The sequence below is a fragment of the Lygodium microphyllum genome, chromosome 23 (assembly GCF_053477565.2).
Source record: "Lygodium microphyllum isolate KBCC chromosome 23, Lygodium_microphyllum_v1.1.10, whole genome shotgun sequence".
Lineage (NCBI taxonomy): Eukaryota > Viridiplantae > Streptophyta > Polypodiopsida > Schizaeales > Lygodiaceae > Lygodium > Lygodium microphyllum.
In genome coordinates, this window is record NC_141157.1 from 94,917,301 (window position 1) to 95,061,479 (window position 144,179).

The following is a 144,179-nucleotide window of genomic DNA, read 5'->3' on the forward strand; positions in this document are numbered from 1 at the left end:
GTAACGACTGCTTTGATTTTTTAGAGCACACGGATGTGTTTGAGGTTTCACCGCTATTAGGAGAGACATCAAAGGGTTCATTGGTGGATGGACTCAATGCTTTATTCCTCAGCTCTTTAGCGCTCTTCGTCTCAATGTTCTTGGGTCCACAACCACTTGTAACTACTATTGTTTTTGCTGTTTTCTCCTCTGTTTCTTGGTCAGTGAAGGTGCATCTCTCAACGACTCAGAACCCTGGACTAGGTCAACCATTGATGTGCTTGGTTGGGCCTCAGCATTCTCTTTCTCTAGTGTGTCCTCATGGGACATAGCCATGGCCTGCTGAATAGCCTCGCTAGGTTGTGAGGGTACAACTGCCTCCCTTTTTGGAGAGTCTAGCTCTTCAGCCAATTCCCTTCTATTTAACTCCTCCAGCCTAGAATTTAGGTGCTTTGGAAGTGTTGGAGTTGTCAAGGAAGTTGGTTGCGACACCTCCTCCATAGGTAAACTACTAAGGACATGTTCCGTAAGGGGCATTGTCACGGCCAAGAACTATGACTGCTGTGATCCCTGATTGGAAGTAGTAGCAGCTAGTTCAATGGACTTGCTACTATTGGTAGATTGCAGTGTCAAGTCCTTAGGTCGATTGGAAGTGGTCGTGTCTTTTGTTTCCCTTAGAGCATTCACTTGTGTAGATCGAGCATTAGTTGAGCTAGCCACAATGGATTGCACATGCATATCCTTAGGCTGAGAGCTAAGGGTGATGTCATGTCCTGCCTCTTGGACATTTGGAAGCTCAGATGTAGGTAGAGATTGGGATTGAGTAGCCGCACTTAATGACTGTTGTGCTTCCTGTGTCCGTTTAGGGGAAGTGGGTGTAGGAGACTTGGGACTCCTAAGTGGCTTTGACGCTGGCTGTAAGATTTGCTCGTGGCTGTTAGATGATTTTGCTATTTGCTTTGTTGAGCATTTAACCTTGCCATGGGCAATGTTGTGTCTATGATGCCTGTTATCCTCTTGGGAAATCAAAGGCTTTTTGGGCACTAATGGCTTTTGCATATCCTCAAGGATTACATCTGATATCTGCTTGTCAAGCAAGCTAGACTGAGGATCTACCCTTTGAGTGGTCCCGTTTGGTTTCTTAATTTCGATCGTGAGGGGCTCAGTCACTCCACTGTTTTTGACTCGAGACTTGGTTTTTCGTTTAGATCTCCTCCTATGCTTCTTTGCTCTTGATACGATCTAGCCTTTAGTCGACAGAGGAGGTTTAGCAAGAGGTTTTGGCACCCAAATCCATCGATTACCAACGTAATATCCTTGAGCACGTAGTAACGCTTTAGATATCCATCGCAACGTTGTGCTGACCCTCCATCTATGCCTTCGTCTATAAGGCTTGGGCTTCTTTTGGGGTCTTCTACGATATTTGTAAGTCCAAAGCCCGTCCTTGGCATTGTCTCCTGACCTTCTTGTTTCAGGCATGGCCCCACTCACTGTTTCTCGTTGTTCGACCTGTGCTTGTATCAATTCTTCCAACAAGTCCTTGCTCTCATTAGTAGGCTTGACTGTTATTTCAGCACCTTCCTTGCCTTTCCCTCGAGGTTCGATGAGGTCATCCTTGCTAAAGGTTGTGGCTATCCTCACTCCCGATAGTGTCAAGTCTATCATTTGTGCTACATAGTCGGCCTCACACTTGGTCGCCCTTTTGAAGGGACTTCCTAGGAGGGTTTCCTTACCGTAATTAGCACTATTCGGAGGAACATGAAATAGGATAGGCAAGCTTTCAGTTTAAATTGTCGCAAGGATTTTGCAATTCCCTATGAGTGATTGTGGGTGTCCCCCGTAAGGGCTAAGAGTTACATTAGTCAGTGTGAGCTCTGGTTGGCCTAGTAGGGTCCATGCTTCATAGGTCAAGATATTAAAATCTGCTCCTTCATCAATCAGAGCATCGATGGCGTGCTCTCTTTTCGCGGTGAGTTTGACCCTAAGATAAGCAGGTGGTACTATGTATTCATCTTCCGGGTCTTGGCTTGTAAATTTAAGCCTTCTGAAAAATGGCCTTGAGTCCCCAATTGCACGACCAGATGTGGATTCTCCACTGATGTCTTGGATCGTCTTTGTAGTGCTATTCAAGGAGCATCTATCGTCAGGACTGTCATATCTTGTCATTCTCGCCGTTGTAGCTTGATGTTGTTGATTTCCGTTTTGACTAGATGCAGTCCGAATGCAACAGGTACATATTTTTGCAATGTGGCCTTTTTACCCTTGTTGGCTAGATTGACCCATTGAGGTTCTAGGGTCTCTTTTTGGGTATGGGCTTTTGGTTGCTCTTTTGCAAGTGAGAATCCATGCTCGTGTAGAGCCATTACTATACTAGGGTCTAATTTGGAGGACCTGTCACAGCACGTGTTTTCTCTCCAACCTACTTGGGGGAGGTGCGTAGGGGGGCAGAACCCCCTCTACGGGGGTCCAGGGGGGGGGGGGGAGTCCCCCACGGCCCGCAAGGCCATTACAGTAAACACCATGCGCAATTTAGAGGATCGTTTATAGCCAAATTTTAAACTACTTGCTCTAAGTTTCAGCCCAGTGATCAATCTATGCTATGATTTCGGCTCTATATGGTCTCTCGGTCAGTTTCAGGGTCTATAGGTTAAAATTTGAAAAAATCCAAATTCGGCCCAACAAGTCCGAAATTGCAAGGGCCGAGTGCCCAATTCGGCCTGTCCGAGGGTTGAGGGCTGAATGAGAAAGGGCCAAATGTAACTGATCCGAATGTAACTAGTCCAAATGTCAAATTCGGCTAGTCCGAGTGTAGTTGTCCAAAGGCCGAGTCAGGTGGGCCAAGTGGTAGTGGGTTAAGGGCCGAATTGCCACGTGTTCAAGTCGAGTAGTCTGAGTCAGGTGGTCCGAGCGGTAGTGGGCCAAGGGCCAATTCTGGGACTCGGCCCAAAATCGTCGTCACTCGGACTGGCCGAACGCGGCATGACTTTGGCCGGTGCAATGATAAATCACTCGAATCACATGATTCAGGTCACGGCCTATCATACACACCTCCAGATCAAAGCTATGGATGGAGGGGAAGAGTTGTATATACCTGGAATAGCCAATAAACTCCAAAATGCAAATCGCCAAACGAATCAAGCCCTCATGCCTTGTTATGATAGTAAAAACCCTAATGCTTGTTTTTCTTCTTTTTCTTTGTTTTTTCCTATCCTAATGCATACAAATCACAAAGCAATCACCTACACTACTCCAACATGCTTTTCCAAATCCAAAAAACCAAAAACCTACTTGCTAAGGAGATTGAATACCTCTTCAAATTCCCTCGCTTCCTACCTATCTATCTCAAGCACCGGTTAGTGGAAAACCCTACTTTAATGCTCGATTCGAAGCATGCAAGCACTCAAGGCTTGAATCCATTGGTCCCGACAAACGGAACCAAGATGTGGGAGCTCACACTCAACCAGCAAGACCCACAAACCGCTTATTGTTTCAAGTGTTCCAAGCCGAGCACTAATGGCTACCTCTCACATAGCCAATGTGCCATCCATGTCTACGGGTGTAGTGAGCTTACCTCCATGCCGATCGAGTTACCTCCTCTCTCGCGCACTCCGATAGCTCCACGATCCAAGTGCAAGCTTCAAGCAAGCTCCACACTCTAAGCTCCATAGCCGCGAGCAAGACAAAAGAAGAGAAGAGAAGAGAAGAAGAGAGGAGAAGGTGGAGAGCTTCTCCTCCCCGGTCCCTCGCCCTCACACTCTCACACTCCCTCTCTCAAGCACAAGCTCAAGCAAGCAAGAACAAGAAGAAGAAGAAAAAGAGGAGAGTCACTTTTGGCCACACACAAGAATGAGCTTCTCATTCACTTTTCAAATTTATATACAAAACTTTAAATCCCTTTTGGGCGGTCATCTCCTTATCCCCTTTTTTACATGGCCGACTATGGCCTAGGCCCTTTTTCCCATTGTCCTTCTATCTTCCTAGCTTCCTTTCCACTGCCCATCTACATTTACAAATTGCATGGGTGAGAGCTCGACGCTCCTTAAATTAAATCATGATGCGCTCGCGCTCTTTTACAAAAGTATTGACTTGGGCTTTTCCTTGTGCGCCTTTTTTTCCTTATTTAGGACTTTTCTGCGCTTCTTGTGTTTCTAGATTTTTCTTGGCACACCTTCGTCTTCCGTTTCACTTTGCCTTGGTCTTTGTCTTATGCTTTAGCTTTTCCTGATTTTCCACCTTGTTCGTTTGACGGTTAACAGATGTATTGGTTGAAGCAACTTATGGACCTGTGCATGAAGGAGAATATGACAATGTCTGCTCATTTGCGCCAATTCCATGCTATTCTCAAGAACTTGACTTCACAGGACATTACCTTCAATGATGACGTTACTCCATTGTTTTTGCTTAGGACTCTAAGTGAGTCATGGGATGTATTCTGCACTGCCTTATGTGCTCCTGCTACTATTTTGAACTTGCATGATGTAGAGAGTGCTCTTCTACAAGAAGAGATAAACCGTAAGAACTTGGATACCTCTCGTGTGTTGCATGCTTTGACTGTTAGAGGCAGAGATGGTAAGAATGACCATGGGTATGGATGTAGCAGAGACTCGCAGAAGTCTAGGTCTAAGTCGCATGGTAAGTCGCGCAGCAAGTCTCGTGGGAGAAATGCTAATGTGATATGTCATCATTGCGACAAGAAGGGTCATATACACCCGTAGTGTCATGAGTTGCACAATGAGAAGCGCAAAGACAAGGATAAAGAAAAAGTACAAGAAAAGTCATCTGATCGTAGAGCATAGTACCTGCGAAATCCAGTGTAAAAATAGAGGAGATAAATGTCATGTAGGCTGATGACTCCAATGAGAAGTACATACTTGTAGCTAGTTCTTGTGATGCTATGCCATTGACTGAGGTTCACTCTATGTATGTGCAATGTTGGCTTTTGGATTCTGGTGTTTCATTTCATGTTACACCTTGCCGTGAGTGGCTCCACTCCTACCGCATAGTCTCTGGCTCAGTTCACTTAGGTGATGACATGTCACTTGCTATTGTTGGCATTAGGGATGTACGGCTGCAGTTCTCTACTGACAATACTTTTCTGTTACAAGATGTACGTCATGTACCTGTGCTAAAATGCAGTCTTATATCTGTAGGGCAACTTGATGATGCTAGGTTTCATGTATCTTTTAGGGATTCTACCTGCTGGAAGATCACCCATGGCAGACTTGTGCTTGCTAGGGGTGCCAAGGTTGGTAGCCTCTATCCTCTTGTAGTTGATGGATCCTCTGTTAATCATGTTTTATCAGTGGGATCCATTCCACATGTATCTTTTTGGCATGCTTGATTGGGCCATATGTCCTTGAAGGGAATGAAAATGCTTTTCGGTTTTTGCAGTACTTACCACCCCTTGACTATGCATGTTTTGATTCATGTGAGCATTGTCTTTATGGTAGACAGACTAGGAATATGCATAAGAAGTCTGGTAGGACACGCATGAGTGAGCCCTTGGCATTGGTACATTTGGATGTTTGGTGCAAAGTATTTCGTGACATTTATTGACAATTTTTCGTGTAAAGCCTGGGCTTATCCCATTAAGCTTAAATCAGATGTCTTGGATGTGTTTCAGAGATGGCTTGCATTGGTTGAGAACCAGAGTGGGCATAGGCTGAAATGTCTTAGGACTAACAATGGGGGAGAATATGTGTCACGTGCCTTTGAACATCTGTGTGATGAGCTACGCTTGGTTTTGGACTTAGTCGCATAGTTTGACTTGGACATGTATCAGATGGATGTCAAGACTGCATTCTTGCATGGGGATTTGCATGATGAGATATACATGGAGCACCCTAAGGGCTTTGTAGAACCTAGTAGGGAACCTAGTGTGCAAGTTGAAGAAAAGTCATTATGGCTTGAAGCAGGCACCTAGGAGTGGTATCATAAGTTTGATGCCTTTATGTAGTCATAGGGCTATAGTAGGAGTGCTGTGGATCTATGTCTTTACACGAAGAAAGCCCGTGATGGCTCATTGCTTATTTTAGTACTTTATATGGATGATATGCTGATAGCAGGGAAAGCTCATGATGAGCTTGATGCTCTTAAATCTCAGTTGAAGAAGCGCTTTGAGATGAAGGATTTGGGACATGCCTCCCATATTCTTGGCATGCGCATTAAGCGCAACAGACATCAGGGACTATTATCTCTCATAAAGGGAGTACATTCATAAAGTCCTTGAGCATTTTCGCATATGTAGGATGTAAAGCCTATTGGCTGTCCATTACCTTCTTATGTGAAGGTCTCACAGGCCAATTGTCCACAGATGAATGTGCAGAGGGCCGAGATGGCCAAGATCCCTTATGCATTAGCCATGGGCAGTTTGATGTATGCCATGATAGCCACTCATCCAAATATTGCCTTTGCAGTTGGTGTTGTGGCACACTATATGGCTACACCTGGCAAGAAGCATTGGGATGCCGTGAAGGGTATCATGAGATACCTGAAGGGCACAACAGATATGTGTATTTTCTATGGCAGCCATGATACAGGAGTTGTGGGATACATAGAATCCAATTATGTAGGACATGCAGACAATAGGAAGTCCACTTCTGGCTATGATTCGCCTATGCTAGAGGTGCTGTCTCTTGGATGTCCAGGGTTCAGAAGTGTACGGCTCTATCTACCACTGAGGCCGAGTATGTTGCATCCACTAAGGCTTGCAAGGAGGCCATATAATTGGGAAGTTTGGTTCATGACATTGGGATTGATGCTATACATACATTGCATTCGGATTCTATGAGTGCTATTCAGCTAGCCAAGAATCCGGTCTTCCATACGAAGACAAAATACATTGAGGTGAGGTATCACTTTATACGTAGGGTCATGGAGGACAAGTCTATTGACCTTGTTAAGATCTCCACTGACAAAAATCCTACAGATGTGCTCACGAAAAGCCTCACTACTAAGCGCTTTGCGTTCCTCAGGAGATTGATGAGCATTGGATGAGATGACGTTTTTCCTCATCTTGTTGTACATGTGTACATTGTACTGTCTTTTTCTTTTTCTTTTCACTCCTCATTGGAGAAGATTCGCCTTTAAGTGGGAGGTTGTTGGGGGTAAAGGTGCCTTTGCCTAGCCGCTTGTGTATTTCTACACTGACAGTACTCGCCACTGCATATTGCAGGTGGTAGGTGCCCGTCATCGTCACTTTAATCTCTTTATTCTTTTAGTGAGAGTTTGAATAAAGGAAGGCCGAGTCACACATTGTGACTGTTGGAGTTCCCATTTTTTGTCTCTCTCTTTCTTGCTCTTGCTCTCCTGCCATAGCTCTTCCAAGCAAGCATCGATCCTTCTCACCTTTTCGTTAAAGGTGTATCTCCATTTGATGTCACATTATTTTGTAACTTGAAATTTAGTGGTAGCCTAGAAGCCATAGAAAAAGAAAGGCTACTTTGTGTGAGATTGCCAAAAGAGAATTAAGAGAAAATCTAGTTTGCTTAGAGCATGATGGTGGTTATGCATGCAAAATGTATAGTGAAGCACACCACATTATTAATCAAATTTCAACCCAAAATGCAGTACCTTGGATTGCATTGATTAGAGATATTACTGAATGTGGTTTTCATGAGGCATCCAATCACTTAGAACAAATGTAACTAGAGCACGTCTCCAATGGCTACTACTTTTTCATGCAGCTTGAAAGCTTGTGATGTAGTTGGAGCTTTAGAATTAGGTCAAGGAATGCGCAATGACTGAATGAAAACGGGTATGGAAACATATCTTGTAAACTATTTGATAAATTTATACTACAAATGTGGTTCACTTAAAGAGACATAATGCGATCATGGAACATGATCATAAGAGATGCAGCTAGACTTGAGCATAAAAAGAAGCAAGAGGCCCTGCACAGGCTACAAGATTTTAAAAAGAAAGGGATTGTGTCCTCCTCTTGATGAGTCTTCTGATGAATAAGAATCTAATGACAATGATGACAATGGCCTCCTCCCCACATAGACTAAGGCTCAGTTCTTTGAAGAAATGGCCAAAATCAAGAAGAGGGACCCTTCCAACTACTCATAGGAGATCAAGTCCTTTGACAACATCAAAGAAGAGGATGGAGATGATGCCAATGCGGGACAATCACAGGAGAATAAGTAGCAAAAGAATTCCAAGGCTATTTATCTCAAGGATACCCTTGTGCATTAGCTTATTGAAAATATCCCTACTTTTGTTGATGGTAAGAGTAAGAAGGGTATTATCACTTATGCTAAAGAGTAGTAGGATTTCAAGGATGAGTTTTTGCAAAGTGTAAATGGGGCTTGATTTTTCTAGTTTGAGCTTGGGAATAAAGAATGGCAGACAAGGATGGTTGGCTGAAGCTAATTTAAAGCTTTTCCAATTGGAGAAATTAGAAATGTTCATCTTGCCTAAGGTTCTTTCCCTTCTCCTTTGCATCCTCCCATGGATTAGGGACTTTGTTGAAAAATAAAATGGTGCATCTTCCATATTATGACACTAAGCATGGTGTCTAGGTTCCACATCCTTGTGGCTTTCCATTGAAGAGACACCATGATTAGTGTACTCATGCGTTTGACTTAAGTTGTTTAGAGCTTGTGCTTTCCACTTTGTGTTGGTTTCCCAAGCTCACTTAGTACACAAAGGCACAAGACTTTTCTTATGCTAGCACTAAGCATGGTGTCTAGGTCCCACGTCCTTATGGCTTGGTACTGAAGGGACACCATGATTTGTATAGTCATGCGTATGACCTTAGTGGTTTGTAGCTTGTGTTTTTCACTTTGTGAATGTGTTCTAGGATTGACACACTAGGACATAAGAATTTCCTTATGCTTGAACTAAGCATGGTGTTTGGGTCGTCCTACATTCTTGTGGACAGTTTGAGGGTTATGTACACCCTAATCACCTGAATCATGTGTGTAGGTTGAAAATTACCTTGTATGGATTGAAGTTAGGTATTGAGAGCATGGAATCCTTGCATTAGTACATATTTATAGAAGCTTGGGTTTTAGATGGGATATGCAAACCATAATCAATTTACTAAGAAGATGGAGAAGGGTTATGTATTTTTGGTGATTTATGTGGATGACTTGGTCATTAGTAGAGATGATAACCATTATATTGCTAAAATTAAATCTATGTTACAGGTTGAGTTTAAGGTGAAAGATTTAGGAATATTTCTTGGGATTGAGGTTACATCTACAGGTCAAGGAATCTGGCTACTACAAAAACAATATGCTCAAGATATGCTGCTAAAATGTGGGATGATAGTTTGCAAGCCCATGGAAACACCACTAGATCAGAATGTCAAACTTGCAATTGACATTGGAAATGAGATAGAGAATGTCAATATGTATAAGCAAAAAATGGGCAACCTAATATATCTTACTATCACCTATCCCGACCTTAGTTATTTAGTGGGGTTGATTAGCCAGTTTATACAGAAGCCTTCTAAACCACATTTGGATGTAGCTAGGAGGATTATGTGGTATGTGAAAGGTACTTTTGATTATGGGCTATTTTATGAGCATGGAAAGCCACTTGATTTGATAGGATATACATATGATGATTGCGCTCGTTGTGCCTATGATAGAAGGTTCTACTTTCTTCCATTGTGCCTATGGGATAAAGCAACTCTTTCTAGATTGAGCTACATGTCCTTGCCTAGTTGTTCCATACAAAGAGGCACATATGGGTGTGATCGCATATTTCCCAACACCTCTCCTCAATCACAATCGTGAAAAGCACTGAGTATATAGAGGATGTTATGAGTAGAACCTTGCTAAGTATAGATGTGGGAAAAAAAAACACATAAAGCTAGAGGCTATCATAAGGCCTCACTAAGTGTATAGAAGCTATAGTGTATAGGTTACATGAGGAGTATAAGGATTATGATAAGAACATTAAGGCAAGTACATATAATGCTCTAAAAAAGTCAATCTAAATAATGGGAATAGAAGGACTAATGAGGCTTGTCCTTTTGTTCTTGAGTGTCTTCTTCTTCATGGTCTTCTTCAACTTTGGTAGTTTCTAGGTAGGCGTTATGTGATCTTTTCTTGGTATAACACAAATTTTCAATGTTCCTAGTTCTTTTACAAAAGTCACAAACAATGTCTTTCTTCACTTTGTACTTGTTATTGACATAGAGAACGCGTTCTTCTTTTGAACTGTTTGCTTCTTCTTTACCTTTGAGCTTCTTTTCTTCTTCAAGTGATGTTTTGATGTCTACTAGCTTTGGATTTGGCATATTAATTAATGTGGTGGAGACATTACCAAAATTTTGAGGAAGACTCTTGAGAAAGTCTCTAATGCATATGTCTTCATCCATTTTTAAGTTAATCCCTGTAAGTTGAGCTAGCAGGCTTTCCATATAACTAAAATGAGTTGCAAGGGATGTATTAGCCTTAATATCCAACCTGAAAACTCAATCAACAATCCATATTTTGAGGATTTAGATTGGGCACCAAATAGTGTATCCAACTATTCCCAAGTGGCATGAGATGTATCACATGTGTCTACATGGTGGATATAACTGTCATCAAGCTCAAGCTTGATGATGGATTGGGCTTTGTCATTACTCTTTTGCCATACTGCTACAAGAGTAGCATCTCTACATTTCTTCTCTTGGCCATTGGTTATTGACCAAAGGCCCTTCTTCATCAAGATCAACTTGATCCTTGTTTACTAAGTGTGAAAGCATGTTCCTTTGAATTGGCATGATGAATCTTTTCCCATAGTAGATGGCAAGAGTAGCAATGAGTTAGTACCCTCAAATTAGACTAGTAAATGAGTTGCTTGGATGCATTAAGAGACACAAGTGCCAAGAAGCACTAATGAGTATCAAAGGATACTATACTTGTTGAGCTTGATGTTGAACTTTGATGGTTGAATCTTCCCCTACTTACTGATTTGATGTGGAAATCTTACTAGAACTTTAGTAGTGTAGTGGATTAGAGTGGCAGTGGGTTGGTTGAATTGAGAGAAGTGAGAAAATAGAGTGAAATATGAGCTGTGGTGAAAGTGGTTATGGCTACCCACTTTAGGGCTTATATAGGGGACTAGTTTTTTGCTTATGGTAGCTCACACAATGGACTATTTGAGCTTAAAATTTGTCAAGAGAGATTCCATAGCACTACTTCAAAAGCCTCAAGATTGCAATATCAATTACACTACATGTAGATGGCGGGAATTGTACAACCAACAAATGGCACATTTTGAATAGTGAGATGATCAACGCATAATGCCAAGGTAGATAGACAACAGTGTCATGATGTAAAGTGATAGGATGAAGTGCCTAGAGAAGAAGAAGATATCAACAAAAGAAATCATGGTGAGATATGGCCTAATTGGAGAGATCTCAGCCCTCCCAAGTGAGGTAGGTGCTACTGGCTATGGAGGTCAAGAGGTAGAGAGTGAAGATGGAGTGAAGAGATAAAGACTTCTACTGAAACTGAGCTTGGACTGAGATTAAGGAGAGTTGGAAGAGAAGTGCGTGGAGCTAAACTGAGCTCATCATGGCTCTGATACCATGTTGAGAAACATGGATCTTTGAGAAAGCCTTAACTATGAAGGATGAAAGTCAATGACAAGAAGCATGATGATTGAGACTAAACATACAGATTGTTACTCAAGTAAATTAGGTTCCAAGATAGGACTCATAAACAAAATCTTGAGTAAACATGGATAAGACTAAAAGCAAAAAGTACAATAGCATTTTTTCAAATGATTGTCAAGTACACTCTTTTATAGTTTTGCAAGATGGTACCACTTTCATCCACTGTGCCTATGGGATAAAGAGGCAACTCTTCCTAGATTGAGCTGCATGTTCCTTGCCTAGCTATTCCATACAAAGAGGCACATATGGGTGTGATTTTATATCTCTCAACACCACCTTCCTCATCCCCTCCTACAGACAATTAACCCACATCAAAGTTCTCTATTGGCCATGTGGAGAAATTGGTACAAATAAACCATGCTTGGTATTGATCACTATTTCCTGGAGAAGATAACAAGCTTGGATTGGTTATTATTGTCAAGGAGCATTAGGGGAGATTTGGACTCGCTTTGGGGTTTAAACTTTTTGGGATTTTAGAGAATCTTTCTTAAGGACCAATGAGGGTTAAGCTATTGCTACCAAAGTTTTGAGGTTACTTTGTGGTTGGAAAGCCATAACCTAACCATACGAACTCCAATTTTTTTGGAGGTTGATGCATTAAAATCCTCTCGTCAAGTCCTTTCCAATGATATGTTAGATGATATAGTTTTTCTTACAATGGATATAGTTATCTCTGGGCCCCTTTTTTAATAAGATGATGACATGGTAATTCTTATAAGGCCCAAAAGTGAGTCCAAATCTCCCCTCTGAAGACTTCTTTCTCTCTATGATTTGGATAGGGGCCAAAACAATCTAGGCTTCCTCTTAATTTATCCACAATTACTATAGGTAAGAGACCAATAGATCCACATGCTCTCCTAGTGCCCACATGTTTTCTAGCAACATCAACATCTACCTTGACCCCAAAAACATATTCATCCACATCCAAAAGCTTCATCAATTGACCTTTAACTTTTCATTACCTTCTCTCTAGAAATTAGCAATAGACTGTGTCTTTATGATGACATAGGCATCAAGCTAATTGTCTCAACAACAAGAGAGAGGGTTTGGCCTTAAGTCTGACATAGGAGGTCTCAAGGGAAGAAGAACATCATCAATGTCAAAAACCTTCTAGACCCCTATCTTTCTTGCTACCCATCTACCCTCTCCTTTTCCCAGTCTCTCCCTGCCAATCTCTATGCTCCACCATCCATACTAACAATACTATGGATAGAGAGAAGAGGAGTAGCTAAGAAGGATGAGCCATCAAGAAAATGGAAGAGCCACCATGAGTAGAGCTAAAGGAGCCTTATTCAACTCAACCCTTGTAGATATAAAGCACTCACTCAAAATCTATGCATAAATTTTTGCATTTGCCTTGTAAGGAGATTGACTACATTTAAATAAGTGACTATGGGTGATAGGCTCACTTGACACCCTATGGGTAACTTAGACTACATGTGTTGTGTTGATTAAAGTCAAGCTATGGTTATTTCCTAGTATTTAAATCTTGGTTAAGTTTGAATTTCTTCTTTTTTCTTTGTGAGCACTCCAATGTGCACAACCTCACACTTGTGCATTGGCATGTGCACGCACACACACTAACACATTCATGGACACATTAAATAATACACATGCACATATTGACACTCATAGTGACACATGCACCATATGCATTTGAACCTTGTATGCCCTCCACCACATACCACCATGCACACACACAATATTGGGCACCCATGGCCTCTTCATTGGTCCCTCCTTCCTTTTCTCTCTTTGGTCAAGCACCCATCCTATTTGTAAGGGAAGGTTGATAGGCTAAAGGAGCAAGGAAGGCACCTCCTAGTGCCTTGTGTTGCCCCACCACTCATAGTAAATCAATGAATGGACTATGCATCCTAGTGTACTTGTGTGGACTTGTGTACACTCATGTGTAGCTGTGTGTACCCATGTGCACTCTTGCGCACCCTAGTGCATAGGTACTTACACTAACACACCGATGCACTTGTGTGTGCACCTGGACTTACACCTTGCATTACACACATTTGTGCATTCACTTTGCACCCAAGACACAACATAATGCACTCCACATTTTGTAGTAGTGCACTACTTTAACCACATTTGCACTACATTGCATTCTAGTGCACCTACTATAGGTCACTCCATCCTAGTTAACCCTAATGCACACACAAAGAGCCCCTCTTACTTCCTTCACAACTGTGACACCCACCCTATTCACAGGGGGGGGCAAGGGGAAGTAAGGGAAGACAATGAGGCCTTATATGTGCACTCAAAACTGTTAGAGTGAGCGGGATCTAGGACATGGTAGTGAGTTATGGTGGATGGAAGGAGAAGAGTAAACTCATGATGGAGGAGACAAAGACACTGTTTGATACACAAGTGAATTAGGTTCCAAGATTGAGACTTGGACTCATAAACACAATCTTGTGTATGCAGACAATGACACTGACACTTTACTGATAAGAAAAGAGTACTATCATTGCATTAAGAAAAGGAAGCAAGTACAATGCTTTATAGGAAAGTAGGAAACTGTAGTAGGCACCACTGTGCATATGGGATAGGTAAGCCTGCATGTCCTTGGCCCTGAAGCTCTATACAAAGAGGCTGTCAGTGATTGTGATTGCTAAATCTCAACACCCCTCCTCAATCACAACTAAAAAGGCACAAAGTGTGTAGAGGCTGTAATGAGAACCACCTGCAAAGTGTGGGCACACCACAAACATGGTAGACACCAGAGGCTGTCGCAGAAAAGGCTAAGTGTGGGCACCAAAACATGATGGACATCCAAAGGCTGTAACAGGGGCCTCACAAAGTGTACAGGGACTGTAATGCCAAGTTACATGAGGAGTTTACAAAGCTTATGGCCAGAAGCATTAGGGCAAGGAAATACAAAACTAAAAAAGTCTATCTGAATAGAAGGACTGATGAGGTTTGTCCTTCTCCTGGTGGTCTTCTTCTTCTTCTTCTTCCTTTGCTCCATTTTCTTCTTCTTCTTTGATTGCGACTAGATAGGCCTTTTGGGATCTCTTTCTTGCGTGGCAGAACTTCTCGGTGTGTCTGGTCCTTTTGCAGAAGTCACAGAAGAGCTGATCCTTCTTGCCTTTGTATCTGTTGCCAACATATAATGCATGCTCATCTCTAGAGGTACTTGGTTCTTCCTTAGTTTTTAGCTTCTTTTCCTCTTCTAACAGTGATGCTTGGATATCAACAAGTTCAGGATTTGGCATGTTGATTAAAGTTGTTGATACATTATTATATTTGGGAGGCAAACTCTTAAGTAGAACACCGATGCAAACATCTTCGTCCATTTTAATGTTGATTCCTGCAAGTTGGGTTAGGAGTCCTTCCATGTAATTTATATGTGTGGCAAGTGATGTGTTGGACTTCATTTCAAGCCTGAAGAACTCAATCAGGAGGCCATACTTTGATGATTTAGATTGTGCACCGAACAAGGTGTCAAGTCTCTTCCATGTATCCTGTGAGGTCTCACAGTTATCCACATGGTGGATATAGCTATCGTCTAGCTCCAGTTTGATAATGGCCTTGGCTCTCTCATCATTCTTTTGCCAAGTAATTGCAAGGTCCGCATCCCAAGGTTTCTTCTCTTTGCCATTTGTGATGGCCCAGAGACCCTTCTTCATCAAGATGAGCTTGATGTGGGTTTGCCAGGTGTGAAACCCGACTCCCTTGAACCGAGCATTTGGAGAGTCTTTTCCCATGTTGGATGGATGAAGCATCAGCAAATCAGCACCAATTTCTCAGATTTCAGCAGCAGAAGAGTTGGTTGTGTCACAAGACACAAGTGCTAAGAGCACTAGATGAGTGTCAATGGACACTATGTTTGTATCTTCTTCCTTGAGTCTTCCAAATCTGCAAAATTCTTCAAGATCTTCAAAATCCAAATCTTCCCCTCCTTGATTTGATGCTGGGAACTTCAGATTTTGTAGGCTTTAGCTTGGTTTAGTGGCAGGAGTGAGAAACTGAGAGAAAAATGAGCTTGGGAGATTTTGGCTATGGTGGCATTAGGGTTTCTGAGACAGGAGCCTGGTTTTTCAGCTGCTGTGAACTCAATACTTGATCATTTTCAAAAGTTTTTTTATGAAAATGAAGCTTACTTCAAGAACTATCAAAGCCCCATAGCAATCGACTAGATCGCGGGCAGTACGGCATGAGCAGAGAGCTTAATCAGAAACGGCGCAGATTAGGACAGGCGCAGCCAATTTCTCCAATGCCAGGGCCAGAGAGCAACAATGTGATCGATTGATGTGCCAAGGTGGAGCGCATTGAGTAAGAGAACAATCCCCTAGAAGGAAGCAGGAGCTGAAGTGGCCTGGTTGAGGAGTTATGGAAGCTCCAAGTGAGGTATGTCCTATCTGGCTATGGCAAACACAGGGCAGAGATTGAGAATTTTCACAATCCTGAGCTCTAGATAGCCAAATGTCATGGACTGATGTGATACAGGAAAGCTTTGTGAGTTGGGGAACACTTTTCCAGAAGGAAGCTCCAAGAGTTTTGACCTGTGGAGAGAGATCTAGGAAGTTGAAGCAGGCAAGGTACAGGCTAGCTATGGCTGCCAAGGAAGGTCAAGTAGAGATGGAGGTGAGAAATGGAACCATAAACTTGACTTGAGTTGACCTGAGATGGAGAGAGAGTAGAGGAGAGCTAAGCCATGCTCAGCTGAGCTCTGATACCATGTTAGAGTGAGCGGGATCTAGGACATGGTAGGGAGTTATGGTGGATGGAAGGAGAAGAGTAAACTCATGATGGAGGAGACAAAGACAGTGTTTGTTACACAAGTGAATTAGGTTCCAAGATTGAGACTTGGACTCATAAACACAATCTTGTGTATGCAGACAATGACACTAACACTTTACTGATAAGAAAAGAGTACTATCATTGCATTAAGAAAAGGAAGCAAGTACAATGCTTTATAGGAAAGTAGGAAACTGCAGTAGGCACCACTGTGCATATGGGATAGGTAAGCCTGCATGTCCTTGGCCCTGAAGCTCCATACAAAGAGGCTGTTAGTGAGTGTGATTGCTGAATCTCAACAAAAACATCTAGGTACACACCCTTATGCACGTGCGGAGACCCTAGTGCAATAGTGTAGATTTGAGTGCACATGTACTCGTACACATGTGTGCACACTCTCACAGAGGCACTAGCACAAGCACATGTAGTAGTGTGCACTTGTTTGCACTAGGACCTTACACGTGTGCTAAACCTATGCATTGACACTAGGACCTTACATGTGTGCTAAACGTATGCATTGACACTTAGTACTCACCACTAACACCCGTGCACAAGCACATGTAGTAGTGTGCACTTGTTTGCACTAGGACCTTACACGTGTGCTAAACCTATGCATTGACACTTAGTACTCACCACTAACACCCATGCACCCATAGTGCACTAGTGAAGCTAGTGCACTAAGTCTTGTGCATTGCATTAGTGCATATGTACTTGCACACAACCCATAAGGAGCTGAGCAATATATTGTTCTTCCTGTGGAAACCCTTGGAGACACTACATGGTGAGGAATTGTTGATACTAGAGCCAACGTGAGCATAGTTAATCCAAGCATACTCCAAGCCTGCAAAACGCCACCAATTTAAACACTACATTTTAATCAGACCATTGCTGATGGGTTAAAACTCAAACCAATGGGAGTGTTAAGAGATTGACTGATCAAGATTTTTGGGGTGCAATTCAAGGTTAACTTTTTTGTTATGAAAGGAGTCAACTACAACCTATTGCTCATTCAACCATGGATGCACAACATAGTCTTATCGAGGAATGGAAAAATGGTTTAGTCTTTCTAGGAAATAGGAAGGACAACCCACATTGAGATGGAGTCTTAGAAAACCTCACCTGTTGATCAACCATGGATGCATCGAGGAATGGGAAAACAATTTAGTATTTCTAAGAAATAGGAAGGACACAGTTTGCATATCTCTATATTATTACGAAGAGATTCTAATGACCCTTCAACCCCTTGATCATTGGCTAGACATATTCCCTCTCTCAAGGATGTGAACCGGATTGAATACACATTTTTGCCACCTTGGAACTTTCGTTTACAAAATATCTAAAATTCAACCTATGAATGCATGAGTCAGAAAGATGCATGAGATACTTTGGCCCTCATTCTAGAACCTCACTTAGAACCGAATTTGAGTGCCGCTCTTTATGATGGCCCGTGACTTAGTACCCACAAATCTCTAGGGCTCTCCTACCCCAACAGACATGCTTGCATTCAATAAGATTCTCAACCATGGTGGCCATGTTTTCGAAACAAAGTAGACACTAGTTTGACCATCATCAAAGGATTGTTTAACAACCCCACATGGCAATGGACAAATCAATACACAATCTTGTTCAACTTCCATAATAGCCTCTTCTTCTCATTGATAAATGAGCAAGGTGTAGATGCTAAGAAAGTGAGTTTTAGGAATACCGATCACTTTAAGACAACAATACTTTGATTTTGACACAGTGGATTCTAACATTGATGGTGATTGCACCATTGAGAAAATGTGTATGGAGACCTCAAACCCTCTTAGACGGAGAATGTGCTCTTTGATGGAGGCATTGTGTGATTGAACTCAGAATTAGAATGGCTTGAATACCTCAAGGTACTTGACTATGAACAAATGGGGGACTAGCTCAACAATCTTTATCAAAGTAGAGCTTGAGGTATTCATAGTAAAAAATGACCATGAAAAGTTTTGACTTTGATACGGACAAAAGTAGTGATTCTCACCCATAAACTCCACAACCAATCCAATCTACTAAATCTAAGATCAAACTTCTTGTCCATTTAAGGCACAAAAACTTAAAATGCAATATCCAAAATAGTGAGTTAAAAACTCAAAGTTTAGAAAAAACCATAAGACCTTCCCTCACGATTAATGAAGTTCCACAACCAAAAATGGAATCACAATCGACACTTCTAAATTTAAAGTCATTATGAATCTCTTTCCACCCACCAACCCAAAGGGGATGCATTGCTTCCTCAACCATACTAGGTATTATTGTCACTTTGTGCTAATCTATAACATATTGCATGACCACTCTATAAGCTAATGATTATGTAGGCCTAGACAAAGGAATGCTAGCCTTCCTACGAAGCATTGAAGAATGCTAGAGCCTTGGATTGGATAATAATGTTTCTTATACATATCAATGCCTCCAAAATTACAATTGGAGTGGGATTGTGCTAGCCTTGGATTGGATGATAATGTTTCTTATACATATCAGTGCCTCAAAAATTATAAATGGAGTGGGATTGTGCTAGCCTAGTGAGCATAATATGGATTTCCCAATGAGCTAGGATTGTTAGTTGATAATTCATTGATGCTGAAATGCACTATTTTGTCATTAACTAGGAGGAATTACTGGTGGTTTATGCCATGAAAAGGTTTTTGAAATTATGTTCTTGCTACACCTCTCATCTTTTTGTTGACCCCATCAAGTATTGCTATACCTTGTAAATAAGCCCCGTGCCATAGGACACCATCACTAGATGACTTTTAGTTTTGTTGAAATTCAAATTTTCCATTTTTATCTACCAAAAAAAAAAACATTTCATTGCTAATCACTTATCATAAGTAACTAGGAGCAAAAAGGTCATAAGAGTTGACAATCAACTTCCTATTGTGCTCATTTGTTCCATATTAATAGGAAGCTCAACTATTTAAGGCCAATCTCACACCTCGTTACATTGTCCATATTCTCAAGCAAGGCTTACTAGAAGGATAAATTGAGCAAGCTTAACTAACACACATCCTAATCAAGAACCAACCTTACCAAGTTGGCCAATTGTATCACATAGGGTAGGACAATCTCCTTTGATGGTGTGTTTGTGAGTATGAAATTAAGGATGTGCTGCAAGAGGCACATGATGATATTGCTAGAGGAAACTCCAATAGGAATACCATAATAAGAAGAGCGCTTCCATCCCAATTGTGGTGACCCACTCTCTTTAAGGATGCAACCAAAAATTTTAGGCATTGTGATGAGTGGAAAATAACAAAGTTATTGATCCAAAAAGATAAGATGGAACTCACACCAGTGATTTCCCACCAACCTTTTGAAAATTGGGATATAGACTTCATGGGACCCATTAATCTAGTCGCACAATAGTCATAGTCCAATGTAGCCACAAATTTTATGATTAGATGAGTTGAGGCCATGGCAACCCATACAAATGATGCATGAACCACTACATGATTTTGCTAGGAGCAAGTCATCTCACATTTTAGTTTCCCCATCAAAATCATCAATGACCAAGGGACACACTTTTTTAATGAAGTAATTGATTATTTTCTATCTACATTCCTGGTCATCAATGGGAAGTCTAGTCCTTACTATCCCTAAGTGAATGGCTAGGCAAAAGTCATGAACAAAGCTCTCATCAATGCCTTGATAAAAACTGTCTCAATATCACATTCAAAATGGGATCATAAGCTCATGTCAACACTATGGGCCTATCAAGGATAGCTTACAAGATAACCATGGGACAAATCCCATTTTGACCCACCTAAGGCACATACATTGTTATACCCATTGAGTTCTTAATCCCTTGTGTGTGTATTACTAACCAAGAATTATGGGAAGGTATAAAAGCATGGAAATATCACCTAGAAGAGCTTGAGTGTTTGACCAAAATATGTTTATTAGCCATTTATGCTCTCCTTGTTGCTAAAAAGGCTTAATGTAAAGCATGGTTTGATAAGCATGTCAATCAATAGCAAGGGGGGTCTTGTGTTGCTTTACTCGATCAAAGGCCATAAGCAAAATTTGAAACTCTTAGGCCTCAAACCTTTTTGCATTTGTATTATCAGTAAGATAGGGAATGTTGAGCTAGAAATATTAAATGGCCAATATATTGGCCATTTTAATAGAAAAATAATAAATACATATTATCCACCTAGACATCTCTACATGAACCACCCATAGTGAATGTTGATTGTCCTTTGCTACATATAGATTTTTTTTTTGGTGAATAATTTGAGCAATAGCTACATCATCATCCTACACCACACTTTGGAGTAAGTCCATTAGATCTAGTTATAAATATAAAGTTATTACCATTAGCAACTTATAAATGGAAGATGAGCCCCTGATTTTGGCAACATGCCTCTACATATACGTTATAGCAACTAAGTCAATCATGGCTAATGTGCTTATTGGTGAGGGGTTGGATCATAACGCACTTCTATACTACTATTGGAAAGACCTAGGAGAGCTACAAGTGTAGCCAATGGATGCAAATTTGGATCCATACAAAGGAAAATCTTAGTCCTTGTCGGGAAAGTGTAAATTGATAGTCACCATTAAGGTTGATAGCATCCCACTCCTTATCTATATTCTTTCAAAATACGAAGGAAGTGGTGCTGATATTACTTTAGGACAAATGTTGAAGTTCTTAACCAATTGCAATGTTAACTATGTTGATAAACACATTCATCTACATTAGCAGATGCTCACATGATTACTCTTTAGTTCTAAAGAGGTATGGTCTAAGTGTACTCAAATCACACCTATGTCTCAGCCCAACTAATCACCTACAACCACGATACTCTTAACTGGTCAAGCACACAAGCAGCAACCTATCAACTCCACTACATAGTGAAAGTGAAAATCCAAAAGCTCCTCACACACCTTTACACATCGCATGCTAGGAAAACACAAGTGAAAGCATGCTCATTGGCAATATTAACCCCATAATAACCCTTGCATCATGACTTTATGGGTTCCAAAGGCCCTTCTAGAAGCATAAGGGTATTATGAAGGATACTACAAATGTTTTCTACCAAAATTATGCATGATTGCATGCATGGTCATTGTTTGTACACCAACTTTAGCAATAGCTCTAACAACATGCCATAGGTCAACCAGATTGACAGACTATACTCTGTCTATTAGTTCTGCCCCCATAGAGTCTTCATGCAATACTCCTACTTAAGAAAAAGACTAACCTACACCCTATTCTTTTCCTACCACCTCATCAACATATTTAAATCCCCTAGTTATCTCAACATATTTTTTGTTGGATTTTTACGTGATTTTAGTTTGAGTTTGTGTCATTATCTTGATGTGGGTTCTATATGATAGACTGATCCCATTGTCTTCTGAAGCTACAGAACGTTGTATCACTATAGCCAACTATTTCCTACAAAAATCAAGAGCAAAATGGACAAAGTGAGTATCAATGGAAACTTTGGCCTTCATTGAAGAATTTTTAGACATCATTAAGTGGAAGATTGTGATGAAGTTTTATGATTCATGGTCAGTTGAAGTTCACAAGAATAAGAAGAAAAAGAGCTAGGACTTGTCCGTGGATGCAAAAACAAGATACATGGGACAATTGGTGTACTAACAACCTTTTGTTTGTCCAATTGGCAACCCACTAGAAGCTAGTAGATAGAGTGTTCTACATAACTTATGCTATTGAAACCCTCCTAAGTTGGTACTATTAGGACGATGGCACTATGGCAATCCTCATAAGAATGAATTTTGATACCTTGAGAAATGAATATCTTTCTCTCTGTAGTGGCATGATTTTTTTTTGGAGACATTGAAAATAAGAAATAGAAAAAATGTTGGCAAGAAATTCCTGTAGATATTGAAGCCCTTGTGATTTCCTTTTGTTGAGTATAGACAAACTCAGTGGAGCCAACTCCCTATGTTGATGAATGACACAAAGGCAAGCACTAGAACAAATCCAAAAGTATGTGAGAAGAGAGATGACAAAAATCAAATCTGAGAATAAGCTAGTAGTAGAGGCCTCCCGTGATGCCCTTGTGGCACTCTTTATAGAAGTTTCAATGGCGAATCAAGGTTCTCTTCCCACAACAAAAATCCATCATGGAAATATTAATGATAGGTTAGCAAATGTAGTCCCATTGCTAATCTTTAAGGGAGAATACAATGAAGACCTTGATCTTCATGTAGCTAATTTCATGTAGTGTGTGTAGCCAACAATGCCAAAACCCTAGAGCATTGGTTGGAGATATTTTCTACCACTTTCAAATGTGTGGTGTCTCAAAGGTATGAGAGACAACTAGTATGAACTTTTGGCATAGGAGACAACTTGAAGGTGGCCTTTCTCACCAAATTCAAGCACGAAGGTTTTGAAAAGCAAATGCATAAAGAATTCATGAACGTCCTCTTGAGAATGGGTGGAAGCATATGTCTCTAGAATGGAATCATATTGAAGAGATGGACTAACTATAACTTGGATGAAGGCATCTAGAAGGGAGTTTTTCTTAGAGCCATATAACCAAAAGTTTGTAAGTTTGTGGAGTTCAGAAGACCTATCAACCTGCAAGCTATAGTGGAACGTGCAAGACTATATGATGAAGTTCAAGTAAGGCTATCTATGACCTCAGGAAGAAGAGTCCTATCTCCTCCAATGCTAGGATGGTATATCCACCAAATGCAGTCCAAAAGGGACTGTTCTCTATCCATACGTCCAAATGAATATAGTATCGTAATATAGTGCACTAAATCCACAATGGCCCTGCAGACAATAGTGCCTCAAACAATGGTTTAACCACAAAAATAGTGGCATCAAACATTTCCCTCAACTCAAGAACAACAATGGAACCCTACCAACTAGAACCTCAACCTATAGTCTCAATAGAAGCTTTGAATCAAAATTAGAGCAGAGGATCCTCTGGTTCAACCCAACTAGTTTATGCAATGATTATAGAGATGTCCCAAAATCCTTCTCCAAGTACTCCAAGAGGAGAAAATTTGAAGGACTACATGTTCAACTCAATTGCAAGCAGCAAGAAAGAGTTGATAGATGTGATTATAGAACAGATACAAACACTGAAAGTGAATTACACTAGCATATCGAGTATTGTAGGAGGTGGAGAGATGTGATGTACTAAAATACATGGTGAGGAAAGTGCCATCAAGTGAGACATTTAGCCACAGAATGTGCCTAAAAATCAACTATCCCTGGAGCATGCTAGAACATATAGCGGATATCTTCTCTCTGAAGGAGATGCATGAAAGAAGGAATAAAGATGAGTAAGCAACGTCAACTTGTTGGAATCTAAGATGTCAGCCCAAAGCCCAGAGAGTTTAGTCCTAATTTTGTTCCAATGAGGTTCTCTACTCAAGGTTATAGAAGAAAACAGTCTGGTGGTGGATAGAGATAAGAAATGGAATGTTATACATACAGAGAAAAGGGTGATGTCTCCCCAAATTTCTCAAACCCTAGAAGATCCATGGATTACAAGCCCCTTTGTGTAGCCAACACAAAGAAAAAGGCCACAGTGCTAGAGAGTGTTTCAATCTAGCCCCTACTTGTGCATGCCAAGAAGAGAGAACAAACAGTTGAGAAAGAGAATGTTCCACCTATAAAAGTTGTCAAGTTCAAGCTTCCAACAGAGCGATAGAGCATAATAGAACAGGATAATATAGTGCAAAATAGTCTAGTGCTACAAAAAGATACAAAGACAGTCTAGGATGTAGAACCAGAGATCCTTGAGACAAAAGAGATGGATGTACCTTGAGTAATAGATGACATGGTGATGCAACCCTTGCTTGAAGATAGAGAAAAAAACAATGTGGGTATTACTCCATTCCCTAGCGGATTGCAAAAAGCCATTGGACCCCATCAAGGTGTATAACTTGGTGAAGGCTTGGATATCTTCCATCCTAATTTGAAATTATGACAATTGTTGATGCTATCTCCTATTTGCAAAAAGAGATTCAGAAGCATTCTCACATAAACCCTACCAATCAGGAATGTAGATTAAAAAACCAATAAGGCCTTGGAGCCTATGAAAGAAGTGGAGGTGGTTAATGCCTTTTTGGATCCTAGTACTCCAGAGATTGGTGTTTGGATAGAAGGATGCTTCATTAAAAGTGCATTAATAGATGGAGGCTCTTCAGTGAATATCATGACGGATGTGAAAATGAAAGATCTGGGCTTGTAAGGCATGCAACCTACTTAGTGGTGGCTCATCAAACTAGGTAATCAGAGTAGAATCAAGCCTTTGGGCATCCTTCCTTACATCAAGACCACAATTACTAAAAAAGATTACTAGATGACATACCTGGTGGTAAAGCCCAACTCTATTGGCATATCTTACCCTCTATTATTCAAAAGACCATGGCCATTTGAAGCAAGAGCGAGGACCGATTGGTTTAAAGAAACCCTAACCCTAGGCAGGGAACCAACAAAGTGGCGTTGAAGCTTGATGGTTCATAGAAAGACCATGGTTCCACCTGGCTATCACAAAATACTTGGGAGATGCCGAATCCTTGCAACACCATCTCTTACACTTAGAATGTTTGGATGGATGAGACTTGAAGGATATTCTTATAGTGCATGGTGGCCACACAAGCGCAATCCAAAGCTTATTGTTATAGCTTTATTAAATAGAAAGAATTCAAAAAAGGGAATCTCATCCTAGCATGTGATTCCCACTTTGGCAAGTTTTCTCGAAAGCTTCAATAGCAATGGATGGGTCCTTACAAGGTACTTGCAGTCAATCCTAATAGCTTTGTTCAGATCCAAGTTGTAGATGCCTATGATGATCCCTTCTTGATCAATGGCTATTTCCTGAAGAAATAAACCTTCCCTCCTCTCCTCCCCCTTGGAATCTTGATAATCATAATTGATAGTCTCTCTTCCCCTTTGGCGTCGCTCTTTAATGCTTCTTATGTTGCTTTTGATAGCTGTCATCTTGCACTTGATGACGTGGATGATTTCTTCTGTACCCTTTGTTCTAGCTCCTTTCTGAGAAATTTGGTGCTGATTTACTGCTATTCCAGTCATTCTAGCATGGGGAAAGACTCTCCAACATGTTCAAAGGAATCGAGTTTCATACATGCATAAATCTTATCTTGATGAAGAAGGGCCTATGGGTCATCACTAATGGAGAAGAGAAGAAGCCCCAGGATGCCACTCTTGCAGTTGTGAGAGGGGAGTTTTGAGCTTGGAAAGTGCCTAAAATTTTCCAAAAATTTTGGAATTTAGGGGAAAAATATTTAACATCGAAGGCGGCGGGTGCAGCTAGGATGATTTTAAGCACCAAGTGAAAGACAGCTTTTAAAAGGCGCCCGAGCGACACTTGTGGATTCTTGATAATTTTTCCGACTGCTGTGCAGGATGTTAGGAGCTGCCAGTCAGTGCGGGATGTCAAGACAGATGCGCAGGATTTTTCAGAGCTTGAATCGGAGCTCGGACGAGGAAGGGGCCACAAATGGGCCAAGATATGAAAAGGTGGCCAAACTTAGGACCAAAGGGGGGGTGCCCTTTGGGACCTTTGACCCCCCCCTCAAATTTTTTGATGAAGAGGCATGAAAAAAAAACATGAATTCGTGGAGGAAGCGTGAACAGGAGGGCATGAGCTCAAACAACTGCCATCCACAGCCAAAGCATAAAGCATTCACCAAGACATCATAACCCGTACTGGGTAGCCTAGGCCTAAACCATGTCATAGATGAAATGCCAACTGCAAAGAAGTGACAGTCAAATCTAAATCAAGCTCTAATCTCAGCTCAAAAGCATTTCGGAGCATAAACAAGACATGTGGCATAGTCCAAATACATCATGACATCATACCGAGTAGATGGGAACACCCCGTGACCAATAGGCATAACCCAATTGTAGCATAAATAGCTTCAGTCTTGAAGTTTCTAGCAGCATATAACCTCTGTAAACTGAGAAAACCAGTGCTCAATCCAAGCTCAAATCCGTAGGCAAACCATAGGCATACATTCCCATATGTATAGGCACAAACCCGGCATAATCAGGCATCAAATGCCAAGACCTGTAAGCATAAAATTGAAGTAACAAGTGGCTGCCCTATTTTGGACAGATCTGGGATTGTTCAAAATAGTCAATGGCTGAGCTAAATCAGCTCCAAATGCATCTCACATAAGAGGCATAACATCCACAAGTGATCCGATATCAATAGACATCAGTAGAAGCATCACATAAGCCATAGGCATACAAATACATGTTGTCTCAGACCTGAAATCTGTTGCAAAATATTCTGTCATTAGAATTTGGCAAATTCGACATTACCATCGCATCCGGAGCGTGCCAAAACCCCAACTTAAACTCTTACCTTGCCTGAATCTGGTTCCGAATGCCCGAGATATGACAAAAAGAGTGATTTTTTGGGTCAGATTTTGAAACAGGCGCAAAAAAAAACATGAGCTGGCTGGGGGGTCTACTGTCTCACGTGTCAACAATGGGGCCCAAATGGGGGCCAAAGAAGTCCTACACCAAGCCTCAGCAAGCCTTGATAGGCTGGAAGCAAGATCCAGGTGAAGGAAGCTCCAAGAGGTGTGAGCTATGGCTGCCCACAACCTATGAAAACCCTGTTTACCTAGACCTGTGGATTGAGATAAATCTCTGAAATAATGAAGCAATACCTCAATGTCAATGCCCTGATGGTGCCTCAATAGGCCGAGAAGAAGCTCGGGAAGCCGGGGAGTGACAGGAGCTTAAGAGAATGAGCTATGGTTGTCGAGAAGGAGACCCAATGCGAGTGGGGAGTCAATGGGAAGCTGAGAATGCCACGAGCCAAGCTCAAGAGTCAGGAAGCCGTGCTCTGATACCAGTTGAAAGGTGAGAAAGATTGAAGCTTGCACTCAAGAGCTATGGCGGGAGAGCAAGAACAAGAAAGAGAGAGACAAGAAATGGGAACTCCAACTGTCACAATGTGTGACCAGACCTTCCTTTATTCAAACTGCCACTAAAATAATAAAGAATAAATTGACGGTGACGGGCGCCCGCCACTTGCAATGTGCAGTGGCGGTGATTGTCAGTGTAGTAATACATGGGCGGCTAGGTGGAGGCGCCTTTACCCCCAACAGATTTAGGGGCTTCCTTTCATGTGACCCCCCATAGAGAATGGTTTCATTCCTATTGCAGTATGACTAGATTTGTCCATTTGGGTAATGACCTAGCATCAAAGATAGTTGATATTGATGATATCCAACCATTTTTTGATTTAGGCAACATGTTTTCTCTTCATGATGTACATCATGTACTATCTCTCACGAATAGGCTTATCTCTACTGCTGGCACCTTGGATGATGTAGGTTATGTTGTCTCTTTTGGTGATTCCTCATAGAAGATTATCAATGAGAATCTTGTTACTACTCATGGTGCTAAGTCTAGTATCCTCTGTCCTTTGCTTGTATCTAGGTTAATTGACCATGTTTTGGCTATGGTTACGATTTCACATGTATCTCATTAGCATCCTCACCTTGGGCACATATATTTGAAAGGAATGAAAATACTTACTAATTTGTAGTATCTTTTGCCCCTAGAATATAAGTGTTTTACGTTTTGTGATTATTATTATATAACATATAGATACTTAGTATGCATAAAAGTTTGGCATAAAGCACATGAGTAACTGAAATGCCTAAGGTCAAATGATGGGGGTAAGTATGTCTCAAAAGCTTTTGAGCAGTTTTGCGATGAGCTAGGTATTAAGGGCCACTTGACTGTCCCCTACACCCATCCCTAGAATGGTATTGCCAAATAGATGAGTATAATTTGAAAGAGAGTCTGTAGTATGCTTAGCCAGATAGGCTTGCCCAACACTTTTGGGCTGAGGTAATTACTGCTACCATACACTTGATCAATCGGTCCCCTTGTACTACTATTGATTGCCAAGTTATAGATGAGGTATAGACTGGGAAACCTCCATCCTATGCTCATTTGCACATCTTTAGTTGTGAGGCATTCCTGCTATGTTCCCAAAGATAGTGCAATAAGATGGATCCTAAGTCTATGAAATGCCTATTTCTTAGTTATGGGGATGCAAGTGAGATGGGCTATCACCTATGGGATCGGCAGGCTCACAAGGTTATCCACATCTATGATGTTATTTTTCATGAGAAAAATATGCATAAGGAACATGATTAGGTGGTTGAGGTATGCAAGGTGATCTTTTAGGAGGAGCCGCCTGCTCTTATACAATCTATTAGACAGCCTACAATAGCTAATGCTCTAGTGGCCCAAGCCCCACCTGTTGTGTAGGATTAGTCTACTTTGAGATGCTCTACTAGAGTAGCCGAAACACTTTATGCCCTCCATGTATTATGTTATGGTGACTAATGTAGGTGAGCCTCTCTCCTATGATGAGGTCATGCATAGAGATAATAGTCACTCATGGGACATAGCTATGCTCGAAATATACGTGGGATTTGGTTTCTTTGCCTAGTGGTGGCAAGAAGGCATTGCCATGTAAGTGGATATACAAGCTAAAACGTATCCCTAGATGCCCAAAGCCTGCTTATAAGGCTAGATTGGTAGCTAAGGGTTTCAAGCAAGAATATGGTATTGACTTCTATAAAGTATTTCCTCTAGTGGTCAAAATGATGACCCTATACTTAGTACTAATATTGGTTGCTTTTGAGTCGTTGTCAGATGGATGTAAAGATGGTTTTTCTACATGGGGGCTTGCATGATGAGATCTATATGTAGTAGCCTAAGGGCTTTGAAGAAAAAGGTAGGAAACACCTAGTGCGCAAGTTGAGAAAGAGCCTTTATGACCTTAAGCAAGTACTTAGGGAATGGTACCACAAGTTTGATGCTTTTATGCATTCACATGGTATATAGCTGCAGTGTTATGGATTTGTGTTTATAGGTGAAGAAGGCTCGTGATAGTAGCCTTATGATTTTGGTCATTTATGTGGATAATATGCTTATTGCTAGGAGCGCTCATGATGAGCTCAGTACTTTGAAAACTTGGCTCAAAAAGAGCTTTAAGATGAAGGACATGGGACAAGCCTCGCATATTCTTGGTATGCGCATCACACACAATCATTCTAAAGGGCTCCTTTATCTATCATACAGAAGGAGTATATTCAAAAAGTCATTGAGCAGTTTCATATGTAGGATGGTAAGCCTATAGGTGTCCTCTAACTTCTCATGTAAAGGTTAGTCAAGTTAATTGTCTATAGTTTGATGAGCAGAAGACCAAGATAGCCAAGGTCCCTTATGCATCTATCATGGAAAGTTTGTTATATACCATGATAGGCACTCATCCTGACATAGCATTTACAATGGGAGTTGTAACACACTATATGGCTACACTTGGTAGATGGCATTGGGATGCCATCAAGGGTATCACGAGGTACATGAAGGGCACGAGAGCTATGTGCATATGTTATGGTGGCCAGGATATAGGAGTCGTGGGGTACATTGACTCTAATTATGTAGGACATATAAACAGTAGAAAGTCCACCTCTGGCATTGTCTTCGCCTTTGTTGAAGGTGTTGTTTCTTGGAAGTCCAGGGTACAGAAATGCATGGTCCTCTCTACTATCGAGGCCGAGTATGTTGTAGCCACCACAAAGACTTGCAAAGAGGCTCTCTAGTTAGGCTGTCTAGTAGTAGACATTGGTATTATTGGTATGGTTCCTACACTACATTTAGATTCAATGAGTGCTATCTAGTTAGCCAAGAATTTGATATTCCATACAAATATGAAACACGTTGAGGTGCATTACCACTTCATCAAAGAGGTTATTTAGGAAAGTTTGTTGACCTTTTTAAGATCTCAAATGACCAAAATCTTGCAATTTGCTCATGAAAAGTTTCTCAACGAAGCACTTTGCCTTAGGAAGTTGATGGACGTTGGATGAGCTGACATCTTTCCTCGTCCTATTGTACTTATGTACATTTATACATTGTCACCTTTTTTCTTATTCTCTCCTCACTAGGGACACATTCACCTTAAAGTGGGAAGTGTTGGAGGTAAAGGTGCATGTGCCTAGCTGCTTGTGTATTATTACACTAGCAGTATCCACGCTCTTGTACACTACAGGTAGCGAACACCCATTACTGTCATTTTATTCTTTATTCTTTTGGTGACATTTGAATAAAGGGAAGGCCAATCACACATTGTGGCTATTAGAGTTTCCACATCTTCTCTCTCTCTCTCCACCATAGCTCTTGCTTCTACTTGTGTGCTTCCACTCTAAGCTCACTTCCTTTAAATATTTTATAGTTAAAAAAGCACATTTAATATGTTTTGACAAGATTAAGAATTTAAAAAGTGGGTGTTTAATAGCATGTTGAAAATTTGTAGTAATAACTTCAAATCCCATAAGATAATGCTACATACGTGAATGACAAAGACATATATGAAGATAGTAATGCCAAAATCAGGTCAGATTACGATATATGTATCTAAAGCATATGTAACGTGCCTAGGTCGCGACACGTTTTAGTAGTCTGATCTAAAAGATGCTGCTTGGCACTCCCATAGAATGTCACAGGGTTTGTCGGTTAGCAACTCCCGAGTCTACTCCGCAACGAAACGTATTGGCCAACCTTGTTAGGATCGACTTGAATCTTCATGTGTTTCTAATGATCAAGTCATTCTATAGCCTTCTAGCATTAGTTTTCAAACGATCTACTTTGCGTAGAGCATCTAAACCAAAGTGGACTCATATCGCACTTGGTTCAAAGAGAATGGAAAATGAGAGAGATGCATTGCTCGACCTCTCTACCTGTAGGGTAAAGTCCCATTCCGATCACCTAAAATGATACGAGCTAGGGTTCTACCCTAGATTATCTAAGGTCAATACGTCATCACAATTTGAATGTTGAGAAGCCTCCCAGTTCTCTAGGACCACCCTACCGTAGGACGGACCCATCGAGGGTTCTATCCATCTACTTCCCTTGATAGCTTTAGTATCCTACTTACTTAAGGACACATTAGCGGTAACATATACAAGCAACTTCCTTAATTAACCAATTAGTCACATATTCCTTTATGTAAATTTTATGCACTGACACGAAAACAAATCAGACAAATTCCTTGAAATTCAATTGAGATACAAATATCGTCCTTCGGACAATTCTCATAATCCGTAAGTATGAGTCTTATTTTCCTCCAAGTTTCCACCCTTGCACTAGTAATATGGCCTCGAGATCCCTTCCCGAGTCACGTAGACCATCTGAGTACGACCCAGAGAGACATGGAATTTATAGCCAGAGCCCCCTGGCACCCAAGCATCTTGCTACGAACATACGTTTCTACGGGAGAGACCTCTCACGACATGTTCGGTCCACATTCTCGACGTGGCTATCAAAAACCCCCTTGGATAGGATTGGCGGCTAGCTGGGTTGCTCAACATGCCTTTCGCGGGTATCTCAACCCAAATCCAATTTGAAAGATTTTCTTCTTATCACACGTGCGAGGTAAGATTATTACTACTTTGTTGAAGCACATTTTTAATGGAGCCATGTGTGAGGGATTTTTAGCAAGTTGGATGGAACATACCATTGTACCACTCTTTAAGGGTGGGGATCCTATGTTGCTAGAGAACTAGAGGAGGATAGTGAGTTGGCTAAGATATATGGCCGCTTTTTAGAAGACGAGCTTAGTACACAAGTAGGGAGACATGGATATAGAGCACAAGGATAGGCAAGCTTTCGACCTTAATAACTATGAAAGAGGAGGGTAGGGCACATGGGAAGATGATTTACTATTGCTTTATGGATTGCCATAAAGCTTTTGATACAATGCCTTGTGCCAATCTCATGTAATGGGTATAGGATTTTGGCACTCTAGAGGAGCTAGAATGGGGGATTTATGCATTGTATGAGCTACATAGGCTTTAAGGAGGCTTGTTGATATAATGAATAGTACAATTGAGGTGAAGTAGGGTTGCCCACTTTTACCTACTCTATTTGGTGTTTATGCAAATTAGAATTCAAATTACGTGGATAGATTAGGGGGGATCAAGTTTAAGCTTGGCATAGGTGTACCCCCTAAAGCCCCTTGGCACAAAGATGGCACAATATTAATGCAATTTCTTATATATGTCGGTGCAAGATTCATTGTCAAGCCAACATACATGGATGTCCATATCTCCCACGTGATAAATACTACTATTGGACATATATGGACATCATCACACCAACTCACGACCGAGATATGACAATATATACACATGCTTGAGGACACATGCATATGCTAGTTATGCCACTAAAAGGTTGAATTTGAGGAGCATTTTATTTACACATAGAGAAAGACTTATGAGGAGCAAGACAAAGAGATGCAAAGTCAATAAGCTAGCAGGTTCTTACAAATATTTGCAATGCTAGCTGTAGAGGTAGTGCACTAGACACTACCCCTATAGTAGCATCGCCGCACTATCCACAAGCTAGAGGGGTTGTAGCGGACTAGACAACCACACTTCGTAGAGCATGATACCCACCACCTTGCCACCATGTTAAACATGCTTACCTTTGGTAGATTTGTGTGAGCATTGCTTGCCATCAAAGACAAGTACCTCCTCTCGATGGTCTTGTTGTCTTGAATAACCCCATAACAGAGATTTATTGCCTTGAGGAGAGTACAATGTTTTTAGAAAAGGTCCATTGATTAGGGTGGGATCCTACAAGTCAGTTCAAATATCATTGAGAGATTGTTTTATACATGATGGTGATCTATACTTATAGTCATTAGGATAGCAAGGATGTCATAGTTAGTTGTTTTTCCATTTTCATTGTTCTTGAGTTGAGATGACATAGACGAATGTGCTCATTTCTTTGTCGTAAAGGTCATTTTGGCTTTTTGGAGACATAAATACATATTGCAATCTTTGTCTCATACACACTCTCTCGTACATACATATATAACACTGGGGTTGACACTATAAACAGTCTAAGGCATGATGAGGCCACCAAGGACAAGGGCTACTAGTTGTTTTGGTCCAGATGGGGAAGGGGCAGTGCTAGCATGGAAGGAGGCACTTGGTAGAGCAAATGAGACTAGGTTGGGGCGAGTCAAGCATAGTGATGGGTGGCTCACTATGCAATACACTTGGTTGACAAGTCACATCACATCAAACGAGAGAGAGAGAGAGAGAGAGAGAGAGAGAGAGAGAGAGAGAGAGAGAGAGAGATGCGAACTCACATTTTGAGTGCTAAAATTGATTTAAAAGATACAACTTTTATTTCCTAATTTCATGTGCTAAGGAAAAGTGTCGATGGAAGTGATCCTTATGGACGATGAAAAAATGGAAAAATTTGAAAAATCGACTGTAATGGAAGTCATTCGTGCAAGTCCGCGCTCGAAAGTTTCAAAAACACTTGCTCCCCCCCTTTCTAAGTTTTTCTGCACATCTGCGCACACACAGAGAGAGAGAGAGAGAGAGAGAGAGAGAGAGAGAGAGAAAGAGAGAGAGCGCGCTCGCTAGCCTTTGCATGTTCTCCCGCTCCCGCAGAAAAACAATACGGAGACAAGAGTGCGATGCAAGAATCGAGCGATTGCGAGAATGAATCCCCCCTATTCGCAGGCGTTGTCTTCCTGCTTGCTGGCTTCGATCCTCTGACAGAAACTCAGGTAACCTTTCTTGCACAATTGTGTCTTGAGGTAGAGCAAGTGCAGTCGACGTGACCTGCCAAGAAGAAGCTCAGGACCGCGTTTTCTGCTTGCTCCTTCCAGCTCACAGAGGCTCTCGAACGCAATGGCGGGATTAATGTGGGGAAGTACGACGTCTCCTGCACGCATGTCATCGTCTCTCGATCATTGCTTTGGGTAAGCATCCGCACTAGTTGCACCGGCCGTGGATGAATCTTGAAAATTTATGAGCAGGCAGTAGGTACTGCACAATTAAGGTCGATATACCTTAATACTAGTAGAAATACTGGCATGTGGAAAGCAAGTACTGTCAAAAGCATGCATAACTCTGCGGCTCAGAGCAGATTTTAAGTGTGCGGCAAGGGGATCTGTTGATATTGCACTGATTTTATAAACGACCTCAGAAAATAGCATCACTTAGAGTTTCAAGAGACTCTAGAAGCCAGCTGCAGGGAGGAAAATTGAATCAACAGCAGTGCCCAGGGGCAGCAATGCTAGTTAAAGAATGTGGTGATTATTTCCATTAGTGCTTCTTGTTGTCGTTTTTGTCTAGGATTTTATATGATTTGAGCATGCTGAGCAAGTGTCAAAATCTCCGAAATGCCTCAAACAACACATTTACTAAAGTTTCATGTTCACATTCATATAAATTGTATCACCAACGAGGTGTGTACAACTCAGGAATAGTACAATCTTGATTGATTTGAGGTGTGAGGTGCCATATCATAGCCATGCTTGATTATGTATGTTGTTTGCAAAAGAATACAGAAAGCCCCTCTTTTTTGGGTTTGTTTTGTTTTATTAACAAGCAGTTCATGTTGGAAGTAGAATAGGTAACATGGGTTAAGTTGATATTGAGTTCAAGCCTTATGTCTTGTGGTAGGACGATGCAATTTGTGCTGCAGCAAGGAAAGATGGCAAGATGTTGATCACAGAAGTTTGGGTTTCAGATTGTTTGACCCTTGGTGGTGTTGTAGATGTGAACAATGTAAGTAGCATGCACTTAGAGATCATGGGGAAAGTGGTATTTTATCTTTGTTTAATGGCAAACAAGTAATTGTGAAAGATACTTATGCTTTCATGTGTTTGCTCATACTTCTATTTTAATCTTATATAGTTGAATTGTGGAAGCTTGTTCAATATGATTATCATTCTTGCTCATAAGTTGGACTGTGGGGTTGTGGAAGAATTGCCTTGGATACTCTAAACACATATCATTTTGATTTAAATGTGAATCCTTAAACATGTTGTAGACAAGAGTTTTAATTGAAACTCCATTATTCTTCCATTATTTTAGTTGCAAAGACTAGTCGTTTTGGTTAGTGTTCTCTTTCATGGTCTCTCGCCATCGGGGATGCTTTAGAGTCTCTTGCCAACTATTCGGCTTAGAGTGTTCTTTGTAATATATCGTCAAGATAGATGCAAATGAAGCAATAGGTGTGAGCTTAGTAGATCTTTTGGGTCTCTTTGGAATTGAATTATGTGGAAGGATCCTTGTATATTGTATGGTGTGTTAGTACTAGTTGTTAATAGTGTAGTTAGCTCATGACTGAGTTTGGGATGTGTTTTAGTATGATAGATGTTATTGAGTATTTTAGGTATTTTTTATTTGTCATTATGGTGATGATTTTGCCATTTATTGCTAGTTGACCAGCCTTAAATGCTGGTCAACCTGATTACATTATTGGTATATTTTTGGCCTTTATGTTTAGGCTTTCTCCTCCATAGTTAGTCATTTACCACTTGTAGATTCCAATAGATGCCTTGTTGTAGAGAGGGAGCCATTGTTAGTGCTCGTGCAACTAGTGACTCATTGTTGTATGTGATTGTCTCGTGCTTGGTATATGGATTTCATTTCCCAAGCGTATCTTTGAGTTTTCCTTGCAATGTTATTGTGTTTTATCTTTTCTCTCTTTTGTCTCTTGTTTAGTAGTTTATTTCAGCACACTTCTATGCTTTCATTGTTGCATCCAATTTTGACATGGTATTAGATTTTAGAATCTACATTTGAGTTGTTGTGTCTTGTAGATCATTGATCATTTGTGTTTATTGCAGCTAAGCTACTAGTTTTTGGGACTTTACAACCTTTAAATCTGTGTGTTTTATTGTTGTTATGACCTTTTAGGTTGTGTTGATTGCATTTAATGTTGTTGTTGCTTGCTTCTTTTGATTTTCTACATTAAAAATATTGGTGACAATATTTAATGCTTCTTTATCCGTGCTTTGAACTTATAACATTTGCATTTTCAGCCTCTTGTAGGTTGGATGATAGGATTTTCAGCCTTTGTTTATCTTTGGTTAGCTGATTTTTCTTTATTTTTGCAGATTTTGTGATTAGTTATTCTCGACATTGCATGTGAACTCTTGACCATGCAATATGTGTTGTGTTTGGTTGTACTCTCTCTCCCTCTATTTCTTATCTTATCTTCCTATCTTGTCCAGATAGCTCCTTCTTGTTTTATTAACGACGAACTTTACAACCTTGATTACTTAACATGGAGTGTTGTTATGAAAGCATAGTTTGTATAGAAGTGGTTATAAAATGTTGTTTTTGAAGCTATTGAGCATCCTCAGCACCCCATTTCTCTTCAAATTGATTTTGATGAGGAAAACCTGAGGAAGCTATGCTTACATGGGATTTAGATAATGCATGTGTTTATTTTGGAGCTATTGAGCGTTCTTAGCATTCCATTTTTTTAAAAATTGATTTTGATGAGGATAACCATGAGAAAGTTGTGCTTACATGGAATTTAGATAATGTATGTGTTTATTTTACTAGTCTTTGTTGTATCTCTAAAGAAAATTTATTGGCGGTCATCTCTTGCAAGACGACTTTAGTAATATATTAGGCAAAGCTTTAGATGTTGTATAAGGTTGTCTCAACTATGTGTGCAATTACTCTCTATGGAGTCTTTCAACAGATGAAATTTGAGTTGGAAGGATATTATCTAGTTATTCTTACTTCGTGTTACACAAGTATAAGGTCAACTTCGTTATATGCAATCTATTCTTCTAGAGGCCTATCTTTTGGAAATTGTGCTTTACATGCTTCCTTCAGAGTTTGATGGAGTAGCCAATGCTTTGCAAGCCCAAATGTCATTGATGTCAATGAGCTTTACATATATGGCTTGAGCATTAGATGTGTGATTATAGGGGAGACTTTCATCTCAATGTGGTGGCTCGAATGAGGCATTGGTTGCTTGAGAGAGAGGCGATAAGAAGAAAAAATCAAAGGCCCAATGTTATCACTGTGGTAAGAAGGGATATTTGTGCAAGGATTGTAAAGAGTTAGTATCTTTGCGAAAAAGGGAGAAGAAAAAGCAAGATATGGACTTCTTTGTCAAGTCATTTGTCTCCTTTGACTCCAACTTGAATCCTTCGGTCCATGCCTAGGCCAAGGTGTAGATGGGGTTATTTTCTTTGACTTGTGAAAAGGACTTGACAGCCTCTTTTTTTGTTGCTTTCTATTATAGGTGTTGCGGTCATTTCTCATGACTCTCTAGTGCAAGAGAGGGAGTATGAGAGGGTGGTGTGTTAGGGTAGGTGAACCTCATCCATATAGGTATATAGGTGTATAGGTTTTAAAGAGGGACTTCCTTGATGTATCAACCATAGTTTGGCGGGATTTGAAATCTTGGAATTGGGAGCCAAAGGCAAGGAATCCATGTTTACATATGATTGAAGGCATTTTTGCCAATATCACCTATAATTTGAGAGAGGATGTTAGTAGTATAGTTAGCTTGTGAGTGAGTTTGTGATGTGTTTTAGTGAGATATACATTAATGAGTATTTTAGGTATTTTTTATTTGCCATTATAGTCATGATTTTGAATTTAGTGTTGGCTGACCAATGTTGAATGTTGGTTGACTAAATCACATTATTTGCATATTTTTGTCCTTTATATCGAGGCTTTCTTCTTCATAGTTAATCATTCACCAATTGTAAATTCTAGTGCATGCTATGTTGGAGAGAGAGAGCTGAGGTCAGTGCCTATGCAACTAGTGACTCGTTGTTATACACAACTGTCTTGTGTTTGGTGTATGGATTTTAGTTTTTGAGTATATCTTTGAGTCCTCCTTCGTAGTGTTTATGTGTTTTTTCTTTCCTCTCTTATGTCTTGTGTTTGTTAGCAAGATTGTCAGGTCATATGTGAGCATATGCATGCTATTTAGGGTTGGGTACATTATCCTTATTTTAGCATTTTATATAGGTCAGCTAGTATTTAATGTTGGTTGACTAGTTGTTGCTTTTGGCATATTTATTGTCTATTTATTGGGCCTCCTTCTCAGTCATTATTATTATTCACTAGGTGGACTTTTTGTTGGAGAGAGGAGTCGATGCTAGTGCCCATATAGCTAGTGACTCACTCTTGTGTTTGGTATATGGATTTTATTTTTTGAGCATTCTTTTGAGTTTTCTTCTTTTGTAGTGCTTTTTTTTTCTCTTTGTCTTGTGTTCAATAATCTATTTTAGCATATGTATACACTTTCAATGTTGCATCCACTTTTGATATGGTATCAAATTGTAAGATCTAGGTTCTTGTTGTTGGACTTTTTGTTAGTTACAAGTCTTTCTTTTATTCTTGATTAGGCGACCTATTGTTGATCATTTCTAGCTTGTGTGAGGTCAACTGTTGCTTGTGTTTTTAGCCTAGCTCCTTGTTTTTTTTAGCGTGTGATAGTGTTATAGCTTGTAATTATCAGTTTGCTACATTCATTGCACTATCAGCTTGTTTTTGGTTCTTTGCCTCTAATCTTGGTTGTGGGCGATTGTTCCTACAAGTCGTTTTTGTTGTTTCTCGGTAGTTTTTATTGAGTTTTCAATACTTTACAACGGTGGCCTTTTTATTTTGATCACCATTTTGGTTACATTGTATGTGAATTCTCATTTTTTAAAGTCTTTGCTATTGGTTTGGTTGTATTTTCTCTTTGTATTCTTTCTATCTCTATCTTTTTTTCTTATTCTCTCCATATGGCTTCTTTGTGCAATTCTACAGATGATAAGTTACACGGACTTGACTATCTAACTTGGAGTGTTGTTATGAAAGCTTGGTTTGTGCAAAAGCAGTTATGGCATATTGTTTGTGGAGTTATTTTTCATCCTCAGTATCCTTTTCCACTTCTTGAAGTTATTGATGAAGACAACTATGAGAAAGTTGTGCTTACATGGAATATGGTGATGCGTGTATCTGTTCTACTATTCTTTAATGTATTTTTAAAGAAGTTTTATTGATGGTTCTCTTATAAGACATTGCTCGAAGTATTATCAAAGCTTTAGATGCTGTATGAGGCAACTTTTACCATGTGTGTAGTGATCCTTTATGGATGGCTTTAATAGATGAAGTTTGAGCCTAAGGGTATCATTTAGTCATTTTTGCTCTATGTTGCACATGAATAAGATTAGCTTTGACATGTAGTTTGCTCTTCTTGAGGCACATCTCGTGGGAATGGTACTCTACAAGTGTTCCTTGAAGTTTGATGGAGTGGTGAATGCTTTGAAGGTATAGATATTATTGTGAATTTCATAGATATGTCCTTGATATTGCTTAAGCATGAGGTATCTTTGTGTCTACAAGGCAAGCTTTTGTCTCATTATGGAGGATTAGGTGAGGCTTTTACAACTTTAGAGAGGGGTGACAAGAAGAAGTCCAAGAACTAGTGTTATCACTATGGTAAGAAGGGAAACTTGCGGAAGGACTGCAAGAAGTTCGTAATCTATTGAAAGGAGGAGGAGAAGAAGAAGAAGGATACAGACTCCTTTGACAAGCCATCCTCTTTCTTATACTTTGACTTTGATCCTCTAGCCAAGGTGACGTTCAAGGCGCGGAAGGGATTTTCTTTTTCAGATCGAGGGAAGGGCTTGGTGGTCCCTTTTTTTGTTGCTTTCTAGTCCAGGTGATACGGTTCTCTCTCACGACTCTCCAATGTTAGAGGGAGTGTGAGAGGGTGGTGAGATGGGGTAGCTGAGCCTCCTCTATACATGTATTTATGTGTATAGGATTCAAAGAGAGATGTCCTTGATGCATCAATCGAAGCTTGGTAGGTTTGAATTGAGCAAGCTTTGCTCCTAGTCTTGAACTCACATGAGGGGATGGTTTGGCGATCTTTTGGCCAAAGGTATCGGGGAATCCATGGTTGCATATGTTTAGAGGTATTTTTGACAAGCTGGTCCTGTATGCTATTGTGAGACATTGATAATGGACATAGAGGCATGCTATGGTCCTTCTTTATTTTCAAGAGTTGCACAAATGAGATTGGATTGAATGGAGGGCAATCTATCTATTTATAGGAAGTTTTGGATCCTTGTATCATATACCGTTTCAAGGCTCTCAAACCGCATACCATTTTAGGATTTTCATTAATTAAGCATTTTTAGGGCTGCTTAAGAGGTTAACTCAGCATGTAATATTTACTTTAGCTCAACAGGAGGTATTGCAAGATTTGCAAACTTGTGTACATAATTTGAAGGAAAATCGATCATTCATATCTTCAATGGGTTTGATATACGAGAATCAAATCGTATTTGGCTTGAGAGATTTTATATGATTATTAGTGTCCAAAGTAGTCAATTGGATCTCTAGCTATGTCAAAATCTTTGAGCTAGTTGTGAATATCACTCTTGTTTGATTCTTGTCATAGGTTGACTCGAAGATTAAAGGGGTAATGAAGTGTTTGAAGTCATCTTTCCTTTAAAGTTCTTGCTTCTCTTTGATGTCAAGCTTTCAAATCAAGGCTTAGGTTTTTCCAAGGAGCACCTAGTTGTGATACCATGCAAAAGAAGTACTTGAGCATAGAAGATATAAGTATATGACAAAGCACAATGATAGAATAGTAGAACTCAAACATGAAGAGTAACTCAGAATGAAAGAAGAATGAATGAATGCATGCTAAAAACACACTATGTAAAGTGAATACAAAACCTCTAACCTTTGTGTCTAAGAGTGGATTGAGGTAAAGATGAATTAGAGAGTGTGCTATACTTTGTATGGATCTTGAATGGCAATAGGTAGCCTATGTATGCAATCAATTGTTGTGAACTCAGATCAGGTTGATGAATTTTTTTGGAGTAGGTTGATCAAAGGTAGCAATGGTTGCAAGGTGGTCTCCAAAGGTAGGAAAATTGCCAAGTGGGGCCACCTTGGAAGGTGGCAATAGGGTGGAAACGTGCAATATGATGCAGGTTGCTGTTAGGCTGATGAAAACACAGCCTCCCATTGCCTCAAATGATGCTTGTGATTGGGCCAATACTAATGTTATCTATCGTACAACTCTGGACAAGGGTAAATTTAGCCTCTAGGATCGGTGATTAATGCAAGATGCTCTGGACAATTTGCAACAAAGGCACCTATAGCAAATGCAAGAATCTAGATTGTTTAGATAGGTCGCTTGGAGGTGCGGGCAATAGTTGGTTGCACCATGAACCAATGTGTCTATTAAAGGAGGGTGTGGACAATAGTGGATGTAGTTGCTAGTGGTTGGTGGAGAATCTACAAAACAAGGATAGGGCAAGTGGTTGGGCAACTTGCTATTTATAGATGTGGATTCTCCAAAAACTTGAGGTGTTTGCTTATGGGACAAAAGATTTTGGTGATTTTGAGTTTTGGGGAGTGTTTTAAAAGAGCTAATTGAGGTCTAATTGGTAACTCTCACCATGTGACATTTTTTCATTCCTTAAGCTTCACAAGTGAAGCCAACCTTTCTCCTCAGAGAGATGGTAGTAACTTGATTAATCAACAATTACAACAATCATAAAATTCACATAAATTGAAAATGCAAATGTTACCACTTAATCTTGGACATTGGATAGTCGATTAATCCCAAAACTTGGTGTCCCTTGTAGTGTTTTTTTAACTTGTATTGCAAATGGATGGAGTATAATTGAGATTCTTCAACCTCCTCCACTCATCCATGGGCCTTTTGTTGTCATAAGTGACCAACAAGCCTTTAAATCAATTAGCTCCTTGATTTGCTAGGGGATTGACCTTCATCCATGCTCCTTGGCAAATGAATTAGACTTAAATTCAATGCTTCTTGATTTGCCTCTTGAATCCTTGTAAAATACATTGGTTTCAGCTTTGAAAATTCGAGTTCAAAGTCTTTAAATTTAGACATTTTTCCCATAGTGGGTATCAAATGCTAATTTTTATTGTAAAATTGGGGTTTACAACAGAGATTTGCCGAAATCTCCACTTACAATGGTTGGATTGTTGCAAAACTTGGAGCAAAGCTAAAAAATGGTCAGAGAAAAAGAGAGAATGCTATAGAGAGAAAATTTAGAGATTTGTGTCAAGAATTTGGTAAAATTGAGTTGTTGACTTAGTTTTTTGATCCCAAATGGATTCACCAACAGCAAAGGAAGCATTAGTGGTTGTAATCTTCAAAAGAAGGTGCATCAATTGTGATCACTAGCTTCCCTTGGTTAGGAATATGCAACTCCCTTTAATAAAATGGTCTCCAATGGTTGAGAAGTGGTCTTAAAAGCAAGCAACAATAGTCCAATCTCTCTTCCCAATAGCTCCAAAATGCAAAAATCAGATTTTCTTTTCCCTTAAGCTCCAAATCAACTTTTCTAAACTTGCATGGAAAAGTTTTGCCAAGTGGTAGTCTTTTAAACTGAATTTTCAGCATTATTTAGCCTATTAAATTAATTTTGAGAATATAAGAGATAGTATAAGTCAATAGCGAGTCATTGATTGTGTGGACACTAACATTGGCTCTCTCTCCAACAAGATAGGTAGATATTTGAGTATGTTGATGATGACAATGAGGTAGATATAGGTAGACCATTAGCTTGAAAAAGTCGGCTAGCATCAAGAGCACACCATAAATTAGGTCGGCCTTAGTAATAAATGCTCAATCGGCCCCAAAATATGCACCACTAAATTAGGTAACTATAGCATGATTGGTAAAAGTAATGTACCTAGCCCACTCTCATATGCATAGACTCCTATATAAATTAATACTCTCTCTTAGAGCTTGGGTGAGTTGCTACAGTACAATATACAATGATAACGATTCATTGTATTACATATAATAATGATACTTTGATAGGACCATGGATACCTCAGTAGTGGGTGCACAAGTCACCATCGAAGTACCTTAAAGAATAAAATGTTGATATCGATCATACTAGCGCACGAAAAGAAAAAGGTGTTATAGGACCTCTCTATGTTTATTGACAATGCTATTTCACTAGTATATGTGATCTTGTTAGCAATGCTTTTGAGTATATGTGACCATAGAGTAGTTCTTAGCCAAAGCTAGAGCACTTTAGCTATCCATGTGCAATTGAGTGGGTCTTGTCTTTGGAAAGCTAATCTTTGCTAACAACTGATGGAGCCAAACTCTCTCTTATGTAATAGAACAAACAGTTGGGTACAATACTGTTGTAGAAGATAATGTTAACAAATATGCTAGTTTATGATTGAGTTTATGCATAGTCGAGAGGGTTGGGTACATTTTAGATATTTTGGGCATTTTTTATTTGTCGTTTTGATGGTGTTTATAGCATTTATTGTTGGCCAATCAACATTTTATGTTGGTTGCATTGACATCATTTATGGTATTATTTTTGCCTATTTATTTAGGCACTCCACCACAGTTGATATCATGTATCATTTATCATTTATCATGTGACATGTTCCAGTGGAGAGAGAGGAGCAGGTGCTAGTGCCTCCACAGTTGGTGACTCACATTGGTTCTGTATTATCTCATATCTTGGTATATGGATTTCATTTCTCAAGCGTCTCTTTGCTTTCAAGTTTTTTGTGCAGTGTTCTTTTTTTTTGAAGTGTTTCTCTTTCTCTTTCCTTTGTCTCTTGTGTTCAATAGTTTATTAGAGCAGTTTTTTACACTTTCATCATTGCATCCACTTCTGACATGGTATCAGATTGTAGGATCATTGTTCCTACTTCTATTTTACATTGTTTTAGGTTTGAATTTTGGCTTTTCATCTATTTTTTGGACCTATTTTGATTGCTGTGACTTGTTTGCAGCCTAGGCGATCATCTTTTGCTAATTTCGATTTGTTTTTCTACTATTTTCTTAGCATTTTGTAGTCTTGCCATTTGCGTTTATAGATTTTTGGGGTTGTTTCAGGATTGGGGATCTATTATTTATCCTTCTACATCTGCGTTTTGGGGACAATAGACAGAGGCGACTTGTTTTTTTGCAAGTTGATTGCATTTAATCTAGCTACTGTCTACATTTTCCTAATTAGCATCTACATTTTGCCGTTTTGCTTTTGTGTAGGGTTGGGTGATAGGTTTTGGGCTATTTTTTAGTTGTATTTGGTTTGTTATTTCCTTTTGTGATACATTGCTCAGCTTTAGAGAGGGTTTATGTGCGTTTGGTTATTGTTGTGTTCTCATCACTATACTCTAGTTATTGTTAATCTTTTCTCTATGTGCTTTCTTTATTGCTTTGAACTCTTGCAATCCTTTTGAGTTTGTATTTTGACATACTTTTCTCCTTGAAGATTCCTTGTCTTCCTTTTCTCTATATCTTCTTCATTATGACTCCTTCAGCATCTCCTCTTAATGGTCAACATGTCGCCATTATTTCCTCATCTACAAGTGCTATGTTGGAGACTTGCTGTGTTTAGCTTTAGGTTTCTGTAAGGATGCTATCTCTTAGTGTTTCAAATGTCCAATTTTAGAGGGGTGTCGTACGACAGAAGAAGTCTCTGTGTTGTTATTGTGGTAAGAAGAGACACCTTCGGAAGGATTGTAGGACATTAATTAGTAGCTTTTCGGATTTGGATCACTTGTTGACGAAGGGTGACGACCCTCTTGGTGCATCTTCCTCATCTCTAGGTTCAGATTTAGGTTGTAGCTATGTGGTTCCAATGATGGTTACAGGGGCCTAGTGTTTGAGGGAGGTCAAGTATGCAAACAAGCATTGCAACAAACTTTCATCTTGCCAATACCCGGGTGTTTCTCCCTTCACTGAGGCCTTCCGCCTACATAATACAACTATTCTCTTTCATTCTCAAAGCTCTCTTACAAGCTATACTCTTTTCTAGCAAAGTGTCTTATTGTGAGCAAAGGTGGTGGATTGATTGCAGGGGATCACGGTGCCAATCATAGGTGTGACAAACAAAAAGTTGGGCAAAGCATTCCACACACTGCTAGTTCGTCCTTCTAGGTTGCTAGTGTAAGTGAAGTTTGGTAGGCTCAAATCTTGGAGTTGGGATTGACATCTAGGTTCATGGTGAGTAGAGAGTGGGTTTGGCTCCTAGTTTGAGCTTACATGAGGGGACACTTTGGCGGTTTGGTCAAAGGTGAAAAATCCATGGTCACATATGTTTGGCGACATTTTTGACTAGTTGGTCTTGTATGCTACCACAAGACATTGTTGATAGATATTGAGAGCTGCTATGATTCTTCTCTATTTTTAGGAGTTGATATGATTGACATCGATATCAAGTTCTCTTTGAGGCACCTTGGTGGTGGCTTGTATACTCACTGCTTGGGTGTCCATGGTTCTACTTTGGTGGTCCTTATATGTACTATCATGGGCCATTATCATTGAATATTCTATTGTATTAGATCCCATGATCTAAGAGAGGGTGTTAGTAGATATATCAGTTCATGGTTGAGTTTGTGCATGCCAAAGAGGGTTTATTTTTTATTTTAGGTATTTTTTATTTGTCATTTTGATGGTGTTTATAGCATTTATTGTTGGCCAGCAAGCGTTTAATGTTGGTCGACTTGACATCATTTATGGCATTATTTTTGTCTATTTATTCAAGCATTCCTTTAGCACAGTTAGTATCATGCATCATTTTTTGTGATTCATCATTTGACAAGTTTTGGTGGGAGAGAGAGGAGTAGGTGCTAGAGCCTTCATAGCCGATGGCTCACATTAGTTCTGTATTGTCTCATATCTTGGTATATGGATTCCATTTCTCGAGCATCTATTTGCTTCTGAGTTCTTTGTGAGTGTTCTTTTCTTTTGTAGTGTTTCTCTTTCACTTTTCTTTGTCTCTCGTCTTTAGCAGTGTATCACAATAGTGTTTCATGCTTCAATTCATTGCATCCACTTCTGACAGATAATGCCATAGTAGGTTGTTTCTTATTGCTTCATGAGATAGTGCCCAATCCAAGGGAGAAAACAAACTTGTAGTGGAGTATCTAGATTGCATAGCACTTGCCTAATTAAAGTCACGCTATCCAACGAGAAGGGATGTAGAACCAACTTTCAAGTTTGATTATGCTCGATAGAATCAAGCTCCTCTTGCATAGACAACTTCGTATATCTTGTGCAAGAGCTTTATCAATAGTAATAGGTTTATAATCTTGTAAAATCTTTGACAAAAGAGCATAGTTCACATATAGTGAACTATCTTGCTTGGCCTATATCTTGGTTGATCTATGTGGGCTTGTCAGTATCTCAAGAAAGTGAAGTACTCTCAAAATCTTGCATAAGCTGCCAATACCATTGTGGAATAGTAATGGGATGATCCTATTGCAATGGAGACCTAGAGGCCTTCAGTACTTGGTTTGGGAGAGAGACTCCCCCCCTTATAGCTCAATACTCCGTGAAGAAACTTGAGGGGATAGAGGAGTGGAAATACACAGTGAAGGAGCTGTCAGGTGTGGGAGTATTTGAAGTAGCAGCCTTGTCAAAGATGACATCGTTATGCACCCCATTCTTTCTCTTAGTTGGGTCATAGAGCTTGTAACTCTTTGGGAACTTATTATAACCGACAAAGATAAATTTCTTTGACTTGACATCGAGCTTGCCTCATTTCTTTTTGTCCACATGGATATAAGCATTGTAACCAAAGATGCAAAAATGAGAGATGGGAGACTTTTTTTCAAAAAAAGCCTCAATAGGGAGTCATGTCTTGGAAAGCTCATGTTGGAGACTTGTCGTGGATGTGAATCATTGTAGAAATTGTCTCATCCCAAAGGGAGTGAGGGAGGCCATGATGCTTCACCATCGAGTGGGCCATCTCAAATATAGTCCCATTGGCACGTTCCACTATACCATTCCTAGATACTCCTTGCAAAAACAATTAAAGAGTTTAGAACAAACTCGTTGTTGTGGTCGGCTCGTACAACTTGAACTTTGAAACTTACTTTTTAGCAAATGCCTTCAAATCGCAAAAGTTGGAATACACATTGCTTTTGAAGGCCAAGAAATAAGGCTACATATACATGGTAAAATCATCAATAATAAGCATTAGATACTTGGCTTTTAGAAGGGAAAATGTGCCCATGGGTTTGCATAAGTTGATATGCACTAACTCTACTTAGGGATGAGGTTGCCTATGTTGCTTTCGTGTAAGTAACTAGGTATAAAGTGTGAAGAGGGAGAGGGGGTTTGGAAGCCCCTCCATAGTTTTCTTTTGAGAAGCCTATTGAGAATGGGGTCAAAGTTTAAGTGCCCATAATAGGTATGCCAAAGTAGCCCATCCTTGTGGGAAGAACAATTGTTAGGGCAGTGATCTTGTTAAGCCCACCTTCTTGCGCACCTATCCAAACAACACCACTTGTTGAAGAATCCTCAATGGTGACAACATTTTAGGTGAAGATCACTCAAGTAAGGGTATCTACGTTTGAGGGACGGGTCGACTTGTTCTATTTGTCTTGTCTAGTATGACCCATCTATTCCATCTGGAGCCGTCCAATGGAATCATTGTGTCGGTCAAACTGTGATGCGCCTGAGGTCAAACTAGCCATTTGGTGACCTTTGCCTTTGTCTTTTTGTCTCGTTTGCGTCACCTTCTCTCCCCCAATAGCTGTATTCTATTCTCACATACAAATTCTCTCTCTCCTCCCTCTCTCACATGACACATACACAATGTGACAATGCAGCCATTCTCTCTCTTTCAACATCCACACATGTACATCCAAATTTGACATCTCTCTCTCTAGTCCCTTGTGGTATTTCTTTAGCTTTTGTTGCACATAGATGGAGTATAATTGAGATTCTTTGATCTCTGCTAATCTAAGTGTCTCTTGCTGTTATAAATGATTAGCAAGCCTTCAATCCAATTTGCCTTTTGGTTTGCTTGGGGATTAGTCTTCACCCTGCTCCTTGAAAGACATACTAAGTCCCAAATCTGACATGGGTTGGCTCGCTTCTTAAATCTCCTTGAAATTCTTTAATTTTTGTTGTTGGAATTCAAGTCCTAGACAGGCCTCAATTTTGAGCACGCATTCTAAGCGTAATGTTGGCTACATAGCACTCTAACTATGTCAAGGATCGTGCCCATTAGTGAGCTGTATTTTTGACTTTACAAATGTATGTATTTTTTTGTTGAGAGGTATGAAGGTTTCTAAAAGATCTTTAGATGAACAACCTTTATCCACAATAGCTTTGTGTCTAGCTCTTTTGGCTCATTTGTACAATGCACGTTGATCATTTTGCATAATGATGTGCTTACCATGTTAAAATCTTCTTTAGACCTTGACTTATGATTTTATGTGCTTTTGTGCTAATGGTTGTACAAGCTTGTTATCCATTGTAAGATGGCTGATGGTATCTTGCATGTGTGAGGTGAGGAGACAAGTATAGAAGATCATATTTTAGTGATGAAAGATGTGACAAGAGTGTCACAGGCATGTTCTCCAAGTGGATGATTTTTCCAAGAGATGCTAGCTTATCCGGAACCTCTTTCATAACATTGATGTGATCCTTCATTGTGGGGAATTTGTGAGGGATAGCTGTTATAGCCTCATCTCAAGGCATCTGATGAGCAAATCTCCTGAAGACCCATTAACTCGGCTGTCTTGAAGGTCTACTAGAGTTCCAGACTCCAGCAATGATATTTTCTTGGGCATGCTTGATGTGAGATTTGTCCTCCTTGTATCAACTGCTAATCCATTGTGTGTAGGTGTGCAACAATGAAGGAGGTGGGCTGTCGTTTGCATGAGAGAGAGAGAGAGAGAGAGAGAGAGAGAGAGAGAGAGAGAGAGAGATTTTACTGGTTTTTGCCAGGTTATTTACAAGCCGCTCAGGGATCCTGTTGGTATTTCTGGAAGCAAGAACCTTGTTGTATGCTTAACAGGCTATCAAGGCCAAGCCCGATGGAATGTCATGGTATGTGTGGAATGCCATAACCTTCTTCTATTTCTTTTGTTTTTCATGATCAATACTGTTTAAAAGTTAATGTATATGCTGATCACATTTTGTGTGTTTATTGAGCGAATACAAATTGGTGATAAGGGTAACTAAATGCATATTGTGTGGGTATCCTGGGTCAGGATTGTCAAATGAACATGCTGGTCCACTGACTGTTATATGAGGCCTCTCACCACAGTATGCTTTTTGTATCTGGCTTCATTGTTTGCAGATCCGTAGGTTATGTAAAAACTAAGGTGTTGATGTGATAGGACAAGAAATGGATATAAGCCTTAATCAGTTTGACTTTTATGGCCTTTCTATACAGTGATAAAAATGATGCTGCTAAATGTTAATGCTTAAGACACGCGGCTTATAATTTTTGGGCAGGTATAGAAAATAAACTTTAAAAAGATTGCATGTGACTTGTCTGATAAGCTGATCCTTCTTATTACAGAGAATGGTCCAAATGATGGGTGCAGTATTTTCAAAGCCTTTGATTGCCAATAAGGTTACTCATCTTATTTGCTATAAATTCGAAGGTAAGAATACATGGAACTATATGCTACATAATGTGTTTGCGCACTTTTTCAAAACAAGCTTGTTTTTTTCTGCATGTATGCATATTATGTGTATCCTTTAAGCTGTTGTTGCTTGTGCTGAACAGCCACAATTGAGGTACTTGAATAATAACTGCCCATATGCTGCAAATTATGTGCTATCCACTAATTTGTAATGCAATTTTCATGTTGCCTTTTTATAGTGGGTGTGCTGATCTCCAAGCTTGCTTGAAGATTCCTATTCTCCAATTTTTCATATTTTTGTATATTCTTGGTTTGCTGTTTTTTCCCTTAGAAAAGTTGCAGTCTAGACAATACCATTGTCAAAGTGAAGCCCATGTAACACAAATTTGTTGCTTTATCCTAGCCTTAAGCTGGCATATCTTGCCATTCTAGAGTTATGCTGAACAATGCGTGGTTTGGATGATATTTGGGATAAGAAGTTAGCCTTGTGAAGTTATGTTTATTGATTGATAAAGCCTTATTTTGGAAGACAAAATTTGTTTGACATTTGGAGAGTTGTGGTGGGACCTTTGTTGAGTCTCTTTTGATTGGGTCTTTGGCAAGGCAAAATATTCCACTCGTGTGCAGCCACATATGAAGATATTGTTCATTTTCTTAGATTTTGGGGTTGTTGGCATAGTTGGGTCACCCATAATGCCTTCATCTTTGATTTTGCCTCTAGGTTTCAAAGTTAGTTGTGTTCCATTCTCTTAGCTAATTTTGTTCTCAAAACAAGATCACTAAGGTTAGGTTTTTTGTTATTTGGATAGAGTTTCTACTTCCCCTTGAGAATCAGACGTGGAAATTTTTCCCCACCTAGCTCAAGCAATTCCTTGTGAACTTGTGGATCTATCACAATAGAAATCAATCAAGAAAAATCAATTGAGAAACTCGATCGTTTTGATTTTTTTAAATCACTAATTCTCAGTACTGATTGAAAAGAACTAATGAGTAGATTATACTGAAGAATCGTAAGGAATGGCTTACTATTTGAGTCACCCTAGCTTGAAATTTATCTTCAAAGCTTATAGGATGGTCTTGTATCCCATACATTCGTCAACCTTCTTTCGAAATTAAAAAGACACTTGGGAGGTAGAGTTAGTATAGGGTTTTAAATCGTTAGAAATTTAGCTAAATTTTCTTTAGATTGTAGTCCTCCATCGAGTCACCTTTGCTAGTGGGAAGCCCCATCGTGCAACTAAAATTGATTGCATGCTTGACTTGATAGGGACAATTGATATCTTCTCCACCTTAGCAAGAGTTAGAAGGTTCAAGGGAAGGGCTTGTTAGCTATGGTTGGGTTTTACCCTTGCTTCCTTTTAGAGATGTTGGTGTTGTTAGAATTGCCATCAAAGTTAGAATTTCAGTGATCATTCAATACAACCTCTTTTGAGCAGTTTTACAAATCCTATTTGTTGTTCATTGTAGATAGCAACATGCACACTTGATTTTTTGCTACATAGTCGGTTACAAGCTTGGTTTGATTGTCTATTTTCAATGCATAACTTTGGTGGTATTGATTTAGAGTTCCTTGACCAACTCATTGATACTAATATGGAGAAAGACATTGTGAATTGGAATGTGGAATCAAAGATTGAGGATTTTCAGGATGATGGAGAAGGAGATGAAGTAGGCAAGTGTTGTAGGGTAGTGATCGATCCTTTGGTTTTGAGCATTGAGGTCCCTTAATTGTGCTTGTGCCCTCCTCAATAGCAGAGGAACAATGGGCTTCAATATATTCTTGCTCAAGCTAATAGTGTGATGAGTGGTTATGTTCATGCAAATAAAGGAAAAGCAACTAGTTGCCAAAAGGAGAATGTGCAATAATAGCTTGGAGATGGAGATTGCCTTGTAGCCCAATACTTTTGTATCATGATTTATATAATGATGTTGATAGGGGACATGTGTAGACTCTTCTTGTTGAGGAAATTTTTTTGTGGGACTAAAGGTTCGACGCCTTGTTTTGCACCTTGCAAGCTCATGCTTGGACCATCTAGCACATTCCTTTATTTTTGGATGGTCAACTACTCCATGTTGTTGCGTGGTGGCCCATGGATGAATTTCAAGATATGTGAGATGGAGAGAGGATTGAAGCTCAGTTCAGAGTGCAGTAGACTGTGGAGAGTGAAGCACGGCACCCAATGCAATAGACTTAAAAGAGTGTAATGTGAAAGTACAAAGTACAACCCTTAAACCTTGGGGTTGTAGAGGGTGTTCACACTCGAACACGATAAGTATCTGTAAGTGTGTGACATAAGCACATATAAAAGAAGACTAAGTTTGGGGAAAAAACCTCTCGTACCGAGAGTAAAAAGTGCCCCAGTGTCCTAGTGATCATCGACACTCCTTTGTGAGTATAGGCGTGAGTGAAAACCCTACAAACCCTTGTGGAGTGAAGAGTGATTAAAAGTACAAGGATCATCTGTCACCAAAGGAGATTTGTCAGGAGGAAAAGCTTTGGTGAAGATGTTTGCCACATTACTGGTGGTCGGAGACAAGGCTGATATTACTTGCATGTAGTGTCACGAGGATGTGAAAATTTGATGCTTTGCTTATGTTTAATTGACATTTGATTAAAGGTTTAATCAAATGTGCAATTAAAAGATACACATGTGTTGCACATGTGAGGTGTAAGCTACTTTTTCACAGTTGAAGACCGAAGGACCATGTGAAAAAGATAGGTGTCAAAGGCAAAAGTTGTAACAAGTTACACTTGTTAGATTTTGGGTGAATTTTGGTGTCAGTTTGCCCCTAGGACCATTAATTGGCCATTAAGTGTTAATGGTGATACTAGGGACTAGGCATTAATTAATGGATTAATGCTTGTCCAAGGGTCAATTAATGCATGGGACCACTTTGGGTTGCAAATGGTCTAGCCAATTAATTTTTGGATGGGAAAGGTCAATTTTTTGGGCATGGATTAAGGGTTGAATTAATTTTCAGAATTAATTAATTTTGAAAATTAATTAAATGACTGGAAATGACTGAAAATGGATTAAGAAAGTTGTCACTTGGCAAAACTTTCCCATGCAAGTGGAGGAAAGGCTAAATACGGCTGAAGGGAGAGGGAAATCTCATTTTTTCATTTTAAAGCTGTTGGGAAGAGGTGTTGGACTGTTGTTGCCAGCTTTTGGGGCCATTTCTCAGTCATTGGAGACCATTTTGGCGATGGAGATTGTATATTTTTGACCTTGGGAAGTTGGCAATTGTTGTTGATGCACTTTCTCTTGAAGATCACAGTCTCTCATGCTCCTATTGTTGTTGGTGCATCCGTTTGGGGTTGGTACAGCAGGGCAGCAGCTGATTTTAATCAGTTCATGACAAATCTCAGAATTTTCTCTCTACAGCATTCTCTCATTTCCTTCAGCCTATGCTCAGCCATTCTCAGCAATTCTTAGCCATTCAGAGAAGATCTCAGCCATTTTTGGTGGGCTGATCTGTAATTTCTGCAGTAAACTCTAATTTACAGCAGAAATTAGGGTTTAGCAGCCACCTTGGCATCCGTGCCAGAGATTGAAGGATCAAGGGACTGAAATCAGCAGTTGATAATTGAAGATTATCAAGGGATTTCAGGAGCCGGCCCATTCCAAATTGATTTGGGGCAGCATTTTGTCAGAGTGCAGCGGTGCGGAAGCGTAGGACTGAGAGAGAGAGAACGCAGAGAGGGAAGAGAGAGAAAGAGACGGTGGAAGATGAAGATCTGCTGTATAAAGTGTGCTGAATACAAAGATATGCAGATATATACACGGGCGCAGTGCGCTGGACTGCGTGTCTCCACCTCGACGATGCAACCTGCTGTTCACCTCGAAGTCTGCTGCAGTCTGCACTGTCTTCTGTCTGAAATCTGCGAACAGAGACGGAATCTGCGCGTGTCACCGGTCTGTAATATGGGAGCAGAGAAGTGTAGGAGACTGCTGGGAATGTCGGCTATTTATAGCCAGAATCTGCCAGAAAATAGGGCGCCAGAAATACCCTGTCGGCTGCAGTCGATTGCCTGCAATGGGTCGGACTGCCACGTGGCAGTCCGACTGTGCAGTCCGACTGCACACTGTCCGACTCCACCAGCCTCCTGCCTGGCTGTGATCTCTAATACCCCCTCTCAGAGCTTGGGCAAGGCAGAAGCCTGAGGGATTTGGAATGTCTCCGAAGTAGAGCCTGGGGAAGTGCCTTCGTAAACAAATCCGCAAGATTGTCCTCCGTCTTGCAGTACTCCACAGTGATGGTCTCATCCAGAAGCTTCTCTCGGATGAAGTGGTACTGGATCTCTATGTGCTTCGTCCGGGCATGAAAAACAAGGTTCCGTGCCAAGGCAATGCAACTCTCATTGTCACATTGCAGCAAAGTAGGACGAGTCTGGGGGCACCCAAGCTCCTCCAATAATCTCCGAAGCCACACAGCCTCACAGGTGGTGAAAGACGTGGCCCGATACTCCGCCTCAGTAGACGAAAGGGCTATCGTGGGCTGCTTCTTGTTACTCCATGAAACAACACCTGCACCCAAGGTAAAACAGTAACCTGTAGTAGACCGCCTGTGGTCCACATCATCGGCCCAATTTGAGTCGCTCCAACCTGCAAGTACAAGATCTGAACCATCTGTCCCTGCGGGGTAATGAATCCCTAAATCAGACGTCCCCCTCAAATACCGAAGTATCCTTTGAGCAGCCTGCCAATGCACCGTCTTAGGTTCACTCATGAACCCTGCCAAGAGCCCAACAGCAAAACATAGATCAACCCTAGTGTTGAGAAGCCAAATCAAGGACCCAATCAACTGACGATAGCAGGAAGCATCCGCCAAAGGAGAAGCTGAATGGGAAGTGGCCTTCCAGTTCGGATCCATAGGAGTAGAAAGGGCTCGACAATCCTCCATCTCAAAAGATACCAAGAGCTCCTGTACATATCTTTGTTGAGAGATGAAGATCCCCCACTGAGACTGATAAATCTCATGGCCCAAAAAGAAATGGAGTAGACCCAAGTCCGTCATCTCGAACGTCCGATGTAAAGTTGACTGCGTCTCTTGGACCTGCTGTGCATCATCACCTGTGACAATCAAATCATCAACATATAAGACAAAAAGCACACAACCCTCGTCGGAAGTGTGAACATAAAGCTGCGGATCGGCCTTGGAACGCCGATATCCCAACTGAGATTGGAGGAACGAATCAATCTTCTCGTTCCATGCACGCGGAGCCTGCTTGAGGCTATACAAGGCCTTCTTCAACCTGTAGACTTTCCCATCTGAAGATCCAAAGCCAGGAGGCTGCTCAACATAGATCTCCTCCTTCAAATCACCATTGAGGAAGGCCGACTTCGCATCCAACTGGTAAATAGGCCATCTCCTATGCCAGCCAAAGCAAGAACAGCTCTAATAGTCGCCATACGAGCTGTGGGGGCAAAAGTATCATGACAGTCAATCCCGGGGCACTGTGCAAAACCTTTAGCAACAAGGCGAGCCTTGTGCTTATCCAAAGAACCGTCGCTAAGGTATTTGGTCTTGAAGACCCACTTGACGCCAATCACCTTCTTGTTCGGGGGGCGGGGCACAAGTGACCAAGTGCCATTCCTCTCAATAGCCTCCAACTCGGCTTCCATAGCTTTCTTCCATGGTGCGGACTGTAAAGTCTCCTTCACGGAGGTGGGCTCTCGATCTTGCATAACACGGGTCATCAAACAATAGTTAGAGCAAACAAGCTCCGTAGAATGTGCCTGGTGCCGCCGTGACTGCCACGGACCATCCTGCGGTCCCCACTCCTCAGGAACCCCCTCGATCCTTGAATCACGGAGTGTGTCACGGGCCCAGCAAGGAGGAGGCCGAACCTCCCCTCGTCTCTCTCCATCAGCAGAAGACTTTGAAATATCCACCGGTGGTAACTCCTTTGAGAGGACCGGTGGAACAATAGACTCTGTGTCAGAAACAGAATCATAATCAAAAGGCACGGGCTCCAGTGGAACTGTAGAAGGAGCCCAACTCTCCCCTGGATCTCCAAGAACGGGATGCTCCTCACCCGTTGATATAGCCGGAACCTCCACAAACCGCACATCGCGGCTAGTGTACACATCCCGCTTGACGGGATCATACAATCGGTAGCCTTGGGACTGGGAGCTGTAGCCAACAAATACCTGTTTTCGGGAAGCAGCTTCAAATTTATCACGGTGAGCCTTGGGAATGTGAACATAGGCATCACATCCAAAGACCCGAAAGTAAGAAAGATCTGGCTTCGTCCCAAAATAAGCCTCAAACGGGGTCATCCCTTCCACGGCCGAAGTAGGGGATCGATTAAGAATGTGGACGGCAGTAGCCACAGCCTCGGTCCACAGAACCTGAGGGGTCTGTCGGTGCTCCATCATGGTGCGCGCCATCTCGATCACACTGCAGTTCTTCCGTTCAAGAATGTCATTTTCTTGAGGAGTGTTGGTATTGGCAAACTCCTGGTGAATTCCTTTATCTGCACAAAACCGAGCAAACTCATTAGAAACAAATTCACCGCCCTTGTCGGAGTGCAAGGTCTTCAACTTTCGGCCCGATCGGTTCTTCTCAAAGAGAAGCCAATCCTTGAAGTGTGAGAAAGCTTCTGACTTTAATGCCAAAAAGTAGGCCCATGCCATCCTGCTGTAGTCATCCACGATTAGCATGAAGTACGAGCTCCCACGCAAGGACTCATTCCTCAGAGGGCCACATAGATCCGTAGATACAAGTTCCATCGGTGAAGTAGACCGCCGCAAAGCTGTGTGGGGAATGGCATCCCTATGCTGTTTCCCCCGAATGTAGGAGACACATGGCTGTTGGCTCACCACTATATCCGGCAACCCTCGAAGAAGATGTCCACGTGACGCCCTCCGAAGATAATCATAGTTCAGGTGACCAAACCGAGCATGCCATAACTCTGACTGTGACTGAGAGGTAAGAAGAAGAGTAGAGAGGGCGGTGAAAGACTTCAGTTTGTAAATGCCGTTCTCCTCATATCCGGATGAGAGAACCTTCCTCGATCCACGATCAAGGACTCGCACAGTAGTACTGTCAAACTCCACCAAAAGGCCAAGGGAGCAAATCTTATGAACTGAAAGGAGATGGTACCCTAAATCCTGGTACATGCAAAACCTCTGAGGTATGGGTACCACCTCGTCCATCGAGAATAAGCTGTATCTTACCCCGACCTGCAATAGATATTGAAGAGTTGTCTCCAATGAGAATCTGCCCACGCGAGGGTCGCAATTGGGCAACACCATCTGATGAAGGAGTCATGTGCCGTGAGGCACCACTATCAACGATCCACTCTCGAGCTTGGGGAGCCGTCATCGCAGCATCAGAAGCATTCGGTGAAGCGTCCTCAATGACAGCTAGATGAAGAAATGCAGTTGATGAGGGTGCAGCCACCGCTCCAGAATCCTTGGTGTCCTTCTTGTTGGTGTCCTTCTTGTCTTTGTCAAGGCAATCCTTCTTCCAATGGCCAGTCTTTCCACAAATATGGCATGTGGAGTCTTTGTCCTTGTCCTTCTCCTTGTCCTTCTTGGACTTGTTATTCCCCTTCTTCTTCTTTTGGTCCTTCCCCTTCTTCTGAGAGGCTTGACCTGTCAGCGCCTCCGACTTGGAAGCATTCTGTCCCTTTAACTGTTCCTCTTGGTCCAAGACCATAGGAACCAACTCTTTCCACCGAAGAGTAGACTCTCGCCCTGAAGCAATAAGGGCAGAGTAGAATGTACCGAATCGTGGCGGCAACTGGGACAAAAGTGTGATCGCCATGTCTTCGGAGGAAATCGGCTTCCCCGCATTCTGAACCTGCATCTGAAGCTGCCGTAGCTTATTAATGTGCTCCCGCAGCGAAGAAGACTTGTTTACGGACAAGGTCTGCATCTGTACCTCCAAAGAAACCCGCTTCATAAGAGTCATCCGATTGTACATCTGATCAAGCTCGAGCCATATCTCTCGAGCTACCGTCAAGTGCTCGATGTGAGCGATCACGGCTGTAGTACATGATAGAAAGAGAAAGGAACGAATCTTGGCATTCAGTTTGTTCCAATGAGACTGAGCCTTGGCCAACTCCGCACGAGTATCGGAAGAGAGTTTGGACTCATCTCTTACCGAGGGCCGGTCGATCTCCTCCTGTATCAGCTTCGCCAAATCATAGGACTCAAGGATGGCCAACATCATGACGCGCCAAATGCGGTAGTTGTCGCCGTCGAGGTTTTGATATGCAGGAAGAGCCGGTAAGATAAGCACCTTCCGGTCCATAATCGACTGGAACTCCAAGTCAATCTCAGTAGACATCTTCACTTGTAATGCCTTCATAAACGCAAAAGCAGCCCCCTCTGACTGGGAAAACTCAGCCTGCTAAGGCTCTTCCGCGTCCTGTACCTTCTTCACCCGCCGGAGGCGATGAAAAAGCAAAACCTGCACTTGTAGGCTGAAAACTCAAACTTCCTCCGCGTCAAACAGCAGTAAACAGCAGCAAATCCACCACCTGGACTCCTTTCTTGCGCGCCCACACTCGTTTCAGCCTTGTTCCAAGGCGCAACCCTCCTGTCTGCCCTTAAACGCAAAAAACGCAAATTTGTGTCGCGATGGAAACTCCTCTTCAGGTTGATTCTGCGCTCAGTCAGCCCTCTAACACTGCTCTGATACCATGTCAGAGTGCAACGGTGCGGAAGCGTAGGACTGAGAGAGAGAGAACGCAGAGAGAGAAGAGAGAAAGAGACAGTGGAAGATGAAGATCTGCTGTATAAAGTGTGCTGAATACAAAGATATGCAGATATATACACGGGCGCAGTGCGCTGGACTGCGTGTCTCCACCTCGACGATGCAACCTCTGCTGTTCGCCTCGAAGTCTGTTGCAGTCTGCATTGTCTCCTGTCTGAAATCTGCGAACAGAGACGGAATCTGCGCGTGTCACCGGTCTGTAATCTGCGAGCAGAGAAGTGTAGGAGACTGCTGGGAATGTCGGCTATTTATAGCCAGAATCTGCCAGAAAATAGGGCGCCAGAAATAACCTGTCGGCTGCATTTAAAGGCTGCATTAAATGCAGCCGATTGGCTGCAATGGGTCGGACTACCACGTGGCAGTCCGACTGTGCAGTCCGATTGCACACTGTTCGACTGCACCAGCCTCCTGCTTGGCTGTGATCTCTAACACATTTGGCCAGCCAAGGGTCAAATTGGAGAAGAAGTCTTGGGTAAATCAAGGGACAAATGACCCAAAAGGCTTGCTGGTCATTTATGACAGCAAGAGCAATTGGTTAGCAAAAAGAGATTGAAGAATCTCGAGTTGTAGTCCTTCCAATTGAATGAAAGCTAAAGAAATATCGCAAGGGGCGTCAATTTTGGGGCCAACAGGGTGTCTACTTTCCAAGAATGTTATGGTAAAGTGTGTATTTCATTTTATGTGCATTTATTTATTGCTGTAATTAACTTTTAAATCAGGTTATCACCACCCATTTCAAGAAGGAAAACTGGTTTCATGTAGTCTCTCTTTGACAAAGCGATAATGTATCTCAATGTGTTTCGTAAGTGCATGAAACATTGGGTTCCGTGCCATTGCAATGGCACTTTGATTGTCAGTGAAGAAAGGAGTAGGCTCCGTAATAGATACACCTAAACCAGCTAGCAAGCGTCTAATCCATATGCATTCAATTGTGGTAGTGAAAGTTACCTTGTATTCAACTTTACATGACGATGTGGCAACAATGGATTATTTCTTTCTAAGCCAAGATATACATGATGAGCCAAGAAAGAAACAATTGCCACTAGTGGAGTAATGTGAATTATAATCACCAGCTCAATCAGAATGACTGTAAGCATGTAACTGCAGTGGTCTCCCCTTGGCATAAAGCAATCCAAGAGATCTAGTATCTTGCAGGTAACGAAAGACACACTTAACAGCTTGCCAATGTGACATTCGTGGCTGATGCATATATTTGCTCAGGGTTGAAACTGCAAACTATATGTTCGGCCTAGCGTTGTCAGAAGTGGAGTAGCGGTGGAAGCATAAACATGTGCTGAAATAAACTACTGAAACACAAGACAAAAAGAGAAAGGAAAAGAACACGATACAGATGAGAACTCAGATGCATGCACGGGAAATGGAATCCATATATCTGAACACGAGACAGTCGCATAGAACAGTGAGTCACTGGTTGCATGGGCACTGGCACTGGCTCTGGCTCCTCTCTCCACAGAGTTTGCAGATGGTGAAGATGATGATACTGACTGAGGAGGAGCATTGAGTATAAATAGATTGAAAAAGTGGGGAGCAATAATGCTGGTCGGACAGCATTAATGCTGGCTGACTGGTGCATAAAAAAGCTCCACTGGCATAAAATGCCACACCAGAAAAATACCTAAAATACCTAATAAAAATGCCCAGCCCAGATCAAGCTCAGACTCACACAAGAGCTGACAAATACTCTGCTAACACCCTCTCTCAGATCATGGGTGATCTGATACAATATAATAGTACAATGAAAAGGGATCAGAAACTATACAATATAGAACCACCAAGTAGAACCATGGATACCCAAGGAGTGGGTGATCAAGCCACCACCAAGGTGCCTCGGAGAGAACCTAATGTCGATGTCGATCGTACCAAACACTTGAAAATAGAGAAGATCATAACATCTCTGTGGCCATCACCAATGTCTCGCAGTAGCATACAAGACCATCTTGTCAAAAATGCCGCTGAACATATGTGACCATGGATTCCCTGCCTTTGGCCAGACCGCCAAAGTGTCCCCTCATGTGAGCACCAGACAAAAGCCTTCCGCTCTCTGTCAGATAACCAGCTCATCATGAACCTGGATGTTAATCCCAGCTCCAGGATTTGATGCCGCCAGATTGAAGTCGATGCGTCAGGGACGTCCCTCTCTGGAACTTGTGCACCTATATAAAAGTATAGATGAGGTGCGGCTGTCCCATTTGAACACCCGCTCACACTCCCTCTCTGGCACAAGAGAGTCGTGAGGGATGACCTCATTACCACCACTAGAAAGCAGCCGAGAAAGGGGCCACCAAGCCCTTCCCGCGATCCGAAGAAGAGGATCCCTTCCGCGCCTTGGACTTCACCTTGGCCAGAGGATCGGAGTTGGAGTCTGATGAAGGAGAGGACACATCGGTAGAGTCAACAGTCCGCTTCGTCTTCTGCTCCTTCTTCCTGGAAGCCGCTAATGTCTTGCAGTCCTTCCGCAAATGTCCCTTCTTGCCACAGTGGTAACACTGGGCCTTCGACTTCTTGTTCTCGTTATCCCTCTCTGAAGCTACATAAGCCTCGCCTCCATAATGTGCCGGAAGCCGCCCCTGTAATCTCAAGGATGTCTTATGCTCAAGAAGCATCGAGGTCATATGTGTAAAACTGACAGGAGATGATGATGTCTGCGCCCGCAAAGCATTGGCCACTCCATCAAACTCCGGGGGGGGGGGCTTGTAGAGGACCGTCCCGACGAGATGTGCCTCGGGAAGAGCAGATTGCATGTGCCAAAGCTAGTTCTGTACCTGCGTAACACGAAGAAGAAAAGACTGAATAGTATCTTTCGGCTCAAACTTCATCTGCTGGAGCTGGCCATAAAGTGTGACGGCCCGCATGGTGGAAGGTGCCTCGTACATCTGCTGCAACTTCTGCCATACTTCAAGAGATGTCTTACAGGAGGTAACCGCCGGTAAGATTGCTTTAGAAATACACCGAAGCAACGCCGAGTAAGCACTGGCATCGTCCGAGTCCCATGTGAGCATCGCTTCCTCATGGTTGTCCTCATCAAAGTCATCAGGAAGAGGAAAAGGACGGAGAGGGCGAGGAAGAGCTCCACAGACGATGTACCATAACCGCTTCTGCACAAACCAAGCTTTCATGACAGCACTCCATGTGAGATAATCAGGTCCATGTAACTTATCATCAGTGGAAGTGCACAGAGGAGCCATATGGAGAGGATAAGAAGAGAAGTAGAGAAGAGATGGAATTTAGAGAGGAAACACAGACGAAACACAAGCACAGACTGCAGAAAATGAGAGTTCACATGCAATAGAACCCAAAATCTGATCAATAGAAGACAAAATCTGTTGCAGAAAGGCAAAAAAAAAGAGAGTCAAAAACTGCCAAAAACAGCAAAAACGGCTTGAATTAACAGTCACCCAGCCACAAGAGATGCTGAATCAGCAAAATGCAGGCTGTAAATTGCAGAAAAAACAAGTAGAAAACTGTCGCCAGCAGTTGTTGATGGAGAACGCAGGCAACAGAGGGTGTGGAGGCAGCAGACGATGGTAAAACTGCAGAAAACGCAGGTCAAACAGGTCGCTTCTATTGAGCAGCAGCCGCCTGAGCAGAAAAGGGGAAAACAGTCTTGAAATCAGCAATAAAACACAACAGAAACACAAATCCTGAAAACTGATACCATGTCAGAAGTGGAGCAGCGGTGGAAGCATAAACATGTGCTGAAATAAACTACTGAAACACAAGACAAAAAGAGAAAAGAAAAGAACACGATACATATGAGAACTCAGATGTATGCACGGGAAATGGAATCCATATATTTGAACACGAGACAGTCGCATACAACAGTGAGTTACTGGCTGCGTGGGCACTGGCACTGGCTCCTCTCTCCACAGAGTCTGCAGATGGTGAAGATGATGATACTGATTGAGGAGGAGCACTGAGTATAAATAGACTGAAAAAGTGGGGAGCAATAATGTTGGTCGGACAACATTAATGCTGATCGACTGGTGCATAAAAATGCTCCATTGGCATAAAATGCCACACCAGAAAAATACCTAAAATACCTAATAAAAATGCCTAGCCTAGATCAAGCTCAGACTCACACATGAGCTGACAAATACTCTGCTAACAAGTGTTGCATAGGTAAATAAGACATCCAACTATTGGAGCATATGTGTATATCAAATAAATCACTGTCATCATGTAATGACAGCTTTACTCTAGGTTCCATTGGTGTATAGACTAGCTTGTAATCCTATAAGCGAAACTTCTCAAGAAGTTTACCAATGTATCTTGATTGCGATAAACCAATACCTCTAGCATCATGTATGAATTGAATGCCCAAGTAATAATGTAAAGACACCAAGTCTGACATTTCAAAAGTTTGCTGCAAATTTTGTTTGAATCCTGAAATCTGATTAGCATGTGTCCTTGTAAGTAAAATATCATCAACATATAGATAAATGATCAGCATGAATTCCCCCTCTTTACATACGTAAAAGGTAGACTCAGATGATATGTTTATAAACCCTTGGCTGAGCAAAAAAGCATCTATCTTTGCATACCAAGCTTTATGAGCTTGTTTCGAACCATATAAAGCCTTTTTCAGCTTGCAAACCAAGTGTTCGGATTCCTCAATTGCAAAACCAATGGGTTGTTGTACATATACTTCCTCATGAAGTTCCCCATGTAAAAATGTAGTTTTAATATCTAACTGATGCACATTCCATCCATAATGGGCAGCCAAAGCAACCATAGATTTGATGGTCGTCATTTGGGAGGTAGGGGCAAATGTCTCCTCATAGTCAATGCCTTTCTTATGTGCATAGCCTTTAGTTACAAGCCTTGCCTTATATTTGTCAATGGATCATTTGCATTTCGTTTTAGCTTGTAGACCCATTGTGTTTCAATGGCTTTTTTTCCAAAGGGCAAAGACACTAAATCCCATGTTTGATTCTTAATGATAGAATCCAATTCAACTTGCATTGCTGCCATCCAATGCACACTTTGTTGTGCATTCTCAAAACATTTAGGTTCCTCATCATCAACTGTACTTGCTACCATAACAAACTCCATGGTATGTGCAGTATCATGCATACGAGCTTGCCTTCTAGTACGACTAGCCATGGGTGCATCTAGATGGCTATCTTTCATAGTTTGTGAATATCATCTAGGTATTTGTCTTGCCTCGTGATCGTGCATAAGCTCTCATTGAATTTCAGTTTCAGCACTTTACTGATTATTCAGATCAGCCAAGGGTTGATTTTTTGCATTTTTCAATGGAGCAACTGGCTGAACGTTGAGTTCACTTGTTGAAACTCTAGCTGAGTCACCAAATGTAATGGGCAGCATCCCTCCAAATATATCACGGACAGCCTGATATGTGTCTAAACCAGCAAGGGATAATTCTGATTTTTCATCAAAGAGTACATCCCTATTGACAAACACCTTTTTAGAGATTGGATCATAGAGTATGTAGCCGTTGCTCTCTCTACTATATCCTACAAAAATGCACTTGATAGCCTTGTTATCTAACTTTTTTTTGAGTATTTGGGAATGTGTGCATATGCAAGACATCCAAAGGTATGAAAGTGTCCAACAGAAGGTTTTCGGCTGTTCCAAGTCTCAAAAGGTGTAATTTTCTTTAATGCTTTGGTGGGGCATCTGTTTAAAACATGGCAAGCACACATTACGGCTTCCATCCAAAAACTATGTGGCAAGCTCTTTGCTTTCAGCATATATTTGGCCATCTCCATGAGTGATCTATTTTTTCTCTCTGCAATCCCATTCTATCGTGGAGTATAAGCAGTAGTGAATTGATGAACAATGTTTTTTTGCTTCAAAAAAGAATTAAGTATAGAGGATATATATTTTTCCTCTTGGTCAGAATAGAGAGTCTTTATTTTGTAGCCAAATTGGTTCTCAACAAGTGCTACAAAAGCCAAGAATACATCATACACTTTTGACTTTTTCACCAAAAAATAGACCCAGTAGAATCGAGTAAAGTCATCAATAAAAGTCACAAAATAGTAATATCCTCTCAATGACTTTGTTTGCATAGGTCCACATACATTTGAAGGCACTAATTGTAACCTGGTTGTGGCTCTAAAAGCAATAGCATAGGGAAACGAAAAATGATGTATTTTCCTCGAAATACATACTTTGCACAAGTGCTTAGAAGGTCTCTCCAGAAGAGGTAATCCATCTAGCATCCGTGTATGTTGTAAGAGTATCAAGCTACCAAAGTCCATATGTCCCATCTGAGCAGGCTATAACTCTGCTTGTATCATAGCAAGAGTAAGAGTGGATGCTAAGTACGTTGACTGATCAACTGAAAGAGCATCCAACTCATATAATCCATGACATAAAGTGCAGTCAAGACTAAAGTCATGCGTTCCTTGTCTCTCACTATGCATTTGTTATCATCAAAGGTGACATGCAATCCACAACGTGTCAAAGAAGAAATAGAGAGCAGATTTTTCTTTATACTTGGCATAAACAAAGCATCTTGTAGGTGAAGAATAGAGCAATCAATGGTTGTGAGCACAATCTCCCCAATACCTTGAACATGGTATGATGCATTGTTGGCACACTATATAGACTTGCCAATTGGAGTTGCATCAACAGGAGCAAATAAATCTTTGCGAGATGTGATGTGCTTAGAAGCACCACTATCAAAAAGCCAAGTGCCTACATCCTTAGTAGAGCTAAATGCTTGATCAACACAAGAAGAGTCATAACTGTATGTATAAAAGCAATAGTCCCTGTCTGCAACAATGGACGTTGACTCACTAGCAATGGAAGGAGCATAAAAAACGAACATTCTTGACTTCTTTTTCTTCTCTTTGGCGATGCGCTTTCTACACTCAGTGATCTTGCATAGAATCACCCTCATTCATCTTCAATGTCTCAAGCTCTTTCTTTAAGAAAGAGATGCGGGTCTCATTCTTACCAGCAAACATTTGCTCCAAAGTTAGCCAAGCTTCTCGTGAAGAAGATGCAGAACGAATGTGAGGGATGATGGACTGTTGAACTGCCAATGCAATCAACGACAAAGCCTGTGCATCCTTGTATCCCATGCTTTTTGAGTTGCTGATCTTTGGGAAAGTAGTTGAAGTGGAGCAGGCTGAACAGGCTAAGGTGCCCATTGTCCACGTCCTCCCGGAGGAGGAGTAGCAAGAGCCACAACTCTGGGCTTAACTTCTTCGCCACCGATATAGTCCCAAATATTTTTTGCAATAAGTACATTTTCTTATCATGAAGGATAAAAGTGAGTAGTTGTTACCATCCAATTTTTCCTCTTTGGATACATAGGTAAATTTATCTCCTTTTTGATTTGCCATGATAATCAATACCAAAAGAAGGCAAAAAAGCAATGTCTAATCTAGAATAACTAGGAAATCTCCAAAATTTCTAGAAATTACAGCAAATAGCTTGCTGCAATTAGTACATTGATGTACACTCTCTCTAAACTATTTAGAATGCATGCAATCCAAGGTGCATTCAATGTTTAGCAACATTGTATGAGCAAAAGCCCCAAAATTTCTTGCTCCAAAATTGTTCAAACCAATCTATTTCTCACTGAGATTATTGTACATGTGCCAATGTGTTTCCAAAATACAGAAGCCCCAAAATCTTTGATAAATTTGCGAAGAAATTTGCACCAACCGTGTCCTAGACACGTACTTAGAGTTTTGTGCCTTCTCAGGTAGAAGCTCTTTTTTCTAGAGGTGAATTTGGAATAAAAAAGTAAAATTTTAAAGAAATATACTTTGAAACCAGTCGACCAAGAATGTCCTATTGATCACCGACACTCCTCTGTGAGCGTAGGAGCGAGTGGAAACCCAACAAGATAATCTTAGGCGAGCTTGTCCCATGTGGGTGCATGTGCTGAGCTTCCCTTACCATCTTTGGTGTCTTCTTCCTATGGTCTTGCACTTGTTGGGGCAAGTTTTGGTGGAGCCTTGCTTGGCATCCCAAAAATAGAAACAGAGCTTGTTTATTCTAGGATACAAGGTAACCTTGTTCCACCAAAATACATTTTGTGGCTATTGGTTTCCAGGCTTTGGTTTATGAATTGAAATGGGAAACATTTTGTTGGGTATTGTTTTAGGTATGGCCAATGGGGGTCACTTTATATCAGAATGCCTATTGGCCAATCAAAATCTTGAGGCATTGCAACATCAAATGGATTTTGAGGTAGATGTGCCTATGCAAGTGCATAGACTTCAGTTTTGTTTGAGCAAGAGTATGTCTCCTCTTAGGTAAAGTAAGCAAGTGGATTTGCATAGGTGCGAGCATGAGCTGTATTAGCACTCAAGAGCAAGACCTAAGGGAAGCCCCATGGGTGTTTGTGGTAAAGTGCTGTGTGCGTCAAGAATTTGGTTTAACTTCGTTGCATCCATCTCAAACCAATGTTATTCAAAGGTTTAAGCAACGAAACAAAGTATTTCATTCAAAGCCTTAGTAATCTTGGATGCCATAAGTGGGTGTTGTAAAGATATTGGAGCAGAAAAGATAGACACAATTGTACAACAAAACACAAAGTTATAAACAGTAGAAATCAAAGGTGAACAACAACTGAAAGATAATGAAGAATGAATGAATGCTAAATGCAAAGCTTCAAACCTCTATGTCTCAAAATGGTTTGGGGCAGAGATAAATTTGAGAGCTTTGAACAGATCTTGAATTGCATTAGGCAGCCTTTGTATGCAATCAGCAGCTGCAAATGCAGGTTACAATCATGAATCTATCAGGATCCGGCTGATTCGAGGCAATGGCAATAGGGTTGCCCACACAAGAACAAAAATGCTAGGTAGACAGCTTCAAAACAGTGGGCAGCAGGCTGGAGATGATGCGGGCAGTGCCAGTGTAAATGCAGAAAATCTGCGGTGTAATATGCTGTATAAGAATGCAGAAATACACAAGGGGGTAGAGGAAATATCTGTGTATGTCTTCGACTTGATGACCTTGATCTCCGTCAGCCCGAGCACACAGTCTGTCTCAGCCAACAGATCTTCAAGATCAGAATTTGAATAATGAATGCTGGAGTGAGCCACCAAACAGGCTATAAATAGCCGAGAAAATAGAAAATCCCAGCACCAAGTCGGTTGCATTTAATGCAGCCGACTGCAGGAAATCTGGCCGACTACAAGTGCTGATGTGGCATTGACGTCTGTACTGTCTAGCTGTCCAGCTGTCCAGGAAATGACTGTCTAACACCCCGTCTCAGATCTTGGATGGGTCAAAAGACTGAGGGATTTGGAATGCTGCCGAAGAAGAGCCTGGGAAAGCGCCTTCGTGAACAAATTTGCAAGATTATCCTTCGTCTTGCAATATTCCACATCAATGGTCCCATCCAGAAGCTTCTCCCGAATGAAGTGATACTGAATCTCAATGTGTTTCGTCCGGGCATGGAATATTGGATTTCGGACCAAGGCAATGCAACTCTCATTGTCGCACCGCAGAAGAGTAGGACGAGGCAGGGGGCAGCCAAGCTCCTCCAACAATCTCCGAAGCCACACAACCTCACATGTGGTGGAAGACACAGCTCGATACTCTGCCTCAGTAGAAGAAAGGGCTACCGTGGGCTGCTTCTTGCTACTCCACGAGATAACACCTGTACCCAAGATAAAACTGTAGCCTGTAGTAGACCATCGGTGGTCCACATCTCCAGTCCAATCCGAGTCACTCCAACTTGCAAGAAACAGATCTGTAGCATCTGTACTTGCGGGATAAGAAATCCCTAAGTCAGAGGTCCCCCTCAAATACTAAAGAGTTCACAGGGCAGCCTACCAATGCACTTGTTTGTGTTCGGTCATGAACCTTGCCAAAAGACCCACAACAAAACAAAGATCAACACGAGTGTTTAGAAGCCAAATCAAGGATCCAATCAACTGACGGTAGCGTGAAGCATCCATCACGGGAGAATCTGAGTGTGAAGTGGCCTTCCAATTCGGATCCATAGGAGTAGTAATGGGCCGACAAGTCTCCATCTCAAAAGTTATCAAGAGCTCTTGAATGTACCTCTACTGAGAGATGAAAATCCCCCTCTCCGACTGATAAATCTTGTGACCCAAGAAGAAATGAAGAAGCCCCAAATCCATCATCTCGAATGCTTGATGTAAAGCTGTCTTGGTCTCTCGGACCTTCTGTGCATGATCCCTTGTTAAAATCAAATCATCAACATATAACACGAACAACACGACCAACCTCGGAAGTGTGCACATAAAGCTATGGATCGGCCTTGGAGCACCGATATCCGAACCTCGATTGAAGAAATGAGTCAATCTTCTCATTCCATGCACGTGGAGCTTGCTTAAGGCTATACAAGGCTTTCTTCAACCTGTAAGCTTTTCCATCCGAGGATCCAAAGCCAAGAGGCTGCTCAACATAGATCTCCTCTTGCAAGTCACCATTCAGAAAGATCGACTTCACTTCCAATTGATAAACAGGCCATCGCCTATGGCCAACCAAGTCAAGAAGAGCTCGAATAGTTGCCATACGAGCAGTGGGGGAAAAAAGTATCATGGAAATCAATGTCTAGGCGTTGAGCAAAACCTTTAGCAACAAGGCGAGCCTTCTGCTTGTCCAAAGAACCATCGCTTAGATACTTGGTCTTGAAGACCCAATTGACACCAATTACCTTCTTGTGAGAGGGACGAGGCACAAGAGACCAAGTGCCATTCCTCTCAATAGCCCCCAACTCGGCTTCCATGGTCTTTCGCCAATGATCAGACTGCAAAGTCTCCTTCGTTGAAGTGAACTCTCGATCCTGCATAACACGAGTCAGTAAACAATAGTTGGAGCAGACAAGCTCTGAAGAATGTGCCTGGTTCCTCCGTGACCTCCGCAGTCTATCTTGCAGTTTCGACTTCTCAGGGACCTCCTTGATCCTTGAATTTGGTAGGGTATCACGGGTCCAACGAGGAGGAGAATGAATCTCTCTCCGTCGCTCTCCATTTGTTGAAGACTCAGGAACATCCACCAGCGGAAGCTCCTCGGGGGTGGCCAGTGGAAGAGAAGACTTTGAATTCGAAGAAGAATCTCCATCAAGAGGCTCTGGCTCCAAAGTGTAAAGAAAAATACCCTTACACAGAAACATAAACAAAAGCCGTACGACAAAGCACAGACTGATAAAAAGAACACAATGAGGGTTAGGGTTAGAGTAACTCAGAGACAATGAACACAATGAATAAATGAAATGATATGACTACTAATAATACGATGCTTATGTAGCAAACACACTATGTAGTGAATGAATATTGAACCTCGAACTCTTGTATCTCTAGGATTAGGACAGGGGTAATCAGCTGGAGAGTGTGTCGCACTCCGAATGGATCTCGAATCGTAGCAAGGCAGCCTTCGGATGTCGAACACCAGTAAATGCAGCATTGAGAAGTTGGATCTGATGTAGTCAACAATGAGGAGAGAGAAAGACTAAAAACGAAGCCTGTAGGAGAGAGAAAGATTGAAAATGCAAGTTGGATAGCCTACAGGAGAGAGAAAGACTGAAAACAGAGCTTGCAAGAGAGAGAAATACTTAAAACGCAGACATGACATCTTGTAGGAGAGAGAAAGATTGCAACGATTGCAGGCAAGAGAAAAAACTGTTAGGGCGGCAGTTGGAGCTTGCAAACACAGCAATTTGCTGGCGTGGTAGGCTGTATGACAACAGTGCAGATGAACAACAGTCGGTCTCCAAGCATAAACAACGACAATCAACGTGTGGAGGGCTGGAAACATGCGGCAAACTGTAGAGAACAATGATGGACAACAAGGGTTGAGATGTCCTCCGTGACCGGGGTGTGGGTAGCAAGTTGGTAAAATTTGAAACCTACAAAAATGAGATTGTGAAAGAGTGGAGAGCTGGCTGCCAATTTATAGAAAATTAGGGTTTTAGATTCTCTTCCACTTAACTTTCTCGATTCACTTTCCGTTTTAGGATTTTGGTTAAAATAAGCCTAAAATAAGCATGTTTTGGGGTTGTTTAAGTGGCTAAATGCATTTCTTAGCAAACATCCCCCTGCAAAAATGAGATTGTGAAAGAGTGGAGGGCTAGTTGCCAATTTATAGAAAATTAGGATTCTAGATCCTTTTCCACTTAACTTTCTCGATCCACTTTCCGTTTTAGGATTTTGGTTAAAATAAGCATGTTTTGGGATTGTTTAAGTGGCCAAATGCATTTCTTAGCACAACATCCCCTCTCGGCCCAAAATAGGGCGAGAAAAGTAAGCTAGCTTAAATTTTGATTCACCCCAAGGCGTCCCATTCCAAAGCAACCAGGGCATCGGACAAAAGGTGCAGGTCGGCTGCCCAATGGCCTACCAAGACTACAGAGGCGATGGATATCTTACCAAGGGAGCCCAAGTGATCATCCCAGAGAAGTCAGGGCATCGTACCAAGGGTGCTCGTCGGCTATCCAAGAGCCCATCAAGGCCTACAAAGGCGGATGGAATCAATAAAAGACTTGTTTGTTTTGTTTTTTTGTTTTTTTTGAAAAGTGTTTTGAAAAAAAATTAAGTAATATAGAGGCAGCGGTCGATTAAGTGACAGATAGAAAAAGATAAAGAGAGTTTTAAACCTAAGTTATTCACAAAACTAGTAAGCCAATCCCTCGCAATGACGAGGATAAGTGCCTAAGGATGATAAAAGTGAATATATGTGTCAATGATGTGTTGAATATGTGAGAGACAAAAAAAAAAAACGACGGGCTTAGCAAAACAAGCAAAGCAAGCAAGCAAGCAAGGGTAGGGAAATTGCTTTTAGGAGAATTGCCATGTGTTATGCTACGAATATGGTGGATCCTAGAGTTGACTACTCCAAAAGATTGAAAAGAGATAAATGCATACAGATGCATGTTGATATGAACAGAATGCCAATGCATAGGATAATGCAAAGGGAGATGTAAGATGTCATGCTTATGCAATATACTATGCAACGGTGCCATTGGTACAGTGTCCTCACAGGGGAAGTGTTCACTTGTGCAAGTGTCCTTTTACAATCAAGTCATCCTGATAGTGCGAATGAAGTTACAAATGCCCATAATACAATACAAAAGAATAAGTGAATGTAATGTCTAAAAAACTGTAAGCATTATCACTGTCACGATCAAGAGTAGGAGCCGCTCTCTCTCAAACTGAAAGGGAAAGCAAAAGGGAAGCACTCTCTCCCCGTCAAGCTGAAGAAGTAGGGGAGGTTATATCCAAGCCGATCCTGAGTAGTAGGTACTGAAGAATCGGCCGGTTGACCGCTTTGGTCAAGATATCTGTAAAATTATCTGATGAAGACACAAACTCTAGGCAAATAGTGGTTAGCTCAACCTGCTCTCTAGAAAAGTGGACGTGGACTTCCACATATCGTGTCCGTGGTGTGATGATCGGATTGCTTACAAGGGCAATGGCACTCTGGTTGTCAGAGTAGATAACTGTGGGAGAGTCACATGGAAAATGAAGTGCCGCCAGTAAACTCCTCAGATAGACGGCCTCAGTGGTGCCATCGAAGAGAGCTCGGTACTCAGTCTCGGCCGTGAAAGTCGCCACCGTCTCTTGCTGGACTAAGAAATGGGAGCCCTGCCCAAGGTAAAGAGGTAGTTGCCATGGGAACGTCGAGTGTCAGGATCTCTTGTCCAATCAGAATCAGTGTATCCTTGGAAACATAAACCAGAACTATATGCCAAGCCGTAAGAAAAAGTACATCGCAAATAACGCAACACACAAAGACATGCAATCCCATGTGACATTCTAGGTGTTGTGAAATACTGATTAAGTATGCTAATTGAGTAAGCTAAATCTTGCTTAGTGTGAATTAACCAAATAAATTTTCCTACAACAGAACGATAGGTGTGTGTATCGAAGACTGTCCTAGGGTATCTTTCGACAAGTGGGCAGTAGGATTAATAGGCGTGGCCACTGGCCGTGTCCGATCCGAAGTGCACTGTTCCACAAGCTGAAGGGCGTACTTGTGCCGTGACACAAAAATATATCCTCTAGAATGAACTACCTCCATCTTAAAAAAATAAGATAACAAACCAAGGTCTATCATTTCAAATGTAGCTTTAAGCTTAGCCTTAATTTTCGCTATGGCAATAGAATCTGACACCCCCTTTGGAGTGGATCAAACATATAAGTTCGGGTCATAAGGGGTAGAATGATATCCATGAGTTTGTAAGAATTGATTCATTCTATGGAACCAAGACCAGACGCTTGCTTTAGTTCATAAATAGCTTTTTGCAAGCGGAATAGCGTATCCCTAGGGTTCCTTGAGGGAAAGTCCGGTGGCTACTCCATATATATTTTCTCCTCCAAGTATCCATTCAGGAAGGCACTCTTGATATCCATCTAATGTATCGGCCAACCGTGGTGAGTGGCAAGCGCGAGTAGCAACCGAAAGGAAGTCAACCGTGCAGTAGGGGCAAAGGTCTCTTTATAATCAATGTCGTGCTTTTGTCGAAACCCTTGCACTACAATGCGAGCCTTGTACTTGTTTAAAGTTCCATAAGCTTTTAGCTTTGTTCGAAAAATCCACTTTGTTCCGATAACTTTCTTGTGGCTCGGACGATCCACCAATATCCAAGTCTCATTTTGATCAATACTCTCTAGCTCCCTTTCCATGGCCTCTCGCCATTGAGGATGTTGAAGAGCCTCCTGTCAGGTTTTCGGCTCAGAATGCGCTATGTAATCAGCTTTAAACAGCGATGCAAATGATGCTTGAGAAGCAAGTCGGGCAGATTTTCTAGGTCCCTTCAGAGTGGAATCCGGTGGTAGGATCCTCGAATCCCACATGGATTTGGGAGGTAAAGAAATTGCGGGAATGTCAGGAGCGGGAAGTAGACCGGGCTCAATAGGCACGATCTTTGATGATGTGGAAGAAGGAAGCGGATTGGAATCCGGTGCAGAAGACTGCACAATATCCCTCTCGTCAAAGACGATATCTTGCCTAATGATCACCTTGTTTGTTTGAGGATCAAACAAACGATAGAGTTTCGCTTCAGAGGAATATCCCACAAAAATAAGGAGATCAGCTCGGGGAGTAAGCTTTCCTATCTTGCCATCAGGCGTGTGTGCATACGCAGGATACTCGAAGACTCTGAAATGGGAAATAACAAGCCGAGAGCCAAAAAATGTCTCGTACGAGGTCTTCTGAGGAAGAGCCGCAGTCGGGCACCGGTTGAAGATGTACATCAAAATGTTAACTCAGGAAGCTCTGTTGCGAACATCATAGAGCGTGTCATTTCCACGACTCTACAGTTCCTACGTTTTACGACTCCATTCTGAGAGGGGGAGTTGGTAGAGGTGAGCTGGCGAGAAATGCCATGCGTCTGTAGAAACTTTGAAAACTCATGGGAGATAAACTCACCATGGCTATCACTCCTCATGCACTCGACACGACGACTAGTTTGGTTATGAACCAACGGCACCCAAGCAAAAAATATGTGAAAGCATTTGACTTATGCTTGAGAAAATATACCCACATGTATCGAGAATGATCATCCACTATAAAAAAGAAGTACATCACGCCGTTCAAAGCAGCAATGGATGTCGGCCCGCAAAGATCAACGTGAATCAATCTAAGAGGCTCCTCAGCTCTATTTGTAGACTACCGAGGAAACGGGGTACAATGCTGCTTCCTGAGGTGATAGGCTTTACAGACATCTCAAACTACCTTCAGGCGTGGAAGACCCTCAACCAGCTTACGACATGACAACTTATAAAGTGAGTCATAACCAAGATGCCCTAAGCGAAAATCGCAAAGACGCTCATTGTGCGTAGGCTCCCGAGATGTCGCTAAGGTTTGGAAGCCATGGAACACGAAGCTCTCGGCAATCGGCTTGGTGAGAAAGCGAGTCATGTGGTATAGGCCATTAGGCTGTATCTCACCGCGAGCAATCACTAAACCAATCTGAGAGTCAAGGATCTCGACTATGGTTGTTGTAAAGAAAATTGCTCGCCCCAATCGGCAAAGTTGTTGAACAGATAACAAGTTCACTCCAAGCCGAGGGTCATGATATACATTGTCCAGCGAAGCCATATCCGGACTCTTGTCAATGGCAAAACTGACACAACCTTGAACTTGAATCTTGACCGAGGAGTTGTTTTCTATACGGACCCGCCTGGTTGCAAGGGCTCGGGTATAAAAAAATGTCCTCTATAGGAGTCATGTGATGTGTAGCTTCACTGTCCACAATCCAAACTGGAGCTGAAGTGCTCAGTTGTGACAAGTGGACCTTTGTAGTAACCTCGTCAGGAGGCAACTCACAGATATGAATGAGACTCGCATTGGATGTCTCTACGGAGATGATGTGAGCCTCTGCAAACCAGTCAAACAAGCCCTCTAGAGTTGAGAACCTTGTCGACTGAGATGGCTGTGCGGTGGCAGTGTGAGTCTAACCTTTAAATTGCCCCTTGCCATCACCTTGTCTCCCTTGTTGGGGGTTGCTTGACTGAGGGGCGGGGGTTTGAGACTTAGGTTTTGGTACTGTGCCTTGTGCCTTTGATCGACACTTGTCGTCAAAATGGCCAGTCTTTTGATAATGCGGAGGCATTGAAACATGAATGTTTCCATAAGGTGCCGGTGTAGGTGGAGACACTGGGACACAATAGCCTTGTCCAAAGTAAGGCTGGGACACAACATTATGATCAAAAGGTCCACTAGGCAATGCCATGGAAGCAAACTGTGGAGGCAATTGATCCACACTCGGGAGAGATTGAGTGGGATACTCAGGTTGTAATGATCTAGGTGTGTATGAGGTAGGTAGAACATCATCCGGTTGAGGAAAGGATGAGGTTTTAAAGGATGTGTTTATGTTTCCATAACCCCTCGGAGTGATGTGCGGTGCGACATGAGGTGTCTGAAATGGAAATGTAAATGATGTAAATAGAAGTGGTGAAGCAACAGAAGAATATGGTGGGATAGGTGGGTTTTGAAAGTGAGGTGTATGAGGTGCGGATTCTTTTTGTTCATTTTTATCATTTAAAGACTGAAAATGAAACTGTGAAGATAATGATACACCATGTAATGAAGTGAAAGGAACACCAAATTCACTCTGATTATGTGAAGTAGATGGAAAAAAAGGAAGGACAGAAGAAGAGTTACCTGGCTTTTTCTTATAATCCCCGTGACGTGTGTTAACATACAAGAATTGGTCCTCTAGAGGATCTTTTCCGTAGTCAATAGACTGGACTATTTTCCACATGATCTCTACCAGTATATTGCAAAACTGAAGAGGTAAAAGAAGGCACAAAAGAAGAATCAAAAATACCTTGCACCGAAGAGAATGGAAGAGTCTGAAAAAATGAAACATACTCCGGATCTTGCTCTCCAAGAGGGGGGCCCATCCTTGATGGAGGTCTCAACGGCCTTGCAACATCATCAGACTTACGCACAACATCTGAAGAGTGAAATCCATGCATACCTTCATTTAGAAGCTTTTCTTGAAGGGCAATCCTTCAGTCGAGCTCCTTAATCTTCTTTTGTCGATAGACTATGATTGGTTTATATTCCTCGGAGGTTAGCTTGCCTATCTTTTCTTCCATGTACTCAGATGTTTCTCCCATCATGTCGGAACTTTGTGGAACAAGCTGATCGGCCTACTCTCGCTCGGTTCTCGGCATAGGTTGATCTGGAGACTGAATCGGTGTTGATGTGTTCGAAGTCATTTGAACCTATTGTTGTTCTTGCTTCTTGCGAAGAGCTTTCAGATCATAGGCCTAGGTTTCTCAGAGAGTACCAGGCTTTGATAATGTGTAAAGAAAAATACCCTTACACAGAAACATAAACAGAAACCGTACGACAAAGCATAGATTGATAAAAAGAACACAGTTAGGTTTAGGGTTAAAGTAACTCAGAGACAATGAACACAATGAATAAATTAAATGATATGACTACTAATAATATGACGTTCATGCAACAAACACACTATGCAGTGAATGAATACTGAACCTCGAACTCTTGTATCTCTAGGATCAGGGCAGGGGTAATGAGTTGAAGGGTGTGTCGTACTCCGAACGGATCCCGAATCATAGCAAGGCAGTTTCCGGATGTCAGACATCAGCAAACACAGTAGTGAGAAGCTGGAATTTGATGCAGACAGCAGTGAGGAGAGAGAAATACTAAAAACGGAGCTTGTAGGAGAGAGAAAGACTAAAAATGCAGGCAAGATAGCTTGTAGGAGAGAAATACTAAAAACAGAGCCAATAGGAGAGAGAAAGATTGAAAACGCAAGTAGGATAGCTTGCATGAGAGAGAAAGACTAAAAACGAATCTTGCAATAGAAAAAAAGACTCAAAATGCAAGCAAGATAGCTTGCAGGAGAGAGAAAGATTGCGGCGATTGTAGACATGACCGAGAAAATTGTCAGGGCGGCAGCTAAAGCTTGCAAACACAGCAGTTTGCTGGTGTGGCAGACTGTACGACAGCAGTGCAGATGAACAATAGTCAGTCGCTAGGTTGAAACATCAGCAATCAGTGTATGGAGGGTTGGAAACAGACGCCAGACTGTAGGGAACAATGATGGACAGCAAGGGTTGAGATGTCTTCGTGACCGGGATGTGGACAGCAAGGGTTGAGATGTCTTCGTGACCGGGATGTGGACAGCAAGCTGGTAACACTTGAAACCTGCAAAAACGAGATTGTGAAAGAGTGGAGAGCTGGCTGCCAATTTATAGAAAATTAGGGTTCTAGATCCTCTTCCACTTAACTTTCTCGATCCGCTCCCTGTTTTAGGATTTTGGCTAAAATAAGCCTAAAATAAGCATGTTTTGGGATTGTTTAAGTGGCTAAGTGCGTTTCTTAGCACAACATAAAGGAACTGTCTCGGAAGCCCAACTCTCCCATGGATTTTCAAGGTCGGGGTGCTCATCCCCCTTTGTGGCCGGTACTTCCACGAACTGCACATCTTGGCTCGTGTAGACATCTTGCTTTACGGGATTAAACAAACGATAACCTTGAGATTAGGAGCTATACGAACAAAAACCTATCGTCGGAAAGCCGCCTCAAACTTATCATGTTGCGTCTTCGAAATGTGCACATAAGCATTCCATCCAAAGATCCTGAAATAAGAGACATCAGGCTTAGTCTCGAAATAAGCCTCAAAAGGTGTCATTCTGTCAGCGGTCGAAGTGGGAGATCGATTAAGGATGTGAATTGCGGTAGCCATTGCCTCGGCCCACAAAAACTTAGGTGTCTGTCGATGCTCCATCATGGTGTGTGCCATCTCGATCACACTTCGGTTTTTTCGCTCCAAAATGCCATTCTCTTGGGGAGTGTTGGTATTAGCAAACTCTTGGTGAATGTCCCTATCTGCACAAAAACGAGCAAACTCATTAGATATAAATTTACCTCTCTTGTCTGAACGCAAGGTCTTCAATCGTCGGCGGGAACGATTTTTCTAAAAAAGAAGCCAAAAGCCTCCGACTTCAAAGTCAAGAAATAGGTTCAAGTCATCTTGCTATAGTCATCTACGATCAACATGAAGTACAAGCTTCCCTTCAGGGACTCGGTCCTCATCGGGCCACAAAGATCCTTAGATACAAGCTCCATGGGTGAAGTAGATCGTCTAGAAGCTTTGTTGGGAATCGCATCCCGATGCAATTTTCCACGAATGTAGGAGACACACGGCTAATGGCTCACCACTATGTCCGGCAAACCTAGGACAAATGACCCTCGCGACGCCTTCCGAAGGTACTCGTAGTTTAGGTGGCCAAATCGAGCATGCCAGAGCTCGCACTGTGTCTGAGAAGTAAAAAGAAGAGAAGTAAGAGCTGAAGAAGACTTCAATTTGTAGACTCCATTCTCCTCATACCTTGCAGAGAGAACCTTCCTTGATCCACAATTAAGGACTCGAACAGTATCACTGTCAAACTCCACCAAGAGGCCAAGAGCACAAATCTTATGAACCGAAAGTAAATGATATCCTAATCTTGGCACATGCAACACCTCAGAGGTGTGGATACCACCACTTCCATTTGGAATAAGTTGCATCTCACCTTGTGCAACAATAGACACAGAAGAGCCGTCTCCAATGAGAATTTGTCCACGCGAAGGTCGAAAATGGGCAATACCAACCGAAGGAGTCATGTGTCGTGAGGCACCACTGTCCACAATCCACTTTCGAGCCTGGGGAGCTGTCATCGCATCGTCAGAAGTTGTCGGTGTAGAGTCCTCAATGATTGCTAAGTGTAGAAAAGCAGCTGATGAGGGTGTAGCCACCGCTCCAAAGTCCTTCGTGTCCTTCTTGGTATCCTTCTTGTCTTTGTCGGAGCAATCCTTCTTCCAGTGATTGGTGTTGCCACAAATATGGCAAGTTGATTTCTTCTCTTTGTCCTTCTTGGATTTATTGTCCTTCTTCTTCTTTTGATCCTTCCCCTTCTTCTGAGAGGCTTGACCAACCCATGCCTTCGATTTTCTGTCCCTTCAATTGTTCCTCTTGGTTTAAGACCATAGGAACCAACTCTTTCCACCGAAGAGTCGACCCTCGCCTTGAAGCAATAAGAGCAGAATAAAACGTACCGAATCGTGGTGGCAATTGGGATAGTAAAGTGATCGCCATGTCTTTGGAAGAAGTAGGCTTTCTCGCATTTTGAACTTACATCTGAAGCTATCGAAGCTTGTTGATGTGTTCTCGAAGTGAAGAAGACTTATTCACAGACAAAGTTCGCATCCGCACCTCCAAAGAAACCCTCTTCGTCAGGGTCATCTGGTTGTACATCTGGTCGAGCTCCAACCATATATCACGAGCCACCGTCGAGTGCTTGATGTGAGCTATCACGGTTGTGGTGCAAGACAGAAACAGAAAAGATTGAATCTTGGCATTCAGTTTGTCCCAATGAGATTGGGCCTTGGTCAACTCCGCACGAGCATTGGAAGAGATTTTGGACTCATCCCTCACTGAGGGCTTGTTAATCTCCTCCATCACCAATTCCGCCAAATCATAAGACTCTAAAGTGGTCAACATCATCACCCGGTCAGATGCGGTAATTGTCACCATCAAGCTTTTGATCTGTTGGAAGAGCCAGTAGGACATGCATCTTCTTGTCCATGATCTCTTGGAACTCCAAATCAGTCTCTGAAGACATGTTAACTTGCAATACTTGCACAAACGCAAAAGTAGACCCCTTTGACTGTGAAAACGCAATCTTTTAGGACTGATTCATCCGTTGCCCAAACCTTCTTCACTCGTCGGAGGGGATGAAAAGGGAAATTTGCAATGGAAGGTCTCAAACACAGGCTTTCTCCTCTTCGAACAGCAATAACCTGCAGCAAATTCACCGATTAGACTCCTTTTCCGCACGCCCATGTTCACTTTAGCCTTGATCCGATGCATAGCCCTCCCGCTCGCCCTCGAAACCTGGAAACACAGCCTTGTGTCGCGTTGAAATATTCTCTTCAGATAGATTCAGCTCTCAGTCAATCCATCTTCACCGCTCTGATACCATGTCAGAGTGCAGCGATGCAGGTGTGTAGGACAAAGAGAGAGAGAGAGAGAGAGAGAGAGAGAGAGAGAGAGAGAGAGAGGAGACAGTGTAAACGCAGAAAATTTGCAGTGTAATATGCTGTATAAGAGTGCAGAAATACACAAGGGGGTAGAGGAAATATCTGTGTATGTCTTCGACTTGATGACCTCGATCTCTGTTAGCTCGAGCACAGTCTGTCTCAGCCAACAGATCTTCGAGATCAGAATTTTAATAATGAATGCTGGAGTGAGCCACCAAACAGGCGATAAATAGCCGAAAAAATAGAAAATTCCAGCACCAGGTGCATTTAATGCAGCCGACTGTAGGAAATTTGGCCGACTGCAGGTGCTGACGTGGCACTGACGTCCGTACTGTCCAGCTGTCCAGGAAATGACAGTCTAACAAGCAGTTGCAAAAATCTGAAAACACAAGCTCTTGTTTCCTAGTCTAGGATTGGTGACTTGTATTACTGATGTCAGCAGCCTAATAGATCTGAACAGCAGTAAATGCAGTCTCTAGCACTGATGACTACAGGCTGATTGCATAGGCAGACTGCAATGATGGTGCTTGCAGCAAACACAGCAGTTAGTGCTGAATGGATTAATCATGAGGCTGCATGAGGCTAGTTGCATCACACACTAAGGTATTTGCCAATGGAGGAGTGTAGATGGCAATTGTTAGCGTGGGGAGGAGCGTGAGAATGACAATACTTTAAATTGAACCAACTCAATCAATTATCACTATGAAAATTGAGAGAGAGAGAGAGAGAGAGAGAGAGAGAGAGAGAGAGAGAGAGAGAGAGAAACCGACTTCTTTTCCTTTGCAAGAATTTATTGAAACAAAACCACAGACATTAGATGCATAAACCATATACAAAAGGATTGATTTGTTGCAATTTTAAAAATTAGGGATTTTAAAAATTAGGGTTTTAAAACCTTAATTTTTGTAAACTCCGGGCAACAAGTTGATTTTCTTCTTAGTGCTTGGATTAGATTAAGCTAAGTTGAAAGTGTTTCTTGGATGAGAGATAGATAGAAGAATACAAAGTACGTGGTTGAAATTGAGCATGAGAGCTTATTTCAAATAAAGAGAGAGATTTTCAATATATAAGTGTGGGGCTTAAATATTCAAAAGTAAAAAGTAGAGGCTACAAATTACAAGTATTTGTTATAAATGATAACTTTAAAATGATAAATGCTTTTATGTAGATGTCACATGTTATTTTTTTAGAGAATTTTTTTAAATTTTTTATTTTAAAAATCTCTCAAATGGTTAAGAATTTGAATTAGCTATTAAAGATAAAATTTTTTCTTATGAAATTTTAAAGCTTTTGATGCGAATAGAATTTTCATTTAACAAACTTTCAAAAATAATAATCTCTTGAATTTTAGAAGTCGCCAAATTTAGCTTTTGAAGAGCTTCATTATATAGGTTTATCGGTTTACGGTTTATTTTTCGATCATGAACATTTGGTTTTACTATTTAAAATCACTCATTATATGAGTTTCTAGTTAGTGTGACTATTTGAGTGAAAGTATTAGTTATCTGAGCTTTTTGGTCATTTTGATTGTCCAACTAAACTTTTAATTTCTCTTGGGTATTTTGTCAATGACGATCCAAGTATAATTATAGGGCGTTTGGCCATTGGCTACCTTTCAATAGAAAAATAAATATTTAATCATATTTTGAAACACTTAAATAATACAAATTGCCTTTTAAAGTACACGAGTATGAAATTAATTTTAAATCATTGAGTCAATATATCTTGGTAATAATTGATATACAAAAGGTTTGTTACATTATTTTCTTTTAAAATCCATTTTGTTCTCAAGATGTAGCTTGAAGTATTTTTGATCTTATAGCTTTTTCATAAGTTGCAAGTTATTTTTGATAGTCTTTAAAATACTTTTTTAGTATCTTTTTAGAATCTAAATGAGAGTAATTTTTAAATTTTAAAAGTTTTTTTAAATAAATATTTTTTTTCTTGTTTTTTGATTAAATCGAAGACTATTAAGATCTTTAGATAGCTCATTTAACTGGGGCAAAAGTTGTATCCATATCACATACAAAATTATTGGCATGAATTATTTCTTTTTTGGTTTTGGAAATAGGTAATAGAAGTGAATTTTCATATATGATCTCAAATGGTTTTTTACTTGTAGAATTATAAATTGTGTTATTATAGGCATATTTTACCAAAGGCAAGTATTTTTTTATTGTTGATTGGCTTCGTGGCAATAGTACTTTAGCATATCTAATACTATGAGATTGACTATCTCACTTTGATAATTTATTTTAGGATGATAAGAAAAAGAATAAATAAGCTTTGTATTCAAATTTTCAAAAAGAGCTCGCTAAAAGAAACTAGCGATTTATAGATTTTTATTATACAGAATGAATTGTAATAATCCATGATACTTAAAAGATTTGCTGAATAAATATTCTAGCCATATATTGAGACTTGATAGTCTTTTTGATTGGAATGAAATGAGTTTGTTTGTTAAACTTACTAATAATAGTCTATATGTGATTATTGTCGTTTGCTAATTTTGACAAGCTAAAAATAAAATCCATAGTAATGCTTTTCTAAGGTTAAAATTGGTAATGGTTGTAAAAGTTATGTGTTTTTTGGGTGATCAAACTTAATCTTTTGGCACACAATACATTCTTTGATAAATTGTTCAATGTCTCATTGAAGACTTAGCTAAAAGAAATATAGTTTAAGTGCCTTGGTTGTGGCTTAAATACCATGATGAGCCATGTAAGGAGTCACATGATATTCTTCCATTACTTTAGGCTTGAAATCTTTAGTAACATATAATATATTTTTCATTAAAAAAAATCCATCTTTGATTACATAAAAGTTTATTTTTTTTCCATGTTGTAAATTCTTCTAGAGAATTTTAAGATCTTCATTAAAAGCATACATATTTCTCATACTAGTAAAATTTGTATGATGAATTATAGACATTGCATGAATTCGAGATCTTCTTGACAAGATATCAACTATCTTGTTTTGCTTCCCAAGAATATGTAATATTTGAAAGTTAAATTGAACCAAATAAATAGTCCATCGAATATGGTTTTAAAAAATCTTTGGTTGATTGAGAAAATATCTCAAACTATGATGGTTCATCTTGATGAGAAATTCTCCACCTAAAAGATAGTGCTTTCAATCTTTTAAAGCTTGAATGATAGCCATTAACTTCTTTTCATAGGTAGTAGTATTTCTTTTTGCATTTTGCAATCCTCTACTTGTATAAGCAACTATATACTCTTTTTGTTTTAAGACTATACCAATGTAGTCTTCTAAAGCATCATATTTTACAAAAAAAGATTTCGGCAAATTAGATATAATCAAAATATGTCCTTTGCTAATATAAAACTTTAGAGCTTCAAAAGGCTTTTTCTTTAGTTTGGTTCATTGGAATGTCATTGCTTTCTTGGTTAAATTATATAATGGTCTAACAACTATTGTAAACCATTTGATGAAACTTTTGTAATAAGAGTATAATTTCAAGAAACTTCGAACTTTATCAAGACTAGTCAATTTTGGCCATTTTACAATAGCCTTGATTTTTTTTTGGATACGTTCGAATCGCATCTTTAGATACAATATGGTTCAAGGAGTGAATCTCTTTTAGAAAAAAATTCACTCATTTTGTCATTCACATAGTTTTTTTTTGCGAAGTTTTTGAAACACTATTTCAAGTGTTGCTTACGTTGACTCTCTTTAAAGTGCGTTTTACATCTAAGTTCGGGTCATAAGGGGTAGAGCGATATATGAGATATGAGAAACTTATCCATTCTATGCAACCAAGAATATGTTTTTTACTTCAGCTCATAAAGAGCTTTTCGTAAATAAAATACCTTGCCTTGATGGTCAAAAAGAGAGAATTTGAGAGGTTGCTCCATACAGATCTCCTTCTCCAAATAGCCATTAAGGAAGATATTTTTTTCATCCATTTGATGGATAGACCAAATGTGATGTATGGTCGAGGCTATCAAAATACGGAATGATGTCAATCTAGTAGTTGGCACAAATGTTTCTTCATAGTTATTTCCTTGCTTTTGTTTTTACCTTTGTATCATAAGGCAAGCCTTGAACTTATCTAAGGTTCTATCAGCTTTCAATTTAGTTCTAAAAATCCACTTTGTTCCAATGACCTTGTGGCTTGCACGATCCATCAAAATCTAGGTTCCGTTCCGATCAATGTTCTTAAGCTTCTTTTCCATGGCTTCTTGTTATTAGGGATGCTTTAGAGCTTCTTGCCAATTGTTTAGCTTAGAGTGCACCATGCAATATGTTGTAACGAGAGACATAAATAATGCAATATGTGTGAGTCTAACAAATGTTTTGAGTTTCCTTTGGAATGAAATTCAAAGGATCCTTGAATTTTGCATGGTTTCTTGGTACCGAGTCATGGGTCCTTAGGAGGGGACGTATAAGTGGAAGTCTTAGTAGGTGGGTTAGGAGCGGAAAACAGACAACTTTCTAATGGCATTATCTCACGTAATGTAGACCATGAAATAGGCTTGGAAGCCAATATAGAGGTTGCACAATATCTCTCTTGTCAAAGATAACGTATGTTTACGAGGATGTCTATTTTTTATGCTTAGCTTTGTCACTGCTACATTGTGCACGTGTGAGATGCACATGTGAATGCAAGTCAATTAAGTCACAGTGATAGCTAAGTATTCTAAGTATGTAGTAGGTGACATTGGTAAAAGTTGTATTATGTTATGTTTGATAGGTACTTGGTATTAGTTTGGGTCTTTAACATATCCTATGGTGACATTAGGATTAGGGTTTAATTACTTAATCAATGCCTAGTTTAAGGCTATTTAATATTTGAAACAATTAAAAGTTTCAAAGATTCAAACACATTAAATAGGGATGAGCACCAGTCAATTAATGGGTAGGGTCAAATGGTAATTAATTAAATTTTAAAAATTCAATTCTGAAAATTAGTTAATTAATGTTGGAAATTACTTTTGGAAGGTTGCCACTTGGCAAACTTGCCTTTGGTGAAATTTTAAATAATGTTACATAACTTTGAGTTTTGGGATTGTTTTGAAGAGCTAATTAAGCTTTTAAGTTTGTAATGCATATTTTTAGTTAAAAAAGCGCGGCTAATAAACATACTTCAAATTTTACTTTTCGTTTCAATGCTTTGGGAAGATTGCTTAGTTTTAGGGATCCTCTTTGTCATTAGCAGGAATAGTATTTTTCTGGGATGAAAATTGCTAGCATGCTAAGGGGAGATCTTGTGGATATCATTCAAAGTGAGATGGAGTGGTTCTCGATAGACAAGTTTGTAGTTGTAGAAGGAAAAGCATTGCAACAATAGTTTTTACTCACTTTTATAGTATAAAGCTAGCATTATGGAATGTGAAGGGCATTTCGCTTGGTGGTAAATAGTGCACATTGTGGAGGACAATTATATTTATTTTAATCGGGATGATTTTGTGCATTGGAACATAAGCAATACTTAGTGGTTGGTGCCATCCATGTATATAAGGATTATACAATTTTCCTTAGTGGACATGTTTCTCATAGATTTGAGGCTATGTTGCCTTTTTGTTTTTCATTGCACCCATCATGATTCATAACTTCGCCAAGATGTTCAATGCAAATTTTTGATAGTGGTTGAGTTTCTATGGTTAATGGGAGTGTATGCACCCAATGTAGCTTGGGATCATTGTTAACTTTGGGATACTTTGGCAACTTTCTCATGGAAACAAGGTATGAGTATGATGAACAACCTCGTTTTGGGATCATTGTTAACTTTGGGATACTTTGGCAACTTTCTCATGGAAACAAGGTATGAGTATGATGAACAACCTCGTTAAAATAAGAGGGCTTAACATCCTCAACTACTTTTACTATATAAGCATAATTTTAAAAATTAAATTTTCTAACAAGGTATCTCACCTTGCTAGACTTGTGTATTGTTGGATCACTCAATGGAGCTTTGATATTACCATGTACAATTTGTACATCTAGTGCCCTGACTGAAGGAATACCAAGCTTATCGTCGAAACTCTTTGATCCATCAAAATCTCCATCAAGAATTGAATGACTAGTAGGTGCATCACTACCATTTGACACTTTCTTTTTTCCTTTGTCATTACTTGCAACACTAATAGATGCACATGAAGATGTGGGGTTGCTCCAAGGATTGATTGTAGATCTACTAGTAGATGATGTCTTTGGTCTACCAAGGATCCGTGATTCTTATTTTTTTATTTGTACTTGATTATTATGATAATCAACATCATTCAATGCATCTCCACTAGATGTATACCAATTGCTTTATCTCATTAAAAATAACATCCTTTCTCACTCTAAACTAACCACTGGCAAGGTTATAATTTTGATATTCTTTCTACTTAGTAGAGTGTCAAGTGAAAGTGATGATTTTTCAACCTGTGGGTCCAATTTCTTTTTGAATTTCTCATGCACATGAACATATGCAATATAACCAAACACTTTAAGATGTGATATACTAGGTTTGTTGCGTTCACGAGAAATTCTTATTAATGTTGCTTCTCACTTGTCATTATATTATGGACATGTTGTGGGTCTTGGTAAAGTTGACATGGGTAGATTTTATGGATGTTGATATCAATGAGGCAAAGGTGGAGAAGATCTTGTTTCATATTCCATGTAGAAAAAGCCTAGGATGGGATGATTTCTTAGTTAAACTATTTTCAGCTTATGTTGAGAAGCTAGGGTCCACTCGTTGGACTTTGTTAGCAAGTTTGGAGAATGGGCCAGATGCTTGATACCAAGTGTCACGGTGGCTCTCTGGTTCCACACACGTTTATAGCGCGAAAACTTGCACAAGTAGCATGGTTTGTGGCATGCAACATTGCATCACTTCTTGAACATTTAGCAAAAGCCAACTTGAAAGATATGCCAAGAAGATACCAAGGCATCATAACATGCACCTTTTGCATTGCCTTGCGGAACAAGTCGTTACTTCTTGATATCCCTCCCACATTGCGGCTTGTTCACAGTATGTGTAATGTGTTTGTCTAACTCACACTTGGGTAACTTGGCATGTGGATTGGATCGTGCTATGGAAGAGTTCCAGGCTCACAAGGATCCCAACTCATAAGTCTCAACTTCTACGAGTCATGTCGACTTGAACTCGGAGTAGGGGGACTTGGTCGCCTCGCCCAAATAGAGAACCTTGCATGTTGGAAGGCAAAAAATAATGGTTGCTCCATGTGGCATGACCACCATGGAAGAGGGGGAGAGATATGGGTTTGCCCAAGTCTCACACTCCCTTTCCTCATACCTAAGTAATATAATTGGAAGATTGCAATGCTTCAATTGTTAGCGAAGTTTCTTCCCTTTAAGCTTTGCAATAGTGGAGATGCATTTTTGTTTATTGGATGAGTGTATAAAATCTTTTCCAAGGTCTTTGCTAACAAGCTTTTTTTTTCCAAACTTGGTTCATCCATGGCCAATATGGTTTCAGTAAGGGATGGAATATCATGGATGATATTTTGAATGTTAAGTTGGGTATATATTATACCAAAGCTTTTGGTAAAGAGATTGTCCTTGAATGACTTCTTTGATTGATACAATTAGCTTTGATGGTATGACAAGCATAGTGCTTAACAAGTTTTTTTGGGGAGAGGGAATCAAAGAGATCGCTCTCACCTCATCCCTTCATCGAGGATACCCTCTTAGTTTTTTGTTGTTTGCATTCGTGACTCATTCGATACTCTCCTATTGTATAAGTCGGCAAATGATGGTAAAATTGTTGGTTTGGCTTTTCTAAGTGGGGTCAAGCTTTTGGAAAGTCTCTTTCAGATGATTTATTTATGTTTCTTAAGATTGAGAAGTCTAATGTAGATAGAGCAATGGCTAATTGAAGATAGTTTTTTCTTGGCTTTAGGCCTTAATATAAATGCACAATGTCACCAGAATGAGAAATAAACTTAATGATTTAATTAAACTTCATGAAGATTTTTAATTAAAGTGAACTTTAATTCTAGTATGCCTAGTCCTTGGCATATTGATCAGTGTACCAATAGTGAAGGGTTTGACATTGGGCATATGCGATGGACAAGTGTATATGCTATGTGGTATGAAATGAAGACAAAAGTAACAAGATGGCATGTGAAAATTTCATTAAATTAAAAGTTTGCGCCTTGGAGTTGAGTTGCATTGAAAGTTTCATCCAATAAGTAGCTCACTTATGGCAATGGAGTTATAAAGTAGACCTCAATTTGGTCCAATGAACATCTCACTTATGATTGAAGACCAAGTCATTAATTAGCCCTTAATAAACAAATGAGATTTAGTTAAGATCTAACTACTCATTTAAAAGCTTATCTTGACTGTTTGGGGCTCCTTCTCATTTAGTGTAGCCCAAGTTTAGAGAGAGCAAATTCTCTCTTTTTTGTTGTAGAAATTGTAGGTTTGAGTTGTGAAATATGAGTGGACGGTATGGATGGAGTGTAGAAACCAGCCAATCTTCTCTTCTTGGCATGGGAAATCTATTGGGCAATGTTGCAACTTTGTTTATAGAAAGGTGTGTTGCCCTTTTTGAACTAAATATTAAAAAAACAGGTTATTATAGTACTATAGGTTGAGATTCTCTTTCTTCTTTGATTTCTCAACCCTAGTGAACCTTTTGGGTAACTTTATCTTGAAGAAAGTAATGTTCTCACAGTTTCATCGCAAGAAATCGCTTTGTTTGTGAGAGGAACAATGTGGGATTGCATGGGGACTATGCAAGATAGTTGTCTAGGCAAATGTTTTGTAGAGTTGGGTTCAAAAGTTGGCTGTTATTTTTAAGAGGCAAATGTTTTGTAGAGTTGGGTTCAAAAGTTGGCTGTTATTTTTAGAGTTTGGTGGGCTGAAGTTTTTGTTTGCATTTTTGAACAATTTACAATTGGTTGGAGGCCAACATTGAAGGTGACAAGATCACTATGTACATGTCAATTAGTTGTGTCGCAAGATGACATTGAAATAGAGCCATTTGTAACCAATTTCGAGCATTCTTTGTTAGTAATCTAAAGAAATATCAAAAGAGGTGCGAAGCTTTGGGGCTAACAAGTGTCAATGTGAGGTATCAGAGAATTGTAGCTCTAGTTGTGTGTGGAGTTTGCTTGTTGATTTTATCGTTAGGTTGAATTTTGCTTAAATATGGTTTGTTGCCCTTTGGGCGTTTGAATGTTGGTTTCTCATAGCATTATTCTCACCAATTGTACGAAAATGGATCCCCATGTTGTGGCAAGGTGGGATTGTTTCTTAGGAGAGATCACTAGTCTACTTGGGATACCCCATTGGGGTGGATGTGACCCCTTTGGCAATGCTTAATTATAAATCTCAAGGTTGGCCTCTGCATGTGCACCTCAAAGTTGCAACGACAACAATGACAAATATGATCTCTTTTTTGCCTTTGCTTCCTTGGATACATTTTACAAATGTCATTGCAAGAATTGGTTCAGTCCATTCATTTTATGCTATGGAAAAAGTAGTGGAATCATCCAGGTCAAATATGGGTCTTTTGGCAACATGTTACTAGCAGTGCTACCTTGGATGTTAAGATTTGTATGACAACTTTACAGATGGCCCATTATAGTCCTTCTGTGAACAATAACATCCTTAGTTAGACATTGCTATAGCTTTCATTGAGAAAATTGTCTTTTTACACGGTCTCACTAAAATCTAGGCCTCTTGTGGCATGTCTTGAATTTGACTCAGGAAGTTAAAACATTAGAGTCTTTTCTTCTTTCGCACTCAATTACTTTGTGGCATGAGGTCTTTCACTTCACTACTTGTGACTCTAGAAAGTAGGCTAACTCATTGCAAGTTGAGGATATCGTCACATACAAGTTGCTTGACTGGCTTGATAAGCACATAGAACATGTTAAGTTCAATAGATTGGCACGATTGGGTGTGAGGACAATACAAGATGTTGACATTCGTGGTTAGTCTCAAGTTTATTTTCTCCATTGTATTAGTCAATACTTTTGTGGCTATCGGCTGATTTGGACTAGCTTTGGGGAATGAATTTAGTGGCGTTCCCCTTTGCCTGCAAGAGGATATGCTGTGCTGTCGCAAGATCTCCAGTGGTAGATGTGTCTTTTGTAAGACATGTGATAAGACTCCTACTCATCCTTTTATTTCTTGTGCAGTTGCTAGACAGATTTCAATTCTAATTTCTGTTCAAGTTGCTGTCCATGATCACTTTACAATGGGAGCATACTCGTCTTTTTCATTTTTTGCATTGGATTGGTCTTTGGCAGATTTGGTAGACATGAAATGCATTTATTTTTGATTTTGACTTAGCTATTTGTGGTCATATGGGCTGTGCTTGAGGATTCTTATTGTGGCAAGTTAGTTCCATGGTTTCTGTTAGTCTGATCCTCAAAGAGGTGGCTACTCTGTGGAATCTGGATGGGTATTATCCACATTGCACTGTTGTGCCCACCTTATGATACCTTCTTTTGTTATTGTAGCCTTATGTTTTTTGTAGCCTTTTGGCTCCATATGTTGTCTTTTACTTGTGTTTGAGTCCACTTGGTTGGCCAAAAGGCCCCCTGTAAATGTTTCAGTTTATTAAGTCAAACTTCTTCACGGACACAGAGAGAGAGAGAGAGAGAGAGAGAGAGAGAGAGAGAGAGAGTGCTAACGGGACTTTGCTGCAGGAGAGAAGTATTGCCTTGCCAAGCAGTTGGGTCTTAAACTGGTCAACCATCGATGGCTGGAAGATTGGTACGAGACCAAATACTGTCTTGGAAGAGAGCCTCTTATTTCAAGCAATGCATTGTTGTCCTTGCTTGACTTAGACAGATGTAGTATTTGAGTTATACCAATTGAAGTGTCCGAGTTGTATTAATTGGAATAATGAGTGAACTAGAAAAGTAACTTTTGAAGTGTGTGGCATGTTCTTACTTCAAAGTTTGTTTTCCCCCCTTGAAAGCCTGAAGGAATGGTTTCTGCTACCAGAGGAAGATTATCTGAAGAGGTACTGTTTTGTTTTAAACTGAAGGCACCAAAAAAGTGTGCACTATTTCTATGTGTTTGGATGCAGTATTGCCAAAAAGACACTAGTTTTTCTGATCTTTTGAGTGTGTGCTTTTGCAGTGGTTTGGAGCTGGAGCTACTAGAGGCCCAGGCAAAGGATTCAGAAGACGATGCATGCATGAAACTGGCACCTACAAATGATGCGAATATAATTGCTGAGAAAGATGCTACATGCCACGAACTTCCAAATGAGGAAGTGATACCTCAGCTTGCCAGTTCTATAAAAAAATTTGAGGATGATAGAACAAACAAGGAATTGCCAGACAAATTTTTCAAAGATGAAGGAAGCAATACAGACATAATGAACCAAAAAAATTCTGAGGTTGATGAAACAAATGCATATCATTCCCCTGTCAAGAACAAATACCCTGTAATAGGCAACTCAAAAAGTTGCATTTCTGACAATGGCAGTTGCATGAAGAAAAGAGGCATGCAAACCAATGCCAAAGGTGTAGGGAATGCCTTTGGTGGTGAGATGCATGCTGAAAATATAGGTTCACATTTTGTCACACCCGAGAAAACAAAAGCAGTCCTCGAGTTGCAATCACCCAAAGAACTGGAAAAGAGGTTTTCAGATGTGGATGAAGAGCGCAAGAACGAGGAACCAGGGAGTCCAAATGGGATAGGATGTCAGATGCGAGTGAAAGGCACAGAGGAAAGATTTGAACTTGTACAAGACCTCAATTTTCAAAGACCAACTCCTGACAGTTGTGCATCACCTAAAGAGCAGGGGAAGCGGTTTAGCCTGAAACGTGGAAATAACACAAACACTAGAAGTGCTACCACAGGCAAAAGCACTTTGGTTGCTACTCACAAGTGTCAAAGAGCGGTTGCAACTGACCAGTCTGTCCTGTTTAGAGATGAGGAAGATGCTGTACTAGAAGGGACTCCTCCTTCAAAGGTAATCGCAAAGGAAAAAGAACCAGAAATCCTTGTTAAACAAGATGAATCGAAACTTGCATGTACAAATACCTCTCCAATGCAAATGGGAAACTTGAAACTCAGTAAAACAAGCACGATTACTTCTTTTCAAACCCCTGCTAATTGTACCCCAGTCAAGGAACATGAGAAGAACGTGTGTAAGGAAGTTCAGAGTGAAGATTTATCCCTAAAAGAAGGAAATAGTGCAGAGGAGGAAGTTCAGCCAAATTGCGCCCCTCAAACTGATGGCTACTGCAAGATTGATGTGAAAGTGATGAAGATGGATGTGGCACATGCTACTCCTAAGAACATGAAAAAGAGAAAGGCAGCTCAACCTTCATTATTGGAGGATTCACCTCATAAACAGGAACAAGGCTTGCAGGAGATCTCCAAATCTGTAACTTTGAAGAAGTGTTTGGTAAAGAAAACTTCAGAAACAAAGAGTAAGAGAAAATCCACTAGGGGGAAGAATCCTGCAGTTGAGAGTTCTGAAGACCAGGAAGATGGAGGTCCAACGGAGAACTGCAGCAGTGCACTTTTGACTGACAAGGTTTTGGATCAGATGGAAAAGAACAGTATGTCTAAGCCACTGGGGAAGGTGTCGAAAGACCTAGCAAACAATGAACATAAAACTCAAAAAATGGCTAAGCAAAATCAGTCACGAGGTAAAGAGAATGCTGCTGCTTCCATTCAAGGAAGCACTGAGAGACATTTGTCCAAGAAGGCTGATGCTTTAACAGCAGTAAATAGGTCAGATGAATTGATAGCATGCACAAATGGGGTGCTCCAAAAAAGATCAAGTAATAAGTGCTTTGCTCTCAGTGGCCATCGAGACAAAAAGAAGCCTCTTCAAGTTCTTGTGAAAAAGTTGGGAGGACGTCTTGCACGGGACTCCCATCAGTGGTCTTACCAGACAACCCACCTAGTTATTGCTGGTCCACTTCGCCGCACTGAAAAGCTGTTTGCTGCAGCAGCTGGTGGAAGGTATTCGCTTGTATACAACTAATGTCTTCAGCTTGTTTCTGTGTTTCTTGAATAGTTAACTCATTGGACATGTTTTTTGCTTGTCTGTCTTTTCCATGCATATGTGATTGGACTATGGAAACAGTATAGATCGGACTTGTTCTGTAATGCCAGCCTGTCTTTTGTACTGCATAACTGATTTGACTATGAATACCTGCACCAGGTGGATACTAAAAGAAGACTATTTGAAAGACAGCGACGCTGCAGGAGCTTTCCTGGATGAGAGGAAATATGAGTGGCATGGATCTGGAATGAATGATGATGGTTCCATCAGCTTGGAGTCTCCAAGAAAGTGGCGAGAGTTGAGGGAATGCAGTGGTCTTTGTGCTCTTGAAGGATTAAACATTGTGGTGTATGGTGAATGCATCATACCATCCCTGGTAATTGTCATGGCTTCTGCATAACAATCTGAAGTGCAAAAGGCTGCATTAGTTTAATGTCATTATGCAAGGAAAAAAAGAGCTAGTGTTTTGCCTTCTCATGAATCTAAGTATTGTTAGCTTGCTTTTGTGATACAACCTGTCTACAGTTGAAGTATTGAATGCTATGAAAGATGTGACTCTATGACTCTTGAGGTCATAATACCTCATCATATTGTGATCATATTGTGCGATTCAGTTTTCACTCTCACAATCCTTTTTTGTGTTAGGACACTTTGAAACGGGCCACAAAAGCTGGAGGAGGAAACATGCTGGCTGTGTCTCCACCATATACCCGGTTCTTGAGTTCTGGAGTGGATTTTGCCATTGTGAGCCCTGGAACCCCAAAGGAAGATTTCTGGATCCAACAGTTTCTGGGCCGAGGGGTTGCCTGCGTGACCACGGACTTTCTTGTAGATTTTGTCTGCAAGTCAGGCTCCTCACTTGACAGGCATGTGCTGTACGACACACACTGTGCTGTCCATAGAGTTGTCGAACGTCTTCATGAAATAGCTGGCAGGCTTCCTTTTCCGCGTGGTATTGAAGAAGAGGGCAAAAATCCCTCAAGAAATGGACAAGAGCCTACCTGTTCTGCATGTGGGAAGGCAGATAGGGATGATGTGATGCTGTTGTGTGGGGACGAGAAAGGGAGTGGATGCAGGGTGGCCATGCATATTGACTGCTGCAACCCTCCCCTCGCAGAAGTCCCTGCAGAAAACTGGTACTGTGCGCAATGTAGCAAGCCAGAGGCAGCTCCAGTTGCTACTAAAAGCAGCAGGAAGAAGAGGAAGGCAATGTGAATGGATCTCAACAAAGTGTAGCAAGCCAGAGGCAGCTCCAGTTGCTGCTAAAAGCAGCAGACAGAAGAGGAAGGCAATGTGAATGGATCTCCACAAAATGTGCTTTGTCAGCTTGGTTGTGCAATCTCTTGTTGCTGTAATCTACTGTTGCCTCCAATTGCCTGTGCACCTCACTTGCAGCAGAAAGAAGGTAGAAGCATCATGAGAACTCTGGTATATAGTAACTTTTGGTCATCAGAGGTAGCACAGTTGAGCCATATGTATTAATACCACTCTTAGATCTTAAACTGTTAGGGAGTAGGGAAGAGAGAGAGAGAGAGAGAGAGAGAGAGAGAGAGAGAGAGAGAGGAACGGTAGCCTCATGCTGAGGTTCTCCATTGCTGTTCATATGGGCTGGCCTGAAGGCCCTATGTGAGGCTATTCTTTTAATACAAGTAAGGGGAGAGAGAGAGAGAGAGAGAGCGGTTCGTGTAAATAACAAGGCGAGCTTTGGCATGCAATTTGTGGACCCTTTTGAAAGTCCTGCTAATTCGGTGCCGATGGACGATTCCTACTCCTTTCTCCGTTTTGGTCGCGAGGATCCAAACGTCAAAGGATGGGGTGCTATTGGGTCAGAAGCTGTAGAGTTGTACGAGTAACATTATCGTTCATAACCCAATCATTGTTTGCCCTAATCAGTGGATTCTTCCTTGCTTAAGACAAACCCCATTAGTAGGCACTTGGTGCAAAATAAAAGAAGGTGAAATCTAGACCCAAGTTGCAAGTAGCACCAATCGATGTAGCGTCAGATGCTATGGACGTCTTTGGAACACTCTAGTACAAAAAGGAAGGCATGGTAATTGCTTTACCTTTAGCTAGCTTAGAAAAAGAGTTTGATGATGGGCATGCAAAAGTTTGGCATAGAAAGATGAATTGATTAGTGGTCTATGGAAGTTTGAGAATGTCTTTCATTGGCATTGCCTAGGTAAGAAAGGCGATTCCCTTAAGCTTGTAGCCCATAGCATGTCGATTAAAGCAAGTGCCAAGCCAGTCAAGCAACACAACACCTAATGAAACACCTAATGAATTCACTATGTAGGTAAATATGAAAGTCAAAAGTTAAAAGCCTTTGATCTCTTTATGGAATTGGATATATCAATTAGATATCACAATTTTTTGTGATGCCCAATAAGATTAGTGAATTTGTGTAAAAGAAAGAAGGTAGAGTTGGAATAAAAAGAGTGTTATGCTCTTTTTAGCGGATTAGTTGGAGCATAAGCATATAGTTTCTTAAACAAGCTTTCATGATGTAGTCAAGTTTACCCATAAGACTAACACAATATAGCTTTTGCCAATATGTAGGGAATGTTTGCTTAATTGATGATCAAGGAAGTTCTTAATAGCTAATGTGTACAATCATAACGAGACTTACTTTAGATGTTCATAAATCTTGGTTAGTCATGATGCATAAGATGTCTAAAGTCTCACTAAATGCCTCAAGCAGTAGTTCTAGGTGGCATAATATAAACTTGTTGGAGCATATTATGTCAATAAATGGAATATTTGATCACATGTCCAAAGTCAGTATTGAATGAGCTCCATCCAAGAATTTATGGGCCATACATGGGTTATTCAAACAGTCCATCTTAGACTTCCTTTGTTGGTTTGGCCTTTGCATCTTTGAGGGAACAACAAAATGCCGTGAACCTTAAGAGACGCTTAAAGCTACTTCCTCTAATGCATTTATTTTAAGAACACCCAATGGGTCAACTAGTCATGATGTAAAAATTGGGGCTTTTAAGTACACTAGTTGTCCATTCCTATGCCAACTTGGAGAGCACAAACTAGATTACACTATTAGCTTTTCAAGCAAGTAGGTGGAGATTATAGCAAATACACTTGATCCAAAAATTCTAACACTACCTTTGGTCTCTTGTTTTGTCTTAGTTGTTGATCAAGCCTTACTTTATCTTGTAATTAAGCCATGCAATGGTGGTTGCATCACACACTAATTGTTGTTGTTAGAGTTTGATATTCATCTTTTGGTTAGAAAAGGGAGACAACATTTCATGCCAATCATCAATTGCGTCACACATGAAAAAGTCCCTATTGGGGTTAAAGATGATATTTCTAATGTACATTTATCTCTCACTAATTTAGATAATAATGTCTTTAGAGTTGATTGCATATCACATGATGATGGAAGCATTGTAAGAATTGTAAGAAAAGCCCAAGCAATGCAAGATTATTGATTAGGATTCACCCTTATTAGCTCATATTGGAACAAGGGTAGCAAAAATTTCTTTGCTAATGCATTTGTGAGCACGTCTCATTGATTTGTTTGGTAATTTGAGTAGTTAAAGGGCACTTTATCACAATTTTCACTACTAGGAAGAAGTGTGGTGATGGAATCTCTTCAAGGATGTTATTGTGTGCATTGCATGTTACAAAATACCTCAAGTCAATGATAAGATAGAGTTGCCGTCATTGTACATTAGCCTTTGAAAACATGGGTGAGTTAGTCTTACTATTCATGATATGTATGTTGCATATTGTAATTTAGTTCTCCCAAATAATCTAAGCGGGCGAGGCAAATGTCTTGCATATGACCATGAGACAACAACTACAAGGTCTTTAGTGATACACAGAAGCCTCTTATATACGGTTTTCCTCTTAGAGTCAGGAATTAACCAAAGACACATTTCACAAATGAAGTCATTCAAAACATAGTGTAGCTCAAATTGGAGCAAATGTTGACCATTGTCAACTTGTGGGCTTATTGGCGGATAACCTATAAGACAACCATACACCTTTTACTTTAGCTTATGAAATTGAATCTACTTGAGTTGAAAGACTTCAGAATTGAAAAGATAACAAAACTAGTATGATTGAAATGTATGTCATGATCATATATAAGACATGAAGGAAAATGTTGGCTTGATAAACATGTCAAGCAATGCTCGCTTAAGGTGAGTTATCAAGTGTTTCTTTGGTCAACTAATGCTCTTGAGCAAGGATTCTAGTACCAAATTGGGACCTCATATTATCAACACCATATCCAAAACATGGATTGTGTAGAGCTAAGCAGAAAAAGACAAAGCTCAAATGAGGTTCTGTCGTGGTAGCCAAATTAAGTAGGATTGTTTATGTAATTGTGTGGTGCATGAACCACCCCTAGTAGAGGGGCAACAAGCTTGCATAGACTTGCTAGAAGTAGTTCAAACATGAGTTGTTGCAACAATCCTATCAAAATTGAAGAGGGACTAGATGAGCTAGTAACCCCATCGACTCACATGCACCTCACAAGGCTTAGCAACCAATAACACACAACAGAGTTAGTGTTAGACTCCTAATACCTTTTTAAGAGCCTATGTAGTTTTACAAGGGCAACAACTTCATTTGGGTACCTACAGATAAATCCCAAATAATCATTTAGACTTGTGCACATAACTTAGTTGGTTCAACATTAGAAGAGCTTATGAAAATGTTCACCTTCCTTAAGAATTATGCCACAAAGCTAGTTATACAAAGATTATAAATGATGAATCAAAGGAATTGTGAGTTTGATTATTCTCTAGCACTGAGACTTTGTTGAGCCAACATTCCATTAGGCTAAGTACAACTAACAATAGTGTGTTGTCACTTTAAGGGTAAGTTTGAAAGTCTTCATGGAACCACCAAGTAGGTAGCCTTCAATATTAACACTTTGCTAATAAGGACTAGAGTTGTACATACCCTTCTTTATAGTGCAAAACCTTGGGTTTCCCCATAAGAGGTAGTAATCACATTTCAAATCTAGGTTGCTAATTCCTTCTTCACAAATGCACAACTATGATCATGATTTATTTTCACAGTTGCAATTACCATTGCCTTTCAGATGGACATTGTGATTGTGAGTTTCTAGTGACAACATAGCTCAATAACATGCCTTTTTGATGAACATTGTGAGTGTGAGTTGTTAGTGACTACATAGCTCAATAACATCTTATTAATACACCATCCTTCTTAGCTTTTCTACTAATCATATCATCTTAAAAGGGAAGTATTAAAGTTTGTTGAGATAAAATGAGGCAACACTTCTAAAGCACCATAATTCAAGCATATTCTCCCCGATACGTAGGTATGAATCTTAGATCCATCTATCATCTTATGACCTCTTGATGCCTCTAATATGGAGCGTCCACTCTTGTTCTTGTGAGATTGTGATGTGGAAAGGCCAAGAACATTGGATATAAAGGATGTGAAGAGTTGAGATAGGAGCTTGAGGTGAGAAATAAGAAAAGCTAAGGAAGAGATTCATAAAGAGTAGGAACATGAAATAGAAACACAAGGGAAGGTTTAGAGAAGCAACATGAGGAAGAGAGAATGGAGAACAATAAACATACCAACATGCAAAAGACACAAAGATAATAAATTGATGATCAAATGATAGTAGCAAGCCATTTGAAGATGAAATGATAGTAATACAAAGCATAGAACTAGAGAATAGGAAAATAGCCAAAGAAGAGAAAGTGAAGAAGATGTCATTCCCTTCGCAAAGAAACATAACTTCAAAGGAAGAAGAAAAATACAAATTGTGGAAAGAGCTAAGAAATAATGATGCCATTAGGAAGAGTCAAGAGAGGAGAGATAAGTGGTATTACTAGCAATAAGTCCAGGCATTAGTATGGCAATCCTTAAGATTTCCTTGAGCATGGTGATGATGAGAGCAATAACCTACTCAATCTCCATGGTGTGATCCCTAACATGTTAGCAGGAAATAATTATAGTTTGAGGAAGTTAGGTCTCTACATGTTTAAGTGTTTATTGGTTTAGATGATGACAATATTAAAGAATTCTAGCAAGGAATTTTTGAACATAAAATGTTGATGTCAAAGATGAAATGTAGTCCCTATGTTGGCTTGAGTGATATCATAAGACAATCCTTTAAAAACAAGTATGAAAATCCTTTCATGTAATAAATAAGTTCTAGTTTTCAAATCATGAAAAAGAAAAGAATGGCTAAAACACTAGGATTGCAAAGAACATGCAAACTTGTGGGATATTCAAAGTCATGGAGATTGCAATGAGATAAAGAGAGAATACACCTTTCCAAATGTGATAAAAGAGTTTACTTGAATGGATACACAATATCAAGCACACGTTCATTCATGGTTTTCATAATTTTCTATGGAAGGTGCATAATATGGGCTTGCAAGTTTAGGGCATAGGATTTATTTTATACACAAGATGATGACATGGTTGGGGTTGTGGTAATAGAAACTACTCTCTTCTTAATGGTAGGTGCATAGATTTAACGTGGAAGAATTGATGAAAGCTCCTATACATACCACCAAGATTGACATGTGAGTGATTACCACTAATGAAGTTAAAGTTAAGTAGGTGGATAGAGTCCCTTGACTAGAAGATGGACTCCAATGCCCAAGGGCAACCACAGATAAATGGATTATGAAATTTGTTGACTTTGCACCTAGATAAAAGAATCAAGGATGAACGAGAGACTTGGGCAATGGGTAGCCCAAAAAGAGCCAACTACATGCTAGCATATTTGTAAATACTCCAACATGTAACTTGTACACCAACAAACGACTATAACTCGCCAACTAGCCTAGGATGCATGTGCAATCAGGACAACCCTATCCTTAGACGTATTTGAAAATATAATTAGGTGGATCTCTCTTATAATGAGATCTTATAAATTAGAGCCTTTAGGAAGAGATCCCTTGGAGAGTACATAGGCGACCAATGATTACAATACATAGGCAGCCACAATGATTATGGCAACAACAATAGACTAAAGGAGTCCAAGGTCAAATGAGTTAGAGACAAAGGCATAGAGGCCTTCTGGTGAGTGAGTTTAAATATGATACAAAGTTAGGTAGGTTAGCTACTGGTTACTGGTGAAAGTATAAGCATTTCAAGGTGCTTATCTCTTATCTCACATTGTGAGGGCCAAATATAAAGGTTGACAAAGCTTCCATAAACCTACAAAGATCATGGATGAGCATAGTGCATTTGAGTGCACACGAAGGCATGGTAGATTGGTTTCCAAGCACTTGTGTTGAGAAATTGTTCATATAATAGATCAATGCTATAAAAAAAAGGTCCAATTGGCAATAGATTTGGGGGTTAGCAAAGTAGGCTTCTAAGTAAATCTAAGGGACTTGAAAGATCATAAGTGCTACTTTAAAGAAATTTAGAGAAACTTGCAATTCCCATTTTACAAGGGTTTAAAAAAGGGACATGGTAGATTATGTGAAGCTTATATTAAAATCATGTCATGTAATATCCATTCAAAACCTCCTCAAGGCTAGATTTGAATAATTGTTTTGGACCAATTTGGACTTTGCATATTGAAGGCCAATTCCCAAATAATGTAAAGTTCCAAATTTAAACAAAAGAATGACAAATAGAATAGTGGCATGGTTAGGATGGGTATGGAAATTACAAGGCCATAACAAAAGACTAATAAATAAACATAATAAGATTGATCATATAAAGAAAACATAGGTGGCTACATTGCTAGACCATACCAATGTATGAATTTCCTTAAACATCAAAGGCAATGAAGGGGAAAATAAAGATATATAAACTGGAATAAATTTGGAAACTATAAGATAGAGTGAAAAAGTAGTATGGTGATTGACCTTCAGATCATGAACAAGATAAAATTTATACCTTTGTAATATTTGTAAAATTAGATCCCAAAAAATATGCATTTATCACTACCAAGGTTCAAGATTCGTAGTAATTGGTAGCATGCCCAAAATGACCATTAGGTGTGATGTGATTTCTTTAGGTAAATCACATCACACCTAATATGTGCTACTACTATAACACAGAAGTCAAGACACTTAATATGTGCTACTACTATAGGCACTTGAGATACTAACTTCTCCAAGAAGTCTATACTCATGATGTTTACGGATAAGCCCAAGTCTACCATAGCACTTTTTTACCAAAATTCCATAAACCTATGCATGAATCCTAGGGTAGTATTTCTCCACATGTTCCCACCATTCACTACCCACTCCATTGACACCATCGAGTTCTACAACATAACCTGTTCATAGGATTTTCTTGAACTCCTTGCAAATTTTAGGCGACAAACATATTAATTGTAGCTAGTTCACATTTGGCTTGACTTCATATACAGCATTTGCTAGATTAAACTCATGGAAGTTTGCAATTACCTTTTTTTTGTCATACTATCCTCTCTTTTGGCTTTCTAACAGCCTTAACAACCTCATTTGCTTTTAATTTATGCTTGCTCTTAGCCATCGGCTTCTCCAAGGCACCTTTAGATTTTAAGAGGACCCACTTTGGTATTGGCATATGCAACCTTCTTGTCAACCCTTGTAAGCTTAGGGATAGCTTTACTTGTACTTGGGTCATCATTATGAATCTCTTTCAGTTTTTGGCCGCTAGTGACTACTCTTACATTATTAGAGGCTGTGTTTCCATTTATTAGAAGCACCTTTATCATATTAACCCCACTGGGCACTTCCTCTAGGCTAGCTTTTCCCCTTTGTGAGATTTTATTAGGGCCCTCCCCTTGAGGATTCACATAATTTGAATGATGATTAACTGGCCCAAGTTGTTGATTGCCTTGTTGGAGTGAACTAACTCTACTCCAATATGCATTGGGCATATGTCCTAACTTTCACATATATCACACCACATGAGAGAAATTTCGTAGGGGGTGCTAACCACCATGCCACTTACAAACTAAATCTTGATGGACCACCCTCTTTAGGGTGTCAACTTCTTATTAAGTTCTATTTCTTTTTCAAGAAGTTTATGTCTATGACTATTTATTCAAACTGTTCAGTTATCACCATCATATAAATTCAAGGGAACCTTTCTAATGTGTGAAATTGGGTGGCATGAATCATTACCTATCTACACATAACTTGGATTTTGTAAATCATGCATCTCTCCAAACCATTCAACATGGTTGGTCATATGATTAGATGCATCTAAATCAATATACCATACATTATCATGTGTCCTCTTTTCTATAACATTCAGCATATACTATGTAACAAACATTCATTCATTTTTGTCTTCATTCTGTCATAGTGACGATGCATAGTTTTCTTATTGCAATTTACTGCTACGGACATCACTCTTCTTAACATAAAAATGGGCTATAACATGACCTATCTTTCCACAATAATAATGACTAACAAAACCAGAACTGTTAGAATCTTTATTCTACCATCCACCTCTTTCTTTAGAGCTCCCCTTGCCTTTGAAGTTTCCACAACTTCCTAAAATCCACATTTCACTAGATTGATGATATAACCTATTTTGTTGGTTATCACTAGCACATCCCATACCACATCCTCTTGAGGAGGATCTACCATGTCCCCTTCTTGAACTTGAGTAAAATGCTTGGACATGTTTGCCACTTCTTTCAAATGATTCACCTTGCATATTGATCTCTTCAGTGATTATGAGAGAGACCAACTCATCAAAAATTGAAAGCAAATTCTGTACATATACAAAAGTGACAAATGATTTCTAGGCCTTCTCATTATTAAGGCCACCTAAGATAGATGAAACCAAATCATCAACATTAGGTATTGGATCAATAGCTGTTAAGGCATGTGTAATCCTTCTCACCTTCAAAACATACTCATTTATAAATATCCTTCCTTTCTTCAAGGTATTCAACTCTTGCTTGAATTGAATCTTTTATGCCTTTATGTTTATTGAAAACATATCTCAAAGATTGTCCAAGTTACATGTGAAATTTCTACATTTTTAATATACCCCAACATAGTATTATCATTGACTGCAAATAGTCAATACATCACCTTTTGTATATTGCATTCCATCTACCATCACAAAGTCACTTAGCTGTAGCTCATTTTCTTCACTTAAAACAAACTCAAAGAGTCCTTTTTCAATAAGGAAGTTCATCACACAAAACTTTCATGATGGGTAGTTATTCTTGTCCAGCTTCTCAAGGATGGGGTTTTTACTATTCTCTTTCATTATCACCAAAACTAATACAAAATAACAAGCAAGTCTTCTGCAATCTTTCACAAGAAGTACACAAGAATATAGCAAGCAACCTTTTTTTACTAAATACTAAATAGTATATGTAAACAAAACTTGTGTTCGCTTCATAGAAAACATCGCAAAACTTATAGATTCAAAATATGTAACCTGTGCACTAACTTTCGTCAACACAATCGAAATTGCAATATACCCTAAAATTTCTATTCATAATCTTACGGATCTAAAATAGGGTCTGAAACGGCCTTAGATGGTAAAAAAAGTAGTAAGAAAGCTAAAAGGGCTTATTTGCAGAACATACAGTGCTTTACTTGGTCACCAAATCTCATAACAATCTAAGATTTTTGCTTTGCTCTACTTTCGATGCCTCTACAGGTAGTATCAAAGAGAAAGAGTGGAAGAATGGGAGATCTTCTTACATATTACTTGTTGCTCGAATCCTTGCTTTTTCTCCTTTACTTCAATCTTCAAAACCAACCTTTCTTAGAGGTGGTGCTCTGATACCATGTCATGAATCATGTGGTGGGAGGACTTGTTTGAGCTATTGTGCTAAACACACACCATGTACACAAGAGAAAGCTCACTCGAGAATACAAGAAGAGAGATGGAGACCAAAACATTTTCTTGCTGTTTTTTCTTCTTTGCAAGGCCAAAGACAAAAAGATTGAGCTTCCATCACAAATATGGGCTTCACACAATACAATGTACATCAAGTATAGATAAGATACAACATAAAGAAAAGTGGCTTACTAAGTCAAACAATGCATAACTGACTATAGTAATTGACTAGTGCTATAACTATATTAGATATAGATACATGTAGTGATCAAATATAATAAGTGATAAGTCAATGGCTATGTGAGGATCATAATGACCATTGATATGCTGAGTGAAGACGTGCGGACCCATCTAACCAGGCAATCCATTGTTAATGTTTGCACATGTTGAGCTTGCCATCTAAAAAAAAAGAGCTCTAATCGATCCGTAGAGCATCCCCAAGAATGAATGCATTATCCTAGCATTGAATTCTTAATGAGTAAGCATCAATAAAGCATAAGTATTCAAATGCTTGCCATCCTAAATTGTGAACAAAAGGTCTATCCACAAATGACAATCAATGGCTAATGATTGCTTTCTTGGATGATATCAAAGATGGAGCCAAAAGTGATGGAAGAAGTGCCCAATATCTTAGCAAAGGCTAGGAGAACTATTAGAGAAAAATAGCTAATACAAGCTAAAAAGAATAGACCCCCTTAAAATGCACAAAAAATGGTGGACTGTTGTCTAGAGCCTCTTTTTGCTATTGTTGTTGACCCTCTTGGGTCACTTGGCACTGACAAAAGGTTCTCTTGGAGCTAAGAAATGAGCTAGAAGATGGGGAGTATATATTTAACTCAGATTGAAGACATGGTTACCATGGAAGATGGGATCGAAGCTCTCTTTCTTGGGCTAAAGTGGAACAGTTGAAGCTCCTCAAATGCCCATTATGATACTAATTGAAAGACTGAGCAGAAGTGAGAAAAAGAGCACAAGTGGAAGAAGAGCAAGAGCTCTCTTTCTTGGTCTAAAGTAGAATGGTTGAAGACCCTCAAATGCCCATTATGATACTAATTGAAAGAGTGAGTAGGAGTGAGAAAGAAGAGCACAAGTGGAAGCAAGAGCAAGAGCAAGAGCAAGAGCTATAGAGCTTTAGACAAGAGAGATCAAGACTCATGTATAGGAACTTTTAATAGTCACAATGTGTAACCTACCTTTCCTTTACTTTTCTAACATAGTAGAGAATAAGGAATAAAGATGATAGTGATGGGTAGTCACCACGAACAATGTACAAATGTGTGAGCACTAAGTACAAAGGTAAATATAGGTGCCTAGGTATTGAAAGGGATGCAGGAGACGCATGAGAGAAGAGCACACACAATGTAGGTGCTGTCAACAATGTTATGATATCCTTATTGCACTTTCATATATATATATGAATAAAGAATATGGGCGGTCACTGTACACGAGCAGGCCCAAGGGCCTTTTACCCCAACAACATCCCACTAAAAGGCCAATGGGCCAGGGAGTGAAAAAACAAAACAAAAGAAAAGAGATAGGGTGAGGAATCATGACATCTCACCCAACGCCCAATCAGAAAGCGAGTTGTGCAATAAGTGGCGGGAACCTCCTCACAAGAAGAGTCAAGCATCCCTGAGTCCATGACATCCAGGAGATAAGCGATCCCATAGCTCCAGACAATAGAGCAATCCATGACTGCTTCCCATGAAGCAAGCAACACAACTCATAAATGCACGGCTGTCAAGCATGAGAGTGGCGCATAGCATCAGCGCAGCGCATAAAAGACAACAGAAGCATACAGACTCTCCAAGGTCAATCATCAAAAGAGGGCCAGCATCTGGACACAAGTCAAATGGGGTCTCAAGACAGTATGCAGCCTCAACAAAGCGAAAGACTGACATATGGCTGTAGAATCAGCCATAAAGCGCACTGAATGTGCATCAAGAGGCTTGAGAGGTATTTGCATCTCATAAAAGACAATATGAAGGCTGCGTAGAACCTACTGGGCATCTAAATCCCAAAACTTGTAAGCCTTAAAGTCACCATTTCCATAACCAAGGAGTACGCATTTGCGTGACATAGGCTCATGTGGCATGTTGATAGATGCCTGGCAGCCAAACATCCTCAAGTGATCATAGGAGGGTCTCATGCCACTCCATGCCTCATGTAGAGTAATAACATCCAAAGAGAAACACAATGCCCGATTAACCAAGTAGACTACCGTTATAAGGGCCTCAGCCCAAAAGCCATAAGACAACCTAGCTGTGGTAAGCATAGAGGCAACCTTTGCTTGTAAAGTCAGGCACATGCCATGAACAATCCCATAATATCGTGGGCATAAGAAATCAATGCCATATTGCTGACAAGAGATCCGTACGCTGGGAGAGATAGCATGACTCTCATAATCCATCAATAAGCATCTAGGCCTGCTACTAGAGCAGAATCCATAAACTTGTCAAGCATAGTAACATCATCCTCGATCCATACCAAAGGGTAAGCCCAAACACGGTGGGTAGCATGATCCATGAAGGTCACAAAATACGACGCTCCACCAAGTGATTGGGAAGGCATAGGTCCATATACTGCAACATGGACTAGATCTAGAGGAGCATGCCTCACATGATCGCCATAAGCCAAAGAGGCTCTGCACAGACAATGAGTACAATGAGGGCAAGTAGCATGGGGAAGAGCAGACAATAAGCCCATATCACATAAAGCATCCATCTCAATGTGTCGTACATGGCCTAGGTGACAATGCCATAACAATGCATGTGGTATCTACGTAACTGCAACCATAGAATCTCCCACATGAGAGACATGCACTACATAATCATTGCCATATCTAGCACCTTTGGCCAATACCAAGCAACCACGACAGATTTTCCATGAAGTATTCCCAAGAGAGACATAATATCTTGCACCATGCAACTGACTGACAAAGATCATGCTCTTACTGAGTGTAGGTATATGCAAGACATCACGGAGTATAAGAGAAGACCCGTTTGGAAAAGCCAAGTGTATATCCCCTGTACCAATAACATTACAATCCTGCTCAAGGCCCAAAGAAATACATCCGTCAACCTCGTTGTAAGAGGAGAACCAAGCTCTATGCGGAGTAACATGACAAGATGCCATACTGTCTAAAAGTCAATCAAAGGTATAGGCCATATCACTGAGCAAGTAATCTGCAGGGTAACATGATGCCAGGAGTCTAGGCTTAGCTGCATCATCATGGGTAACTACATGCACCATACCACTATCAACAGTGATTTCACCTATTTTATCACTAACTCTGCTCTCATGTCTAGTGCAATGCAATCTTTTCTGCTCTCTAATCCACTTGAAGCATTTACGCTTCACATGCCCTGTCTTTCCACAATGAAAGCAAATAGAACGTGTAAAACCTGTAGAAGAGGACAACTGCTCTGTAATAGCTGCATGACTAGAAGAGCTAGAAGTCGTCATAGCATATTGTAAAGGGGACTCATCTAAACCAGAAGGGGAGAACACAAAGGCATCAACCATGGATGCAAAAGCTCCCACACAGACAAGCCTAGCAGAAAAAAGCATGACATATCCAACCACTGTAGCTCGTAGCCATAAAATAAAAAGCATTCCTCGGAGCCATAAATACATAAGCATCCCCAAAACATAGGAGTATACATAACTTTGCAGTGTCTCATACCATGTACTAACATACATGTCCAGCCAAGAATGACAGGTGGCAAATAAACCTGCAAGAATCAAGCTCCAATAAAAGCCCAAATATCTGTGTAAAAGCATCCAGGTAAGAGGCTTTGTAAAATACATAGCAGCAGACCATATGCATACACAGGTGGCTATAAAGATCAACTGCTCCCTGACATACACAGGCAATAGTAGCCCAAATAGCATAGATGCCATACAATAGAGAAGCAAGACAGCCATAACTGTAAATCTCAAGCACTATCCAAGTCCATTGATCAGTAAATATCCCGCATATCAAATGCAAACCGAGCAATCACAGCTCAATAGGCAACTGCCAAAACAAGGGAGCAGTCACTGCTCAATACCTATAAGTGCATCCAAGTAATAGCCAAGATCCATAATCGGAGCATCAAATCCCATATAGCATCCAAGGTCGCAATGGAAAAAGCCAAGTCGTAACGGAAAAAGCCAAGTCAATGTCCAACTGCTCAAGGGGATACTCAAATGAGTGTCGAGACAAGCTCAAACAACTGCCATCCACAACCAAAGCATAAAGCATTCACCAAGACATCATAACCCGTATTGGGTAGCCTAGGCATAAACCATGTCATAGATGAAATGCCAGCTGCAAAGAAGTGACAGTCAAACCCAAATCGAGCTCTAATCTTAGCTCAAAAGCATTTCGGAGCATAAACAAGACATGTGGCATAGTCCAAATACATCATGACATCATACCGAGTAGCCGGGAGCACCCCGTGTGACCAATAGGCATAACCCAATTGTAGCATAAATAGCTTCAGTCTTGAATTTTCCAGTAGCATATAATCTCTGTGAACTGAGCAAATCAGTGCTCAATCCAAGCTCAAATCCTTAGGCAAACCATAGGCATATATTCCCGTATGTATAGGCACCAACCGGGCATCAAATGCCAAGACCTGTAAGCATAAAATTGAAGTAACAGGTGGCTGCCCTGTTTTGGAAAGATTTGGGACTATTCAAAATAGTCAATAGCTAAGCTAAATCAGCTCCAAATGCATCTCACATAAGAGGCATAACATCCACAAGTGATCCGGTATCAATAGACATCAGAGTAGAAGCATCACATAAGCCATAGGCATAAAAATACATGCTATCTCATACCTGAAATATGTTGCAGAATATTCTGTCATCAGAATTTGGCAAATCTGACATGACCATTGTGTCCGGAGCATGCCAAAACCCCAACTTAGACTCTTACCTTGCCTGAATCAGGTTTCAAATGCTCGAGATATGACAAAAAGAGTGATTTTTGAGCCATTTTTGCAAACAAACGCAAATAAAACGTGAGCATGCTGAGGGGCCAAATTAGGGCGGGTAGAGGATAAGCAAGAGCCCAATGAAGGCCTACAATAGGCCTACACAAGCCTAGGACAAGTCCAAGCAAGAGGTGAAGAGAACAAGCTTCAATGATGGAAGCTATGGCTGTCTCTTCATGAAACCCTGCTGTTCATGTTAAAGAATGGCTGAGAACTGAGTGAGAAGCAAGCTCTCATACCTCGTGTAGATTCCAAGAAGAGCTCGCAAAGGAGTGGCTCTGATACTAGTTGAAAGTGATGCAGGAGACGTGTGAGAGAAGAGTACACAATGTTGGTGCTGTCAACAATGTTATGACAGCCTTATTGCACTTTCATATATATATATGAATAAAGAATATGGACGGCCATTGTACAGGGGCAGGACCAAGGGCCTTTTACCCCAACAGGTACATGTGTCTAGGCACATGTGGCCTTTAATGCTCAACATTGTGGTCTCCCTTCTCAAAGCACCAACATCTAGCTAAGCACTTTGCTCCCTCTTACTAGCCACATCTACTGGATAGGAGACCTCTTGCACCACATTGATGTCTACTTCAATTACCTATTATGTATCATCTACATCTTAGAAGGGCTCTTTTCCTTCACTCCCTAACAACACATATGTAAACAAAAAATACCATAAAAATACCACAACAGGCTACCTCTAATTGTGTTGAAGGCACTAGAAGTCTGCCTTCTTTGTGCTTCTAGAATCCTCAACATTGCCCGATTGAACTTCTTCCTTGGGGGATTTTTGGCAAAGACATCATTGGTATGCACATAGCAGACACCCTCCATATGAAGCTCTCTAGTAGATGTGTATTTGAAGAAAGTGGCCTCTTGCTCTTCAAGGTAGCTTTATGAAGCCCTCACCTATTCCTCCATAGAGCCAATCATGGAAGATATTTGGGACACCTATCGTTGTTTACAGATGCTCTTGTTCCACTTGAGAAAGGAAAACTTGAAGTATATCATTAGGAGTTTCTTCACTTCTCCTAGGCTATCGAGCCTCTTCCATGTCTTGCATCTTGATAGAATCCATTTGCAAAGGCATAACTGTATCAGGCTCTACAATGGTTTGGCCCCCTCAAACTTCACCAAAGGGGAGGAAGACCAACACAACACAAGGGAGGACCCTCGAGAATTTTGAAGGGTCCTCCCTTTCTTGGACCCACACAAGGCCAAGGTGGACCCTCAAGAACTTCCAAGGATCCCTTCCCGCACATTGAATCCCAAAGTGTTGGGAGGGTCCCTCAAGAATTTCAAAGGGCCCCCCTTGAGTTCTATGGGTCTTGAACCCACACAACATGATGAGAGGATGCATTGGGCTATGACAACATACAGGTAGGGCTCTAATTACCTCCAAACCCCCCCAAAAAAATTGTATAGGTCCAAGACTCACACAATGTGAGGAGGGGCTTGGAGATTTTAAAAAGGCCCCTCCACATGGTGCAAATCCAAAACCCACATAACATGAGGAGGAGGCTTGGAGATTTCTAGAGTTCCCCCCTCTCATGTTGTGCTAGTCCTACACTTGCACAATACAAGGGGGACCCTTGAAAATTTCAAAGGGCCCTCCCTCACATTGGGCAAAGATCCTAGACCTACACAATGTGAGAGGAGCCTCAAGAGTTTTAGAGAGCCCTCCCCCCCGGGATTGACTTTAAGATTTGAGATGTACTCAGTTTAAATACAAAGCAAATGCAAAGACTATAGATATGCCTAACCACATGCACAGTAGCCACAAAATATTGTATTTAAATCACAAATTTCCCTCTTCTATATAAAATACAACTTTGTAATCAAATTTGAAATTCATCTTTGTAATGAAATTTAAATTATCTTTGTCATATTAACTTTCATCATTTTTACCATTATTGCATCTTTATATATTTCATATAGGTTATGGTAGGAGGAAAACTTGTTCTATGAGGATGTCTCTACAGGAAGGATTTCTCTCTTTAGACACTTGCACATAAGTTTCACTATGGTTTTATTACCTTGGTTTTGAGGATTAAAGAGATGATGTTGCTTATTGATGCCACAAAATATATTTTCTTGCTGTACTTTCGTGTTTTTTTGTTCTTCAAATAGCTTTATGTTTTTTTGCACAGCTAGGGAAAACACCATCAACAAGCACTCTAGAAGGCTAAAGATTGAGAAAATGGCACTAATGGAAAGGAAACAAAGCAACTATATACCAAAAAATCTCAAAAAGCAATGGTATATTACAAAATCCATCAAAAAGCACCCCCTCCTTTATTAACTCTAGCTTCTATAGGAAATCCCAAGTACATGCATACATTTCCTTCGTTAACAACTCTCCCTTTCCATTCTAAGTTACATTGATCAGTATCATTAAGAGCTCATCTCTAGCTAACAAACCTCTAATATCATCGTAGGATTATCAATGTCATCATGTAAGTCTTGATCAATCCCCAGAATCTTTCCATCCACATAATGCCATCTCATGTAATAGAAAGTCCAAATAAAATTTTGTGATGCAATCATATATTTATAGACAATGAATTTTTGTTATAGTTGGAAAGTGATCTTATATGCTTCTCTCATATTCAAGGTTGGTTGACCCTAGGAAGTCCATGCAATTCTTTGATTTACAAATGAACATTAATAAGGTTTTTTCATTTTTCTCACCATAAAAGAAGTCCACAAAGACATTAATGGCATAAAGATTGGGATTTGCAAATGTTGACTTGCTGTATTAGGTTGTAGATATCCTTGAATATTTATATAAATATTTAATCTAAAAGGTTCACATGTTTTTAGTTCTGGACCTAGCAATTTTTTGATATCTAGAGCTAGTAGTTGAAGAGTCTTAAGAGATCCATATCCTATTATGCATAATGGTGCATTGTAAAATTTGTCATTTAAAAAAACCTAACTGTCCTCAGCTAATGAATTATTTGATGTAGCTTTGTATAAGTGGTCACCAAAGAACCATGAAATGCATCAAAGATCCTAGTTATACTTTCAATAGATTTCCAATCTTTGAGGCTTGATTGATAAATATCTATAAACGTAAACAAACTTTAGCAAATTCAAGACATGTATAATCTAGTCTCAATCCTATTGATGTATCTTGAACTTACAATTTGGTCTATGGCATAGCATATCAATGGACCAATTCTCTAAGTATAGTTTGAGTGCATATATGCATGTTATATAAGCACCTCCTTGGCTCACCCCTTGTAAGTATCAATGAATTCATTTCCATGTATTCTCCTCTTCTTTGTCTACAACATACCCAAGCACTAATAGAGATGGTGGTAAGAATCCACCTTTCATTGTTAATACCAAAATTGTTGTGTATTCTAATGGCTCCAATAGAAGAGAAAGGACTCCAAGGACATGAAGCTTCCATTGAAATACAAAGTAGAACAAGATGTTAAATGAAAAGAGAGAATAGCAAATCTTATACAAAATGGAGAGAGGAAATGCACTTTTGTTGGACTATTTGAGATTTCGAAGAAAAAGATAGAGATACTATAATGGAGAGAAAACATTTGGGTGTATCATTCAAGAATTTCAAGAAAATGGCTGGGAGAATGTAAGGTTGTGTGGATTGACAAGAAATATCTCGGTGTCTTAAATCGCACCAACACCTCTTGTTTTCTATGCCTCCACAAATTTGTACCCTAAATTTTTCTTTATTTCAAAAATATTCAAAAATGACCTTTCAAAATCGAAAAATCTCATTTTTGTTATAATGGGAGCCTCCCTCCATTGACTAAGAGGCTTTCTTTCTCTAAAAGTAAAAGGCCCAAACTTGAGTCCAAATTTCTCCTAATGCAAGTTCATGACACAAAATCTTGTGCTAGTAGGGCTCATTATCTAGGCCAAATTTAACTTTCCTAGTCTGTCGTGAAGAGGTAACCTCTTTCCCATTAGCTAGTTCCATTAAAAGCTTGGGGGCGAGTCCAATCTCTACTCCTAACTTTTGTACACACTTTGGAGAAATAAAAGAATGAGTGCTTCCATAATCTATTAAAATATTAAATGGTTTACCTTGATGATTTGTAGGTGTTTGGATCACAAGAATAAGATGTTACTAAGTTTTTCTTGTGTCCAATCATCACTTTTATCCTCTTGTGTGAAAGATTATCATCACCAATCTTCTTCCTCCAAGGCTACAATGACAATTGCTAGAAATCATTATCCAATGACTCGTCTTTGCTCCACTTGAAGCCAATCAACTTTGAGTATTTAAAGCATCTGTCGAGCTTAGCCTACCATATGTAGTCTAGTTCTATATCTTCCACTTCTCTAGTGTGCCAAATACAAAGTCTAACATCATGCTATCATTTTTCTTCCCTAGTGAAACAAATTCAAATCCCAATTTGTGAAACCCATGAGTGAACTTGAATTGAACCTCCCTCTCTCTCCATGCACCAGTGATACCAACATGCTTTCCATCTCTATGCCTTTATATAAATATGGAAATGTGCAAAAAACTTGATTTAATCTTGAGATGTAGTCCCTTTTTGTGGGATAATACTCTGCCCAAGAAACTTCTATTGATTTTAGCTTGATTATCATGAGTTGGTTTGAACATATAGAAACAACTTCCTTATTTAACGTGTTAAAATAAGGTTTGTTCATGTAATACTTGCATAAATACAAGGACAATAGAAAACAATCCTCTTTGGAAAAGATAACCCTTATTTCAAAAATTCTACAACCATTGTCTTATTACATAATTTCTAGTCCATAAAGAGGACCTTGCCCAAAGGCAAAACCACAAATCTTCCCTTAGCTAGCATTAGGGCCTTCAGGGAGACCTATTGTAGGATCATAGGGGGGTAGACTTGTCCTAGTGCAGCTAAGGAATTACAACTAAAGCCCCTTTGGCTCCTTGGTATCTCCTAATTACCAATCCCTATGGAGAGACCTCTCACTTTTGGAAGCAATCACAACATTCGAAGTAGACAAACAACTCATTGTGGTGAAGAGCGCATTGGGGCTAACCTTAGGAAGGGTCTAGCATGCATCTCCAAAAGTTCAACATGCACCGATATAACATAACTTATAATATACAATCATTCAACCAATCCTTTCTAATGCATCAACTAATTGTTGTATGCAAACAAAATCTACTCTAGGTGCCATTCCTTCTAGCATGAGGTCCTACATGATCCATTTAAGCTATCATAAACTTGACATAGGCCTTAGCCTATCTCCTTGAAAGTAAAATTCAATCTTGGGATAGTTATGAAATCTTCAGTTTAACTTAGTCCCCTTCTTGGAACTTCAATCTTTAGTTTAACTTAGTCCCCTTCTTGAAACTTCAATCATGACTAAATTTCAAGTTGATACCTTATTGCGGTTTTAGATTTCTTCTAATTATAATATCCTTCTTAGATTATAAGGATTAATCACAACAACTTGTTCTAAAATCACAGGGGAAAACCTTCCTTCAAAGGGGTCTTAGAAGAAAATTATCTAAGTATATAGGCTCCAAAGTTCCTCTTAAACTAACCCAACTTAAACTATTTTGTTTCAAAGCTTTGTAGGAAGGATAACACCTTGTCACTTCAAAGGGCTGATGATCTTAACTAAGCATGCATGTCACGTGCCTACCTATAAATTCCTTGGCAATATGTTTTAGTGGTTCATCAGGGAACTATCCTAGATGGCTTTGCCTAGCACTCGCAAGAATGCACGGGGCTATCGTATAGGTTTCCTAGAGTCTACTCCATAAAGGAAGGTATCAGCCATCCCCACAAGGATCAACCTGCAAGCTCGTGGTCCTAATTTGACAACTGAGGTCTCTATACATCAACTAGTTCCATTGGAGGTGTCTCACAAGGGCTTCTCATCCGATTAGAGTGATCGTAGTTACCCTTTGGTTCATGGAGTGCAACACTTTTTTTTTCCAGTAGCTAGTTAGGATTCAGGGAACCCTAACGGAGTTTTGGCACAACTATTGTACCTTTTCCCTAAGATAATTTTTGATCAAGGACCTGACCCTAGGTAAGTTAACGCTCGGCTCTGCCTGATTTCTCCTAACTAACATTTTGTTCAATCTCTTGAGAGAAGCTCCCAGCTTATCGGGACCACCCATCCGTAGGACGGATCCGTCAGGGATCTCACCCACTCGCTTTCCACAAATGGTTTTCTTTAGTTTTCTAATCACTTATCACATTAAGTTATGACATATAAAAGCAGCTTCAGCAATTAACATGTTATCACATGTTCCTTCACATAATTTTATGGCACAACATAAAGATAGAGAAAACAACCTTTTGGCAAAAAATATTTATTTATTATTTTGCAAAGTTATTTACAATGATTTTTCCCTTTTGCCTACGCAAAAGATAAGCCTCAGTTCACCGAAAAATCGCTTCTGCCTGCGTAGAAGAAAAGAAACCCTCCAAGATTTCCCCCCCTTCACTAGTACCGGGGACTCTAAGTTCCCTTTCTAATTCGTGTGAGGGTCAAGCAATTCCTAGGAGCGATCAAGAGATTTATGGCTAAAAAATTCCTCACCAAGTGACCACTAGTACCAGGTTTCATATCACGAACTTGGGCAGCTACAAGTGCCTATTGGGTATGGGCAAGTTGACTCCCAATAATGCCTATATCCACTATGGGAAATGGTAAGTCTCATTCTAAAATTAGAAGGGAAGTCATGTGATTATGCAAAGTGAAGCTAGTAAACCAAAAATCTAATTAGCCAAAAGCCTTGTGCATTGTTTTGGGCTTAAGGAAAGGATTGCATATACATTTGATTAAGCTCAACAAGACTAGCCAAGGCAAGTGTAGAAAAGAGCAACCCTCTCGGATGAATGTATTCACAGATGTTTTCCTAAAAGAACTAGCTAAAATGTGACCTAAGAGAGAACTTGACCATAAAATCAAACTTGTGCCAAGAGTAGGTTCAATAGCAAAGAGGGCTTATCAAATGTCAATCCCTAAGGCTATTGAGTTGAAAAAATAGCTCATGTAATTATTGGAACAAGGCTAAATTGAGCCAAGTAATTCACCACGGGGATCCCCAGTATTCTTTCAAAAGAAGAAAGAAAATATGCTTTGACTCTACATTGATTACTATGGGTTGATGAGCCCGGTGAGAATACCGAGTAAATACCCAAGTTTCAACATTGATGAGCTTTTTGATATGCTTCACAGCCCTACCCTTAGCAAGATTTCAAATGCTTTTCCAAGTTTGTTTAGACTTTAGAATTTGTATCGGAAAATTCTTATCAATTTCCAACAAGTCCTATACACTTTCGATATTTATTTAATTTCCTAATATTGATAGTTTTAGGATTGTCGAGTATTTCATACTTGTTTTCACTTCAACATTCTCGATATTTTAGGTTAGGTATTCTCGCTGATTCATAGGTGGCTCAACTCATGATATTGACGCTCTCGCTAATATAATCATTAATATTAACATTGCATGTGTTTTCAGTAAGAAAATAACTTTTATTTTATTCTACTCATATTCTATGGTTTAATCAATGATGTCTGACCATTTGTCAAACTTTCAACGTTATCTAGAAAGATCAATTTTCATTTAGTTATATCTTACGTGCATTACTGATTGCTTTTTTGAATATTTTATCCTAGACAATGCAAAAATTATAAGTGTAAATTTTCTTTCATCTAGATATCGAATTATATTTTCACACACCTAATTTATGCGCATCTAGTATATACTTTCCTATACAATTTTATGTTGATTTAATGCATTGATTATTTTATGACATTATCTAAATTATTTTCCATAAATTATTATAAAATTTATATGCATCTCTTTATCATTAAAAAAATAAAATAGAGATAGTCACTTTTAGAGAAAAATTATAAAATATTCCCATTCTTAACAACTTCTACCATTTTTATATTATGATGATCACATGCGTCTTTAATTAAATAACAATGAATATCGCAAAATAAATCATAATTACAATGTTTTCCTAATGATAGGTATATAATCCCTTTTTAAGTGAAAGATTATTTTCATTGAATATTTATTTATTATATTACTTAGGTTATTTTCCTAGTAGTTCTGAATTTCAACGACCTCACAGAGGCATCGGATGTCAGGCGAAATTGACATGGTAGTTCAGGGAGAGTTGGTGGTTGTCCAAAGAATTTTACCAATGTTTCACCTAGTGATATGGTCGTATGGGACGAAGGCGTAGCAGGGGGTAGAGAGAATGAAAATGAGGTAGAAGTTTAGTAAGAGGGGATCAAAATGGCCTCTACCGCCTGACGTTTGAGAAGGCCTATCTCTCTCCCACACTCTCTCACTCTCCAATTTCCACAATGTGATGGCCTATGAATCTCTCTCTCTCTCTCAACATGAAGGGGGGAGGGGGTATTTCTCTCTTTCAAGCCTCAAAGCTTTAATGGATAAGGGAAGTAGATAAAATTTTCCAGCATTAGGAGGTCTTCATTCTTGCTTTTTTGTGAAGAAGAGAGGGTGTATTTATAGGCATGAGGGGAAGTATGCAGTCAATTGATTCATTTGGCTACTTGTCAAGAGCCAATTGAGCTTTATTAAATATTCATTTTGATTGCTTACCTGTTGGATAGTTGCATGGGGATGATTATTTAATGCTTTGTCTCTCTCCAAGCATAAAAAATGTCATATATTTTGGCCTATTTTTTCAAAAACGTATTTTTCTTTTCAAAAATAACTTATTGTACTAGTTTTTGGCCTAGTTACTTCATGACTTATCTAGTATATAAAGTCATATAATACTCTTTAATACTTAACTTACTCAATATTATGCTCGTTCTTACGCATTCTTCGTCTACCAATTGAGGCTTTTGCAAATTGTCTTGCAATTACGAAATCAATGTGATCCTTGATGCATTAAATGGAATCGGGAATGCCAAATCAAATATAATGCTGAAAAAGGTATATGATCAAGCCGTCGTAATATTATTTACGAGGCATCTTTGCTTTTTGTTGGCTAGGAACATTGAGGCATCTTCTCATGTTGGATTGCGGCATTGATTTAATGTGAGACTCAATATCAAGAAAATTACGTGCGGTCACTTATGTGACAACTCGACGAGTAATTTTTAAAACACCTCAAGCCTGAATTTGTTTCTTGATATGAAGCGCTGTGGCGGGAATATTACAATGCAATACTCCGCTAACAAATCCTTTCAAAGGATCAGTCCCATTGAATATGAATTGTCGCAATTATGTCAAGGTTATTTCAAAACCCAGGCTTGCTTTTGCAGTTAGATTGATTACATATAATGTACTACTTGCCCTATTAACATCCCTTTAAAAGAAACAGATTTAGTATTAACCTAGAGTTTTAATGAGTATAACTTTTAAATATGGGTTCTTATTACTACTAGATTATTGCTTTGTCATTGTAAGTAAGAATAATCTAGTTAATTTAAATAGCAATCTATGTATGGACTTAGTTCCATCATGGGAGGAAATGCTCCTTTCAAAAATTGCCTCCTAGGCAACTACTCCATAAGAATCCTCTAAGCTCAAGTAGTTCTACTCATCCTAGATATTATCTTAAATTCTAATTAATAATTTCACTATTATCATATAAAAAATCTACATTTCACCCTCTATGCTATAGAAGGAGGGAAAGAAGAGATGGAAGCAAGAAAAGAGAAGAGTTTCACTCTCCGAGTCTCTCACTCATGCTCTAACTCTCACTTTCTCATTCTCCACCACTCTCAACAAGGTGCACAAGAAAATGAGGTAGAAGCAAGGAGGACTACTCTCAAATTTCAACATACAAGATTCAACTCGTCCATTATACATTATAGTAAGGGTTAATGCTAGGATCTCCACTAAAAGTTGGGCACCCTACCCACTTTTAAGGCTATTGACTGGTCCTTTTTAATTTGTGAATACCTCATCTCACCTTAACCAAATTGAATAGAAGTTTCATGCCCACAACCTCACATCCATTGTGGTTCTTCCTATCTAATCTCATGACATGTTACAATCTACATGGGAGTGAGTGTGGTTCTCATGTGATGCTACAACAATTTTAATAATCATGCATCTACAATAAGAAGAATTAATTGAAATGCATTATACCTCAACATTATAGAGTTACAGATGCCTAAAGTAATATGATGAAATTCAAACAATATCAATATGAGCCTTAGTTTATTTCATTTGTAATACAAATTTTATCATTTGGTCTACATTTCATTTTTATAAAATCTCATGCATTTATGTCATGGCTATTTTTGAGTTCTAGCCACCTTAATTGATTTAGTTATGCATGTGACTAGTTGAATTCACCCACATTCTTTCGACATGGTATCAAAGTATATATCGATAGTGTAGATTCATGCAATTGTATTATGCATTTAGCCCACATTTAAGAGAGATCATCTTTTCATGGTCTAAGTTTGGAAACTCGATACCTCCCAACTTGGAGAAGTCCTAGCTCCCCAAAGAAGTCATAATAGCTCAAGTTGTAAATTGGAAAAATCTTTTACAATTCAAGTCACTTCAACTTGTGGCACAACAATAGTAGGCATGATTGATTCATTGATAGACAAGAATGTTGTTTTTCCCAATTCTTGTGCATTTTTTGCTATTTTGAACTTGGCTTTATCTTGCTCCCAGCACAAAGGCTTATCCCCAAGGCTATCATATGGATTTTGTAGTCCATATAGTCCCTCAATCACAGCCAAGAAGGCTCGTTGAAATTCTTTCTCCGCTAATCATAGTAAACTCTGCACCAAGCAGTGCATCTCCTATGATAGCCATAGCCAATTTTACTCTAAGCTCATTTTCTTCATTTTATCATCTTTTAACCGTGACCTCTTTGGTGCTATTTTGCAAAAAATTCAATAAGAGCTTCTTCAACATTTATTTCTCTTCATTATAAGATGCTGAGCTTAGTGATGCCGTCCAAGAAAAGACATATCAAGAAGAAATATTCAAAGACTACCATCAATAAGTGGACCATTGAGTTCACTAAGGAGTGGAAGAGGCAAAAGATTCTTAAAGCCAAACAAAATTCGAGTCAATAAAATCTTGATAAGATCAGCTACTCTAATTTCTTGCTTGATACTAGCACTAGAATACCATTTGAAGACTTCCCATATGGATCACCTTCTAATCCAATCTCCATTGATTTAACATGTTCATTTGTAATTGAGTTTATAATTTGGGCATCTTCTCCATTTTTTATTCCTAGAATAAACTTGCAAATGTCTCTTTGTTTATGTTTGTTTTAGTTTTGGCTATATTGAATGGTGGAGAGAATCAAGAAACTCCATATACTTAAGATGTTTGTTTTTGCCTTGTAGTCCAAGATGTTGGAGAGGACCAAGAAACTCCATACACGTCAAATTTTTGATTTTTTCTTTAAGATCTCGAATGGTGGAGAGTACTAAGGAAATCCATCTAGTCTAGATGCTTTGTTTTGGTTTGTTTTGGGAATGAGTGCCAACCTAATCATCTCTATTTTTTCTAGCTTGTTTTAGAGCTAGGGAGGGTGTTAAAATATGGCTCTTCAACCAAGATCATAGGAAAAGATTCATAGTTGAGGATAAGGATATGATGTCATTGCTTATGCAAGGACATGAATGATGTCACCTACGATGTGATTGGACCACTTGTTTCACCCACTTGTATCTACCTACATAAGAGAATCAATGTAGCTAACTTTGAGTATGTTAATTGGGAGCATACGAGAGTAGAGTGATAGTTGTAAAATCTTCAAGATCAATATGAGCTTCATTTTCTTTCATTTTAATACAAAATTTGTCATTTGGTCTACACTTCCTTTGTATCAAGTTTCATGCATTTATGTCATGGCTATTTTTGAATCCATCCACCTTAACCAGTTTAGTCACTAGTTGAATCCACCTAGATTCTTCCAATAGGGGTAAGTTTCTTACTCACTTTTAGTGTTAAGAAAGGCATTGACTACAAGCTTTTTCTCAAAAGAACATGGATGTGTAAGACATATTGATTGAATATTGGTATCCAATGTCTTCTTACATTGCCATCAAAGCTCATAGGAGTGCATGGGCAAATAAAGCTTTCAACCATCAATCGATCAGATCAATATAATATAATGTTCTATTTTCTCATATTATCTTGCACTTGTGTTTTTAATTATATTTCACTAGTTTTTCTATACTTTCATTGGAGGCACTTTGTAAATATTGCACCTCTACCAATTTATTAGTCTTGAACCTTGTCAATATTGCAACTGCTATTGGGATGGCCATAGATATTGCACTCTGATTGTTTGGTAGACATTATAGCTCTCTTGTTGGTTGATCTTTTAGCATGGGTTGAGGAGAATGATTTTGGATGTCTACCCTAAACACCCACACTGAATAAAGGGCACCACCTCCCACTACAGTGAATGGGAGGCACTTGAGGGCACCTCAACCACCACTAGAATTTTGAGCTCTAGTGAGTCTAATGAGAGTTCCACAATGGAGAAAGTCTATCAAGTATGTTTGAATAAGCTGATAGGGATAAACGATCGGATATGCAATGTTGATGTAATAGAATGGGATCTTAGGACTCCTAATGATCCCTGTCCAATCAAACTTGGTACTATATTATCTGATGATGAGCATACAACTATGTATCACTCTTATAGGAGGTTAGGGATATATTTGCATGGAGCTATAATGAATTGAACGGGATTCCCCCTATTATTGCCTTGCACATAATCCCATTGAAAGAAGGTAGCAAGCCGGTAATGTAGAAGGTTAGATGAATGCCTTTTGAGTTGAGAGGGTCTCTTTTTGAGAAATTGATACCGATTAAGGAAGGTAGGTTTGATATTTTCTATTGAACACATTGAATGGTGTGCATCACTGGTTGTGAAAAGGAAGAAGAAGATCAATCAAATCTACCTATGTGTAGATTTAAGAGAGCGGAACAAGCAGACAATAAAGGACTACTACCCTCTACCCTTTTTATTAACCAAATTTTGGATCAGTTGGACAGGGCGAGAAATATACTCCTTTATAGATTGCTTTGCACGCTATAATCAAATGGCCATAGCTAAGAAAGATAAGTTCAAAATGAAAATTTTTATAGTCTTTGGTACATTTGCGTACCATATCATGGCTTTTGGTCTATGCACTGCTCCTAGTTCTTGGGAAAGAATGGTTGACAAGACATTTTTCGATATCTCCCGTGAAGAACTTAAGGTTATTACTAGATGATTTGGGGGTGGCTAGCATAATTTGTGATACGCAACTCATCATTGTATGTAAGTGCTTTGAGCGTTGTCATGAGTATTGTATAGCATTAAATCCTTGAAAGTGTATATTCGGGGTACTTTACGGCTTATTGATAGATCATGTTGTGAGTGTGGTTGGCATTGCCATTGATCCTAAGAAAGTATCAGTAATTGTGGCCACGAGTCCACCCACCAGTCCTAGAGAGGTTCACAGCTTTGTTTTGTCTGGACTATTATTGTCGGTTCATTAATGTATTGGCCTAGCACTCATTACCTTTGACAAATCTACTATCACATAGCCATGTTTTTGAATGGATTGAAATATGTATAGTGGCATTTGAGGATGTTAAGATGTAATTATCCAAAATACTAGCTTTAAAAGCTCTTAGAAGGGGTGAGGTCTTCTATATCTTTACGATTGCAACAAGCGTAGTATCAGTTTTTGTCTATCATAGATTTGGGAGGTGCAGCTTTATCAATCGCCCAGCCAAGTGGTTAATCTCTTTTCAAGAGTTTGACTATGAGATTCAAAGTAAGCCACCAAAATTGTAGGGAATTGTTGGATGTTTAGTAGATTTCTGTGAGCCTAAGGAAGAGTGGGATAATATCAGTGCTGGAGGATCTATGCAAGATTGATGGAGTCTTAATCCCGTCATGGTATGTGTCTATCATACATTATTTATCCACAAGAAACTTGACAAAAACTATTTTCAAATCTAAAAAGAGGAATATTAAGCAACAAGCACTTCATTTTTCCATTATATTTGGTGTCTTTTATAGAAGGGAAGTGAATGAGGTGTATCACCATTGTGTGATATCTAATGAGATGCCATTCATTTTAGAGGAGTGCCATGATTCAGCATGTGGGGGTGATTTTGTTGGCACCTAGAAAGCTTTACATGCTAGCTATTGATGGTTGATGGTTTTCCAGGATGCTTTTGTATATGTTAAGTGTTGTGATATCTATTAGAGACACGATGCTAGGGACAATGATAAGAGACCACTCAACCCCATCCTAGTGACCTTGCCCTTTGAGAAGTGGGGCATTGACTTTGTTGTATCTGTGCATCCTTCATCTAGTACACAAAGCATTATGTCATTATGGTGATAGACTATTTTACAAAGTGGTTTGAAGTGCATGCTACAATCAAGGATAATACCAAGGAGATGACTAGTTTCATTGTGGAGAAAACTGTTTCCCATTTTGGTTCGCGTAAAGAGCTTGTGTTTGACCATGGGATACATTTTTTGAATATAGTGATTGAGGCTTTGATGGAAGCTCTAAATATTAAACACAATAAGACTACACCTTAGAACCCCCAAGCAAATGGGCAAATAGAGAGTACCAATAAGTAGTTTGTGGGGATTTTATCTAAGACCATATCCGAAGGTAAGCATGATTGGGATAAAACGTTATATGTGGTTGCTTGGGCTTATAATATGACATTTAAAAGAGCTACAAGTCACACCCATTTTGAATTAGAATATGGGAAAAAGTGTGATTTACCTTTGGAGGTTAAGCTACTGATAATATGGTTCACTCTAAACATTCTTTGGGTGAAGAGAAAGCATTGCAAGAAAGGTTCATTTCCCTTGTGCATCTTGATGAGATTAGATTACAAGCCTTGTTACATTAGGAAGTAGGAAAGAAGTGGATAAAAGTGCTCCATGACCTTCATGGTAGAAAGTAGAAATTTTCTAAGGGTCAATTGATTCTATATTACAATGCTTGCTCGTGAGCTCTTCCTAGGAAAATTAAAACCCAAGTAAGATGGTCCTTATAAGATTGTTCATATAGGAAAGAATGGCTCTATAGCTCTTTTAGCAAATTGCAAGGGATAGAGTTCAAAGCTAAAGTAAAATTCGATAAACTGAAGCCCTATTTTGTATAGCAGTAGAAGTCAGACTTAGTGCTTTTGTAGGTGCTTGAGGATTTAGCTTAAACTTCCAAGAGGGTACTAAGACTAGTAGATAGAAAATGTCATTCCTTATCTTAAGCATCCATATTTAGAGCATAATTACCACCAATAAAAAGTGATTTGGTGGAGTAAGGGTTATCACATTACTAAGTGGCTAAACAGATCTTTCATGTGATACATTTGCCAGCATTATCATTGGGTTCTTATTGGCATCACCATTAAATTTAGTGAGGAAGGAGGGATTGTACCTATCTTAACCCCCTCTCTAGGTTAGACTTTGACTATCATAAGTATGATTAGGTTGATCATTATGACAGATTGTTGAGAAACACAGATCCTTGAGCAAGGTTTAACTATGGAGGGTGAAAGTTAGTGTGACAAGAGGCATGATGATTGAGACTAGATACACTAACTATTACTCAAGTGAATTAAGTTCCAAGATAAATTAGTTTGGACTCATAAACACAATCTTGGATAGAGAAAGACAATATTGAAAGTGCAAAGTACAATAGCATTGCATTCAAATGATAGTCAATTACATTGCTTTATAGTTCCATGATGGTAGCACTTTTCCACACTATGCCTATGGGATACATGCAACTTCTCCTAGGTTGTTGCATATCCCTTGCCCTACTACTCCATATAAAGAGTCTGTCTTAAGAGTGTGATTGCATAAATCTCAATACCCCTCCTCAATCACAACCATAAAAAAACTGAGTATAAAGAGGCTGTCATGAGTAGAACCTTGCTAAGTGTAAACCTAAAAAAAACAACCATAAAAACTAGAGGTTGTCTCACAAGGCCTCACTAAGTGTATAGAGGCTATGGTAGTACACATGTTACATGAGGGTTACAAATCTTATGATTTGAACACTAATGCAAGTACATACAAGGCTTAAAATAGTCGGTTTGAATAGTGGGAATAGAAGAACTGATGAGGCTTGTCCTTCTACTCTTGAGTGTCTTCTTCTTCTTCTTCTTCTTCTTCTTCTTCTTTGGTGGGTACTAGGTAGGCCTTTTGTGATATTTTCTTGGCATGATTTTTTTTTCAATGTGTCTTGTTCTTTTGCAAAAGTCACAAACAATGTCTTTCTTCCTTGTGTACTTGTTATTAACATAGAGAACTTGTTCTTCCTTTGAAGTGCTTGCTTCTTCTTTACCTTTGAGCTTTGTCTCTTCTTCTAGGAGTAATGCTTTGATGTCTACCAACCTGGGATTTGGCATATTAATTAGTGTTGTGGAGACATTATCAAACGCTAGAGAAAGACTCTTAAGCGGAACTCCAATGCATACATCTTCATTCATTTTTAAATTAATCCCTACAAATTGAGTAAGTAGACTTTCCATGTATTAGCTTTCATATTAAACCTAAAAAATTCAATCAACAATCCATATTTTGAAGATTTAGATTGGGCACCAAATGGTGTGTCCAATCAACCTTTGCCAAGTAGCATGGGATGTGTCACATTTGTCTACATGGTAGATATTATTGCCATCAAGCTCAAGCTTCAAGCTTGATGATGGCTTGGGATTTGTCATTAATCTTTTGCCATACTAATACAAGATTAGCATCTCAAGGTTTCTTGTCTTGGCCATTGGTTATTGACCAAAGGCCCTTCTTTATCAGGATCAACTTGATCCTTGTCAGCCAAGTGTGAAAGCCCATTCCTCTGAAGCAGCATGACAATGAATCTTTTCCCATACTAGATGGTAGGAGTAGTAGCAAGTCACCACCAAAAATCTCAAATTGGATGAGCAAATGAGTCATTTGGATGTGTTAAGAAACACGTGCCAGAAGCAATAATGAGTATCAAAAGATATTATGCTTGAAGCTTGATCTTGTTGTAGATTTCTCCCCTCCTTGGTGATTTGATGTGTAAATCTTGCTGGAACTTGATTCTTATAGCAGATTATAGTGGTATGACTTGGTTGAACCAAATGAAGTAAGAGAATGAAGTGGAAAATGAGCTTTAGGGCAAGTGGCTATGGCTTCCTTTAGGGTTTCAATAGTCAATGGATTTTTTTGCTTATTGCAGGAGCTATAGTGCATTGTTTGCCAAATCGTCAGATGAGGAGAAGGCTCACATGATAAGCTACAAAATCCCTATGCTGGTAGGATAAATTGTAGATCGTGGACACGATAAATGTTATATGACAATTAGAGGCACATATTTAGACAGTGAGCGATGATTTCTACAATCCCATGCACCAGAGAACTCAACATTGAGGTGTGAGGTAATAGGAAGTTGCATTTGAAGTAGTAGAAGGTTCCCCTAGAAGAAATTGTGAAGAGATATGGCTTGTACAGAGAGATCTAGGAGCTCGAAGAGACGAGGGTACTGGCTGGCTATGGCAAACAAAGGAGGTAAAGTGAAAATGAAGTGAGAAGCCATCTGTTGGAGGTGAGGTTGTGGGGAGCTGGAGGAACACCAAGCTAAGCTAAACCAAGATCAACATGGCTGTAAGACCATGTTGAGAAACACGGATCCCTGAGTAAGGTTTAGCTATGGATGGTGAAAGTCAGTGACAAGATACATGATGACTTAAACCAGACACTAGTTGTTACTCAAGTAAATTAGGTTCCAAGATAGATTAGCTTGAACTCATAAATACAATCTTGAGTAGAGAGTGACAAGATTGAAAGTACAAATTACAATACCATTGAATTCAAATGATAGTTAAGTACATTGCTTTATAGTTCCATGATGGTAGCACTTTCCCATATTGTGCCTTATGGGATACATGCAGCTTCTCCTAGGTTGTTGCATGTCCCTTGGCCTACTGCTATACACAAAGAGGTTGTCTTAGGAGTGTGATTGCATAAATCTCAACACAACTTACATCGATCAAGCCTTGGTTTATACATTATACTTTGATGGAGCTTCTCGAGGACCTACTAAGCACATGTGTGTAGGGGTTTTCATAAAAGACCCCCGTTATTGATTAGTTTTGAAAATGGTAGTGTACTTAGGCACCACTTTTACTAATAACATGGCGAAATACAAGGCTCTACTTATGGGGCTAAATTTAGCCAAACATGGTGATATTTGTTGGTTATTGGTGCAAGGAAACTCACAGTTAATTATTAACCAATTGAATGGGACCTATAGTGGGAGGGATCCCATTCTAAGGATGTACCATCGTGCAACCTTGGACATCTTTGAGATCTTTGAGGCAGTGACTTGCAAGCTAATTCCCCATCAATGAAATTGCTTTGCAAACTCCTAGGCTAATCATGTTTTTGTTGAAGATGTTTTTCTCAATTGTGGTTATGAGGGGCTTTTACGATTGCCTCCTAATATAAGTCCATGGATACTATGGGGATTGCTTGTTGACATGTCTTGTTTTGGCCGCCGATGGTGGCTAGTATGGGTTATAAGCCAAGTAGTGATTGACCATCTTCCTGTTCTTTCATGGATGCACATCGGATCATTCAACGTCATATTTGTTGGACTCCCCCCTTGCCATTTATGCAGGGGGCTTAGCTAATAATTTGATGCATTTAGTATAAGGCCTTAGTAGCCCATCCTCTTAGTCTAGTTTTATGCTTCTATAGGGTTTATGGGGGACCAAGTGTTTGCTTTTAGTAATAGATTGCTGTATGGTTATATTTCATTAGGCCAAGAGGACCAATTGATTTGGATATAATTTTTGATAGGGCCACTTCTTTTGTAGTGAAATGTTATATTTCATTAGGCAAAGATGGCCATGTGTCTATTTGGTGTAGGTGTGTTTAATAGTTCTTTGTTTTAGTGCTGCATCGGATATGTTTGAAGGAGCACCTTGAGGGAGCCAATTACTGAAGCTTTCTACGGCTAGTCCAGGTGAAACCTTTCCTTTCCCTTAAGCAGAATGTGTTATGTGTATTTTGGGGATTTTTTCTTCTTTTGTTGGGGACTGGCAGTCTAGGGATGAAGTTGTAGAATTAGGTTAGGTATGTCTGGAGAGTTTTGAGCAATTGTCTGTCTCTTGTGGAGACATTATCAAGCATACAAAGCTTTGTCTTAGAGGATAGCCCTAGTGATCCTAACCTACTAGCCTACTAGGGAGCTGGTTCTAGGAATCCCTCTTAGTTGTCTTTGTGAGGCAATTAGGAAAGCCCAATGAATAAAAGAGAACAAATAATAAAAATATCTAAAATATATACAATATGGAGATGTATAAAAGGGGGTTTTAACTGCTAAAATACAAAAATAAAGAAAGAAAATTTTCAAAGAGCTTGATGTTCATTGCCTTGCAAAGTCCTAGTAGGTTCCTGGGGACGAGTCAGTAGAACTGGGGCCAATGCCTTGTCTTCCTAGGGGTGGCATTTTACCAAAAAGGAAATAAGGATGGTTGGAGTAAAAATAAAAGTGAGTGGAAATAAAAAGAAAAATTATGTTGCCTCATGAGAGCTTGGTAGGTTCTTGGGTACCGAGACTAATACTGATACCTATTTTTCTTAGGTTACAATATGCTCAGCTCCCTCCTTTTTACACATATGAGTAGTAAGTACTGAAGAATAAAGAATATGGAAACATGAAAAATATATGAGTTCAAGTGGACCAATGAACAGTACCTTGCCATGGCACAAATCAAACCATGAACCACCTAGGTAGAGGCTGCAAGTATGCTTGCTGGCCACAAAAACCTGCAAGAAACCTCTCTTCTTCACCAAGAACCATTGCTCCAAAACACACAAGAGGAAGGCACACAAGAAATTGAACAATGCTTCCATCCTCACTCTCTTCCTCTTCCTCACTCTCCATTAGATTAGGCAATGAAGCACAAGAGAGAAAGAAACAAGAATGAGAAATATGAGAGTTGTGCCAAAATGAGGGAAAGAGGGACATGAAGCGTGAGAGGAGAAGATAAAGGAAGAGAGAGGTGTAACCACTCAACCTCCCACCTCCTCAAATCACTCGACAAGGAGGAGTTTCTTGATATATAAAATGGAATTGCATACATCTTGGCTAAGGTTTAAAGACCCTTCAATTTGACAATAAGACAAAAGGTGTTTGACCTTTCCTTTCCTTTCAACATTTTTTAAATGTGAGCCTTTTGGACTACACATTTTACATTGCTTCATAAATAAAATTTTGACAAGATGGTACAAAAGCAAAATGCTATTTCACAAAAGATTTTTCCATGTTGAGCACATTTTGGTGCCTTTATTTGTATTGATTTATTGATTATCATTCCTCCCACACCTAAGTGTCAAGCGTCCTCGTGAACAAATTTGAAGAAGAACCATGATCATCACTTGAAAAAACTTGATCTTCATTTTCACAGTTTTTTTTCTTGGATCTTTGAATTGCCTTGGGATAGGGAAAATAAATAATCACACAAAAATACACACGCAACTAGGCCGTAAATCCTAGGTCACGAGCATACCACATAAAATCATACATCATGCAAAAGATAGGGCTTTTCACACAATTTGCACACAAAGACAACTTCACGCTTAGCATGAATTGAAAAACAACCAAACATGAAGCACAGTAATAGGACCCCGAAAAGATATGAACATGAAGCATACCCTCACAAAGGATATGGCAATAGTGTTGTCCGACCCAAAAAATAGATAAAAGAAAAAAGGAAGGTAAGTTTTATTGAAAATACAACTAAAAGAATTTGAAAAAAGTATTGTATGATTGGAGTAGGATGATATTGGTGAAAGGTCATAATAGAAAAAAAACAATGCATGTGAATAAGCCATAGAGAAGGTTTTTTTAATGAAAGGTTTAAAACAGAAAAAAATATGTAGATTGAGATAAGGTTGAAGAGCTGCCACATGAAATGAAGGAAGGAGCATGAAAGAGGATCAGACGATTTTGATGCTGATACAGTTCTTGGTTGTTGTCGAAGGTGGTGTAGTCGGTGTCTGCCCCGGAGTTAGACGGCTCATGTACGCCCCATTCACCATAGAGTACCCACACATATCCAGTGGCACACAGTACCCTTTGTAGGTGTCGGTCAAGGTAATCGATGACCTTGGAGAGGATTTGGGTGGTGTTGATGTAGAAGAGTTGCAGAGGTGGATGCGGGTTGGGATAAGGGGCGGGTAAGGGGACGTTGAGGAGGACTATTAGGTGGAGATTGGGGGGAGCTCAATGGGGACTAGAAACTGGTTGGTGGACATGGACAAGGGGTAGGGAGGAGGAGGAGGCATGAGTGAGACGAAAAGAGGACAGAGGGTGGGGGTCGAATGGTAACATAAGGGAAAAGGGAAGAATTAGAGGGGTAGGCGGGGGTGCGTTGGAATAGGGGGGGAAAAGAACAACTGACGCTAGCAGCACACATGATAGTAGCATGAAGCCCATTGAATAGCCTCATTGATCTCCTCTCTTTCATTCTCCTCTAGCAGCTCAACAAGACTTTCTTCATCCCTTGCTCTTTTTCTCAAAATGTAGCAAAGAAAAATTGTATTCCATGGCAAAAAATACACCTGCAAATCCTCTCTTCTTGCAAGTTCCATGACCAACTCATTCCCGGCTAGTGCACCAAATGAACAGCACCCTGCCATGTCACAAATGGAACCACAAACCGGCTAGGTAGAGGCTGTAAGTACACTTGCTGGCCACAAAAACCTGCAAGAAACCTCTCTTCTTCACCAAGAACCATTGCTCCAAAACACACAAGAGTAAGACACACAGGAAATTGAACAATGCTTCCATCCTCACTCTCTTCCTCTTCCTCACTCTCCATTAGATTAGGCAATGAAGCACAAGAGAGAAAGAAACAAGAATGAGAAATATGAGAGTTATGCCAAAATGAGGGAGAGAGGGAAATGAAGCGTGAGAGGAGAAGATAAAGGAAGAGAGAGGTGTAACCACCTCAACCACCCACCTCCTCAAATCACCCGACAAGTCTATTCTTTTTCTTTTCTTGATATATAAAATTGAATTGCATACATCTTGGCTAAGGTTTAAAGACCCTTGAATTTGACAATAAGACAAAATGTGTTTGACATTTCCTTTCCTTTCAACATTTTTTAAATGTGAGCCTTTTGGACTACACATTTTACATTGCTTCATAAACAAAATTTTGACAAGATGTACAAAAGCAAAATGCTATTTCACAAAAGATGTTCCCATGTTGAGATGTAGGAGTACTCGCCTAGTAGGAGTTCTTGGTTGAGTTGTCCTAGGTTAGGTAGGCGGGTCAGACCACAACTTTGGATGAATTATTTGATAGTTCTTTTAGCCAGTTGGTTAGCAACTAGCTTTTGACTTCTTTGTCAGATTATGCTTGGCCTATCCCTCATGGAATTCATGCCTTGATCTTGTCATGGGGTAAGGTGAGAGCTATGCTATGCTATGTTGTGTATTTCTATTTCAAGCAGTTCGATGCCCTTTATAATTTGTGTAGGTGCATATTAATTTGTGGGTTCAATGGGTTGAGTTGCCCTATCCCATGGTTGCCAATGAGAGCCGATTTTAAGACAAAATTTAAAGTGTAAAAGTGATCTGGGAGCTGTCAAAGTGGCGATTTTGGCAGAAATTGTGCAGGTCACAGATCGAGGAGCTAGAGTTTGCCTAGATGGATTTTGACACCTAGAATCCAATGCAAGTTTCAATTCATCGTTAAGAGACCATTTGATCCCCCATTTAATGGCCAAAAGGTTCGGCATTATAAAGCAACTACTTGATTCAGAAGCCAAAAATAGTGTCCAGGTGGCAAGGATAGTAGTTTTCAATGGCAGCAACACGGTTATGTTTTCAGATTTTAATTCTGAGTTCGTTTGGGCCTTTGATTTTAATCAAATAACTTGTCAATATAGCACGAATACAAGGGTAATGCATTGGTTAATTTGTAGGTTAGTGGTTAATGAAGATTAGAAGCTTTAAAACATGAAAAATCTCAAAAAATGGGTGGAGGGGAAGGGTGCATTTTTTGGGATACCCCTTCATGCCCCCAAAATGGCAATTTCTACCATGGTGAAATCACAAGGATCAAGCTTGGATATGGCTTCTTATAAATTTTCGCTCTATTTTGTTGCGGCAACAAGCAAGAGAAATGATGCATTGAATGATAAGATCAAAATCTCTCTCTCTCTCTCTCTCTCTCTCTCTCTCTCTCTCTCTCTCTCTCTCTCTCTCTCTCTCTCTCTCCATAATTGATGCTCGTATGGGTTGAGAAGATGAGAGGGAATGAGTACCACTTTGTGACAAGATGCAAGGAATGGAGCGAGAAATTACAAAGGTGAGTGTTAGTGGTGGTAGTTGTGTGATGTTGTCAACGCCTTTGTGTTTCAAAATATGATGCATCACGTGTGTAGGATTTAGCGTAAGTACTGTATTATAACATATTATGTCGTATCACTTGTGTCTATTGTGGAACATAGTTGAAAATGCTTGAGTTATGTTTGCCAATGTTTGAAATCATAAAAAACTCAGTCACTTGCAGTTTTTTTACATAAAAAAGATTAAAATTGCAAAACTCAAGATGCCATATTTAATTTAAAAATGGAGATTTTGTTGATTTTTGAGGATTCAAAGTTATTCACATCGATGATATCTTGATGGATCATAGTCCACACTAGTCACATAAATCAGAAAATCAAGAAAAATTAGTTATTTATGTTCAAATACAGGAAAAAAATCAAGAAAATAGTATTTTTGAAGGGAAAAATTTAGTTTTAATATGCAAAAAAGTATCAAAAATTAAGAGTGCATATGTGGATGTATAATGAAGGTAGGGCATGAGGATTCGTCTCAGTCTACCTCCATTTATGTGTGAAAAGTATGTGTTTATTGCTTATTCATATAAAAAAATAACGACAAAACCCTTTTACACCTATGCACGAAATAAAAACCTAAGTTGTAGGGGAAAAGGAATTGAAAAGAGATAAGATTTGAATAAGTTTTGATTCTATCGCATATTATGGTATATAGGATTTAGTTTATTCAAGTTTGAAAAGGAATAGTAGCATAGGTTAGCCCATTACTGTCTCTTTGCAACATAGTATAATGTTAGAGGGTCAGACACCATGGAAGGATTGTTTTTGCGTACCACTTGGCTAATTCGTAGAAAAAACTATTTTAGCACAATGAGTCATATACATTGCATTTGCAATTAAGAATGGCACCAAAAGGAAAACTCATGGATGCATAGCACCTGCATACATAGTTGTGAGATCAACATTGAGTATGCAAGGTTCCTTTGCTCTAAGATAGCATGGTGATCTCTGGAGATATGCTATGTGAGACTAAAATATTCATGGATTGTTATATTTATCATGAGAGGATTTTCTCATGTTTGTTCTTTATGTTTGAGACCATGCATCTTGGGGCCAATCCCTGGGATATAGGAGAACCATATGAGCCATAGCAATCAGTTGGGAGGTGCTCTATCTATGTGTAAAATGAGGTATTAGTCACCTATATGTATGGGATACTCCCTTAGCTTGAAGTCGGGATGGGTGTAGTACATTAGACTACAATTTGAAACTCATGTCTATAAATACATTCGTTACATAAATCATTTTGTAGCTTCTAGACGCTCTCGGCCATGAGGCTATGGGGATTGTTTGGTATGTGTAGAAGCCTGGTTAAAGCCTTAGAGCTAGTGTTAGGCTTGTTTTTGGTCCCAACAATGAATTATACCAAATCAATGGTGTACATTATGAATACATAAGAATTATACCTACCCCTAATCCTACTAAGGTCCAAGAGAAGAAATTTCTTAGTAAACAAGTCAAGCCACCTGAGTTGGACATCAAGGGAGAAGTTGTAGAAATAGATACCAAATTTTGGATTAAGATAATGGAGGATCATTTCCCCACCACTAGGATCACTACCTCAAATCAAGACATGATAGACAAGCTCAAATTGACATGGAAAGCTAGGCTATGGTGGAAGTAATGGTACCAAGACCATGGGACATCCAAGTTGCTACCATACAGGGGCAGTTAAAAGAAGTTGTGCATGGAAGATATCTTCCACCACCTTATCACAGTGTAAAGATGAATGGGTTCATCACATTGTGCCAAATGGTGTTAAGCTTGGAAGCCTACTATTCTTGATTTGTAGCACTAAAAAAAAAAGCTCCATTAGCACCCATGTTTTGCCATGGATTGAATCCCCCATTCGATACCCGATTAGAAGCAATGCGACCCTAGATCTTCAAGATGCATTGCTATAAGAAAAAATCCTTTACCAAGAAGTCCAATCCAAATCAAAGGATGGATGATACTGGGAGCAATATCCCCTAAACAAGGGACCACGTGCCTTTATTAAAAGAGCCCAATGGCACTGATCCAAGGAAGAAGGCTAAGGCCAATGCACCTAGAAACTTTATCCCAACAATTAGAAACAATGGTACTTAAAAACTATCACTGCAATGAGCCAAAACATTTCAAAAGATAGTGTGCAAAGTTGAATCAAACCTTCCGCATAGGGTAATTTTAAAAGTATAATAGAGGGACAATGGTTAACGAAAAAGGACAGGTTGTTGCACAATCACTTATACAAAGCAAGAAGAAGAGGACGAGCCCACGATGAGAGTTGAGATGGAAAGAGAAACAATCCATGTTGCTCTTGACAAGAGAGGTCCAAGTCATCAATTTTGGTGTTTCAAACACCTATAAATTATCAAGGTAAACCCTTTAAAATTGTAATGGAAGGGTAACACCCCTAGCCTTTAAGAAACCTGCACATTTAAAGGGACATAGGGGGGATTAACCAAGGATTATAACCTTAGGGGGGGGAATTTGAAAATGAAAGAAAGAAAAAGAGAAAATAATACGTGAATAGACTATCGAATGAGCCGAACGAGCAATTGCCAGGGAATTGATCACCCATGATCAAACCCGTCATCATCAACTAGCTTGGATTGATCAATTACAAAACTAAACATCACTAACCACCTTTTGGATGCATCAATCAGAGGGAGGGAGCACTCCATGACTAAGAGATAAGGCTAATAGCCTTAGCTTAAGCCTAAGGCTAAAGCTAATACTTTTGTTTTTCCCCTGCTAGTTTTTGCAGAGAGAGAGAGAGAGAGAGAGAGAGAGAGAGAGAGAGAGAGAGAGAGAGAGAGAGAGAGAGAGAGAGAGAGAAGGTGAGAAGAGAGCGAGGAGAAGAGGATAAGTTGAGAAGAAAGGAAGAGAAGGAGAAGAAGAGAATAAGAGGAGAAGAAGTAGGTGGAGAAGAAGGGAAGTGAAAGGGGAGAAGAGGTTGAGAAACATGGGAGAAAAGGAGAAAAGAAGGGAGGAGGAGGAGAGGAAGATAAGAAAATATGAGGATAGGGGAGGAGAAGAGAAGAAGAAAGGAAGAAGTAGATAAAGAGAAGAGGAGAATAGAGAGGAAGAGTGGGACAAAGGAGAGCAAGAGGAGGTCATCATTAATCGCAAAAAGGAGAGTGCCACAGATTGCAAATATTGGTTTATCTTTTGTGCCTCTCGTACCTGCGGAACAAGCCCTTCTCCTCTCTGCGAAGTCTCTATCTCACAAGGAGGCCACCTATCCGTTTGGAGTTCTAATTAAGACCAAGTTTGAAGTTAGCATACATGGACATCGCTACTCATGATGGCAATATGATCACAAACATGGTTAGCACGCCATCACATGCAACACAAGACCAGGTTCTTCCATAGATGAATGATCAATTGTTAACACATGGGTAGAAACTTAAGTAGAAGAGTTTTATTATTCGAAAAAGAAGCTATAGCTTAACGAAAATTCAATAGAAAAGAAATGTTAGAATAAGTAAAGGTTGTTAAATTAGAGTTTTAAAAGGTAAAATAAATTTCATAACATTGAAAAGCATGGAATAAATTCCCTTCAACTATATATTTTAAGAAATTGCACCAATAATAATTATTTCAACATTTACAAACTATGTGAATGTAGAAAAAGGTAAAAATTGCAGAAGAATAGTTCTTTTAATATTTACAAATTATGTAAATATAACAAAAGATAAAAATTACATCAAGAACAATTCTTTTAGCATTTACAAATTATGTAAATGTAGGAAAATGTAAAAATTACACCAAGAATATTTATTTTAGTATTTACAAATTACATAAATATCAAAATGTATTTCTTTAGTATATATAAATCATATAAATATTCAAAAATATATTTTATTGGTATTTATAGTTCAATTAAAGTGAATTAATATAATGAAAGTAGGTGATTAAATGTTTTTAATTACAAGTACTCTCTATAAAGAAAAATTCTACCATTACTAATTAGGTTAAAATTATGGCGCACATAGCTCATTGAAAATTATTGAATTGAACATGTGACTATTTTTAGAACTAGGATATCCTAACTAATTCACTTTGCCAACATGACAAAGTAAAATATGAGTCCTAAGTCAGGAAGTAGTTAAAAGGACGACATAATTCTCCTTTAAGAGAAATAAAAATTAAAATAAAGTCTTAGGAAAAGTACTTGCCTTGTTGACTCACATAGTTTCCAAGGGAAAATCGTGATTCCAAGAGTATAGTGCTTCAATATGTCATTGACTTTGCCAAGTACATTTGACGTACGAGACTCATAACCATAATCATCTACTTGGCATCCCAATGGCTTAACCACTTGATTAGGTATTGATGGATGATTAATTGGCATTACATTAGGATTCATCATTTGGCTTCTATTATTTAACGGACCCATTTGGATAGCCATTGAGAGAGCAACATTAGGAGGAGCTGACAACATAAGCATATTTTGCATGGTGTCTCCTCTTGCGTTAGAGTTTGTTATGGGTGGACTTATTGCTCCCTAACCACCACTAGCTATAGGTAATGCCAAATTATTAGTAGCACCTAAACTTGAATAGAGATTTTCCCTAAATGCACATGCTATTTGTAATCGCAACTCTATCTCCTCCGCTCACGTAATGGCAGTATCGATATTAGTGAGAGGAACACTACTCAAGTGCACTTGGATATTTGAAATCCAATCCATGTAGGAAGTACTGTAGTTGGGCACCAAGTGGAATGGGAATATAGGCTTGTAATTTGTGGAAAACTTCCTTCAATTCCTTAGAATAGGCTTGAGCATTCTCATAAGGCTCTTGGCGTGTTACATTCAAAATACAAAATAGCTCTAGGTCATGAGTAGCATAATTCCTTTCATGGGTTTTTAGCTTTCTCAAAGAATATGCTATAGGATGGCCTTCTTGCATTAGTACGCAGCCTAGTGCAAGTGAGCTAGCATCAGTGACAGCTTCGAATTCTTTGCTCAAGTCAGGGAGTTTCAGAATTGGTGTTGTCACTAAGCTATTCTTGAGTTGAGTAAACTCTCTTCAGAAGGTGCATAAAATAGATCTATTGTAGTTATGATCCTAGTTTCCAAGCCATGATATCACACTATAGCTCTTCCTTTCAAAGTCATATTAAAAAACATCATAAGATGTCCTTCGACTTGGATTTCACAATTAAACATTAACTTTTTGAACTCACTAATATGGAGTTTCGCATCCTCTTCTACTAACCCATTAAAAATAGATAGGAAAAAATCAAGTGTTGCCAAATCCACTGTTCCTATAGGTATTGCAATTGGTTCTCCCGTTATAACAACCAGGTTCGCTTTGGGGTTTGTATGAGGGGGTTACACTCCCACTCGAAGTAGAATGACTTTGGGGAAAGGGAAACACTAGAGCTTCCTCCTCCCCTTGATGGACTAACTAGGATATTAATTGGGTTGATAAGACCTCTCACTCTTAGTGATATTGGACTATTGCGCTTAGGAGAATACCTCTTAAGGATATTTTCTCTCCATTTATCCCTTTTAGCTCTTTCTTGACGTTGAATCTCGGCTTGACGAATCCCTAATCTGCGAACTTATCCCTCCTCCATTGCAATAGAAGGAAGTCACCCTGTCATGCCATCCCTCTGACAAGAGAGAGAGAGAGAGAGAGAGAGAGAGAGAGAGAGAGAGAGAGAGAGAGAGAGAGAGAGAGAGAGAGAGAGAGAGAGAGAGAGAGAGAGAGAGAGAGAGAGAGAGAGAGAGAGAGAGAGAGAGAGAGAGAGAGAGAGAGAGAGAGAGAGAGAGAGAGAGAGAGAGAGAGAGAGAGATTTATAAGCTAAAAGTATGGTCCCAAAACGGAGGGAGATATGCTCCAATGGTAATCTCGCATCCAACAACAGAGCCACCGGTCAAGGCATTACCGTTAATGCAAATACAATGTTGGGTATGGATAATTCATCTCCGAATACACAGGTACTAATTGCCATCTTCTCTATTCATTGAGACATAGGTTATGTTGCTTCGGCATGGGCATGAATTCGGGTAAAGGAGTAGCTTGAATTTATTTTATCCTATTGTTATGATTTGACATTTGATTGCTCCTTCTAACCTAACTTAGTTGCATATGGCTTAGTTGCTGATAGAGCAATTACAATGAAGAATTAGTAAGGGTTGTGAATGGTATAGTCATTAAAAGAATGACATTAAAGATTGTGCATACAAGTGCTAGGTTAAAGCATAGTCAAGGGTTACAAATAGCATAATTGCTAAAATAATATGACATTAAGAACCATGAATAGAAAGTCCTAGTCTAAAGTTTAGATACTTCAAAAGTACTTAGCCTAAGAGCCCAAATATTAAGAAGAACTAGATTCTAGCTCAATGCAAGGCCTGTTGGATTCTAGTTATTTGAGATCATCTCGCACTTATCTTATCAAGTATTTACACGTTATGCCTATAACATGTTTAACATATGAGAATAATTTCCTGTTTGCCTCATGGCTTGACTAAGAGCTAGTACAAGAAATTAATCATAAGGATTAAAACTAAGATGCCTTGAGATCCTCAGATAACTACGACTTTCGCCAATCCAATTCAAGGTTGGGTTATCAATCAATGTAAGTGACCTATAGAACTTACGTCGTGTATAGTGTTTGAACCCTTAACATATGCCTTAGCCAAAGGAAGGGAGTGTTAAGTAAATTTTACATAGAATCTCTCTTTGATCCCAAGGGGGAGAGCAGATATGCGATGGAAATGTTATCACGTCTATGCTTGCATTGTTTGGGAAGAATACAATTGGTTTTGTTGGTTAATCAAACAACATCCTAAATGCTTTTACATTCAATTGGTTGATTTGTCGTTTGGATGATTATTCCAAGTACTTATGATTGATAGTAAATGCATGGCAGGGGTCTATGATGACAAGTTGCCATGGGAATAAAGGAATGTTTTCTTGGAAAATGATATTAGGGCTGAATGCCTTGTTTGTGCTTGATTCTTAACTAGACTAATTTAGGAAAGGTTCTTTGCAAGGGTAGATCACCTCCAAGGTCACACCGCGGATCAACCCGAGAAGGAAATTGCTCGATTCACGGGCCAAAGGTTGAGTGGCGAAAAGGCCAATCATGAAAATGGTGTTTCACTCCTAGGCAGCTTGTGGGTCAAGTGGAGCTCTGGACACCGCTTGCCAAGTCCAGAACAGAGTTGAAGACTGTCATGGCCCCAACGTCTGTGGCATTGGAAGATCCTAATCTAGATAAAGGATGAAAATTTTAGTGCCATCATGTGATTTGGACCATGTACTTCTGTAGGGCAGAAGGGATATATAATTTCTCATGTATGGGCAAGGGACATAGATTAACTTGAAGATAAGTTAAGGAAATTGTTTGAACTTGTTTGTCAAAAGGACTGCTTGTTCTGTATTCGTGTCGGTGCCATAAATTACGCGAATGAACCCCGTTTCCTAAAAATCTTAATTAAGGAAGCTGATTTTAAATGTCACACATAAATGTGATAGGAACTAATTAGATAACTAAAGAAAGCCTATTGAGGGAAGTGGGTGGGCAGAACCCTTGACGGGTCCCCATCCTACGATAGGGTGGTCCTAGAGAACTGGGAGGTTTCTACAAGGTTTTACCAACATCCGACCCTTAGAAAATTGTTAGGTTAGAACCCCGATTCATGCAGTTTTAGGGAATCGGAGTGGGACTATGTCCTATGGGTAGAGAGGTTGAGCAACGCATCCCTCTCATTTTCCATTCTCTTTGAACCAAGTGCAACATGGATCTATTTCGGCTTGGGTATCTCTGTGAAAAGTAGGATGTCCAAGACCTGACGTTAAAATGATGTCAATAGACCTTGACCACTAGGAACCCAGATTATTTCAGGTCGATCCCAATGGGTTTGGGGCCGCGAACATTCCGTTGCAAGGTGGACTCAAGAAACCCTAGGTGACAAACCCCACAACATTCCATGGGAGTGCCGAGCGGCGACGCTTAGACTTGATGGACCGCTAAACATGTGCCTGGACGGGCACATTACAAAACCTGAATAAACCGAAGCCTATATGCCATAATATGCAGCGGAATCAAAATTTATTCAAATCTTATCTCTTTTCAGTTCTTTTTTCCCTATCACTTAGGTTTTGCTTTTGTGCATAGATGTAAAAGGGTTGTCATTATTTTTTGTAAAAAAAAGCAATAAATATGCACTTTTCACACATAAATAGAGGTAGGTTAAAGCAAATCTCCATGCCCTCCCTTCATTATACATTCACACATAGTTTCTTAATTTTTGATCATTTTTTACATATTAAAACTATTTTTTTTCTTATTTTTCTTTAAAATGACTATTTTTCATAATTTTCTACTTTATGTGACTAGGAACTATGGTCCATCAGCATATCAATTATTATTCCATGCAAACAATGTTGAACCCTCAAAATCCAATAAAATGTTCATTTGTCGCATTAAATCCTGTATCTCGAGTTTTGTGATTTTAATCTTCTTTATGTACACGACTGAAAGTGACCGAGTTTTTTATGATTTCAAATATTGGTAAACATAACTCAAGCATTTTTAACCATGTTCCACAATAGACACAAGTGATATGACATAATATATAATAAATCGACACTTACGCTAAATCTCGCACACATGATGCATCATATTTTAAAACAGGGAGTCATTGATGGTATCGCACAACCATTGACACTCACCTTCACTGTTCCTCACTCCATTCCTTGCATCTTGTCACAAACCAGTATCCAGTCCCCCTCATCCTCTCAACCCATATAAACAACAATTATGGCATGAGAAAAAGAGGAGAGAGAAAGACTAGATTTTGATCTTTTCATTTATTGCATCATTTCTCTTGCTTGTTGTAGTGAAATAAAGTTAAAACTTGCATAAGCCATAGCCAAGCTTGATCCTTGTGATTTCACTTGGTAGAAATTACCATTTTTGGGGACATGAAGGGGTGTGTCGAAAAATGTGTTGAAAAACACAGATCTAGAGCATGACTAAGCTATGGAGGTTGAAATTCATGAACAAGAAGCATGATGGATATGGATTAGACAAGAAATATGAGAGCTGAAGCTAACCACAATCTTGAGATGACAAAGAGACAAGAGTGAAAGGACAAGGTACAATAGCGTTGCATTTAAATGATAGTCAATTACATAGCTTTATAGTTCCATGATGGTAGCACTCTTCCTCATTGTGCCTATGGGATTCAAGCACCTTTTTCTAGTTGCTTGCATTTCCCTTGCCCAGATACTCCATATACAAAGAGGCATAGAAATGGGTGTGACTACCTAACTCTCAATACCCCTCTTTAATCACAACTAAGAGGGCACAAAGTGTGTAGAGTCTTTAGTGAATAACCACCTGCAAAGTGTGGGCACACCACAAACATGGTGATCAACGAGAGACTATTGCAAACAATGCTAAGTGTGGGCACCAAAAACATGGTGGACATCTAGAGGCTGTAACATGGGCTTCACAAAGTGCACACAGGATGTAGTGCCAAAAGTTACATGAGGAGTTTTACAAAGCTTATGAAAGGAGCACTAAGGCAAGTTCATACAAGACTTAAAATAGATTATCAGAGTAGTGGGAATAGAGGGATTGGTGAGGCTTGTCCTTCTCTTGATGGTCTTCTTCTTCCTTCACAGCTACAAGGTAGGCCTTCTAAGACCTTTTGCAGGCATGACAGAACTTCTCAGTGTGTTCAATTCTTTTATAGAAGTCACAAACCAAGTGGTCTTTCTTTCCCTTATACTTGGTTTTCATACATCATTTGTTCATATTTTGAAGTACTTGGCTCTTCTTTGCTTTTGATATTCTTTTTTAATTCTAACAAAGAGGCCTTAATGTCAACCAATTTAGGGGTTGGCATGTTAATTAATGTAGTAGAAACATTACCATATTCAACAAGAAAACTTTTCAATAAAAAACCAGTGCATACATCCTAAAATATATTTATTTTAATTCATGCAAATTGAGTTAAAATACTTTCCATGTAATTTAAGTGAGTTTCCAGAGAGGTGGTGCTCTTCATATCAAGTGTGAAGAATTCAATTAAAAGCCCATATTTAGAGGATTTGGATTGAGCTCCAAACAAGGTTTCTAGCCAATCCCATGTGTCATGAGAGGTTTCACAAGCATCCACATGATGGATGTAGCTATCACCCAACTCAAGCTTTATGATGACTTGAGCTTTGTCATCACTCTTATGCCAAGCTATTGTAAGACCAACATCTCGAGGCTTCTTCTCCTAATCATTGGTGATTGCCCATAAGCCCTTCTTCATTAGGATAAGTTTTATCCTTATTTGCTAGGTGTGAAACTCGAGTCCCTTGAAGCGATAGGATGGCGAGTCCTTGCCCATATTGAGTGACTAGAACAACAACAAATTAGTACCAAAATTCTCAAATTTAGGCCAATAATGAGCTGCTTGTGTCAAAGGAGACAAGTACTAAGGGGCACTAAATGAGTGTCAACTAGCACTATGCTTGTTCGAGCTTGACTCTTCCAAATCTTCCCCTCCTTGCTGATTTGATGTGAAAATGTTGTTGGAACTTCAATGAATCAGTGAACGAGAGTAGTAATGACTTGGCTTGAGGCAAATGGGGTAAGAGAATGAAGTGGAAAAGGAGGTTGTGGCAAAAATGGCTATGGAGTCTTCTACTAGGGTTTAGCAAGCCGTCTGGTTTTTTCTTGCATGCAGCACATAGAGTGGACCATTCAAGCTGAGATTCTAGTGGAAGGTAGCCTATATAGCGGCTTTGATTGCCCTATGGTCCTAGGGTAAATGGAAAAATTTTCACATAGCATTAATCGTACGACATGGTGACAATGTAGATCATGCAATAGCCACAAATTTATGCAATATTGAGCTAAATGGTCATCACTCAATGTCCTAGTTTTAGGTGACAAGAAGGAGCAACTTGAGCAAAAGAGGAGGTTCATAGAAGAAATCATGAGCTAATATGGCTTATTTCAAGAGATCTAAGAGCTCCAAGCAGACAAGGTGTTGTTGGCTATGGCAGACATGAAGCATAGAGTGGAGATAGAGTGAAGAGATGAAATCAATTGCTTGATTTGAATTGGATTGAGGCTACGGAAAGCTGAAGGAAGGATTTGCACAGGTGGGCCATGTTCACCATGGATCTGATAACATATTCAGAAACCCATATCTAGAGCATGGCTATGCTATGGAGGTTGAAGCTCATGAACAAGAAGCATGATGAATATGGATTAGACAAGAAGCATGAGAGTTGATACTAACCACAATCTTGAGATGACAAAGAGACAAGAGTGAAAGGAAAAGGTACAATAGCATTGCATTTAAATGATAGTCAAGTACATAGCACTCATCCTCATTGTGCATATGGGATTCACTCATCCTCATTGTGCATATGGGATTCAGGCACCTTTCCCTAGTTGCTTGCATTTCTCTTGCCCAGATGCTCCATACAAAGAGGCGTACAAACGTGTGTGATTACCTAACTCTCAACAAAATGCACCCCCTCTTGCCCCCCCCCCCCCTCGCACAATTTGTTGAGTTTTTTCATGTTTTGAAGCTTTTAATCTTCATTAACCACTAATTTGCAAATTAACCAATTAATTTTCCTTGTGTTTGCTCTACCAGTACGTGGTTTGCTTAAAATTGGAGGCCCAAACAAACTCAAAATCCACTAGAAGACTTTTAGTGAGGAGATTAGCATGATTCTCATCTATAGAGATTTTGACAAGCTCTATGTCCTTGTCCTCAATCACCTCTCAGATGAAGTGATAATGCATCACAATGTGCTTAGCCTTTGCATGAAAGAAAAGATTATTGTGTGCTAATTAGATGGCACTCATAGTATCCAAACATAAGATAGGAATCATAGAAATAATACCAAGGTTTGCAACTAGACAACCTAACAATAGGGCCTCTTTGGAAGCCTCAATGGAACTACAATGTATTCAACCTCTATAGTAGACAAGAGAGTGCATTTATGTGCACTAGACATCCAAGAAACAACAAATCTAGCAAAGATGAAGACATAGCCAGAAGTGGACTTTCTACTATTTGCATGTCTTACATAATCAAGTCATGACTCTAGTATCCTAGCTGCCATAGCAAAGGCACAAATTTGTAGTTTCCTTAAGATATCTCATGATATCCTTCATAGCATTACAATGTGATCGACTAGCTGTTACCATGTAACCAGCCACAACTTCCATTGCAAATGCTATGTCAAGTTTGGTGGCTATCATGGCATACATCAAGCTGCCCACTATGGATGCATATGCAATCTTAGGCCATCTTGACCTTGTCATCTGAC

At 39.8% G+C, this 144,179-nt stretch overlaps 1 protein-coding gene across 2 annotated transcripts; it reads left to right on the forward strand.

The window, feature by feature from the left end:
• Positions 1 to 33,688: 33,688 nt before the first annotated feature.
• On the forward strand, positions 33,689 to 94,673 carry LOC148016481 (BRCT domain-containing protein At4g02110-like). 2 transcript variants are annotated; one of them, XM_087664471.1, is made up of 10 exons: positions 33,689 to 33,954; positions 34,057 to 34,149; positions 34,856 to 34,960; positions 48,921 to 49,022; positions 49,501 to 49,585; positions 90,424 to 90,490; positions 90,678 to 90,743; positions 90,863 to 92,707; positions 92,910 to 93,126; positions 93,396 to 94,673. In XM_087664471.1, the coding sequence occupies exons 1-10, from the start codon at positions 33,862 to 33,864 to the stop codon at positions 93,963 to 93,965; spliced, it is 3,243 nt and encodes a 1,080-aa protein (XP_087520597.1). In that variant the 5' UTR covers positions 33,689 to 33,861; the 3' UTR covers positions 93,966 to 94,673. The 2 variants fall into 2 exon arrangements, with proteins under 2 accessions (XP_087520597.1, XP_087520598.1); XM_087664472.1 differs by having other exon boundaries at positions 90,699 to 90,743; positions 93,396 to 94,672.
• Positions 94,674 to 144,179: the final 49,506 nt, after the last annotated feature.

Bases quoted from the DNA above. Each gene is read 5' to 3' on its own strand.
- LOC148016481 (XM_087664471.1), top strand. From the start codon at position 33,862: ATGCAAGAATCGAGCGATTGCGAGAATGAATCCCCCCTATTCGCAGGC. The intron at 49,586-90,423 runs GTAAGAATACAT...ACTTTGCTGCAG, and splicing joins TATTTGCTATAAATTCGAAG to GAGAGAAGTATTGCCTTGCC. The intron at 90,744-90,862 runs GTACTGTTTTGT...GTGCTTTTGCAG, and splicing joins GAGGAAGATTATCTGAAGAG to TGGTTTGGAGCTGGAGCTAC.